This window comes from Topomyia yanbarensis, chromosome 1 (assembly GCF_030247195.1).
Source record: "Topomyia yanbarensis strain Yona2022 chromosome 1, ASM3024719v1, whole genome shotgun sequence".
Classification (NCBI taxonomy): domain Eukaryota; kingdom Metazoa; phylum Arthropoda; class Insecta; order Diptera; family Culicidae; genus Topomyia; species Topomyia yanbarensis.
In genome coordinates this window covers 171,438,775-171,560,344 of record NC_080670.1, presented here as the reverse complement: position 1 = coordinate 171,560,344, position 121,570 = coordinate 171,438,775, and the positions used below count along the sequence as shown (strand labels likewise).

General features: G+C 38.9%; 4 protein-coding genes, 1 long non-coding RNA gene and 1 pseudogene across 8 annotated transcripts; 2 read left to right on the top strand and 4 right to left on the bottom strand.

Moving 5' to 3' along the window:
* Window positions 1-1,339: 1,339 nt before the first annotated feature.
* LOC131681194 (uncharacterized) lies at window positions 1,340-3,729 on the bottom strand. The gene is made up of 2 exons (XM_058961904.1): window positions 3,544-3,729; window positions 1,340-2,639 (listed from the first exon to the last, which is right to left on the bottom strand). Exons 1-2 carry the CDS (start codon window positions 3,708-3,710, stop codon window positions 1,775-1,777), a joined length of 1,032 nt encoding a protein of 343 aa, XP_058817887.1. The 5' UTR covers window positions 3,711-3,729; the 3' UTR covers window positions 1,340-1,774.
* Window positions 3,730-14,135: 10,406 nt separating this feature from the next.
* LOC131681185 (uncharacterized) lies at window positions 14,136-15,411 on the top strand. The gene is made up of 2 exons (XM_058961897.1): window positions 14,136-14,325; window positions 14,384-15,411. Exons 1-2 carry the CDS (start codon window positions 14,261-14,263, stop codon window positions 15,369-15,371), a joined length of 1,053 nt encoding a protein of 350 aa, XP_058817880.1. The 5' UTR covers window positions 14,136-14,260; the 3' UTR covers window positions 15,372-15,411.
* A 149-nt stretch (window positions 15,412-15,560) lies between these two features.
* LOC131681202 (probable cytosolic iron-sulfur protein assembly protein Ciao1) lies at window positions 15,561-16,851 on the bottom strand. Its single transcript, XM_058961911.1, has 2 exons — window positions 16,442-16,851; window positions 15,561-16,383 (listed from the first exon to the last, which is right to left on the bottom strand). The coding sequence occupies exons 1-2, from the start codon at window positions 16,719-16,721 to the stop codon at window positions 15,644-15,646; spliced, it is 1,020 nt and encodes a 339-aa protein (XP_058817894.1). The 5' UTR covers window positions 16,722-16,851; the 3' UTR covers window positions 15,561-15,643.
* A 7,519-nt stretch (window positions 16,852-24,370) lies between these two features.
* LOC131681138 (uncharacterized) lies at window positions 24,371-94,461 on the bottom strand. 2 transcript variants are annotated; one of them, XM_058961852.1, is made up of 5 exons: window positions 93,446-94,461; window positions 35,414-36,319; window positions 28,166-28,374; window positions 27,587-28,109; window positions 24,371-25,551 (listed from the first exon to the last, which is right to left on the bottom strand). In XM_058961852.1, the coding sequence occupies exons 2-5, from the start codon at window positions 35,871-35,873 to the stop codon at window positions 24,467-24,469; spliced, it is 2,277 nt and encodes a 758-aa protein (XP_058817835.1). In that variant the 5' UTR covers window positions 35,874-36,319; window positions 93,446-94,461; the 3' UTR covers window positions 24,371-24,466. The 2 variants fall into 2 exon arrangements, with proteins under 2 accessions (XP_058817835.1, XP_058817843.1); XM_058961860.1 differs by lacking the exon at window positions 93,446-94,461 and adding an exon at window positions 93,142-93,273.
* Window positions 94,462-104,669: 10,208 nt separating this feature from the next.
* Window positions 104,670-110,538, top strand: LOC131681295 (uncharacterized). 3 transcript variants are annotated; one of them, XR_009303892.1, is made up of 4 exons: window positions 104,670-105,257; window positions 105,456-105,709; window positions 105,766-106,006; window positions 109,863-110,538. It is a non-coding gene; the product is annotated as an uncharacterized LOC131681295 (long non-coding RNA). The 3 variants fall into 3 exon arrangements; XR_009303891.1 differs by having other exon boundaries at window positions 104,765-105,359; window positions 105,766-106,294; XR_009303890.1 differs by having other exon boundaries at window positions 104,768-105,257; window positions 105,766-106,294.
* Window positions 107,780-109,580, bottom strand: LOC131681218 (asparagine--tRNA ligase, cytoplasmic-like; annotated as a pseudogene).
* Window positions 110,539-121,570: the final 11,032 nt, after the last annotated feature.

Here is a 121,570-nt window from a genome sequence, read left to right as displayed (position 1 = left end):
GAATTGGAATTCTTGTTCCTCGCTTTCGGTCCAGTAGAATTTATTGGCGTTTGCCAGAACCCTTAGGTATTGAGTCAGGTCAGCTCGGTTTGGAATGAAGCGATCCACAAACGTTACCAGACCAAGAAAACTTTTGACCTCAGAGCATGTTTCAGGCCGTCTGCACTTTTCAATCGCGCTCAACTTGCCTTCTTCTATCTCCCAACCATCCGAAGTTAATGTGAATCCTAAAAATACAACCTTTTGACTTCTGAAAACGCATTTCGATTCGTTAAGCCTGACGTTATGGTTTCGAAGTCTGTCTAGAACTGCTGCCAAATTCTCATCGTGTTCTTCCTTAGTGCATCCGAAAACGAGTATATCGTCTTGGTAATTTTTCACGCCTTTGCAACCACCGAGGATTTTTCTTTGCATTGTTTCCTGGAACACGTCTGGTGCGTTGCATAATCCAAAAGGAAGGCGAACGAACCTGAACATGCCGAATTCGGTGCAAAAATTAGTTAAGTGACGAGATTCGCGATCCAATTCGATGTGAAAAAAGGCATTGCTCAAGTCTATAGTTGAGAACCATTTCGCTCCGCGTAAATCGGCCAAAATTCCCTCCAATGTGGGCATGGCAAAAGGAGTTCTGTAGACATAGCGGTTAGGTCCCCTGAGATCTATCACTAACCTAATATCGTCCTTCCCCTTTGGTACCACTAGCATTGACGAACAGAAGGACGTATTCATTTCGTCGGTCACAGGTTCTATTATGTCAGTCATCTCCAAGTTACGCAGTCGTTGTTCTACGAGAGATCTAGCTGCCTGAGGTATGTTCATAAAAATGTTGCGGCAAGGGGGCAACGACTTGTCATACTCAATTCGGACAGGTGGCATGTTGAATTTAGGGAATTTTTCGTTTATATCGATGACAGCTATTTCTCCGGTGATTTGAGGGGGTTCGACGACCGAACCTGTCATAACCGGCACCTTGACACCCAGCATTAAAATGCTGTATCTTGATGCAGTGAATCTTCCTAGTAGGGCTTGAAATTCCTTTACCACGTAGAATTTTTCCAAAAGTACGGGTCTATCGTTGGATATGAAAAGGTACGCTTCGAATGTGGCTGACACCTCGATTGTCCGGTCTGAAGCATATCCCTTGAGAGAGCGATCGGAGTCTTGTTTTATGTTCAATACATCTCTACTATAAGCCTCATTACTCATCAGCATATTGAACATGTCTTCCGTGAAGGTGTTGACTTGCGCTCCCGAATCAATTAGAAAACGGCATGGTAACCCCGCTACTTTTGCCAATATGAACCCATCATCGTTGGCTGATGTAATCGTAGCAACCCAGGTAGCGCTTTGTTTCTGTGGTACGATCTGTCAAAATAATTAGATTGAGTTGTTATTTATCCTTTATTGATGAGCATTATCTTATTTAATTTCAGCTTTTGATTATATATTTCAGTTCCTTGTTTAATTCCAATTTGATTTCTTAACTCTAAAAACCATAGGTAAGGCATAATAGTTTCCTTGCGGGAGCAACATTACTAGACCATATACTAATACGATTCTGCTACTAAATTGCTCCTTGTTTTATTATTATGTAGATAGGAAAACGGAAAGAAAAACGTTTACATTTCTGCATGAAAATCAACAAAAAAATTTAAAATCAAACTGGTGTTAAAAGGGGTACTGAAAAACTTCATTCAATCTTGTTGGTTGGCAATAAAATATTCAGAATTCTCGCTTACTTCCTTAGCCTTTGCTGATTCTTCGCATTTCTCGACTACTGCAATCGTTGGGCATGCTCAGCGATTGTACCTACAATTTCCTCAATCTCTTTCTCTTGTCCATAATCACAAAGTCTGGCAGTAGATCCCACACGCGTTACGAACGCTAAATCGGACTCGTCTGACTTTTGTTCCATCAAGGCGAGCCTACGTCTCTGTAGCATTATATCCGAACTTGATCCAAAATACGCCTTTAGCCTATATAAGGCATGAGTGAAGGGGAACAAATTTGCATCCGGCGCATCTGCGTCTGCTTTTGCGTTCCGATATATATCCAAGAGACGGGGACCAGCTTTAACTTTAAATATTGTGAACTTGGTAATTTCGTCAGTAACTCCCGCTAGTTGCATTGAGTCGACAAGAAGATCACGCCATTGTTCATAGATATGTCGATTGATTTCTTCTTTCTCCGCAATTGGTTTGCATTCGGGAACACAAATCGACGAAACAGATAGTTGGTTGATCGAGGACATGAATTTCGATTCTTCGAAGCCAGATGTATCTTTTGGACGCTGAGTACTTGATGGTCCGATAGCCTCAAATTCGATGGTACTTTGTCCAACCAGTTCACTTGCGTCCGTCGAAGGATTCTCGATATCAATTTCTTCATTGCGTTCTCTTTCCCCTCGTATTTGCTTAATTTCGTCGATTAACAGAGCGTTTTGGTTTTTCACTTCTTCCAAATCCTTTTCCAATTTTGCAATCCGTTCCCGTTCCAATATTCCGGTATGCAACATTTGCTTCTTCATTTTCACGGCGCGCTGAAGACTACGAGGAACTAGCTTCTTTCTTAGCTTTCTAGCTCTTGGATTTCGGTCCGTGCGTGATGCATTTAGCTTTCTCTTCGTAGTAGACAAATCTCTGTAAAATTGAAATACCCTATGGTAATCTTAATCGCTCATAACTAATTTAATCTATTTTTTTTTCAAGGTGATTTAGAAATATATGGCTTGGTAAGTCCTTTTGTTCAACTTTAATCATTTCCCAATCTAATCCCAACAAGCTAACTAATGCAAAATCACGTAAAAATAATTAACATATTGATCACTCTGTTGCTGCTATATGGTAATAAATGTAATTGCTAATTTCTTTTTACCGAAAGCCCACCAACTTTCTCCTAACAGGTCTAACAGTCTTTTCCGGTTTCATTGCGTTCAGCCTACTCATTTTCTTTATTGATTGAGTCTACTGAATCTATTTCATGTCGGACTATTCATATTACGACAATACCTTTTTTTGCGAGCATACAGCCTACTCACTTCCTACCGATAGCGAGCCTACTGCAATAAGGTAGCCATTTTATTCTTTATTCTGAATCAGTCTGGCTATTAAAAGCGTTCTCTTTTTTCATTTCTAGTCTACTCATCAATCATCTATTGAAGAGCCTACAAAATAATTATTCATTTTAATTCCGACCTCTTTGCCGAAATTAATGAGTTTATTAGAGACTCATGATAAAAACGTATGGCCATTAATTTTTTTTTGTCCACGCATACAGCCTACTCACTTCCTGCCGACAGCGAGCCTACTGCAATATGGCCGCCATTTTGTTATTAATTAGATGAGTCTGCCTACTGAAAACGTGTTTTTTTTCAGATTTCATTTTAGTCTACTCATCAATAATCTATTGAAGAGCCTGCTAAATGAACATACATTTTAATTCTCGTTTTTACTTTGGGTCTATTAAAGACTGGAATGGCTGCCACGTTCCGTGAACAATCTCTATCAAGAAACCTATTAAGCTTCTTATACACCAAATACCTACCCTCTCGGAGCGTTATCTACGCCATTGTAGTGTTCGAACTTAGAACCATCGTCCGATTCCGACATCGCGAAATAATATAAAAAAAAAACCTTTCGTCTAGGGCGATTGTAAAAAAACAACTGTTCGCCTTGAGAATAGTCACCAGAATGCCTTTGCTCTCGAATCATCCAAGTGTATGCCTAGATCTTAGCCTTTGCTCTCTTTCATTCATCATATACAAACATGTTTCATCTCACTCTAATCAATCTGTTACTTTTTTGCCGGAAATCAGATATTTTCCTCTCGCTCATTTTTCAAATCGGTTTTGTTGTTTGTCCCTTTTTCTTTTTTTCAACCATAATTGGATAGCGAAGACTTCAACCGAGCAAACCGTTTCATTTACCCTGATCAGAAATATATATATATATATTAATATATATATTTTTTAGTGGGGCAACAAACGTCATTTGCTTTACTTTTCACACCAATATCAACATGCTTATTGAACAGATGTGGGTAAACGTTACGTTCGAATGTATTAGTAATTGCAACATTAAAATCACTGTATTATGAATAATAGCAATTTATTACGTCATAAATTCACAACACCAGCGGTCGGAGAATCGAGTTGTCTCACCTTATTTCTTGGTTACGTGTTGTTTGTTTATATTTTCGGTTCGTACTAGAATAATTTGCAACGTTAGTGGTTTTATCATGTTCTTTATTTCAAGCATGTAAGTTTTTTGTTTTATATATATTTATTAATCCCGTACTCTACAGTGCACACTAATGGCATTTTCGTTTTTAACAGTGCACTACACCGGTGTAGTCGCTGCTACACTCATTCAAACTTAGGTGTAACCAGTCTATTTAGCATAGCATAGCATATACGATTGCACAATTGCTGGCTGTACAATGATCAGCTAATATTGACCACTATATCGTGTCGCAAAAAAACATTTGGGATTAACGCTTTTTTCATAGTGAAACAAGCATCACAGTGTACACCTGGCCACGTCCTTACAATCGTCGAGGAAGGGAAGGAATGTTAGTTCAACATCTACTTGGGAACCCATACTACTTTCATAGATGTTTCTGGAATAGGAGTATGTGTTAGTAGAGCAGGTTATTTATGAGGAGCTTATTCAACAACATTTCAGTGCAAAATGGATGTAACTTACCTCGTTTATCCCGTATTTACAAAAAGACAATTATTTGGATAAAATATATAAACCTGGGTGTAATCAGTCTATTTTTTGCATTATATCGGTGTAGAACTATCTAAAAACGAAAACGCTATGAACACTTGTATATAAGTATAGTATACACTGCTTCAGAAAAATTAAAACGGATGTATTTTCAAAAGGAGACTTCATGAAAATAATGTATTAATTCGAATAATTTCTGGCTTAAATCCTGCACATTCCACCCACAAATACAGAAAGTACTGATGAACTTGCATCAACCAACAGGTTCGAACTCTAAGCAAGCAAATGTTTCGCATTGATGTGCAGAGCTTCGTAGGTTCAATTCGATTCGTTGACAAATCAGGCTCCCTGGGTGAAGACCGGACCGATTCAAACATTCCAGGAAAAGTCACGGAGTGAGAGAATCGTTCAGTGAAGGGCGGTAGAATTTCAATAGGCAAATGAGGATTTATTGAGTTTTGTTAACATTATTATGGACTACGAATGCAGATTGGCATTTTGTTTAACGAAAAACTACTGACTTGGAATTAAAATTAAAAAAAAAAATAGATTCTAATTTGTTTATTGTAAGGCAGCCCGATTATGCCTGGTAAATAAATTCGCAGGCTGGGAGGGTTTGATTTGGGAGTAACAATATCAAGTACAAGGGTGAGAGGGCGGACAACGATGACCGGGGAAAGTAGAAGATAAAACTTGCAGCTTTATGGCATCTGGAAGATAAACATCAATTAAAATCTCGAATTGTCTGACATCACGTACCGGGACGCCAGGTTACCCTTATCAATCTCGCAGGTAATCGTTTAAAAATGGGCTCGACCTCCAGGGAGCTCTGTTTTAAATTTCCTACACTACAGCTTCGGATACCTACGGCCAGTTAATGCAGGCACATAGGTGAGGGTACTACGATCATCACTCTGGTGCGTGTTGGCAGGAATTTTGGAAGCTGTGGAAGTCCAACGCGGTCAAACCATTCGAAATTTGATTCGGACTCCTGAATAGTCAGTATAGATTCCAACTCAAATGCAACGACCGATTCCGAAACCGATTGAGTTGGAGTCCATACTGACTCCATTCAAAATTCCGAACCGGTTCGGAATGGGTTTAACTGGGAAGATATCAGAAAATTTCATCAGCAAAAGCAGGTAGCAATTGTGGTTAGTGGCGAAACCTTTTTAGCATTTCTTTCAAAAGCTTGGAGCGTTATCGAAGAGAACGTTGTTCAGCAAACTGGTCCCGATCTGCGAATTATCCATGAGTCGTATCTTGATCGCTGAAAATAGTAGTAACATTAGCGCAATAATCAGACTATTATAACATTTTAAAAATCAAGATTTGTATTGTTGTCGTGTATTTGTTTTTCCCTGCGTAACCAAGGGATGCAAGAGGTTATTTGGAAAAAATAACAACAGAATTTTCAGTGTTGGTAGTTTCATGCATTTTCTAACCAAAAGTCATGTTTGACATTACCAGTTACCTGAGTCACTGAGGGGTAGTCAGATTTGCGATACAGTTTTGAAATTCCAGTGTCTAGTCGTGTCGTTGGTTGGGGTAAGAATCTAACTCAATTTCGGGGTCAAGTAAAAACGCCATTTAATTCGTCATCCTTTTCACTTCCTCAAAATACAGTCGTGATTCGCTGGTTGGGCCACACCTCTGTCCAACTAACGAATTTGATTCGTTAGTTGAACTGACTGACAGATGCCAAAAACTCTCCAAAGGAGACGTTAGTAGTGTAATTGTATCTATTCACATCTCTAATAATTGTCAGATTGATTGTCAAAGTAAATTTGACGTAAGATTTTGACATTCAGATGCTTTTTAGTTGGACAATGGTCCAACTAGCGGAGGTCCAACTAAAAAGCGGTTCAGCTAAAAAGTGTCCAACCAGCGAACCACGATTTGACTGTGTCAAATTTACTTTGACAATCAATCTGACAGTATTTAGAGATGTGAACAGATACATTCACACTGCCAACATCTTATTTGGAGAGTTTTTGACATTTTTCAGTCGGTCCAACTAGCGAATCAAATTCGTTAGTTGGTCAAGGCTGTGGCCCAACCAGCGAATCACGACTGTACATTCCTAGAGTGATCTGCCCCTAGTATGTAAAGATATGCATTTACACTACTAACGTCTCCTTTCGGCGAGTTTTATACATTTGTCAGTTGGTCCAACTAGCGAATCAAATTCGTTACAGTCGTGATTCGCTGGTTGGGCCACAGCCCTGTCCAACTAACGAATTTGATTCGCTAGTTGGACCAACTGACAAATGTCAAAAACTCTCCAAAGGAGATGTTGGCAGTGTAAATGCATCTATTCACATCTCCAAATATTGTCAAACTGATCGTCAAAGTAAATTTGACACGAGATTTTGGCGTTCAGAATAGTCCAACTAAAAGCGGTCCAGTTAAAGTGTCCAACCAGCGAATCACGACGATCGTTTTTTCGTGATCAAAACAATTTCGATCACGTTTTTGCCTATTTGGAAACACTGTGCGCTGTGTCACATGTCATTGCCACGCTTGAGACACTGTACGGTAGAGCTTTTAATCCACACGTTACTGCTACGCTCCAGGACCGAAGCAAGACCGGCTCAACCCGTTTATCGGATACGAATTGGCAGTTTAAAATCTGCACGATCACCTGGAAGCCGGCGATCATGAGGCGCAAACCGTCAGGATCTGACGCCGTTACCAACCATCACTACGCTGGCAAGGCCACATTCTTTCGAATTATACCTCTAGATCTGCATGGAGACAACCGTTATGTGTCAACTTACGCGTTCTTGGATGACGGGTCGTTGCGGACGCTGGTTAACGAAGATATTGCGATACAATTGGGTGTCACAGGGGATTCGCTCCCACTGTATTTACACATGAAATGAATCAAGATCGAGAGTCAGTGGATTGAGTTGAAGATTCGTGAAGAAGCAGATGCGACAAAGTTCACGCAGAACGATGTGCGGACTGTTGGTAAGCTGAGTTGGCTGAGTCGTTCCCACATTTGAAAGGTCTTCCGATCAAATATTACGAGAACACATTGCCTCGTATTCTTATCGTAACGACAATGCTCACGAGACTGCCATGCACAAGGTACGACTGGGCTAGCCCGGAGAACCGACTGCGGCGAAATTGGAGCTCGGGTGGACTGCGTACGAGAAACAAGACAAATCTGTGGATCGCGCGCACAGCTTCCATATCTGCGAGTGTCAGGATGATCGGTCACCAGAAGAAGCCAAAGTAGATGGCATTTAGTTGAACACGATGCTGTTGAAAGAACCGGATCTTCTTAACTCTCTTCGGATTCCGAGAAATACGGGTGGTTTTCTGCGCGGATTTAAAAAAAGCTGTTTTATCAAGTTAAAATTTGACGGAAGGACCATCATGCATAACGGATGCTTTGGCGGGATGATCCAACTATGAAACCCGCAGCGTATCTGATAGATGTCGCTGCGTTTGGGGCCACGTGTTCGCCGTTCTCGTCACAACATGTGAAAAAGCGGAATACAGAAGAACATGCTCAAGAAATCCCAGCAGCTGCTAATGCCATAATCTGGAAACATTGCAATTGTATCAGCAGCTGCCGGGAACTCTTGAGCATGTTCTTCGGTATTCCGCTTTTGCACATGTTGTGACGAGAACGGTGAACCCCAAACGTAGCGTATACAGACTTTTCTGCGAGGGAGTGCAAAGTTGATGCTAAAACAAAAATGAAATGCATTTTTTCTAATTTGAAGAAAATTTGTTATACATTCCTAGAGTGATCTACCCCTAGATAGGAATCCTATCCTAAAGCCTCAAAACAATATAAAAACTCATTGAATACAATATCTTTGTTGACTGAATCTTCCAGAGCAGTCGAAATTTCACAATAGGGATCTTTAATTTGGAAAAATTGTGCCAGTTTTTCATATGTATTGATAGCGGGTGTCCTTACGAGTACACTCATATCATTCTTAAACCTTAATTATTCTTTTATTATTTTTAAATTAAAAAAAAAACAAATTAAATTCAACCAGCAAACTGACAGTTGTCCTACTAAATGACGTATCTGCAAATATCTCGTTCGCCTCATTGTTAACCGGGACAGCACCCCACACAGCATGATCTGGTACTTTTTTAATCCGCTAGCAGCCTGCCATCCCAAGTTTCATCTGCAAACTATGGTAGATCCACAGAGAACAGACGTCCATCTTCAGCATTCAACTTGTGTAAAATCTCTAACGGTTTCGAAGGTAGTTTGGATATCTAAACCAGGTGCGCTACTGTCGTCATGTTTTTTGTGGCTGAGTGCGACAGAATTGACAGCTGTTATTCCTCTACCCAGTCAAACTAGTCCGGAACCGATTCGGACTTCCAGCATGAATTCCAGCTCAAATGCGTCAACCGATAGAGTCGGAATCGGTTGTTTTCTTTGAGCTAGATTCCATGCTGAATCCATCCAGGATTTCGAACCGGTTCCGGAATCGATTTGACGGATAGTTGGGACAGGTTGGTGTGGCGGCGCAAGTGTTTTTCGTATATTAATTCAAATGTTTACACACGTTTTTTAAATATTTTTGTTCGATCACGGATGTCTGTTTTCTGTGGTAGATCTGATAAGGCAACCTATAGAGTCGTGCAAGTCGCATGGGTTTGGATGTGTTATTGTCCTAAAAGGAATCAAACTAAAAAATGTTTTTTCCAATAGTTTTGGGCCAAAAAATTGAAAAAAGACTGAGATATTAACTCACGGTACTAATGTGCATCAGAATATGTCTTAACCCGCACACTCCTAAAGATCCCTATTATCACATATTTACACATTCCTCAGTAGTCTGAAATTCCAGTTCATGGTGGAACCTATAACTTAATTTGAATTACTGGGTACAGTAAAATTTTGCTGGGGTTTTGAACAGCAAACCGTTCGGTAATCAATTCAGTAAAACAATTCGGATACCGAACTCTCCGCAATCCGTTCTCTCCAAACGTCAAAAAATACTGGTCAGTCAGCAGTTTCCTCTGAAAATGGCGACTTGACAGATGATTTGCTGTATCTGTTTTGTAAGTTTTTGACGAGGTTCGGTAATGTTGATACAATTTTGCCGAGCAATCAGTCAGTATTTTACTGAATAATGTTTATGTGCCGAAAAAAACAGAAGTGCTGATAAATTCAGTGAAAAATATTACGGATTTCAGCAAACTATTCGAAAAATTACTGAAAATCGCTAAAAAATGAAAACTTTACCGCATTTTTTTAAACAATTTGCTGACAGCTCTGTAAAAATATCACTTTACTGTTCAAGTCGTCGAAAGAAATTACTGAACAACTTTTGGCTGGCTTAGTGTGGAGGTTCCGCTACGATTCATAATTTGAAGGCTGGCTTTGAGTAATTCATAATAGATTTTTCATCCATTATTAGTATCAATGTACTTATTGGCATCACATTATCAAATTATTGTGAAATTGGTTAAAAGTACCCATTATTAGAAATAAAATACTATCCACTTTTCTGACAGCTCGAATAATTTCCGAAAATGAACAATTTATATTATATTTATATTATATATTCATGAAATTGGTTAAGTTTTTTGCCGTGCACAGCATTGCAAACAGTCTTCTTCTTTTTCTTCATGTTCTGTAGTTATTTTCCGTCGGCCTATTAACGCTACGAAGCCAAATACCGACGTCAGAGAGGTGACACCTCCTTTAACTGAACTAGATATCGACCCATCAATTCATGGACCGGGGACCAACGGCTTTAAGGCTAGTTCACAGTTCGGGGAATAGGTCACGGAATTTGGGTCGGGATTTGATCAGGGAACATTTTCCACCAAGGAGATCTTGGTGGAAAATGTTCCCTGATCAAATCCCGGCACAAATCCCGTGACTTTTGGCGAGATGCCAAACTGTCAAAACAAAAGTTCTGCTGCTTCCATAAAACACCAACAGTATCAAAATAGCACCGTATTCTATACTTATTCTAGACAATTTTTCCCGTCTGAAACAATTTGTGTTGAATTGTTCCCGACCGGATTTCTGTGTGTAGAGTTTTAAAATTCCGTGATGTTTCCCGCGGTTGGGTTTACACTTAATGAAAACGATAAATCATTTACCGTCACGGGATTTGAAATCCCGAGTTCCACTTAAAATACACAGTGACCCAAATCCTGTGACACGTTTTCCGAACTGTAAACTAGTCTCTACGTATTTTGTTGTAACTGTTTTGCGAAATTTAATGGGTAAATCGTACCCAGGCTGACGCACAAGGTCTGTTCTCATTATTGGGTACAACTTACTCATTAAGTGGGTAATTCCACTTTTATTAAAAAAAGTAGTTTTCTATGCATTACAGTCGTGATTCGCTGGTTGGGCCACACCTCTGTCCAACTAACGAATTTGATTCGTTAGTTGGACCGACTGACAGATGTCAAAAACTCTCCAAAGGAGACGTTAGTAGTGTAATTGCGTCTATTCACATCTCTAATAATTGTCAGATTGATTGTCAAAGTAAATTTGACATAAGATTTTGACATTCAGATGCTTTTTAGTTGAACAATGGTCCAACTAGCGGAGGTCCAACTAAAAAGCGGTCCAGTTAAAAAATGTCCAACCAGCGAATCTCGACTGTAATGGGTACTTTATTTTATCAGTGCAAATGATTTTGAATTTTGGAGATGTGATCAGATTCCTTTACACTTCTAACATCCTTTTTTACTAGCTTTTGACATCAGTCGTTCCAACGTTCCAGCCAGTGACGCCAGATTTGCAGACATTCCTATTATTGTTCAGATTTCTATTAACTATAGTTAATTTTAATTTATTACAGTCGAGATTCGCTGGTTGGACATTTTTTAACTGGACCGCTTTTTAGTTGGACCTCCGCTAGTTGGACCATTGTTCAACTAAAAAGCATCTGAATGTCAAAATCTTATGTCAAATTTACTTTGACAATCAATCTGACAATTATTAGAGATGTGAATAGACGCAATTACACTACTAACGTCTCCTTTGGAGAGTTTTTGACATCTGTCAGTCGGTCCAACTAACGAATCAAATTCGTTAGTTGGACAGAGGTGTGGCCCAACCCAGGGTTACCAAAAATACAGAATAATCTGTATTTATACAGATTTTTCAGCCATTTTCAGACCAAGAATCTGTATGTGCAGATATACAGATTTTTGCGTGTATGTACAGATATACAGATTTTTGAGAAATGATGTTACAAAAACTATTTTTAGAAATATTTTTTACAGTTTCAGTAATACTTCCTCTTTGTCTCTCTCAGCTTAGCCCTCTATATTAATCTGTGCACGCTGACGAAGTCGACTTAAAAATGACTTTTACTGTGAGCCGTGTTTACAAACATTGCTTCACACGGCTCACAGTACGTCATTATTTATGTCTACTTCGTCTGCGTGCACAGCCTAATCAAAATATATCTTCACATTCGAGAGTGGTCGCTCTTTCTGAAAGGTAAAGGTTTGTAGTACATGCTAGCACCCAGCAAACGCCTGGCTGAAGCCTACTTCCAGAAACACTCTGTGACTTTGTTAAGTCTTAATTCTTTGTCCGGAAATATGACAGCTACGTTGGTCGACTTAATGTATATAACATTATATATCAACAAAAGTCATTAAATGAAGAAGAAAATTATTTTTCAATTTTGCACATCGGTAAAGTTCAAGTTTCTGGATGTAAAATATCAGAACGATTTGTAGTGGTTTTTTACGAAAATGTAAACAGGTCCTTGCTTGACTGATTTAAACAACAGGAATTAATATCTTCGATAGATAATCCAGCAAAAGGTTAAACGACTCAACTGATTCGATACAGATATCGACACAGATTTTTCGAAGAGTAAACACAGATGAAAAGATTTTTTAGGATAAAAATACAGATTTAATTTTGGCAACCCTGGCCCAACCAGCGAATCACGACTGTACAGACATTCACTGAAAAAAATCCAAACGTTAATTCTATTTGCTTCAAACCACTTAAAATGCATCTGAAGAAGAAATGCTAATGTTATCACTCGCACACATACCTTCTATGAACTGTGTATGCGACATGTAAGTTATATGTGCGTATTGTTATAGAATCGGTTTTCATGGGCCTTATAGTTATGAAATGTGAATGTAAGATTAATATGTCTTGTAAATATACACATTAGGTTTATGTGCCAGCAAATATTGTCTATCTGCCTCCGCTAATTGCAAAAATCTATGTGTAAAATCAATAGGTATAACGTTTACATTTTTTTTACTGTTTGATATTTTTGAAAATGAAGGCATTTGGATATACTAAAGAGATTAGAATAACAAAGAGGCGCCATGTTCCGTTTGGTATTCCAATTCAGCTGTAGAAGCTTAGCTGAATTTGAATTCCAAACGGAACATGTCGTTTCTTTGTTATTCAAGTCTCTTTAGGTTATAGTGGATTTAAAACATTTTTTATCACGATTTTCCATCCTAAACACTGTATCTGTATTTTATACGAGGAATCTTAAGTAAAAAGACATGTCCTTTTAATATTGGACATCATGAATGAGTCTTATTTTGAACAATAGATATTTTTATCGCGGACATTTGAAAAATATATCTGGCATCCCAGTTCCAGAGGTTCAGCATGTAAACAAAGATCATATCTGCTGTAGAAGTACACTGACGCAAATCTACTTAAGAATTTCATAAGTCGCAACTTATGAAGCTACACAATTTTGATTTCATTGGACGCTTATGCATTTCATAAGTTTGCCCTATGTAATGATGTTCATAATCGTATTATTGTGAAAATGCCATAATTTTATCATAGGAAATCAGTGAAAATAAGAAACTAGGCATTTTTGGAAGTGGATTGAATTTAATGTTCTTTTTTCAAATTTGGGGACATGAAATGTAAGTAAATATACTTCGTAACTCATTGCTTCATATTTTACATTACTTTCATAAGAAATGTATTGAATTTTCTTAAACTTTCAATACTTCTTTTTCATTCATTTACAGCTTATTGGAAATATTGTGAGACTTCACAAACTCATCAAAACATCAAACTAGAGATAAGTGCTCTTTATTCATGTTAATTAATTCGTTTAAATAAAAAATATATATTATAAAATGAAAAATATGATGCTGAGTTTATATTTCCTCGAACTAGCGCCATATGATATATCTATGGATTTCATAACATCTCATTTATTAAATTTATATTCAAGCATAATGATTTACATAAGCACAGTCGCATGAAAGGTATAAAGATGGCTTAAAAATTTCATTAGAATGACTTATGAAAATTCTAAATGACTCGATGGCCATTTTTTCCTCCGAGTCATAAGTGAAACTTATGATTTTCATATGGGATACTAGTGGCGCCGAATGATAAGTGATTCTTATGGAATTCATTAGTTATTTTATCTCGGTGTATTAAGTTGTTGTATCAGCATTTTTACAGTTTGATTGCAGCATGTTATAACATATTCATTCATAATAAAGAAGTGACTCACTGCTCATCTGGATAATCAAAACAGTCATTCAACAAACAAACATTTGGGATGTTTGTTCTAAAATTATTGATGGCCTTTGCTGGGTTTTCCGGCATTTTCATCTGTGCGAATGGGTATGTATATAAACATAGGTTTAGTTTTTGAAATAATGATGCAGTATCTTTTCTTCAGCCAGGAACTCATCGAATGCAACAATATAACTAAATTCATGAAGGAGTACACAAAGATGCTTGATATGATACCGCGAGAGATTATTCCGGTGTCGAAGTTCTGTTCAAATTCGACTTTCGTTCAACATTACAGTGATGCTACCAAAACATTCCAAATGGCTACCCACGACAAAAGTTGTCATTTGCATCGCAACAGATTGGACATTCTTCAGATGATCTTTGATCAAATGAATTCAATTTGGGGGGTCGCTCGTTGTCAGGATTGCCTCGATAATCAGAACGACACGGAAAATTTCTTTCGCTTGTCGGATCAGTTATACGATTGCATTAGTAATAGTCCACTAAACCCGTGCGAAGCTTGCGCCAGCAATTATAGTCTAGTGCAAGGCCACTATGAAGGTATAAGCAAATCGCGTAAACAGCAGATCTGCTTCGACATTGAAGATCAGATGAATCAAACCCGCCATGCCTGGAGTGCCAAATACAACTGCTGTAAGGACAAACAATACTCACAGAAGGTCTTTATTATGTTTGCTTCGGCCATTTCTTGCCTGCCTGTCATGTTCTACGCGGCATTGTATATGTTCACTCTACGCAAGGAGGCGCGTGAAGAGATCGCCAGAGTTCCGTTGCTTGATGAACCGGAACCGGAAGCAAATACAACCGGTGATGCTGCACTGCAGAGTTCTAGCCACGATGATTTGATTATCGGTGAAGCGGATGATGAACCACTAGCCAGTGCGAGTTCAGCTTTCGTACCTAAATATGCAGCAATCCAGGACAATGATGAGACAAAGTTGAACAATTTAGATTTGAAACAGGTGCGAGAAAGCAGATTGATTGACCTTGCCAGTGAAGTGGATGATGCCGATTCGAGCTACGAGTACAACCTAGATGCTAAGCCACCGACGACACTTCTGGACGATGATGTTAGTATTTTGGGGGTTCCTAGTGAAAGTAAGGTGAACAATTTCTTGGATTCGTTCTAGAGTTGTTCGCGGTGGTAAATAAAAAATCGTTTCAAGTCAAGTTTAAGTTTGAATTTTATGCTTGAACTAGTGTTTGTAAAACCGAACTGAATACAAGCAACAAAACAAATAAACTTGTTACAATAATAGAAATGGAAGCATTTGTTGCGAAAGCATTCCTTTTAGACCGAAAGGCTAGGAAAATTCAAGATGGGAAATGAACAGAAGCACATAATTTTTGGTGGCACCAATTTAACCAACAGTATATTATGAAAGGTTTAAAATTACAGTATCTATTCTTCCGATTCAAACTTCCACAGCTTCACATCACCGTCATCGCTTGTAGTAACTAGCAAACCGGCAACCAACGGGTTCCACTCAACCGTGTTGACATCCTGCGAGTGTGCATGCTTCGAAGCCACTAGTTCAAAAGTGGGTTCATTTGAGTTGGAACCATCGGCTTCTCTGAAAACACGAATCATGTCATCTCCACAGGCTGTAGCCAGTAAGCCACTCTGCTTGCACCAGCTGATGTCGTAAACACTTCGGCTGTGAAACCCGGAAAGTGTACAAACACACTTCCAGACGGGCGTGTTGTCGGGACAGCTAACGCCGAACTCGTTTCCTGGCTTATACTCGTGCCAAATTTTTACGCTTTGGTCGTCACTGCATGATGCCAATCGTTTTCCAGTTGCGTCAAACGAAATACTCCAGACTGTTGAATCATGAGAGATGAGTGTATCAAAGCAACTCCAATCACTGTCCGCCAAATCTTCTTTGTACAGTTTGATCGTGTTGTCATAGCTAGCGGAAGCCAGAATGTCTTCGTGAGGGTGCCATTCTACTTTCTTCACATCCTGCGTGTGCGAATTAAGCACAGCAGCACATTCGTATTCATCTTCTTGGCCCACTTCCCAAACCCAAACGGATTTGTCCCTGCTGCAGGTTGCCAGCAGTGCACCCGATTTCGACCAGCTTACGCTCTTAACTTCATTCTCGTGTCCTTCCAAGGTAGCGTTACATTCAAATTCGCCTGGAACGAGTGTTCATTGAATAATGTATAAAATAATAATTTATTTCAACAATCTTACCAGATTTTCTATCCCATATAGCAACTGTAGCGTCGAAGCTGGCCGATGCGAGATACTGTCCGCACGGAGACCAGGCAACATCACGGATCGTCCTGGTGTGACCATCAGCCAGAACGGCCTTGGCGGACCAGCGTTGACTAGTGCCATCATCATCAGCCCATATTCGGATCGTTTTGTCTTCACCGCAGGTGGCTAAAATGTTACCTTTCGGATGCCAACCCGCACCCCACACGCGTCCTTTGTGCCCGGTAAGACATTGAAGTAGGTGTAGTTTGCCCATTTTGGAATGAATTTAGGAATTAATAAGAAAAGTTATAAAAATTGTATATACACCGCACATAGAACGGAAAAAATCGGAAAAAATAATAAACTCGCAATAATCGGGCACGAGAGCGCACTGTTTTGTTTTTGTTTCCGATGACATTTCATAAAATGTCAATTGACAGGATGACGGGGGGTTCACAATCAGAGATATCAATGCATCGTCAAATCATCCCAGCTCTATATATCCCAGTTACCAAATTTTCTGAGAGACCGCTCTGCTAGATTTCTGTAAGTCTTGGTTTGGCAGCCCTGTCAGATTTCTGCGCGCATCCTGTCGGGTTAGATGAACTAGGGCGAACTCGGTTTCGCTCGCGTTTTCTGGCAAATTTTGACATGCAAAAGCCCTGGCATAGCTCGGAAATAAACCGTGCAAAGATCCTGGCAACTCCTACCTGGTAGAATTTAGCACGAATCGAGCAAAACATTTGGCAAAGATGTGGTAGGAACTAGGGGCACTCTAGAAATGTATAACAAATTTGCATCAAATTAGAAAAAATCTACTTAATTTCCATTTTTGCATCAACTTTGCACTTCGTCGCAGAAAATTTTGTTTGACAAATGTCCTACGCTGATTCACTTTGTTCGACGTTTTGTTGAATGTAGGGCTGATTTTTTGTAGGGTTTTGACGTCTTACACGCAACGCAAAATACATTACGAATTTCTATTTTGATGGAAAGAAATGCATTTAATTTAGCTGATTTTTAAAAATGCATCTCAAGTGATCTGGCCCTAGGGTAGGAAGCGTACAGAAATCTTGGTCGTACATGCCTGGCTGAATTCTGGCTAAAAGTGAGCAGCATCGGTTAGTTTAACCGCTTCTGTCAGAAACGGTTGTTGCATTTAAGCGAATTTTTTTCCAGTATTCTCGCACAAATCGCGCAAATACTGGCAGAAACGCTGCCAGAATCAATTTCGCTTTGTTCAACTTTCTGCTTACCACGGTGATTGGGATCTAGAGTACCCACTGAGAAGCCCAACAAATATTTCAAAATCGTCCAACACCGATTCAATAATGAACGCCTGTTGAGCAATCTATTGGACATCGTTCAACGTTGGTTCAACGAATTTCTTAAGGACCTGCATTAAACGATTTTGAAACATCAATTTCTTAGGGAGTAAGTACAGCCGGAATTTGCTCTTGTGATGGGCTTTTCGATCCATTTACACTGGAGTACAGTCGTGATTCGCTGGTTGGTCATTTTTTTAACTGGACTGCTTTTAAGTTGGACCTTCGTTTGTTGACCCATTGTCCAACTAAAAAGCATCTGAATGTCAAAATCTCGTGTCAAATTCACTTTGACAATCAAACTGACATTAAGTAGAGATGTGAGCAGATGCATTTTTGGTCCAACTAGCGAATCAAATTCGTTAGTTGGGCAGAGGGTGTGGCCCAACCAGCCAATCACGACTGTAATTCCATGCATTGATTTTGCACATTCGAGCAGAAGTGCAAAAAATTCCTACTCGGAAGTAGAAAGGGACGATGTCGATGCGAGTTTTCCAAATTTGATTTTTTCGCCTTGAAAAATCGGTTTTTTGCGTACGATCTTTTCGGTTCGATGTTTGACGACATCGATTTTATTAAGTCAAAAAAATCGATTTGATACAACCGATTTTTCTTCCAAAATTCTTACGGCCAATTTCTTCGCTCTCGCTTTCGCTGAAAACCAGTTTTCGGGTTGCTGGTGACTAATTAGCCGAAAACTGGTTTTCAGCGAATCCAAGTGAAGAAATTTTGACTTGGCCGTTATTGAAAACAATTTTTTTTTCAAAATCGATCTTTTTACCTCGAAACATCCATCCGCCCAGTGAGAAAATTTTCTGGCAGAGACCGCTCTGCTAGATTTCTGTAAGTCTTGGTTTGGCAGCCCTGTCAGGTTTCTGCGCGTATCCTTTCGGGTTAGTTGAGCTAGGGCGAACTCGGTTTCGCTCGCGTTTTCTGGCAAATTTTGACAGGAACCGAGCAAAACCCTGCCATAACTCGGACATAAACTGTGCAAGGATCCTGGCAATTCCTACCTGGTAGAATTTAGCACGAATCGAGCAAAACATCTGACAAAGATGTGGCAGGAAGCGTGTAGAGATCTTGGCCGTACATTTCTGGATCGATTCTGGATAAAAGTGAGCAGCATCGGTTGGTTTAACCGCTTCTGTCAGAAACGGTTGTTGCATTTGAGCGAATTCTTTGCCAGAATTCTCGCACAAATCGCGCAAAATGCTCGCAGAAACTCTGCCAGCATCAATTTTGCTTTGCTCAACTTTTGCTAACTTTCTGCTTGCCACGCTGACCGGGCTATCTTTCCCGGTTCGATGTTCGATAATATCAATTTTTTCGAATTCAAATGATGATCGATTCAAAGGCTTTCGTATAAAGGTACACATTTAAATTAGATTTCGCTGTTCGGTAATTCTTTTGACAGAAATTTCGGTAAAGATCAAAAGATAACTGGTTGGATTTATTTGTAAAAAAAAATACGTTATATTTTACCGAACAGTTTATTGTATACGAACGGTTTTCCCTAAATCTGTAATTAAAACTACAATTCATACGCTAATATCGCAATATTCCCGTATCCGGTAAAGAATTACCGAACAAATGGTCAAATTATCTCTTCATTACTGAATTTTGGTAAATTCAGTTATTCATGAAAATTAACTGTCAAATCGCGGCCATTGGTAACTTTGTGAAGTGTTTCGTCTATTCTTTCGTGGTCGTGTCCATGAATAAAAGATGACCTCTCATTGAAATTTCCGGTAAGCATTTCTTTGGTGCAAATGCAGTTATAGCGACCGTTAAAATCCATTACAGTATACATCCGCTACCGCTGCCATTCCAATGCTTCGCGGCGCATAGTTCTTTATTGATCGCTGCTAAAAATCTTTCAGGTCCTTTCACATGATATGTGTTTATTGCCGAATAGCTGGTTTACATTTTTATTAATAATGGTTTATAAAAAATCCGAACCATTTTTTATTTGTTTGTGCTCAGTGAATGAACCGAATACGTCCGGTAACATTTGTAATAAAATTACCAAACTATTCAGTAATTTTTGACAGATCAGAAAAAATCTTAATTACCGAACGCTCTGTAAACAGCTCATTTACCGAACTGGTTACCGAACGTTTAGCTGTTCAAAATTCGGTAAAAAATTACCGAATACTGCGAATATTTTTAAGTGTGTACGCAAAGAGTGTGCAAAGAGTGAAGTCAAAAAAAGTCTACCTATCGAGCAAAAATAAAATTCAGCTTTGCTGCAGATATCAGAGATGGATTCCAATTGTGCTCGATAGGTAGACTTTTTTGACTTCACTCTTTGCGCAACTGTTCTCTATAAACTGTGGATCGATGCAGCTAAATCCGATTTTAATTTTTCAGAATGCCCATCAATACTCGAAAGTGCAAAACCAGTGCACTCCACTACACCTGTGCACTGCTATTGAAAACGGCATTAGTTCAACCGATTCTAGTAAGTACAGTCATGGTTCGCTGGTCGGTCACTTTTTAAGTGGATCGCTTTTTAGTTGGACCTCCACAAGTTGGACTACGGTCGTGATTCGCTGGTTGGGCCACAGCCTCTGTCCAACCAACGAATTCGATTCGCTAGTTGGACCGACTGACAAATGTCAAAAATTCTCCAAAGAAGAGATTAGTAGTGTACAAGATTGTTAGATAGATTGTCAAAATAAATTTGACATGAGATTTTTACGTTCAGATGCTTTTTAGTTGGACAAGTGTCCAACTAGCGGACGTCCAACTAAAAAGCGGTCCAGTTCAAGTGTCCAACCAGCGAAATACGACTGTATCGTCTAACTAAAATGTATCCGAATGTCAAAATTTCTTGTCAAATTCACTTTGACCATCAAACTAACAATAATTAGAGAAGTGAACGATGTATTTACATTACTTTTGTCTCCTTTGGAGTTTTTGACGTTTGTCAGTCGGTCCAACTAACGGATCAAATTCGTTAATTGGACAGGGGGTGTGGCCCAACCAGCGAATCACGACTGTACTTAGAATCGGTTGTGTCGCTGGAGCCGGAATACATTTTAATTGTAAATGGTATAGTCGAGCTGTTCTAAATCTGTTCCTAAAAAGTGGTCGAATTTAGAACAGATAGTTGTTTAAACTATCTAAAATCGCAATGGGAACATCGTGTTCTTGATTTGATCGTTGATTCTGTTACGGGATTCTAAACCGGATTTTCATGACGTAAAACTTTCCGTCGAAACCTTTCCAAGCTGTCAACACAAAACAAAAAAATATTTTCTGTGACGGAGAGAAGGTCTGCACAAAATAATTAACTTTCTTCCGGCGTGTAAATCCAATCTTGGAAAATGTCAAGGATGTCAATAACACCAAAGACGACTAATTATCGTCAGATTGATTGTCAAAGTAACAAGACTGAATTTCAGATACTTTTTACAGTTGTGATTTGCTAGTTGGACACTTTTTAACTGGACCGCTTTTTAGTTGGACCTCCGCTAGTTGGATCATGGTCCAACTAAAAAACATCTTAACGCCGAAATTTAATTTCAAATTTACTTTGACATTCAATTTGACAATATTTCGAGATGTGAACAGATGCATTTACACTGCCACCATCTCCCTTGGAGAGTTTTTGACATTTGTCAGTTGGACAATTATGTGGTCCAACTAATGAATCACGATTGTAGTTGGATTATGGTCTAACTAGCGGAGGTCCAAATAAAAAGCGTGTCCAACCTGCAAATCACGACTGTATCCATCTTTTTACCTGCCATAAAGGCTAGTTTACAGTTTAGGAAATGGGTCACGGGATTTGCGTCGGGATTTGATCAGGGACTCCGCTGCATCTTAAAAATACAAACAGTATCAAACTTGAAGTGAATTGCAAACATTATAAAAATACTATCTCGACAAACATATGATTACGGCCTAAAAGCCAACTGTCAAAATCCACTTTGAATGGAAATTCCAGACAAACCGTTACTAGTCTAACACAGTTCACAACAGTTTATGGAAGAGCAAACTTTTCTCTTTCGTTTACTACCAACATCTGTGATTGGCGTGTAACGGTTTGTCCGAAATTTCCATTCAAAGTGGATTTTGACAGTTGGCTTTTAGGCCGAAACAATTTGTGTTGCTTTGTTCCTGGCCGGATTTCTGTGTGGAGAGTTTTAAAATCCCATGATGTTTCCCGCGGTTGGGTTTACAAGTCAGGAAAACTGTCATTTTTGTGTACTCATTTCCCGTCGCGGGATTTGTTATCCCGAGCTTCGTTTTAAATACACAGGGACTCAAATCCCGTGACACGTTTTCCGAACTATAAGCTAGCCTTGTGATGCATTTTTAAAAATCAGCGAAATTAAATGCATTTATTTCCATCAAAATAGAAATTCATAATGTATTTTGCGTTGCGTGCAATGTTTTTGCGTAGCGTGCAATATTGTTTGCGTTGCGTGTAAGACGTCAAAACCCTACAGAGAAACTAGCCCTACATTTAACAAAACGTCGAAGAAAGTGGATCCAGCGTAGGACGTTTGTTAAACAAACTTTTCTGCGGGGCAGTGCAAAGCCGATGCAAAAATGGAAATTCAATACATTTTTTTTTCAATTTGATGCAAATTTGTTATACATTCTTAGAGTGATCTGCCCCTAGTTATGGCCTCATTATCGCGATGTGATAGAAGTGAAGTTAATTATGGCAAAGAAGTAGAAAAGTGAATGTTTCCAATGACCGCTTTTCGACGGGTCGAATTTACCGCGTGGATAGGCCCAAAAGTTTCTGGAGTGTGTGGAGATGGAGGAGGGAGGAGTGCCGGCTTTGTTGGATGCAGCAAGCGACAATGAGGAAGTGCAACGTGAAAAGCAAGTGAGTCATAAGAAGGCTACAAAATTGCACAGTGCCCGAGTACAGAAGAAAGTGAGTACGAAGAAGAACGGTCGGTCAAAGGTATAAATTCTGTTCTCTGAATTGTTTCTACCATTTATAACTTTCAAGATATTCAATCTCAAACTTTGAAAATCGTTTTTCTCGAAATGTACTAGATGGTGCTTGTCATAAGATAGCACAACAGCGGTGATGTCGAGACAAATGAATGGAATAAATGTCGTATTTGGTGATGGTGAGATGGAAAATTATGAAGGATCCAGCGTTTTAGCGATCAATGTCCGCAAAGAAAAGCTATTTCATTTATCGACGGTTCAACCCACTTCGTTATGATTTTTCCAATGAAAGCAGAATCAGGTGCTCTGCTGGTTTCACGAGGCAGTAATAACAGCAAAAAGGTTCAGATTTCTCGTCTTAAATTTGACAGTAGAAGGGAGTATCGGAAAAAGAGCATTCGAAGTTTTCTGATGGAAGAAAGGAATAATTAGTGTACTGGACGGTTCTTTATACATACACCAAAACAGAACGGTACCAGTGGGAAGATGAACCGAACGATTGTTGCACGAGCTCGAGCAATGCTTGCAGACTCGAAGATTGACAAGTGGTTTTGGGAGCAAGCGGTGTAGACAGCTGCAATTCTTGATAACAGGAGTTCAACGAGTGCAATAGACAAGTATAGAGAACCCCTTTTGTGTGATGAGAGAGTAAGAAGCCGAATATTTCCAGACTTCGTGCGATTGGGTCCATTGTGTACGTTCATTTGTCATCGAAAGGACGAATAAAATTGGACGCGATTCGCTGGTGACGAACAATACGTGGACTTTGGTGAAACTTCCGTACGGCCGGAGTTCGATCACTTGTAAGTGGATCCTCTATATCAAAAGGTCTGAAGACGACCAGCCATCGCAGTACTAGGACTGACTCAGCGCGTGGTTTCAATCAAAGACGCAGATTCGACCACGAGGAAACATACTCGTCTGTAGCCCGATTGGATGCTGTTTTGGCGATGGAAAATAAGGAGGAAATGGTCGTACATCCGATGGAAGTTTGTCAGAGAAAATTTAAATGCAACAATCAGAGGCTTGCGGTCTTAAAAATGATCTGGTATGTGGCCTAAGCAGGTCGATATATGAACTCAAACAGTCGAGTCAAACAGGAAAGAAGTGATAGTATGTGGACGATGTTCTAGTGGTGGGTCCTTCGGAGAACATTGTTCTGGAGATTGAAATGACCTTATCCGGAGAGTTCGAAATGTCGAACATGGGTCCGATTCAAGTCATCGTCGTCGAAATGTCAATTGACGATAGGTTCATCCGAAGTGTTCATTTGGGTTTACATTTTACTAGCGTTGCTAATTTTATTTTGATTCCACCACCCAATTGATCTACGCTACATCACATTTACCGCGTACTGTCCTACTGCGCTACCGCTCAGTCGGACTTGAGCTAGCGACAGCCTCTATGTTTAAGTAAGCCGGGCAAACGAGTGGATCACAAGTTTGCTTGCTTCCGTCGGCGGATTAGCAGTTTTTCCACTTCAACGTTCCTTACCACTTCTACCGTCATAACACAAATCAGTTTATTTGGAAATACGGGAAATTTTCCGGGACGTCTAGCCTTTTAAATCTGGGACTGCCTCGTCTAATCCGAGAAATCTGACCATTTTAACCTAAGCTTTCACTTTGCTAATGGATCTAGACTTTTATGCATGTGATACCGAATTAAAATTCTAAACTGGATGACTTATGTTCTATTTACTACATCAGAAATATACTTATGGAATCTCTACTTAGTCGCATTAGTTTACAAGCAACAGGCTCACATTTTCCATTCACTTATCATTCGACAATGACCGTTTGTTATACTTAAAGCTACGTATCCGCTGTTTCGTACCGCTACTGGAACTGAACAGATTGAAAAGGCTGGAATGTGACGTTTCGACACTCTCCATCGCCGTCGAGGGACAGCTGGGCGACAGTGGTGCCAGGACAGGGCTTTGATTCGAGTGTGTGCTGTTGAACAACGAAAACGATTTACTAATGGGCCGAACCTTACCGGTAATTGTAGTTGTCCCGCAGGACGAGGAGAAATTTGGACTAGATGCATTCTTGCTAGAATGATGACTGTCATCGTCGTTGTTGTTGTTGTTATTGTTATAATTATCGACTAGGTTGAGACTACTACAGTTGTTGGCATAATCATCGTCGTAGACGCCACCACCGTTGTTGTTGGTGCCGGACGGCGACAGGTGATTGGCGAGTATTCGATGGGGTGAATTGTTCTCTACGAGAAACACTGAATCGGTTGGCGGAGAATTGGTCTTCCGTTCCTGCAAAATACAGCACGTACTATGACTTCTTCGTTGCGACAGGACAATACTATAGAGTGAACTATGGTTAAGGTCTTCTTCAGTTAGTCTTAAATCAAATTCTGGCATCTCGTTGAGATTGTCTTCAAATATTCCTGACTTCGAGTTCTTCTCGATCTCTTCAAGATCCATCTCCACAGAGGGTCTCTCCACACTTTCGTCATTTTGCCTTGTATTCCCTTCCGAGTCCGTGTAGACCAAAATGTATCCATTCCGATCGTCATCATCTATAGACTTCCGATTATCACTGTCTTCGTTGACACTGGGCACTTCCGCTATACCCCACATTTCATAGGTGGCCCGTTCGAATAGTTCCGGCGGTGCATAGCGCTGCGGAGAAGAACAGTTCGAGTCGGCAGGACTGGCGCTGAGGGCTGATGTGCTGATCATTACGTTGGGAGAACCGGGATCCGAGCGGGTAGTGGTGATCAATCGTTTCTTGTTAATACTGTAGTAGGATCCACCGATACCCGAGCGATCGAGAGAACGCTGTTGCAGTAGGATCGATTGCTGGCGTTGCTGCTGGGATCGTAGGTAGACCGGTGAATCTAGAGGATATAGAAAGCGGATATTTAAGGTTATGCTGGAGAATTGAAGAAAGTTTATATTAAGGTGCTGTTAAATGACAAGAAAAAAAAGAACTTGAAGTGCGCCTGAGTTTAGTTAGGGCTCAAGGGAATACGTGCAGTTGAACCTTTATTGTGGTATTAATCGGTGGAAAACTTGTTGGACTTTACTCTGATTATTTTCGTATATGATTGGCTTGATCAGAAAATTCCAAAGAATGAACTTGAGCTGACAGATTTCATTCAACCACCTAGATCTCTATCCTTTTGGTGGGTTAACAGTCATAGATGCTGACCCCTGTGGTGGATAGCATAGTCAAGTAAAATCGATAGTGTCAAACAAGAACCCGTTTCCATTACCTTAGTAAAACAATCTTAAATCGTTTTGACGTTCAAAGGATTGATAATATGTGTTACCAGTGAATGTAATAAAAAAGTATTTGATTCCTTATTGACCCTTTCTATTGACTTTTTCCATCACCTCACTTGTTAGTAGCCGTGCTGTTGTTTCTGTAAGGTACAAGTAACAAAGTTACCATTACCTTTCATGGGTACCACATCTTTTGAGTTCAAATTTTGTTTCATTTATTCCACATCAAATTATATCTGTTTCAGTTTTCGTATCCTCTGGTTGAAATTTCCAAACAAAGAAATGAGTAAATTAAATTGAATGTTATTAGAAAAGTACGCTGTGTACTATTATATATCTCCGAGTACTAGTTAGTACAGATACAGTTGTGATTCGTTGTTTTGGTCACCCTCTGGGTGACCGACTGGCAAATGTCAAAAGCTCTCCGAAGGAGACGGTACTAGCACAAATGCATCGGTTAACATCTCTAAATATCTTCCGATTGATTGTCAAAGTTAACTTGACTTAAAATTTCAGTATTCAGATGTTTTTTAGTTGGACAATAGTCCAACTAAGAAGCGGTTCAGTTAAAAAGTGACCAACCGGCGAATCACGACTGTATATAGTCGTGAATCACTGGATGAACACTTTTTAACAGGAGCCCTTTTAAGATGGACATCCGCATAAAGGAAATATATACTAGAGACACCATTGTTTTGATTTTCAACCAAAATTTCAGTGACACTTAAAGCGCTATCTGGGGACGAATGGGTGTGCAAATGTGCCCACAACAAAGCAGACAACAGCCCTTGCTCATTTCATCCAACCATAGTAGGTATTGAAAAATGCGCACGGTATGTTGTTTCTAGTCCACCCAAGTGCCACCGCATCTGAAGAACCACGCGGATTCAATGTAACTGGTGATTCGTTACAATCACTGAAAAAAATCCAAACGTTAATTCTATTTGCTTCAAACCGCTTAAAATTCATATGAAGAAGAAATGCTATTGTTATCACGCGCACACATACCTTCTATGTGTCAACTGTATAAACTATGTATGCACACACATAAGTTATATGTGCATATTGTTATAGAATGGGGTTTTATGTGGCTAATAGTTATGAAATGTGAATGTAAGATTAATATTTCTTGTAAATACACACATTAGGTTTATGTACCAGCAAATAGTGCCTATATGCCTCCGTTAATTGCAAAAATCTATGTGTAAAATCAATAGGCATAACGTTTACTTTTTTTTGAGTGATGGAGTCTCTAGCTATAATTTTCTTTATGACATCCGCGAGTTGGAACATTGTCAAAGGTAAAACAAATGCACGTCAAATTTTCTTTGACAACAGTTAGAGATGTGACCAGATGCATTTGCACTACTATCCTCTTTGGTTTATTCCCAACAAACAACAAAAGCTGGACAAACAAATAAAGCAAGATAATAAGCTGGACAAGAACTGTCGAAGCCGTTATCCAGCGAAATTGTATGTTGAGTTTTTGCCATCGGTCAGTCGTTCCAACTAGCTTTACTTTGAGGTGGTCCAATCATCAAATCACAGCTGTAATACTATTTTAAAAATACCGTTTCAATCGAAAGTAATTAAACGCAATTGTGTATTACGTCTGTGCATCTGTGCCTCCGGCATTCAACATCTTACCGATATAGATTTTCGGCTGCGGTGACAGTCTCCGATCCATGATGGAATGTCGTTGCGCAAACTGCTGCTGACTGGCGAGAGACGCCCGGTAGTTGAGTTCCTGGGTGGGCACGTCGTGCCCGAGCACACTGAGGATGAGATTACGCATTGCCGCCCGGAAGTCCTTGAGATGGTAGGCGTACAGCAGCGGATTGACGGCGGAGTTCAAATGGGACAGGATGATGCAGAACAGCATCAGTGTCGGGGGGATTTTACAGTCGCGACAGAAGGCCACGATGCAGTTGATTGTGTACAGCGGAATCCAGCAGATCATGAAAAACAGCACTATGATGGATAGGTTCTGGGTGGCTTTGACTTCGCGTTTCTGAGCCGCGCCCAGTACGCGGAGCATTGTACCACCGCTGTGGCCAGATTTGCATCGGTGAGATTTCAGCGTTGATATCCGGATGCGACTGTTGTCCGACGCTCGTCGACTTTCGGTCGAGATAATCCCCGTTGGATTCATCGTGACGATTTGGCGCAGCTGAAAGCATTGAATTGATTTATATCAGTAGCTAGGAACGTATTTGTGATACTAACCTGTTTTACAATAACTCGGTAGATGTGGGCATAGAAAGCCAACATGATGAGTGCCGGGGTGATGATTGTCGCAAAGTACAAAAACACTAGATAGTCGAAGTCCATGACCTTGAGGAAGAGGCATGTGTCCACCTGGGGTGTTTCATGCCACCCAAACAGCGGAAGAAATCCTATGATGGATCCTGCTAGCCAGCAGAGACTTATGATGACTGCGGAAAAAGGCAGAAAATGGGTTTTAAAACTTATGCTAGTTATGAGAAATATACAAAAATCTTAGTTTTTTCAGAATCTGTAATACAGTTCGCTAGTTGGATCATTGCTCAACTAAAAATCAATTGAATTATAAAATATCACATCAAGTTGACTTTGGTAAACCAATTGAAATTGTGAACAGATACATTAACACTTCTAACATCCCCTTTGGCCAGTTTCTAGCAGTCGTTCATTGAGTGCTAAGCTGCATTGTACTAGTACTCCTTAAACAGAGGTTCCTCAAGGGTATCGGTTACCGGAAGTTTTCTAAAACATAATTTTGGAAATAAAACTTTTCTGGAAAAGCTCCAGTTCCTCGTAAACCTCTAACGATTTCACCTGGGCGCATGTTGACGCTACAGAATGAACTTGATTCGAGCCAACAATATCCCAGCAAAATGTATTGACTACTTTATGGTTACCGGAACCCAGTAAAGTGAAACCGTAAAGGAGCTGGAATTCTAGCTGATTCCAGCTAGAATTCTAGCTGGTTCCAAGCCGGAATTCGAGCAGGTTCCAGCCAGCATCCCGGATGAGCTTAACTGGGAAGTTTCCTAAAATTTAATCTGGGAAAATTAAGGCAGGCTGGATGTTGTGGACTCGAATCAAAACTCGTCGAAATTAAACAAATTTCATTCCGTAGCGCCAAACTGGTGCCCAGGTGGCGAAATCGTTAGAGTGCAATGGGGTGCTGGAGCGTTGCCAGAAAATTTCTATTTCCCAGATTAAATTTTAGGAAACTTCTTAAGCTCAGCCGGAATGCTGGTTGGTTCTAATACGCATTCCAGCTCCAGTGACACAACTGATTCTAGTTAGAATGGTCTGGTTAAATGGTGAATTGTCACCGTTTCCGGTTCATTCTTTCTGCCTACTTCCCATTGGACACGTTCCGAAAAACCTCGTAAAAAGGTAAAAACAAGACTCGCGTCCAAACTAGGATTATATGTAAATTAGAACCAGCCAGACTTCCGGCTCATTTCCGGTTGAACTTTACTGGGTTTCGGTAACTATCCGATACTCTCTAGGAATCTCTGTTTCAGGTGTAACCGAAGCGGGCAAAACCGTGTACGATCCGCCGATCTAGTGGCCGCCGACTCGCCGTTGGAAGCAAGCGAACCTGTGATCCACTCGTTTGCCCGGCTTACTGAAACATAGGGGCTATCCCTAGTTTAAGTCTAACTGAATAGTAGCGAAGTCGGACAGAACGCTCAAAAGCGATGTGGCGTAACCATATTGGGTGGTGGAATCAAAATAAAATTGGCAACGCTAACAAAATGTAAACACAAATGAACACTCCAGATAAACCTATCGTCAATTGACATTTCGACGAATTTTGATTCGAGACAATAATATGGGCTCTGATTCCAAAGGTATGAACGAACCCTTGGTTCAGGAAGATGGATGTGGGTTTTAGTGGACCTTCTAGAGTTCGATTCAGAGTACCGTCGTGATTCGCTGGTTGGACATTTTTTAACTGGACCGCTTTTTAGTTGGACCTCCGTTAGTTGAACCCCAGTTAGTTGAATCTGACAATATGTAGAGATGTGACCAGGGCATTTAGACTACTAACGTCTCTGTTGGAGAGTTTTTGACATCTGTCAGTCGGTCCAACTAGCAAATAAAATCTGTTATTGGACAGAGGCTGTTGCCCAACCAGCGAATCACAACTGCATTACTATAATTCTGAAGGGACGTTCCCCTCGGTCACGTCTATAATTACAAAAGCCTCGTTTTATTGTAAATATATTTGAAATTGAAAAAAATGAGGAAAATGCAAGAATAAACTGAAGCGCTACAAAACCTGTTGTGCCGGTGCGTTTCTAGCAGAAATCGGGAGTCGCTTGTTTAGACACAGCAATTTCTAGATACTGTTGTTCCACATATAAATTTAGTTTAAATCTTATGCCCCGAAAAGAAAGAGGTATTTTTGTTCATTATTTTTATTCCTCATTCCTCTATCGCAACACTTATTCACTGTACTGAAGTGGAAGGCAGTTATTTTCAAATCTATCCACAATACGACCACGATACGAAAATAACGCTGCAATGGGATTGTAGCGTACCGTGGCTTATCGCTTCCCCGATTGACCGATAAAGTAAACCATAAATGTTACGACCAACTTAATACTGCAGAAAACCCAAATAACCGACTGATTCATTCATAAAACCAAATCATTACAGGCGAACACGTTCCGTGCGCGTCGCCCATTTTTATGGCATCAAAGCACAATCATCACATCATATGGCTCACTGAATAAAGCGCACGCAAACCCCGCTTCCAGGTGGACACGCGGGTACCACCGGAGTATAATTAATCGATTCGCCAAACTACGGATTTGTTTATCTGGTCGAGTCATTCGTATACGTGGGCAAATAAACAATTTTTATGCCAAGTGCATTCGGCTCAATTATCAAACTGTGGTCGATGTGGGGTAGGTATTTACTCAGCACATTCGATCGTGCACAGGAAGTATTGATTGGGTGATTATAAATTACGTCTGAAAGAGCAATGCGTGAACAATGTAATGCAAATAAATCGTTGAGTAATTACAATAAGGTAAGTAAAACGACCCAATATAATCCGTAGTCAGTTAATTGATAAAATAGGCAGGCCGAGTACCTCTTGAGCCATGGGAAACCCATGAGTCCGTCGTCTCAATTAGTCTGTGTAACGATGGCTTTTGATGTTGTTGATTTGGATAGAGCACTCTAGTTAGAGTGTGGCCAAGAGGCCAGATCCAATTGAAAATGGAATTTGACGTATACACAATAGAAATACGTCAAATTTCATATTCGTTTGGATACGTCATGGCGTCTTGGCCAAACTCTAACTAGAGTGCTCTAGATTTGGAATGTGGATCATGAAGATTACCTTATTTGTATTAGAAAAACTCTAGAAAGAGAACTGCGGAGACTCCGATTTTGGATCATTGGATTCGCGTTTAGCTGTCAAAAAACGAATCCAATCGAACATCGTTTATTCTGCTGTGGGTTTTATGTATTGGACGTTTTCAGTCTTGAATGCATAAAAATCACAGCAGAATGAACGAGACTGAAATGAATAATAGGTAAACCCTGCATTTTATTAATTTGAAGTTCAACTAAACGGTTTGTGGTTACATGCAGGCCATATTTTTCTGCGTGTACCAAAAGTGCGGACCAAAGACTTTTACTAGAGAGACATTCGGTACCTTGACTGGTATATACCGAAAGCAAAACAAACATGTTCCGAGGCGAAAACAATGGGAACACCAGCGACAATCCTAATCTAGTGTTCTGTATCTACTTTCCAATTTGGGCCCATATTATTGGCTCGAATCAAAACTCGTCGAAATGTCAATTGACGATAGGTTCATCCAGAGTGTACATTTTGCTAGCGTTGCCAATTTTATTTTGTGTCCACCACCAAATGTGACTATGCCACATCGCTTTTGCGCGTGCTGTCCGACTTCACTACCGCTCAGTCGGACTTAAACTAGAGATAGCGCCTATGTTTGAGTAAGCTGGGCAAACGAGTGGATCACAGGTTCACTATTAATTGAATTAGAACCAGCCAGCATTCCGGCTGAGCTTAACTGGGAAGTTTAGTAAAATTTAATCTGGAAATTAAAATTTTCTTGTAACGCTCCAGCACCCCGAACGATTTCACCACCTTGGCGCCAGGTTGACGATATGAAATGAACTTTGTTTACTTTCGGCAAGTTTTGATTCGCGCCAGCAACATCCAGCCCAATGTTTGTGACAGATCTTTTACAATCACGGTGTCGGACTATCAGGCTGAAAGCCGTTAGGCCGAATGCTGTAAGGCCCAACGCCATTAACCCGAATGGGCCGTTCGGCCGAACGGGTCATAAGGCCTAACGGATCATTAGACCGTATGCACCATTAGGCTGAATGTCATTTTAATAAATTGTTTGTATTTCGAGTCAGAGAAATAAAAGAATACATGTAATCGGTACAGAATACTTTTATTATTATGAAATGCGCGAATTCAAAGATAATACAAGTTAGAAAAACTCTAGTAAGAGAACTGCGGAGAGAAAAACAGCATTTTTGGCAACGTATGCCCCGGCATTGTATGGCAACACGTCCAATGTTATAAGGATAGGCAATGTTCGATTGGATTCGTTTTTTGACAGCTAAACGCGAATCCAATCGATCCAAAATGGAGTCTCCGCAGTTCTCTTTCTAGAGTTTTTCTACGTCCAACTAACGAATTTGATTCGCTAGTTGGACCGAGTGACAAATAAGTAGTTTATGTCGTTTCTGCACACGGCTTACATATACAAGGCTAGCTCGTTAGAGTTTTGACGAGCGGGCGTCATAGAAATCGTCGGCGATAAGAATTAGATGAAATTCATATATTCTTTGCTGCTAACGGATGATCGGCACCTGGCAGATCACAAGAAAGCTATCCAAATGTCCAAAACCTTTGCTGGGAACAGAAAATTACGGTTAGATATGTTTTCTATGGCTGCAGCCAAATTCCCACTTTTCACTAATAATCACATAGATTCACTGAATATCTACTGTGTCTAGTGTAATTATGGCGTAATTTTCACCAAGAATCCATTACACATTACTTTTTTTCACCGTTAGAGCTTAAATACTGTTAGGGACGATCCATAAATAACGTAGCATTTTTTGAGTGATTTTCAACACCCCCCTCCCCTATCGTAGCATCTCGTCACAAACCTCTAAATACCCCCTGAAAATTACGTAGCTTGACGGTAATTCTCCTCCCCGCCCCCCTTGACCCCATAAAATTGAAAAAAAAAAAAAAATAAAAAGCGATGTTAGTTGTTCCCCTTTTAAAAAGCTACGTAGCATGACATGACCCCCTACCCCCCTGTCGTCACACATCAACACAAAATACAATACTCCCCCCTCCCCCATATAATGCTACGTCATTTATGGATGATCCCTTAATTATCAACTTTCGAGAAATCCGTTTGTTTTACTCAACGATTTCTCTGACGTCACCAAAAACTGTCAATTCGCGGAATAGCAAGCCTCGTTTCTGTGAGCCGTGGTTTCTGCATACGTTAAATATATGAATGGTACTTAATGGTACTTAAAGTAACTAATTATGTAAGCCTTTTGCCACTGCGTCGTATTGAAGATTTAGTGCTTGCCCCTCGGGACCAAATTAAGAAGAAATTATGCGTCAAGGTAGATCGAGTATTTACAATTCATTTGCTGTAAATGTTATTGGTGTATTTAATCCTAGGGGCAGATCACTCTAAGAATGTATAACAAATTTGCATAAAATTGAAAAAAATGCATTTAATTTCCATTTTTGCATCAGCTTTGCACTGCCTCGCAGAAAAGTTTGTTTAACAAACGTCCTATGCTGATCCACTTTGTTCGACGTTTTGTCAAATGTAGGGCTAGTTTTTCTGTAGGGTTTTGACGTCTTACACGCAACGCAAACAACATTGCACGCAACGCAAAAACATGGCACGCAACGCAAAATACATTATGAATTTCTATTTTGATGGAAATAAATGCATTTAATTTCGCTGATTTTTAAAAATGCATCACAAGTGATCTGCCCCTAGATTTAATCAATAATAAGAAATGATTGCTTGCAAAATCTAACAATTTCTAGAAAATTTATTTAACAAACAAAGAGTACTCTTAACTTAACCCTTAAAACCCTCAAAAAAGTTGAAATTGTGACTTCAAGAAGCATCGCTCCTAAGACCCAATGAAATCAAAAGCCTCTTTTTTCTCGTTTTACCAGTGAGAGAATCGAAAGCCGGAACCCAGTCACCAAATTTTCTGGCAGAGACCGCTCTGCTAGATTTCTGTCAGTCTTGGTTTGGCAGCCCTGTCAGATTTCTGCGCGCATCCTGTCGAGTTCGTTGAGCTAGGGTGAACTCGGTTTCGCTCGCGTTTTCTGGCAAATTTTGACAGGAACCGAGCAAAACCCTGGCATAACTCGGACATAAACCGTGCAAAGATCCTGGTAATTCCTAGCTGGTAGAATTTAGCACGAATCGAGCAAAACATCTCACAAAGATGTGGCAGGAAGCGCACAGAGATCTGACCGTACATTCCTGGCTGGATTCTGGATAAAAGTGAGCAGCATCGGTGGTTTAACCGCTTCTGTCAGAAACGGTTGTTGCATTTGAGCGAATTCTTTGCCAGAATTCTCGCACAAATCGCGCAAAATGCTCGCAGAAACTCTGCCAGCATCAATTTCGCTTTGCTCAACTTTTGCTAACTTTCTGCTTGCCACGGTTACTGGGAAAACGCTCGATCATCTCTATTACAAATTACAAGTTCATTGAAACAAGGGAACTGTAACTAGCCGGGCCTCTTAGAACCCTTGCCTTTTTGAGAGTTAAAAGAACGCTGTGCATCATTAATGTAGTGGAAACAAGGTACACAGTACTGCTCATCTGAATGAAATTTGCAAGACACAGGTTTCATTTATAAACAACACTGGTCGCAAACCTGGCACAGAAAGTGATCTTGATCCGAAAAGAAGAATACCGAATAAAAAAGATGAGCCGGTATTTTAGGTTTCGATAACAGAGGTCTTAACATTGGGGTTTTTCAGATTACAAAGACAATAGAAAATAGAGAAGAAAAATAAAGGAAGAAAGTGGAAAGAAGAACAAAGAAAGAAAAACGAGGCTCTTGCTAAGGTATTGTACACAGCTGAATTCATGGGATTTTTTGTTCGTAATTAGCTAATATCATCAGAACACTGGTTTTTGAACGATCCACCTGTTTACATTCATCTGAGTTCATTCTAGGAGTAAACTTGAATATTAGACACAACAACACGGTTTATTTTCGCGTTTCAAGTCAAAATATAAACGAAGATAAGCGAACGCCGCAGTCTTTCAACGCAATTTATAGCTTCCTGACATCCCTACGGTATTAGGTCGCAACATTACTGCAGCTATAACTTATTCACCGTAGCAGCTTTCGTTCACAACTAAGAACTGTTATGACAGTTACGTACCATTGTTTTACACTTACCTATCGCAGTTTTGGTTCGCACGTTCCGCGAGTACGCCATCGGGTGCAGGATGGCCCAGTACCGATCGACCGAGACTGCCACCAGGCAGAAGATCGAAATCGTGCACAGCACGATCAGCAGGGAGATGGTGAACAGACATGCATACAGATTCCTCGGTAATCCAACCGAGGAAAGGACGGCGAATGGCACTCCGAGCAGTCCCACCAGAAAATCGGCCGTGGCCAGCGACACTATGTAAAAGTTAGTCCGTCTGCGAAGCCGCCGTTCACGCTTGAACACCACAATCACCATTGCATTGCCAACCACGGCCATCAGAGCCACGAGGCCCTCGAACACAGCGTAGGTCACGTCCAGTTCGGCATCTTCTGGAATGAAGCGAGCGGTTTCGTTCCAACCGGCCACATCCGTGCCATTATATTGATAATATCCAACGATTCCGGGGGGATCGATTTCGGTCATTGAACTATCAACTCCTCAACTGGCGTGAATTGCCTTCCTCGATCGCACACACTTTCTCCCCGTCCACACGCACTCGAATGTGTCCAATCCAATCAAACAAAAACCCTGCAGCAAAATTAATTATCCTGCATCGATAATGTATTATTTATACGCTTGTCCTTTTCTCGTTCCCCGCGCCCTGTTATCTTCAGTTAGTCTGTTGCATGCAGCCAATAATATTGGTTTGTTTTTATTTTTTCGAGTTTTTCCGCCTCTCTCGTGCCACGTGAATCACTGTTGCTGCCGCGGGGAAATATCTCGAGTGCAGCAAACTGGAAAATTTCATTGGTTCGGATCTCAGCCGGAGCGTCCGGCAGTGACCCATCGGGGGTGCAAATGGAGAAATCCTCGTGAAGCGGATGATGCTCCTGGATCAACGACTAGTTTGTGTCGAGTATCGCGCAAATCTGTGAAGGGGAAAGAGGAAAAATAAAAAAAAATATATTTCTGTTACTCCAGCATAATATCAGATCCGGTTGGGCGTGAATATCCTGCTGCGGAACGATTCATCTTTATTTACTTGGTATTACGTTCCAATCATAACATGGCTGGTTTGTAAACGTAATTTTTGCTTCGTTCCCATATCTCAACTCGAAATAATCTTTAATTTCATTGGGACGATCCCGCTTCCTGTACTGTTGTACCAGCGAGCAGACATATTGATCCCGGTCAGTCCATATATTGATGGGGCATATGAGCGGCACAGGATTGGCGAGCAAGATTAATGAAATGCTCGGCCGATAAAACCTGCCGTATGGGTTGAAGGAATGTGGCAGCCATCCCGTCATAAAGCTGTCATGTATGGAAGTTGAAGTTGATTAATGCTGCGCCCAGGAATGGTGTCAAATTTCATATATCGGTTTTTTTTTTGGAAAGTCGTACCATGTTTATTGCATTACATTTATGGCGACGGATGTTTCATCGCAATGGAGCTGTTAAATTTTAATTAAGTTCATAAATTATTAACCACTGCAGTAAATTTCAATTAGCTGAAAAAATTCAGTCGATTCTCTGACCCGTTTACCGGAGATCCATTGCATTCCTTTTCCCTTTAAATCAAATCCAAGGACATGGCAAAGGGTGGAGTTCGTTTTGTCCCTCCTGATTGGTTGACCGGTCGGACCGACATTGATACCGGGTAGCCCGTGAGTAGGCTGGATCAACCACCGAGGACTGTATCGTGTAGTTCGCATCGAAATGTTAGTGTCGGGACGTCTGACCGCAACCGGAAGCTACGCTCCATCAGAAATCACTACAAACACTGCTCACTTTTCTTCTTGCCTTTTCCCCGATGGGACTGCATGAAAGCAACACAGTCGTGATTCGTTGGTTGGGCCACAGCCTCTGTCCAACTAGCGAATTTGATTCGCTAGTTGGACCGACTGACAGATGTTAAAAACTCTTCAAAGGAGACGTTTGTAGTTTCAATGCATCTGTTCACATCTCTAATTACTGTCAGATTGATTGTCAAAATAAATTTGACATGAAATTTTGGCAGTCAAATGCTTTTTAGTTGGACAATAGTTCAACTAGCGGAGGTCCAACTAAAAAGCGGTCTAGTTAAAAAGTATCCAACCAGCGCTTCATGACTGTACTTCATGGGAATTTTGAGTATCGCTTGATCCACAACATTTCTCGACATTTGAGTTATTTAGCTTCCAACTTTCCTCTTCTACTATCTGCATATGTTAGAGCCATTTAACTCCGAACATACGGGTTGTTCCTAGGGGCAGATCACTCTAAGAATGCATAACAAATTTGCATCAAATTGAAAGAATGTATTTAATTTCCATTTTTGCATCAGCTTTGCAAAAAGTTTGTTTAACAAACGTCCTACGCTGATCCACTTTGTTCGACGTTTTGTTAAATGTAGGGCTATTTTTTCTGTAGGGTTTTGACGTCTTACACGCAACACAAACAACATTGCACGCAACGCAAAATACATTATGGATTTCTATTTTGATGGAAATAAATGCATTTAATTTCGCTGATTTTTAAAAATGCATCACAAGTGATCTGCCCCTAGGGTTGTTCCGACGGTGAACTTATGTGAACCACTCCCAGCTTTGGCGCCATCAGCTCGGATAGTCTTTGGCGGTGAATCTACTGTACTCCGATCGAGAGTTTTTCGATGGCGGAGTTTCTCCGGACACCAGCACCAGTTGCACGAAACATTTATCTCCCAGTTTTACCGTGACCTACTCATATAGTTCCCGACGAAGGACATATTCTATTCATGGACCAACCAGTAGGTGTCGAGCTCGGCCCGGCGATTCTGGAAGGAACATAGCTTGCAGTTCGCTGACGCCCGGACGACACACCGTCGACGCTTCACACCACCTACTCGATCTGTTCTCTGACGGCTTTGGGATAGAGCGTGGCATATAGTACACTGGCGCCTCGCCGCTTCTAATGCATCGATGCAAACTACCCGAACTAGTCGCCGGCGAAGGACCTGGCCTATTCGATCTAGTTGCTGGCCGTGATACTAGCAATGTCATATGATTTCCGGTAGAGTGCCGAGTTTGGCCTGGGGATTCCGGCTAAACGTTGGTGTCCGGTACACACTGGGGCATCGGCGACCCGCTTCCGGTAATTTGACGCGAACTACTAGAGCTAGTCTCCGGCAGTGGATCTGGCTGTCTACATGGGTGATGCTCCATTCAAACATTCCCTTGATCATCCCGCAGTTTTCGCTGCAGAGCCGACATAATTTGCACACAGGCCCCGTTAATGGCGTTTCACGTATTTCTATGGCGTTACATTCCGTGGAAGATCTTATCTGAACTGGTATCGGCCCCGCTGATAGCAAAAACGCTTCGCATTGAACCGAACCATGGGCAGTCACATTCGACGTGCTCTGGTGTCTTTTCAGTCCGAATCTTTGCAGGTACTTTCTGTAGCAACCATGTTCTAAGAGAAATTGCCTCAGATGGAAGTTAACTTCTCCCTGCTTCCTGTTGATCTACAAGGACACGTTCGGGATTAATCGGTGTGTCCATCTTCTATTTGCCGTGTTGTCTCATTCATCTTGTCACTTCCTCATGGTGTCAACCCGCGTTCTTCGTCGGACTTCTCTGGTGTCTCTGTTCCTATAGCCCCCTTCAGTAGCAATACAACGGATATCATTCTGGCAATGACACAGACTGCTTCCAACCTCTATGCTCAAAAACCTAAACGATTTATTTTTTCTTGATTGTTTGAAACTAGGGTAGACTACCGTACCAGAGAAGTGCCGTTGATGCGATCGTCCTGCGGTAAGTGCTGATGGAACCATCGTTACCAAGTGAATGAAATGTTTAGTTCGTTTCCATCGTCATTCGTTCTTCCGATACAGCGCGATCATGTTTTCATATGTTCGGTTTCAGAAACAAATTTAAAGATGATATGGGGATCATTTGAATCAGTGGTGTAGTAGCTGTAGGGAAGGGTTTGGGGACAACCCGCCTACCAGAAATATGAAAAATTTAAAACGTTCGTTGAAAATGTGCTTAATATTTAAATGGAATTCTCTAAGTTTCTTTTGCAGTTATCTTCTGAGAATAGTCTTGTAGTAAAAATTGGCGACAGACCTCGGCACCTACTGTTTGGCTCGTTGGGGAGGCTAGGTCTACCGCCGAGGACTACATCGAGTAGATCGCGACGAAGTGGAGAGTTAAATGGCTCCCTTGCATTGTGACAAAACTAGAAGCTAATTGGTTCACGAAACGGACATCGGTACCAAGAGATTCCGCCGCCAGGGAACTCTTAGTCGGAGTAGGGTCATTTCACCGCCTGGCAGATAAATGGCTCAAAGAAACGGGTATCAGTTTCGGGAGAAATTCCACTAACGGGGAACTCCCAGTCGGATTAAGCTGAGTTAACCGCCGGTGACTATCCGACTAGACAAAGTTAGGAACTAAAGGGCTCACGGAAACCTACTAAATGGTATCAGGAGCTAAATGGATCACTGAAATGAAAGCTAAAAAGCTCACGAAAACGGGAGCTAAACGGCTCACAGAAATGCTTGCGGTAACTTACCGCTGGGTAATATCCAAGTGGAGTTCGTGCGAAGACTACATATTAAGAAGACTGATATCTCTTTTCTTCTCCCATACAAACGAGAAGCGACAGAGGTCACATCGCCTCTTTTGGAGGAAGGTAGGAAGCTTAATGTAAAAGGGTATATGTATGTGTGTATCACTATGGGAAGTACCACCTTTACCCGCAAGAGTTGCCAGTCTTCTTGATATGCAGTCTTCGGTTCGTGGCTAAATGTCTTAAGCAAGTAGAGGATCTATGTATATATGACGTAATAGATGGAGAGAATGACGGAAACGAGGGGGACGACACTCCGTAATTTTTTGGTGAAATGAACTTAAAATTTAAAATTCTGATTCTTTTGATAAAGATTGGCATTGGTTAGTTCGGAATGGATTCTAATTTTCAACATTAGTTGATAATAGTTTGGAATGGCGGAGGATGGTTTGAAATGTGTCATGAAAAATAAAATGAATTGCTCGAAATTCACGTTTTGACAGTTTCAGTGCTCGATGAAATCAAAACAAAACATTGCCAGCAGCATAACTGCAGGAACAAATCAAAACAAAAACATAAAATTTGTTGCCAGAATTATAGAAAGATTCGAAAATCGAGCATGCAAAGTTGCCAGTTACATTAAATCGGTCGAAATTCGAGCAAAATTAGATTGAAATTGGAAAGGTTGGCTTTAATTTTTTTAATTTTTTAGCGATACTCGATTTGATGAAAAATTGTTAAAATTTTCTAAAATTACCGAAAGAATACGACTTCAAGCAAAATGAAACGGAATATAACAATTATTCTGAAGTGACGTTGCCCTCGGACGGAAAGCATGAGGAATGCCGGGAATTAAATGGATGAAAGGTCGAGCTATGTCACGGATCCATCGAGGGTCCGAGTTAACTTCAGAAAACTCGTGAGCAAAAGGTTTCGTGATCACCAAAATCAACGGCAGTGTTGCAGTTTAACCTAATTTTGGAACAGTTACCCGAGCAGTTAATCGGTCAAAAGCCGGTAGCCATTGGTGGTGACTTCAATGCCTGGGTTGTGAAGTGGACATCTGAAGTTAGATGTACGATTGTGCAATGAAGGTTCCGTTAGCACATTTCGGATAGACGGGAGAGAGTCTATCATCGACGTCACATTCTGCAGTACTTTACTGACGGCGAACATGAACTGTAGGGTGTGAGAGAAGAATACCCATAGCAACCTCCAGGCGATTCGCTAACACATAGACCAAGGAACCCTGCGGCAGCGCGGAGAAGGACGATCGGCGAGCGAAAGAGGAAGACGCTGATGCGGCTGAGCTAGCAAGAAGGATTGTGATAGCTTGTGATGCCACAATGCCGCGAAAACTGGAACCATTCGGTAGACGGTGTCTAGTCCCGGGCCGGATGGAATACCACACGCGGCGCTGAAAGCGGTGATCCTGGTATATCCGGACATGTACAGGATGCAGAAGCGTTCAGATGATGGCAACTTCTTCGAAATGTGAAAGCTACAGAAACTGGTGATGCTGCCAAAGCCAGGGAAGTTACCGGTCGATCTCGCCTCGTACAGGCCTATATGCCTGGTGAAAAACTAATCGACGACCGGTTGGGCTTCAACAGCCATGTCGACTACGTCTGCAAAAGGTCGGCGAAGTCAACAAACGGAATAGTGAAGATGATGCGAAACGTCGGCGGTCCGAGAAGCGTCACGAGGCGTCTTCTAGCTAGTGTTTAGTCATCGACACTGTGATATGCGGATCCAGCCTGGGGTGCAGTGCTGAAAACCATGCGAAGCCGCGACGTTCCGTGTGATGGCCGTACGAGTCGCAAATGCGTACAGAACAATACCGTCGGAAGCAGTATGCGATATCGCCGGGATGATCCCCATCTGCATCACTCTGGCAGAGAATATCGAATTCTACAATCGGAGAAACACCAGAAACGCGTGGAAGACGGTGAGAATCGATTTGATGACGAGGAAACTGCAGGAATGGGACAATACAGAACAAAGGTAGATATATAGGCTTATCCTAAACCTGTTGACGTGGTTCAATAGAAAGCACATAGAGGTAAACTTCCACTTGACACAGTTCCTGTCGGGCAACGGCTGCATGAAAAAACATGTTCAGATGATCAGGCACGTAATGTCATCACGATACATGTTACCGAGCAACCAGTTTTCGGAACAATATTTGTCCATCCACGTTAGTATATTAGTATGTAAGTGTTTTAGTGCGTAAGGTAATTTTGTTTTGTTCTTATTAGACTCTCATTGCATTGTCGTTAGTTTATAAATTTTTGGAAACTGTATATGTATTTTTTGTTTAACATAGAATAAGTGAACACTATAACTAACCTAAAAATATATACACCAAAAGCATAAAAATATGTCCAACTTGTCACTGTTCATGAAAATGCGGGGAAGCAGAATGATGAGCGAGAAAAAAGAGGTCTTTTGCGCCCACCCCGGAACGTGCAGACCAGACGTTGGGGCTTAGTACATGCTCCCTTCAGGAGCAGTAAAATTAACCCGCCAAGCAACCGTATTCCATGAACAGTGGCAATCGGTACATAAATATAGAAAATTAAAGCAAAGGCCATAGGGAGCCACCCTAATATACGCAACCGATAAAAGAACAACTAATCTTAATTCTAGTACCACATTTTGTTAATTTCTCGTTTCTATTTGAGCTGGGTAAGGAGGATAAAATAATTACCAGCAGAACCACTGTATCCGGAAGAGAGAGAGAGAGAGAGAGAGAGAGAGAGAAAGATCAGCAGAGAGAGAGAGGGATAGAGAGCGAAAGGAGTCCTTGGGAAAGCACTGATAACGATCGGGATCAGTCTGGTTTAGGCAATCAAGCTATCAGCAAGAAAAATAGTATTACCCTCAGCGTGTGCCAAGAGTCAAAAGAACCGTCGAGTAGTGCTTCGTGATAAATGTCGGTGATCTCGCACCGCACTCGTTAACGGTCCTAAATAATCACTGCTGCCTGCACCGGGACGGATGCCAAGAAATAGACGGCCCCAGAATCGCCGAGAAAAACCGTCCAAAGTTGCGACCAACAACGGTAATACCCACGTGGTGTCTACCGACACCGCTTTGAAGGCGGTCCACATCTTTTCGACCACGAACTCGCCGGCGTCACCGTATTAACCGCCGCCAGCCGCCCGGAATATAGCAGAGCTAAAAGGCTGTCGCCGCTGTCGTCCATGAAGAGTGCCAAGGTACGTCAACTCCTACCTCTTTCTCTCTCTCTCTCCATCCATCGTCGAAGATCGTCCAGGGCCCCAACGAACGCCGATCGGCGCCGAAACGAACCGCATGTATGGCCATTCAATAAATGTAAAATTCGTATGTAGTCATTTTTTCATAGAGAGTCTATTTCCCTTGGATGGTCTTTTATTGTTTCGCTCCACTTTGTAATAAATTAACGTCGATTGATTTTGGGTACTGTTAGTCTTCCCGAGAGCGGTTGCCGACCCTGAGAGATACTGCAGGTGAGCTAGCCGTGCGGTGTTTCATCGATACTATCATACATAGGGAGCCTGGATAATCTTGTCCACTTGTCTTGTTCTTAGTCGACCGTTACCGGTAGTAGACGTAGTTGAACGGCGCTACGCTACAAGTATTTATTTGATTAATTTAATTCAAGCCGCGCGCGATTTTCGAAAAAAAAAAAAATAGTCAGCATTATGTCGTGCAGTGTTCGATCGTGTTCAATTAGTGATGATCGTTTTTTATGGAAGTGCGAGTTTTGCAACAAATCGTATCACGCGGCCTGTGTAGGAGTGCAACGGCACCAAGAGCATCACATCACGTCTTTTATGATTCCTCTATGCTCGGATTGTCAGCATAATCTTAAAACGGGGATTGACACACGTAAAGTGCTTTTCCAACAGGAGCAGCTCTTTAATTTAATCAAGACGCAAACGGATTCCAATCTTCGAATGGCTGCTGACATCAAAAAGTTGAACGCATTTGGTGAACTGTTCGATAACATTGATCACCAGCTAAAAGAAGCGGTGACTAATGTAAATAATATCACCTGCGCGAAAGTTGATTATGCGGTGTCAACATTATCGCGCACTATGGAAAACAACGCGGTCAATAAGGCCGATGAGCTCGTTGTTTTAAAAAATCATATAACGTCATTATTCAACATATCTATGGAATCCACAAGGAAGCGCATTGAGGAGTACGTGGTGGAGCTCACAACTGACCTGACTCGTGAGCTAAAAAAAATATGCTGCGAAGTTCAAAATTTAAGCGTAATAACCATTGACATGGCGTCTCAATGCAACGAACATACCGGTAACCAGTCGTTTTCTGCTCGTGATGCTCTTGACGAAATAAAATCACAAGCCAGCACTGTTGGCGACGATATTTTAGACGAAGTAAGGGCAATTGCCGCGACAATTAGTACCCTGGAAACCAGTGTTAATAATGCTCGTTTGACACCTGCGGTGTCTCCCCCCAGTCTGATGGACGAATTGACCGTCGTTTCAAATAAAACTGCTATCTCAGGTTCGCAGCATAATCAAGTGGCAAAAGATGGGTGGCGCACACTTGGTTCGAAAAGAGTGTGGCGCTCCGACTGGTCAGAATATGACTTACGTAAACAGCGTCGCATTAAACAACAAAAAGAGAAAGATAAAGCAGCAAAGAGTAAAAAATCGAGAAGAAAACAGGGTACAAGATACAGCAATATCAACAGTAATAACAATAACAACTACAACAACAAAGATAGCAAGTGCAATAAGAACAGGAACCGCAATAAGTACAACAATAACAATAATCACAACTACAACCAAAATAGAAACAACAACAATAGCAACAAAAACAACAGCTACAAGTCCAATAATACCACCAACAATTTCAATAGAAACAGGCACAACATAAACAATAACGACCACAACGGAAACAGAAACAACAACATTAACAGCAGTAACAACAACAACAACAACAATAATCACAGAATAAGCAACTACAACAAAAACAGCAACAACAACTACAACAGAAATAACAACAACCACAACGAAAACAGAAACAGCAGTTACAGCAACAACAACAACAACAGAAACAGCATTTGCAATAGAAACAACAATGGTCTTAACAACAATCACCATAACAATAAACATCATTGTTCATCTTGCTCCTGTGAACGTTCGTGTTTTCGCCAATTTTAACGCACTTCTCAGAGGCAGACCAGGACAAGCATGACGCAACTGGTAACAGTACAATAGTTTTAAACAATATTTTTACGAATAACGAATCACAACCAACTTCTTCGAAAGCCACTGAAATTTTGGTTTACTGTCAAAATTTTAATAGAATGAGGAGCGCCGTAAAGATGAACGAAATCCATAAGAATATATTAGGCTCCTCATTTTCGATAATTCTAGGTACCGAAACAAGTTGGAATGAGGATATAAAAAGTGAAGAGGTTTTCGGTAGTGACTATAATGTTTTTAGAGATGATCGTGATTTACGACTAACCCAAAGAATGTCAGGCGGAGGAGTTCTCATCGCAGTTTCATCTATATTTAATTCCGATCTTATTGTCTCACCAAAATTCAAAGAATTTGAACATGTATGAGTTAAAGCACATATCGCTGATGAAATCCACATTTTTGTCTCAGTGTACTTTCCACCGGACCTAGCTTACAAATCAACATATGAGATTTTCTTTCAAGCAGCTGAAGAAATAATCTCTAATTTTCCTCCAGAATTCAAAGTTCATATTTATGGTGATTTTAATCAGCGCAACTTAGATTTTATTCCTGACTCTGAAAATGAGAGCATTCTACTTCCTGTCGTTGGTGATAACGAAACATTACAATATATGTTTGAGAAAATTGCATTGCTAGGACTCAATCAAATAAACCATATAAAAAATCAACACAATCGTTATTTAGATCTGCTATTAACAAACATTAATGAAGATTTCTGTGTTGATGAATCTCATTCTCCCTTATGGAAAAATGAAACGTTTCACACAGCAATAGAATTCTCTATTTTTGTGCACAAGAATCATAATTTCATTGATTGTGACTTCGAGGACGTTTTCGATTATAGAAAAGCAAATTATGAAAATATTAAATATAAATTAAGCAGTGCTAATTGGCAGTCCCTTTTAAAGAATCAAGTGAACGTTGAATGTGGAGTGGAGATCTTTTATAATATTTTATGGCAAATAATACAGGAGGAAGTTCCACTCACGAAAAAACGACGAAATCATGCATCCAAAAATCCAGTTTGGTTCAACAAGGAAATTATTAATTTGAAAAATCGGAAGCAAAAAGCTCACAAAATTTACAGAAAACACAATAATCAGGATAATTTGGAAAAATACCTTAACATTCGTGACCAACTAACTTTGGCTATTTCTTCGGCACTAACTGTATATAATGCAAAAACTGAAAATGAGATCAAGTCATGCCCAAAAAACTTTTTTAATTACATCAAAACTAAGTTGAATTCATGCAACTTCCCATCAAAAATGTCTTTAGATGGAAAAGAGGGTGAAACTTCAAAAGATATTTGTAATCTCTTCGCAACATTTTTTCAAGAAACTTATTCTAACTATTCAGACAATGATCGTGACTTTGAATATTTTTCTTATTTTCCTGATTATTCAAGGGATGTTGGTGTCAGTCACATTAATGTTCAAGATATCTTGTCTGGTCTCAATGATCTAGATGCCACTAAAGGCTCAGGACCTGATGGAATTCCACCTGCTTTCATAAAGAATTTAGCAACTGAGCTTACGTCACCTTTATTCTGGCTGTTCAATAAGTCACTAGAATCTGGTATTTTCCCAAAAGATTGGAAAAAATCTTTTTTAATACCTATTTATAAATCGGGTAAAAAATCTGATATTCGCAATTATCGTGGAATTGCCATTCTGTCTTGCTTTCCCAAACTTTTCGAATCCATCATAAATCAAACCATTTTCAACCAAGTCAAACATAAAATAACAAATTCACAACATGGGTTTTTTAAAGGCCGTTCAACTAGTACAAACCTTTTAGAATTTGTTGATTACTCGTTAAATGCCATGGATAAAGGAAATCATATAGAAGCTCTTTACACTGACTTCAGCAAAGCTTTCGATAAGCTGGACATTCCCATTTTAATATTCAAACTTGAAAAATTGGGAATCGAGATGAGACTCCTCAATTGGATTAAGTCGTATTTAACAGATCGTCAGCAAATAGTAAAATTCTATGAGATGAAATCTGATATAATTAAAGTTACTTCGGGGGTTCCGCAAGGTTCACACTTAGGACCTCTTCTTTTTATTTTATATGTCAACGACATCTCTCTTAAAGTGAATCCCTTGTTTTAAATTTTTTCATAAAAAAATCTTTTGGCCCTCTCTTGTATATTGAATCTTATTTCTAGTCTTAAGATAGCTGTAAACTTTTTTTTTCCTTTGTAAAAAAAATATTTCAACATTGTAACCTCCTAGTTTTAAGATATCCAAAATGTAAAAACATAAGTATTTGGCACCGCCAAGCTAACGCATTTGTGCCTATCAAATAAACGAAATGAATTAAAAAAAAAAAACGACATCTCTCTTATTTTAAAAAACATTAATATTCTCATATATGCGGATGATATGAAGCTATTTTTAGAAATCAGAAATAATAATGACTATAATGTTTTTCACGATGAAACACAAATCTTTTATACATGGTGTTGTAAATGTTTACTGGAGTTAAATGTTAAAAAATGTAATCTCATGACTTTTAGCAGAAAACAAATCACGGCTTCCGTGTCAATTACATTAGGTAATCAAACCGTTCAGAAATGCGATAAAATAAGAGATTTAGGAGTTATCTTAGATAAAAAATTAAACTTTGTGGAACATTACAACACAATTGTTCATAGAGCTAGTAATATGCTTAATTTTATAAAACGCTTCGGATATCACTTTCAAGATCCTTACACAATTAAAACTCTTTACGTAGCATATGTTCGGTCTATTTTAGAATATTGTAGTATTGTTTGGTCACCATTCATAAAAAAACACGAAGTGAGAATTGAATCAATCCAAAAACAGTTTCTATTATATGCATTACGCAAGTTAAGATGGACAGTATTCCCTCTTCCATCTTATGAAGCACGTTGTATGTTGATAGATATTCAAACATTAAAAGAACGTCGGGACTATGCTATGATCTCGTTTCTAAACGATATCGTCATGCAGCGTATTGACTCATCTTACATTTTGTCAAAATTAAATTTATATGCTCCTACTCGTCAATTACGCAATAGAAATTTGTTCGCGATAGGTCATCACCGTACAGACTATGCTAAATTCGGACCACTAAACCAGATGATGGCTGTGTATAACGAGCATTGTGAAAGTATTGACCTTACCATGCCCCGAACAAGTTTAAAACAGTTTTTCAACTCTTTACGGCATCATAGTACATAGAAATAGTTTATAGGATAGTATATAAGCAATTAATATTTATATAATGTAGTCTACATTTGATTGACGAAATAAATAAATAAGAATGATAAGCGACGTAATCACGTGGAATGCAGTCAACAAAGTGGTGACTAGGATCATGAATGCCTTACAGCGGAAATAGCATGATGGACAGCGAGCAACGGTTTCGGGAGAGCAATCATCGCTGGGAAACTGTGTTGAAGATCTACCGCTGGGGATTAGTCGAGTAGACCGTGAAGGAGCATCGGGTATAGGTCGTTGGGGTGCCAGCGGACCAGACGCCACACTCCACACCCACAATCGTCGGGCTGATCACGACACTCTACCGGTAGGCCCGTGAGAAATATAGCGAAAACAGACGAAGAATCGGTGTCGGGAGCACTTCTTCGGGCTGTGTAGATCGCGACGAGACACTACCAGTTTTGGGTCATCGGGGCACCATCAGTGGTGGGTCGTCGGAGTATCAGCGAATTAAACGCCTTGCTTGACTGGAATCACCGTACCGATTTTGGGATCTTGCTGGTTGGCTCGGTCTTCCAAATTCTCCGTCGTAGTAAGCTAAATGGCTCAAGAAGTTACGGTACTGAATGGCACAAGGAAGCCGAACGGCTCAGTAAATTTGACAATCTGGAGTTTACCGCCCAGATTGCCTTCGTACACTCTTAATCTTGTTCTACCGAATCCCAGCTTTTTTCGCTACTTTTACCGAGTTTTGCACAGCCGAGCACTCAGCTAACAAAGCTTTTACCGAGATCTCAGTAGAAGGGACATTTGTTTTGAATAAACTCGGTAAATATATCGCTGAAAATCAGTAAATTTACGCCACTTTGCTGAGCTATCAATTTAATAAATTTTACTGACTTTTCAGCTGTGCGGAAATTATCGAACGGAATTGAGTGTGTAAGGCAAGAGCACTACTTCAGCTAGCTTTCCTACTGCCATCAAAAATCGCCACGTTGTGTGGATGGTCGACAACTGGTAGTTTGTTGAGAAGGGGTGCAGTAACACTACTGAAGGGATAAACTACTAAGTACAGTCGTGATTCGCTGGTTGGGTCACAGCCTTGTCCGACTAACGAATTTGATTCGCTAGTTGGACTGACTGACAAATGTCAAAAACTCTCCAAAGGAGATGTTGGCAGTGCAAATGCATCTGTTCACATCTCTAAATATTGTCAGAATAAATGTCAAAGTAAATTTGACATGAGATTTTGGCAGTCAAATGCTTTTTAGTTGAACAATGGTCCAACTAGCGGAGGTCCAACTAAAAAGCGGTCCAGCTAAAAAGTGTCCAACCAGCGAATCACGACTGTAGTTGGATTTGAGTGTATTCTATGCACATAGAAAAAACACTCCCCGAAGTATTGCCGTAAATAGTGCCGAGGAGATGATTTACGCTGCTCTAATGCAGTGTTCGGCATTGCAGAATCAGTGTATAGAACAGACATTCATGTTTGATCAAATTTACAACACAAGCAAAGTGAAAATATAATAATATTTAAACGAATATCTGTGAAAACACAAGCGCCGCCATACCCAAGGTGCTTAGAGTTCTAAGGTGATTCGACTTTGTCAGTAACTAGGTGAGGAGTGAGGTAAGCGTGCAGCAGACTGCGGGGAAGAAAAATGACAGCGAACAACTTTGTTTACCCACTGAAATCCAAGCAAACATATGGAGAGAACTAGTTAACAATGTTGTTAGCTGTCGTTTCTAAAAACTCCTTGGCCATACCAGTATATCCCAACTAGAGTTTATAACTATGTCGATCATGTTGAAATCTCCATGCCAACTGTCAATTTAGTCAAGCGCAGTAGCGCACCTGGTGGTGATCTTTCAATTATTTTTCACAATGAAACGCTCCAGATGAACGTCTGTTCTCTGTGGAATCAGATTTAGTCCAATAAGGTATATATAGGTGTGGCAGAACACACGGTTTGCTAGTACAGTCGTGATTCGCTGGTTGGACTCTTTAACTGGACCGCTTTTTAGTTGGACCTCCGCTAGTTGGACCATTATCCAACTAAAGGCAATCAATCTGACAAAATTTAGAAATGTGAACAGGTGCATATACACTGCCAACATCTCTCGGGTCGACGTCATAGCGTTCACACGATTCAATGGGAGCGGAACGAACGGTATGACGAAAGCAAGTCGATTTATTCTATGATCACGCACACCACTCATGTAATATTCATCTTACAAATACCAAAGTACCCTTTTCGCCATAGCTGTATATACCACATTGGATTTAGCATCGTCAAAAATCCTACCAGGTCTCTAACCTTAACTTCTGTTCAAAAGCAAATGCAATATTGTGCATACAAAGCTACTAGAAATATCTTCCCCTACCTAGCGAGAAACCACTCAAATGACAATTTGATTTACTATTCAAATTCGTCAAAGGCACAAATCTGCGAAAGATGAGCTAAACAGAAAAAGAACACATGAGCAGCGGGGGAAAATAAATAGCCATTCCAAGTTAATTAACGACTTTTTTATACGCCGCGACGCCTAGTCGCCTCTGCCAAACCCCCTGCCAACAAAGCTATAACGCAAGTTTCAGCGCAACAATTAAAGTGAAAATTGAAATACCTAACCTTACTCAATTTCCAGCGAAGTGAAAAGAGAATGTTTGCTGTGTGTGGGAGTTTGGGAATTATTCTGTAATTGGTTTTTACGTCTCTGTTTGTGTGTGAGTTATTATTGTACTTACAAAACGTGTCTATTCAAACAATAGAGCTTAGCTGACGTGTTTCGTTCCACCATAGCTTCTGAAAGCAAATGAGAGCGTCTTTTTGTTTACTTTCTCTTCCGTTAATTACAAAGAGAAACCGGTATTTACAGTTAAGCTCTTAGTTTGTCTATCGGTAGCTGTGCTATTTCCCTCCCCACTAAAAATTACTTGTCAATATGTACTGCAACTCCACTTAATAAGGTGCCATGGACAATAAAACGTATGGGATTTTCCATTGATGTGCACCGGTGTAGTGGAGTGCACTGGTTTTGCACATTCTAGCAGAAGTGTCAATGGAACATACCTAGTTTTCTGCACTTCTGCTAGAAAGTGCAAAAATGATGCAGTTCCAGTGCACTCCACTACACCGGTGTCAATCAATCGAAAATCCCAATAGAGTGAAGCCTAAATAAGTCAACCTATCGATCATAATCAGATTTCAGTTTTGGTACAGAGCTACCGAAGATGGATTCTGATTGAGCTCGATTGGTTGATTTATTTTGGACCTAGGGGCAGATCACTCTAGAAATGTATAACAAATTTGCATCAAATTAGAAAAAATGCATTTAATTTCCATTTTTGCATCAACTTTGCACTCCTTCGCAGAAAAGTTTGTTTAACAAACGTTCGAAGCTGATTCACTTTGTTCGATGTTTTGTTGAATTTTTTTGTAGGGTTTTGACGTCTTACACGCAACGCAAAATACATTGCACGCAACGCAAAATACATTATGAATTTCTATTTTGATGGAAAGAAATGTATTTAATTTAGCTGATTTTTAAAAATGTATCACAAGTGATCTGAGACGCCGGCGCTCAAAACAGACACAACCAACCATGCATCTCCATCGGTTTTTTAGCAGCAGATTTGCTTCCTTCATCTCGGTTTAATTGCCGCGGGACCAAAATCGGCCAGTCGAAGCTCGTTAGGAAATTGAAATCAGATAAATCTCCAACGGGAAATATGAACGCCTCTAAGTGGGGCTCGGCCATAAACTTGAGAGCATGCGAAAGAATGCGCGTTATACAATTCTCGGGTAACATATGATGAGGTCATAAAGACAACTATCAAAATACACTTTGAGGATGAAACGTTAGTCGATATCACAGTAGTAGACGAAAGATAACCTTTTTACTATTATCTGACAAAAGATGTGCTCGACGAGGACCGATTTGTCCAGTAATTGCCCTTGAGGTGTATTTTGGCAGCCGTCTTTTAGGCTTTAATGATGTGTTACTCGAGAATTGTAATAACGCAGGAGAGGAAAAGAGGACCAAACGACAAATTTATTAGTTCATGGGCCCATCCGGGTTGAACCCATATCATCTACCCATGGCTATAATAATGGTAATTGTGTGTAGGATGCGTTTGTTATGAGCGGAAAATATAAACCTTGAGCAGAAAGATCAACGACCGAGTAGGGTTATTATCCTATGGCATCGGTTTTTGTTATATTGAATCTTGACTTGATCCGTCTAAGGAGGTTATTATATCATTAAAGTTGTACTGAAAACGACCGTACAGATTCTCATTAAGATGAGCGTGACTGGATAGTAGATGATTAATATACGTTTTTTATCGCCTGACTAATATTGTACTATTGTATTTTGGGAACCAACATATCATTCAATGAACCCTCATCAAAATGTTTCTTTTTAGAGTCTTCCCGGCTACAGTATTGATCCGACGACATACCCTAGGAAGATCTTCCACACTTATTTCATTTATATTCAAGTGCATATTAAATCGCGCAATGGAAACGTGGAATAAGAAGAACTCAAACAGCGGCTTGTTTTCTGTCGGGGGGTAAATGCAAAACATCAACAATAACAGTACATTAGTTGAATTAAATTATGCCTGGTTTTCGCTAGTAGGTAGGCAAGTATGCTAGTAGATACTGCAAGTACACGTTGATTGATGAGATGCTCCACTAGAGTATCAAATTCATTGCCAACGGTGTCTCGTGATGTTTTCAGTTTGCGTCGTAACAAGTGTGATACACGTTCAGTACGTAACGCCGGTTGTATACTCTGTTAAACGATGTTTTCAAAGCTTAGGTATCTTATATCAACTGAAAGAAGGTCCCAACTTCAGGATTCTACTAATGACAGATTTTTTTTAAAATAAAATACCAATAATGTTTTGAATATAGGAATCCCGTTTCAGAATTTTCCGCTGGAATGGTTGGCCAGTTTATGAATGCGAATAACAGACTTTGTAGTGAGCGAAATAAATAAGCTTTTGTGCTATTCGATCGGAAATATGTGCAGCAATTTTGTGTTAAATGCGGCTACTATACTGCTGCTATATGCTAATCTGACGCATGTTTAATTGGATTCCCTACACCCAAATGCAAAAAAGTATGATTCTAAGCGGAATATGCATTATAAGAGGTATAATGCATCAAACACGTTATTGGTCTGGGACAAAAATTCATTATGCTGGTATTACACCGTACAAACTTACACAATCCCACAATTGGAAATATATTGATGAATTCGACTTTATCAGAGTATTGGTATTAATAGAAGCTTACACTAATGCACATGCAAAGGAAACTTTCACTCGTATACATGTGGATTCATATGTAGTTCGGACGCTGAAGAATATGCACACATGCTCACATAACTTATTCCAATTTTGCCGATAGCATAGCCTGCTGCATATTACAGAGAGCAGCTTATGCCAATCATCGAATCGTTGGGATGATGTTTATATAATAAATCCGGCGTCCCCTCAGACCTAAATGTAACAGTGATTCTTGATGGTTAATAGGTTTACAAGTTAGAACGGATCAGATTTAGATCATTAGGTCATTTTTGGGTTTTGCTGCAAGTGTAACTCTGTGCAAAAGAGCAATATTTAATATGCTTGTGCAGGTGGTAAAGTGCATTGGCTCTGCTCTTTCGAGCAGAAGTGTAATTTGATCATTCAATTTGCACCTTCCCCTATAATCATACTTACACAATAAGTATCGGGTTCTTGTTTGCTCGTCGCACCCTTCTTTTCAGGGCGGCCTAGGTGCTTCTACAGAATTTCGGATTTTCGTTTCACAACAAAAAAAAGATAAACAAAATAAATTAATAAGTTTACTGACTTTATTTCTCCTCTGCTACACTGTGTACTGCTGGATCACGTCGATCTGCTGCTACCGTTGGCGGGAAGAGGGGTGATTTCTTCCAACCGGGCGAGTTCTCCCGGAATGGCGTTGGCTGCTCCTGCAGCGGTCCTTTGCGTTTAGCTAGGAAGGTGAGCTTGGCTCCTTTGTTGGAACCTCCCTAGCGACGTTGGCGAATTATCGCCGGATCGACTTGCTCGCCGCAAGCGATCTCGGAAGTCACCCCAGTGCACTTTCCAGGGGGAACCTTTGTCCGCTTCGTTCTCCTTGGCGATTAACTGTGGAGGAGAGCTAGGCTCGTTCGACTGATCCTCCACAGTGAGAACGGTCGGTGTTTTGACTCCTTCTCGTTTAGCCGGGGAAGCGAGAGCACTCCTTAGCGATTAGTTATCCCTTTATGGCGAATCAACCACGGGCCGGTACTTTCGTTGGTATATCTTGCGTCGCACGCGCGCACTCTACCTCACTGGCACTAGTAGTGGGAAACTGTCCCGAAAAAGGATCGATTATTCTGGGCGTCTGTTCACTGCCGTGCTTCGTCACTCTCTACTCGAGCTCGATGGCCGTCTCCAGCACTCGACCAAAACAACCACCAACAAACGCACCGCCGCATAGCTGTCATTGCTATGGTACAACATAGTCAGCAATCACGTTTGCAGCGAGAGCGGAGAGCGGTGACCTATCTAAACCCTATGTTTCTTATATACAAATGTTCAACAAAATTTAATACATCTATCTGATGTACAAACAAAACCGCGAAAATGAACGAAAATTTACAACTAAATGTCAACGGTATCGAACAGCGGTGAGCATAATAATATGTAAACAAATACACTCTACGGAGTGTATACCCAATAAACAGTATATTTCCTCCCAGTGCTAAATTGTTATCCTGACAGGTTACAACACAATATAAAAGAAAATTTTTCATATATTGGGTCGCTTATGATGTTTAAAAAAATCCCATGTATTACATTTGATTTGAAAAAGTTGCATAATATTTTAGAAAATATTTGTTTAAAACCATCTCGAAGATCTATTTACAAATTTTATATGTTATATGCTTATGGTTATATGAAATCGTTGAACTAATTATATATGAATATTTTCAAGTACGATTACTTTCTAAGGGCTTGTGTCTAGAAAAACACGTTTTCGAATAAAAAGTTTCATAACACATACAACAAATTGAAATTTTTCTCACCTCTTTTTTCTTTGATCCCTGTAGTAATGGGTATCTTTTATCTCTATCATTAGCTCTTTCAAACACTTTCGAAATGTATAGAAAAACTTATTTTTCATAAAGTATCTGGCATCAAAAAATCAGAAATAATTTAAGATTTGAATTTTTACAACTAAGTCACAGAGAACAGACATCCAGTTTCGAACAAACAAGTTTAAGATACAGCGCAAATTCGTTAGTTGGGTGTTCCCTAGTTGGGCTGTTCGTTAGTTGGGTGTTCGCTAGTTGGGGCATGCCCCACTAAAAGACACTCTTATGTAAAAACTAAAGTCAAAAACTGATTGACGTTTGAATGTCATTGATTTCAAGGGGTTCATTGGTTGATTTCTGTGGCGATCCAGAAAAAATCATATTTTGAAATTCAATGGAATTTTATTTTTTGAATTCATATTTCGGAATGATTTTAGTGAAATAAATGTGTTAAATATTTCGCTTCTACCATTCAGCATCAATTAGTTTGTGTCGCAAAGACGTTAGTTTAGTAACTTTTGAAGGTCATCTCTGATGTATTCAATCACATTATCCAATATTTTTTAGCTAGTGGCAACGTAGTATGTTTGTGCTTTATCGGCTTTTTCCCGACGGTGTATCCATTTCCTGTTTTATGTGAAGGAATTTATAAAAAATTATTGATGGCAAAAAAAACACTAATGACATACTTTGTCCCAAAAAACAACTTTAAACTGGAAGGAAACAGTCAACTTTTGTGAATTATAAAATATTTCTGTTTGTTTTTTATGAAAGAAAACAAAAAATCAGCGTTTCCCTTGGGTAATTTTTGTCAGTTGTCAGTTGCCCCAATTAACGGATACGATTCGCTAGTTGGGGCGCAGTCGTGACCCAACTAACGAATTTGCGCTGTATGTACTTGTTTCACAGAGAACAGACATCCATGATCGAACAAAAATATTTCAAAAACCTGTGTAAACATTTGAATTAATATACGATAAACACTAGCGCCGCCACATCAACTTATCCCAACTATCCGTCAAATCCATTCCGAAACCGATTCCAAATCCTGAATGGATTCAGTATGGAATCTTGCTCAAAGAAAACAACCGATTCCGACTCTATCGGTTGATGCATTTGAGCTGGAATTCATACTGGAAGTCCGAACCGGTTCCGGACTAGTTTGACTGGATAGAGGAATAACCGCTGTCAATTCAGTCGAACTCAGTCACAAAAAACACGACGACAGCAGCGCACCTGGTTTAGATATCCCAACTACCTTCGAAACCGTTTGGGATTTTTACACAAATTGAAAACTGAAGATGGATGTCTGTTTTCTGTGCTTGTTTTGTCATTTGAACAAATGTTTGCTAGACCATTACGACCAACATACTGGCATATCCCATAATTGTAACGATCATTTGGATATCAACTCAGTAAAATTCACGCACTAAACGAAATGACGACAGAACCACCTCTGGTGGTAATATCTCAATTACCCTTGGATGTCCCTTTTACTCAACTTTTACGCTTGAGATAAAAGTGTGTTCTCTGTGCCGAAATTGATTTTGACGATTTTCACGACCCAGGGGGAACTTGACCTTAATCCCACTGCTCTGTCATCGATGTTACGTGATATTCGTTATGGAATATTCTTTGTTTGGGGTCCATTCATAAACAATGTCTCGCAGAAAAAAGTCTAAAAATTGTTGTTGGTTTTATCAACTCCACTTCACTAGTACGTCTCGGCCCTTGGTAATATCTTTAGAGCAGACAATCCAATGAAAATAGGATTGACAGGATTTTTGTGCGTTTTTAGCACCTTGTGTCACATCGCTATGTTAGTTATACATACATGTTTGTTATAGCATACCAAATCAATCATGAACACGAGAATGTTTGCGTTGTTTATATTCATTAAAAGCTTTCAAATGCATATATTACATTTTATTTTTATACATGACATGACAAATATACAGGAAAAGAAATCATTATTCGAGTTCTAACATTTTGTGAAAGAAAAAAAAGCCACGGTAATATTGAACTGAAAAAATGTGCGAAATCGGCAAAGTCCCAAAAAGTCGATTTTTATAAAACAAAATTTTCGTAATAACATAAAATCTCGACGTTTCATGCATTTTAAAGATGTTTGGCATCCAGAATACGAATTCGATTTCTGAAATTTCTGGTCCCCCCTTTGAATAAAAAATTGAGTCCGGCTTATATGGAAATTTCATATGTGACCGGACGGTTCAGTGTATATTTCCGGAACCGTATAAGCAATCCGTGCGAAATTTTATAGACATCTGTGGGGATAATATAGCTATCATTTGGGTTCTAAGTTTGTGAAAATCTGCCCAACCATTTCCGGGAAACTGATGTGAGGTCGGTAATTTTGAAAGATGGCCGCTTTTCCCGAGCACTTCCGGAACCGTCTATGGTGGTCAATGTAGTCAACGACGTGTTTGGCCGTCGGTGACCTAGAACTGCATATTTAAGTTGTTTGAGAGATATTTCAGCGAAATTTTTACCTTTTTTGCTTTCATCGGAGTATCGGCTTGAATCACAATTTGCTACACTGATAATATAAATTCGTAAATATAATGAAATCGATCATAAAATGCACGAATTCATTCGTCGTTTTCTGCAACGAAATATTTTCGTGCATTCTAAATAGTAGGTTTCGTTCATTTCATGAACAAGAATGGCCGCTTGATGAACGAAATCTTTCGTAAATTTTACACGTTGATAACGACATTATTTTTCGTGAGCAAAACGAAATGTTTCGTGTATTTTAATAATCGTTTATGTATATTACAAACGATTTCGTTTGTTGCATTCGACCTTTTAGGATCAATGTTTGACAGCACCGATTTTTATTAATTTAAAAGATCGATCTGGCAAATTCGATTCTATTTTAACCTGCTCATCATTATTAAGGACTAGAAAGATTGTGGTGTGAAGAAATGGACGCTTGATGAACAAAAGTTTTAGTAACTTTTACTTATCTAGTGTACATAGCACGAATGTTATCGTTGATAACGACATTATTTTTCGTGAATGAAATGAAATCATTCGTTTATTTCAATAAATGTTTGTGTATCTTACGAACGACTTTGTTGGTCGCACGAATCCATTTCGTTCATCTTAGAAAAATTTTCGTATTTCTTATCTTCTTATTTTTTCATTCGATCTTTTGGGATCGATATTTGACAACACCGATTTTTTTAGTTAAAAAAACATCTGGCAAAACCGATTTTATTGTGATATGAAGAAATGGTCGCTTGATGAACGAAACTTTTCGTGAATTTTACTTATTTAGTGTACATTGCACGAATGTTGTCGTTGAAAACGACATTAATTTTCGTGAATGAAACGAAATGTTTTGTTTATTTTAACAAACGTCTATGTATATTACGAACAATCTCGTTGGTCGCACGAATTTATTTCGTTTATCTAAGAGAAGTTTTCGTATATTAGCATATTTATTTACATTGGTCCGGCAGAGAAAAACTCAAAATTATTCATGCAAAACCATCGAGTGATGGCTCAACTGAATCCGTACTGCTCCGGATTCTGGATCATCTAGAAGCGGAAGAGGTTTAGAAAATCTTCCTGAAACCAGCAGACACGGATACGGCTACTAAATAGTCAGACCGAGACCATCGTGAACATCAACAATTATCTGACGTATAGCAACAATGACTCCGTATTGAAGCTCTGTTGACGTTGACGGTTCGACGAATGGTGCTCGTAAATATTATAAAGATATTCGTATATAGCAGCGAACAATTCGTTTGCCGAACGAAGCTGTTTCGTAATAAGCCAACGAAAGTCGTTTCGTGGTTTTCACGAAAAACTCGTAATAAAAAATAAATGTGTTTCAATAGAACTACGAACGATTCATAATATGTACGAAAAATTCGTATGTTTTATGAAACTTATCTGTACGAAACTAATGCATAGCGATTTACGAATATTCTTTTTTTTTATTTTGTTTATAGAGGTTTTAACCTTAGGGTCATTCGCCTCTTTGTCGGGTTAGAGAAAGCTCTTTAGAAAAATCTCTAACCCTATGTGCGGGGTTGAGAATTGAACCTAGGTGAGCTGCGTACAAGGCAATCGATTTACCAACTACGCTATCTCCACCCCCGAATATATTCTATCAGTGTATGTGATCGCACGCCACAACCCGTAACTCCGGAACCGAAGGTCGGATCGGGATAAAATTTAATAGCCATTTACGGGGACGCAACATCTTTCATTTGAGACTAAGTTTGGTTGATTCGGTCTAGCCATCTCCGAGAAACCGATGTGACTGTTATTCTGAATTTGGATACTTCCGCCGGGGCTTCCGGAACCGATGATGGTGGCCAATGTGACCAAAAAGACTTTGAATGGCTGTTAGTGACCTAGTACTACAAATCGAAGCAGTTGTGGTCACATTTTGGAAAATTTTTCACCATTATACATTCATTGCAGAAGTTATTAAAATCGACATTTTCTGCGTGATCGTACTCATCACCCTGTAATTGCCGAACTCGTCGAGCTGAATCGAATGGTATATGTCACTCGGGCCTCCGTTAAAAAGTCGGTTTTGAGAGCAATTTCAATACCTTTCTATTGCGAAAGGCAAAAACAGTGAACTAAGTAAAAATGGGCAGATAACAAAAAGAGCAAAATCGGTAGAAAAGCAAAAATGATAGAATTGTAGAAAAAGTAATACGAAAAGCACGAAATAAGAAATAAGAGGACGGGAAGGGTGTATTTGGTAAATCGATTGCCTGGTACGTAACTCGCCAGGGTTCGATTCCCAATACCCAGAAAAAAAATAGAGTTAGAGATTTTCAAACCCGAAAAATAGGCGAATGGCCCCAAAGGCGAAAATTTCTCTATCGAGAAAAGAAAATAAACAAAAGGAATGATTTATAAAACAATGACAAAACATAAAAGTAGCAAAAGATAACCATAGTTATTAAGCTTGTGCTTGAGCTTGTGCTACCACCCTTGGCTGCTACTCCGTTATCGATCTGGATTAGCTGAAGTTGCACAGGGAATAAGTAGATCATTATGCTTGGGAGTAGCGAAACATCTTGCAATATGGAACTCCTGGTAATCCTAAAGTGTTTATTGATCAATATCGACGCCGGCCAGGCCCGAACTTTAGGAATCCTAAGAAAAGTCGTATCTTATAAGAAAAGTTTTATCAACGAATCGCATAAGGGTGTGACTTACACGACAATTAATTTTGTCGACATACCTTAAAGTGCTCTAAAACGTCACACGGTTCGCGTTTGATGCTTGTATCCAATTTTTAAGTTCTGATATATTTTAAACGGGTTTTACAGCGCGTTCTACCATTGCGACTCGGTCGCCTTAAGAACATTGCATAAAGAGTATTACTTTCAGGGCCGGCGGAAAGCGTGGGTAGTATGAGTAGTACTACCCACTCGAAAATAACCGAGTGGGTAATTACCCACTCGAAATTTTGAACCATTTCAAAAAATTTAGATGTGCAACGTATGTATCTCGCACTACACACATTTGAAAACATCGATGTACCACAATTCCATTTGCTCAAACGAATGCGTAAAGTGTTTCGCCGCGCCTGATTACTTTACTAGCGTTTGAACCAATTATTAATATTGAGGTACGAAAACACATACGCAATTCAAGAAATTCGGTTGCGTAAACATTTTGTGAATTTTCTCAATCATTCCCCAAAATTAATGTATAAGACGCTTTGAAATCAAAACGGCAAGTTTTTCTAAAGTTGAGGTGTTTGCCTCTTGGATTAAGCGCTGCGTTCAACCGTGAGATAGATGTTTGATGATATAGGAATACTAGACGGTCTAGAAAATAAAGCCCCCCTTTTTCGTGTTTTTTCAATTGCATTCTATCATATTAGTTTAACATACAGCTACCCAAAGTGGAATGGTCGACGGGGTGGAAAACGAATCGGGTTTCGGTTGAAATGATGTTGTAGACACTTTGTAAGTTGCTAGTAAACTGAGACCAGCTCTATATTTTCTAGATGCTTTTAAGCTAAGTCTGAGTTGGTATTGGTGTCAGTGAACACCGTAAATTCATTTAGACATGTTTTATAGTAAAAACATTAACTTTTTGTCGGCTCCGATAGCATAAGTCATTAAATTGACTTTACGCTTGTCCGGACATGCCGCAGACTCAGGTGATTCGCATTTAATGCCAAAAGATCCTGACTCCTGCGCTGCAGAAGACAAAAAGCTAAGTAACCGGGAAACTAAGCTTGTTCATTGACCCTACTCCACGCTTTTCTAAACATTCTTACTTCAAATCCTTGCTCTCCCTTGAGTACTATGGCTCTTAATATTTGAAAAATACTTCACCTTCCAGTCCCTTGCTAATTATATGTCGTTACAATATAAAAAAGTAAAAACATTGTATAACAGTTTTTGTTACACTGTACGAAAAAGCAACTTAATGTTGCTGATGTAACAATTAGAATTTGATTATCCTCTTTTAATCGCTTCCCCGAATAAAAGAAATCCTAACATTTGATCATATATAATTAATTTCAATCGAATATTGACTAAAAAAAAATTGCAAGCAAACTTTAACAATCGAAAGTCACTACACACGCAGCCCCTCGAGTGGACCGATAGATGTTCTCTTTCTCATATACTATTCGTTGCGCGTTTCAACCAGGATCATTATGATAATGATGGAGACACTGATGATAAAGATGCTAAATTCTGCAGCGTAAACCTTTTTGTCTGTTCTTTTCTATATGGTAAATGATTCTTATTTTCATCGCGTACGCCACATTTATTTCGTACTTTGCTGAGGTAAGAGCGATTTACCTTTTCCGCTTCAGGTCCTCTCAGGGTCTGCTGAATATTTCACGGGGAAAATTGCTCATTATTTGTAACAAACACTTACTAAAGGTGTACTGTTCCAAACTCATTTTTTTGGTGTTGAAAAATAGCAAAACCATGTTGGCCCAATTTTTGTTTCGTTCATTCCCAGGTTCATCGTGTTGCACATTGATCACGGGCACGGTTCGCGTGACCTTCCCCTTTATCAGATTTCGTATCCAGCGGGACACCACAGGAAAGCATTCGCGGCATGTATGTATAAGCTGCAAGATTTTCCCGCATTGAGCTGAAAGGTGTGGACGGACAGGAATTGGCAGGAATGAGGTCAAACTTGCTGGAAACTTATTCAAGGTCAATTGTTATCACCGGGCTGTGATGTTAGCGAAAGTGACACAATTTGACATAATCATCCAGCAATTACTCAATTAGCCATGCCATGCCCGTGGTCAGATGGTGAAAGCGCTCTGTTTCTTGTCGTTCTCGGTACCTACCGATCGTCAAGAACGTAGACGTTAATTGAGTATAATCAACCGAGAGCTCGTTTTGTACAGTGTGCGTTGGGTTAAATTAAAAGTTGGACCGATTTCGCATGAAAGTAGGTTTGTACCGATCTATATTGTTTAATATACTATTTTTGTTGTCGAAAATACTGACTAATAAACAAAAGTATTAACAATTTGTATATTTACTGAAACAATTCAAGAATTCGAACAGATTTTATTAAAAATAGTGTCAGTTCGAATTACAAAAAATCTAATTCTTTGACGGCATACTGTAGATTCGTGTCGCTGACACAAAAGCGTGCAGATGGAAAATTTCATAATTGTAGTTTAATAAGCATGAAGTATCGTTTACCCACAAAAAGATACAACATATGGAATAACGAAAGGCTTTGTTCGCTTCCCTGCTTTCCTTCCAAGAACAATTTTATCGCAGGATCTCGGTACTAATTAGTTTTTTCATCTACATCTTCGTCTGTGGCTTTAGCGGAAAATGTCAGAAGTCAGTAACCGGATGAAATGGTACAACCATTTTTTGATTCCAACCGTACCCGATCGGAGTAGTATCGTTCTTTTCTCTCCAGATGGTTGTTTTATAATTTAATTTTTGAGCTGAATCGCCCTTTTAGGCGACTGAATGAATAGTTTAGATGCCGGTTGAATGTTCGTTTCTATACTAGCTGTAAGAATTTTATTTGCCATTTTCGGACAACCGTTCAGGGGTAATTAAAAGAGTTTTACCACTTTAACCCATTAATTGTCTTTTTACAGTGCATGGGATTCTTCATAAATAAGATCGTTTCAAATATTTATAGAACTTGGGCTCAGAAAAAATAGACTAATAACTGGGGATAGTACCTACAGTGGCGAGCAAAACTGGATACAAAATTTAAAAATTTATATGAGCTTATACTAGCTTTTTTATTTCACCACACTTTCAAGACATGTTTATTTTCTTTTATCATCTATATAATGACAGATATGAAGATTGAAAGAAATCGCCTTTTATTCCATTCTGCTAGTAAAGAAACATAATAATCCGTTTAAGGTCCATTTATCCACTTTTGCTCGATTATTATCAATAGAACTTTACTAGTATCCTAGCATTTGATCCAAAGTCCTTTATTTTTTATTAGATTTTTAGACACTGTGGGAGGCTCTCGACCAATGTTTCGATTATATGGATTGGAATTCTGCACCATTCCCCTTCAACTCTGAACCGCAGCTCGTTTATATTCTTGGGGGGGAGGAGTGAGTCATATTGTGAAAGTTTCCTTTTCACAATTACCTACAAATTTTCTATTGGGTTCAAATCAGAGCACAAAGTTATTATAATACATTGAGTTTTTGTTCTTGTACTCAAGCTTTGACTATTTTGACTATGTGTTTTGGATCACCATTTTTCTGGAAAATGATCTCGTATTCGGGATATGCACATTCGTGGACAAAATCAGGTAAACTATTTTGAAATATCTTTAGGTAATCTTCTCTTTTCATAATCCCCTCTATTCGCACTAGAGGTCCAACATGCCACCATGTAAAGCAACCCCACACCATCAAACTCCCTTCTCCATGTTTTACGGTTTGCTTCACTTGGTGTTTTTGAAGACTTTCATTCGGCAGATGCCAAAAATATTCCTTACCGTCCGATAATTCGCTTCCAGTCGACCTCGATCTAGCTTTTATTATCCTTGCAGAATTTCAATCGTACTTTTACATTTTTATTCGGTTCTCGTGGTAAAGAGGGACAAGTCTGTCTTTGCCGTGAGACATGTTGGTAGACTCGAACGATTCGTAATAACTCTGCCTAAGCTCGACCCTACCAGCAGAAGACAAAAGATTAGTTCGTAAGTTTTTAAGCCTGTGTCTAATGACTTGGAGTTTTCCAATCTGTATATTTCACATCCTTGCTATTAATATCCATAACTTTCCGTACTTAGTAATCTGTGGCTAACTGAGTGTCATTGAAAATTTAAAAAATGGTACTGCATACTAGTCGAAATAAAAAAAATAAAAAAAGATTCATTGTAATATTCCATCCATTTTCGACCTACAAATTTGTTCTGTGACAAACGTTCACCAAGCTAGCAAACGTTCGTGCAGGTAAACCCTTTTCATAAAGGACCACAATTATATTTTCTAGATCTTTTGATATTTTTCTCATATTTCCCAACGTGTAATGTTATTGATTCGAATACACAAAGATTTCTGAGAGATTTTTCCAAACACTTATTAAAATGATCGTTTCTTGAGAAAAGATCGTAAACAACAACAAAAAGTTCGGATAATAATGGCAATAGTTGAAATTAATGGTAACCGAAAATGACTTTTGAAAAGGAGCAAAAGTGGATACATGGCAACATAGGGATGCAAAGATTTTCAGTAACAGTATAGGGCGACCAAAGCTACACGTTACCTTTCAAAAGTCGGAACACACACTCAGTTTAATAATTAGTGTAATAGTTTCTTAATACGGAATAGTAGTTTACATATATTATCAAAAATACAAAATATTTAAAACATATATCCAGTTTTGCTCGCCACTGTATGAACAGTTATTGATAGCATCCATAGATCTAAAGTTATTGCATTTACTCTGACTGGTTTCCGAAGGAACAGTTTTAACTAACGCCGAGAAATAACTTGACCATAACTTTGGACAAATGCTGATAAAGGTGATTAAAACATAAATATCCATTTTGGAATCCTGTATTCCATTAAAAATTGTGGCTTTAAAAAGTTAGGATTGCCGACTTCTCGGTTTAAACCAAACAGATTAAACAGTATTAAGAACCACTTCCAACATGGTTCAGATATTTGAAATACATCCATTTACTTGACGCGTAAAAAGCGAAGCCTCTGTTGAACTGATTATTTGATTATTGATTTCAATTATAAGTTTCCATTTCCGTTCATTAAGGCACCGCGGGTGGCGTAAAGCCGTTCTATCTACCATAGTTCCTGTTTTCTTCGATCGCACGTGCTTGTCAGTAGGCCATGGAAATCGACACGAATGCTCTGGCAGTTGCTGAACTGAAAACGAATTAGCCACTGACTGGTATAGCTAAAATATTTATTACCCGTTAATTTTCGAACGTTAATTTGATGTAATTGCAGCAGATATGACAGAGTACTCTATTAACGCCAAAAACTACCAATTGAGAAAGTGTCTCTGGGTGTCAGATCGGCAATGCTTCATCGTGAGACGTCACTGAGTGGTGAAAATGAAACAAAATTTAATGAAGTATTTCATTTTCTTTGCTCATCCGTTAAACGGTGATGGGAACAAAGGAGCAAAAATACAGTGTGTCCCATATAAATACAGAACTGCCTGTTTTTTATGCATTAGAACATTACTCGACAAACATATGATTACGGCCTAAAAGCCAACTGTCAAAATCCACTTTTAATGGAAATTTCGGACAAACCGTTACTAGCTGAACACAATTCACAACAGTTTGTGAAATAGAAAACTTTTCTCTTTCATTTACTACCAACAGCTGTCATTGGCATGTAACGGTTTGTCCGGAATTTCATTTCAAAGTGGATTTTGACGGTTGGCTTTTAGGCCGTAATCATATGTTTGTCGAGATTATAAGTAGAGCCTGTGCGACAATTTTTTAAGATATAAGTATATAGATAAATAATTTTTTTGTTCTTCTTAAATATATTCCAGTACTGTACTATAATTAAGTTGAAATCAAAAGTTACCCAGTTAAGCTCAGCCGGAAATGAACCAGAATTCTGGCTGGTTCCAGCCCGTGTACGAACTGGAACCAGCCAGAATTCCAGTTCATTTCCGGCTGAACTTTACTGGGTATGGGTGTTCAGTGTCGCGGTCAAACAAATAGGAAACCGGTTCGGAATTCTGAACGGATTTTGTTTGGATTCCAGCTCAAATGAAACATACAATTCTAAAACCAACTCAGTCGAATAAAAAATTACGCGCAGTACTGTAAAACGGGTAACATGGATCAAATTTTCTATTTTTTCGAATATCTTGCTTGAAATCAAGTAGATATATTTGTTTGCAGTTTTAAAACGAGTACTTGTGCCCATCGATTAAAAATGTTCAATAGAATAGTTTTATTGTAAATTTTCATTGGATGTTTTCTCCTCCCCCAGGGGTGGGAGGTTTGACGGTATTGCAAACATCATCAAGTATATTGCGTGCATCAATGCTAAAGAACCCCTGACAGACAATTGTTTTGAGATGGTTATTGCATGATGCCCCGATAGTGGTGCATCGAGGAAACCGAGAGGGCTTATGAATCAGTCCCGTCCGGCAGTCTAGACTCATGGCTGCTAGGGCCGAGGGTAGAGCCCTAGCAGCCATGAGTTTAGACTTCAGTTGGACCAATAAAAGAAATGACGCTCTTATTCACTAGACAATTGTACCATACACTAAAAATAAAGCATAAGATTTACGGTCCGCGAGCGATCATTCAAGAATACACGCGAATATGCGAATGGCTATATGATTGTAAAATCGAATTTATCCACGCCAAATTATATACACCCTAGCGCATGCGATAAACATATAAACGCTTGAGTCCTTCGCGATCATCCACGCACACCTACGCCGCGATTTCACAAACATGAAAACACTTCGGTGATTAAATGAACGGGTTAGCACATCAAAATTTACAAACGCGGTCCCAAGAGTAAATCTACAAACGCCCGTGTTCGCACGATAATTAATCGGTTACGTCCGTGCCTACAATTGGATCAATTAAAAAAAAGAAAGCTCTCATATCCACAAGAACAGTGTTTTTCAACCGGGGGTGAGTTCACTCCCAGAGGTATAGTGAACTATACCGGGCAAATTTCGACTTGTTATCCAAATATTTCCATCGAATTATTGTCTCTATATTACAGTCAATAATTTGATGGAAATATTGGGATAACAAGTTGAAATTTACCCGGCATAATTTACTATGTGCCGTACCCCACCTTATTGTTAGAATTTGAACCATACACCGAAAATTAAAAATCAGAATTATGCTCAGCGTGACTATCCAAGAACCCACGCGAATATGTGAATGGCCACACGGTAATTCAATCGAAACTATACATACGAGCACCTGCGACAAACACATTAATATAATGCTTAAGCTTTTCGCGATCAATCACGTACACCTACGCCTGTGATAGCGTAAACTTGATAACACCCCGGTAATAAGGTGAACGTTTTAGTACTTACGAAGTTACAAACGTGGACTCAAACGCGAACCCACAAACGCCCATGTTCGCGCGATTATGAATAGGTCACGTCCGCAAATCTTTACCCTCTGTCCTAGCAATTTAGGTACATATATTCAGTTGGATCAATAAAAAAATAACGATCATATCACTAGACATGACTGGAATCTCTAGTGATACGGAAAAAAATTACTTTCTCCTAGCATCTGAACCGTACAACGAAAATTAAGTAGCGGATTTCAAGAAACACGAATATGTGAAAGAACACACGATCATAAAATAACATTTATACACGCGAAGTAACATACACGTTAGCGCATGCGACATGCAAACGCACACGCGATCGAACACGTTAACGTACAAACGCTCGATCCTTTCGCGATGATACACGCGATCGCGAAGTTCCTAGGCCCGCACGTATCTGATCCGGACAATGAATATAACATTCAGAATCACGGCCCGCTCCAATTGGCCTTAAGCAGTGTTTTAGTGGGACGACATTTCCCGTCTCGCCCGCAATGGTAGTGAGTGATTCTGACGGGGAGCCCTTCCGAGACCCTCGCTCTACAGCTCCAATAGGACAACACACGAAAAAAAAGAATATTCATTGGTCGTTTTCTGAGTAAGTTTGATCAGCAAAATTCTTGTATAGGAAAAAGGAAGAGCGTTCGAAATGTTGGGTACATTGCATATTCAAGGGCAATTTCGTAGCCTTGTTATAAAACGTAATTGCCTGGAAGGATGCAGCTGACTTTTATCGTTCTTTTTCAGGAAAAAAATAAAATAAATAGTTAACTACAAAATTCTTTGACTTTTTATGACAACACGGTTTTCTAATAACGAATTAGATTAGTTATAGTAGATTGATTTAATAAATATACAGGAGATTGTTTGAAAGATCGAAAAGATGTAGGAGAGCTGCGTCATCTTCAAATCAGTATTATGTTAATAAAAGCTACATTAGGGGGGCGTGTGGTGTAGTGGGTAGAAAACATCTACTTTTTTATTCGCCTAATTGTTAGTATTAAACCTCTGGAATAGTCTTTTGTAATCTTGGTGGACACGTTGAAATTCTTCTGTTTTAAACAGCGTATTTGTTGTAACACACGCTAATTTTAATCTATCGGCAATTTTAATAGTGTTTTTCTCGAAACCACATGACAACTCTTAACCTATGCGATGAACCACGGAAAACTGAATAAAAAGAATTTTCTTCCCATTATTTTGAAGAAAAGTGAGCGAATTTTACATTATTATATGAGAATTTTTGGTTTTTATGATGCCATTTTCCGACACTCAAACCTTTTTCTATTTTTTTCGGTTCATCGAGCTACTACAAGACTAAACTTTATTATTCTTACTTAATTTCCTGTTTCAGACAATTTTATCAAGAGTTATCATATCCACTGTGGGGGTCCTCGACGTGGAAATGGTTGGACATCGTATGTGTGGCTCTACGTGACTGAAAAATACTTTTTTTGTACATAATGAATGTAAAAATGATTCTTTACATTACACAAAAGGTCCATTGGTTCCTTGCCTTCAAAATCATAAATAGAAATTACTTTCGGTTTGAGCATTTTACAGCAGGCGCTGGGACACTTAGCCATGTGGGAATATTTTGAGTTTGAGCTTGAGCTTGTGCGACCACCCCTGGTTGCGACTTCGTTATTGAACTGTCCTACATGAAATTGCACAGAGAATCAACAGATAATAATTCCGGGGAGTGAGGGATTCGATGAAAAACCGACCTGCCGCAAAATATGACCATCGTCGATTTAAACGAAACTTTGCAATTGTGTTCAGTTTTGAATCTCCATGATTTTCTCTGGTAATTGCAATATTTTGATACAAGAGCAATTTTTCAAAAGGGCACAGACGTTTCTACGTGCATTAATTTCCAAAAATGTTTGGTTGATTACTGTATTTAATACAGCAAAACTATCTGAGAACGAGTTACAGGGGAAAACACTTCTATACACTGAAAAAAACTAGACACGTTATGTGATTAGCATTATGTGAAAAGCATATTAACATCATAAGAAATACCATTGACTAAGATTTTCAAATGAATTACACGTGAATATCAATTAGTTTTACCTATAGATTTTATGGGTAGAAGAATCGGCGAAATCAATTGTTTTACACGTGACTCAACAGCATGACAACCAAAGTTCAATGGTAAAACATATCCCATTCATCTGAAAGTTGTATGAATATAATTTGAAACAACACATGAACAGCGTTTTAATAGATTTTCATGTGAAATTCGAAGGGAAATCATTTGATTTGCTTTTCAACATTCAAGTGCGCTTGAAAATCATGTTAAATTTCCTTTGGTTTTATAATGTGATTTTTTATCAGTATGCGAAAAAAATATACATTGAAAAAAAAATTTCACCAAAGCAAAAATTTATAATTAAAATTTATATTACAAAAAACCCATTCTTTTAATTTTTTATATTTTGTCAACAAAAACCTAAAGAAAAAAGAAACATTTTGAATGTGATTGCATGCTGGAGAACTTATCGATAAAAAGTTTTTCGAACAATTACTTTACACATGTTTTAAATTTCATACTATTTGACAAACTAAACTGTAATTTTTATATAGAGTATAATGCTAAGTATCATTTTAAATCAAAATGCATTTAACAAATATCATCCAAAATGTTTAGAATTTTGCTCTAACAAAAACAATTAATTCGTGTAATTAGGCCCTTTTAAAAAGTTATTCGTGTTACCCTCTCATAAAATGTCAACAATCTAATGTTTATCCTTTTAAAGACGTAAAAGAAACTTTTCCAGTGTATTTAGATCATGGAGAAGCTCTTAATAAAAAAAGTATTCCTAACCATAACTTTTGACATATTTTTATAATTCCTACTATTTGCAGTCAAAAATATAATTAACATTTTTGAATATGATTCTAAACGCCTTTCTAAATCAAAACAAATAAAAATTCTCAGAAATGTAGTTCTCGAGATATTATAAATTTTGTTTTACCAACACAATTATTTTGTTATATTACGACCTTTTCATAAATTATTCGCGTTTCTCCATAAACAACAATTGGTTTTTCAAAAGGCCAATAACATTTCCTGCAACTTTCCCTTTGACATCAAGACATACTTTTTTTCAACTTTTAGCCAAAATATCTTATTTTTACACGATGTTATGCGAAACGGTGTTGAGCAGAAAGAAAAATTAACTGCGTAAAGGGCGAACACGAAATTATTGCGACACTGAAAATGTCATGCCAATTTTCTTATAATGTTTAAAATCAAACCAAAATTTTAGGGTAGTTTTATGCATATATTTACTTCAAAAATCAAAAGAAAAGTTAATCGATGGAGCCTTGAGAGTAAAATTGAACGCATTTACGCTTGATGCCCTCCATCAAAGTCTTTACAGTGTCATCCGGTACCAGTTTCTCAGTTTTTTTCCATTTTCTTAACATGTCCTTCTCGTCTTTGACTGTCTTCGTGCTCTTCCGAAGTTCCCGCTTCATCATTGCCCAGTACTGCTCCACCGGGCGCAGCTTCGGACAGTTTGGCGGATTCATGTCCTTTGAAATAAAATGGACAGAATTGGCCTCATACCACTCTAGGACACTTTTAGAATAGTGGCATGATGCCAAATCTGGCCAAAATAGCGGAGCTTCATCGTGCTGCTGCAAGAACGGCAAAAAGGCGCTTCTCGAGGCACTCAGATTTGTAGATCTCGCCATTTACTGTGCCCTTTGTCACGAAAGGCTCCCTCCTTAGTCATCAAGAGCAGATGGCCAGCCAAATGAGATATTTGGAGGCGAACTTCGACATTTTCTTCTTCTTAAACTTGTCGTCCACATAGAACTTGCTCTTGCCGGTGAAAAACTCCAACCCCGGAATTTGCTTAAAATCGGCTTTTATATACATTTCGTCGTCCATCACACAGCAGCCATATTTTGTCAGCATCTTCTCGTAGAGCTTCCGTGCCCGAGTTTTAGCCATCGTTGCCGCTCATCGCGGTTTGGGAGGTTCTGTACCTTGTATATATGTAGTCCAGCTCTCTTCTTTGTATTCTGGACGTAGCTCAGCGACATGCCGATCTTTTTAGCCAAACCACGGCTTGAGACGTTGGGATTTGCTTTAATCATCCGCTTCACCTTTCCCTCCGTCTTTTTGTTCTCGGGTCCCGGTTTTCTTCCAGCTCCTTTGCCGTGGTCCAACATCAACCGCTCCTGGAACCGCTTCAACACTCTGGAGACGGTTGAATGGTGGATGTACAACATTTTTCCTAACTGCCGGTGCGTCAGGAAATTCCAGGTGTTTGGAAAGAATTTGTTCTCTCGACTCGCGTTGGTTCACCTCCATTTTCGGTGAATCGAAAAACACGACTTCGAGTTTGACCGCATGTAAACAATACACATCAATGAGAAAGTGTGCAAAATTTGGTTGATTTTTACCCAATGGTAAAAAGGTTATGCCCTGTTGAAAGTGTCGTAATAATTTCGTGTTCGCCCTTTAATACACCTACATGCACAAGTCGTAGCTCAATTGACTTATTTGACGTCAAGGACACCAACGCAGTTGCAATGTGTAGAGACAACATACATATAACACGATGTATACAATTCGACATCTGATTTAACCTAATTTCAATATTAATTCTTCAAAAGGACTAAAGAGATTTTTGTAAACAAACTTATTTCGCTGCCGAAGTGTATTTCATGAAAAATACACATAAATCTACATCTTTACCCTCGCATGAATCAATTTCAAATGTTTTCTGTGTTGAAATTATAACAAATTAAGAGAAATCTACAAAAGATTGTTTGCAAATCTTATTAGCCCTATTTAAAAATTGATATGGATTTGGCAGAAATTCCACCCGAATTAATCTCAATCTCGCACTAACACAACTGCACATAGAATAGTCAATACGCTTGGATAATTCATGCTCAGGCGAAACTTATGTACGCCATTTTGCAGTCACGTTGTTATGTGTCGCTTTAGCTCAGTCAGTAAGGGGCGTCTTTGGTGAGTCAATGATTGTCGGTTCAAGTCTTTGGTATATTATGTAACGGGAATTTTTCTTTATGTCGGTATGGTCACCATTATTGTGTAATTTGTGGCCAATGTAAAATTAATCACATGCATAATTTTACACTATTGGTCAACAGTTAGTATAATTTCACATGATGATAACAAACACATAACTTAATACAATGAGACAAAACATATAGTGAATATGATTTAAGGACTTTAAAACAAACCACTGAACATGACTGAAAGAAGTTGGTAACGGGTTTTCAATCCTTCTTGCGAATTGCCAATTCTTAATCTCAATTAATGTATGAATGATTGAAATTATCATTCCACTCAAACAAGACCATTCGTTTTCTCCATGCACTTTTAATGCTCTGTGAATTAGTTCCCTAGTTGGTCAAACAAACACTAAATAAACAAAAAAATTAGTTTGCTCAGTCCAAAGAAATGTCAGCTCTATTGGCATCACCCGGTGGATACGTATTCTCTTACAGTGTCATCAAATAGACGAACATTTTAAATTACATGTGTCAAAATATTTGCATTTTGAAAATAATAATATGAAAACTACTTATTTGCAATAAAGTAAGAATGGAAATAATTAGCAGCATAGCCAAGGTGGTTCATTTTCAAGCACTGTTGATAAATTATCGAATAAAAATGGGTGATAATGGAAGCGGATGAAAATAGCTGAACACCGTCTAGGAGAATATTTTGAAAAGCAGTAAAAACATATTTAGTAATATATAATTGTGTATACACATATATTACAGAAATATACGGAGCAACCCTAGGGGCAGATCACTTGTGATGCATTTTTCAAAATCAGCGAAATTAAATGCATTTATTTCCATCAAAATAGAAATTCGTAATGTATTTTGCGTTGCGTGCAATGTTTTTGCGTTGCGTGTAATGTTGTTTGCGTTGCGTGTAAGACGTCAAAACCCTACAGAAAAACTAGCCCTACATTTAACAAAACGTCGAACAAAGTGGATCAGCGTAGGACGTTTGTTAAACAAACTTTTCTGCGAGGGAGTGCAAAGCTGATGCAAAAATGAAAATTAAATGCATTTTTTTTAATTTGATGCGAATTTGTTATACATTCTTAAAGTGATCTGCCCCTAGGAGCAACCCAATTATAGTTTTGTAACTAACCAGTGTTTTTCAAGTCTACAACTGGGTGCGTTAATCACTCCATCATCGAGATACTGTGATGACGTAATCACTTGCCTAATGTACCTGCAAGATCCTATTAGAGATACTAATCGGTGTTAATTATATGAATGTTTATTCTTTTATTGTTGTTTTTAGCTTTCAACCTCAGATGACGAGCGTGTTGGCATGCTGCCTTGACTATTGTTATCGAGTTCTTTACCGGCACAGGTATCACTCCATTTTTTCTTATAGTGCACTAGTCCTGTTTAGTTGGATTTTGTCAGCTATTCGGTTGGCTAGAAGCACATCGCAACGATCTTTTCTAGGCCCATGTAACCAGTACTAGCGAACTGTTGAAGAGTTCACTTTTGAGGTAAAGGTAAAATTTCAAATTGTTTTTGAAATCTTCTAAAACATCGTCGAATGAATTATCGTTTCATTTTATCAGGGAAGAGAGTTATTTGTTTTAGTTTTATCACAGTAAGCGCTGCTAAGTGTTATTTTTTTAAATTTTGATGAGAAGTGCTTCTGAATTTACTCGATAAATTGGTCGCTAATAGATCAAGGTTACGAGTTTGTCGTTTCCGATCACTGTGCAACCAGTTCATGAACACTTCCGTCTGCTCCAATAAATACAGCCGCCGGCTATATTATACAATTCAGTTAAGAAATAGAATTTTCACTTCATTTTCGTCGTTTTATTGATCTGTTTTTAATGGAGCTCCCATTTTTCTTTCGATGGTATGTAGTTTTTAAATGAATAAACTATGTACAAACATAGATGGCAGCATTGTGAAACACGAAATCATAAGTGTAATCGTCAAATCGGTTTTAATACATATTACATGGTAATTAATCAATAGGTAAGCTTCGAAATTGTTCAAAGTACGTTATTGTCGCTGTCATACAGTTTGAAAGGAGTGTCTGTTGTTTAACGAATCTGAACAAAGTGTCACACCACCGATTTCGCCACCATTTGGCGAATGTCATTGAACATGAAGGTAGACATATCAAATAGTTAAATGTAAACAAAGGCGTATTAGGCAATCCATTAGACGTTTGTTTGACAATTCAGCGGTGGGTTCTGTAAACAAGTCTACTCCTGCGAACAGAAATACTCGTCCGACAAACAACTTTGTTAGTCCGATTCGTTTGATGTTGGATCGAATCAACGATATTGTCGGACGTCGCACCCCTCGGAGTAACGTCAGAATAAGTAAACAAGAAATAATCAGCTGATCAGAAACGTCTCATGGATTGCCTAATACAGACTCCAGCAAATATCTTAAATGAAGTATTATTGATTTATAAATATCAAGCGATTTGACAAAAAAAAAAACAATATTTTTGAGACACACTGTAGATGCGTAGGTGCTTAAACAATTTTCCATTGTGTCTGTCCAGCCGGAGCAATAAATCTTCGCCAGCTTAGAAAAAATATATCATTTCTGGACAGGGTCGGCATGTTCGTGCTGATGAAGAGCCGCAGGCGAAACAATATGGAACGATTACTCAAAGTGATGGTCTGGAATCGGTTTAATTAATTTTATATGATTGTCGGTCAGCAATTGCAATAAAGTGTTATTTTGTCAAAATAAATAATTACGTTGCACTCCAGTAGTTTCGGCAATTGCGGAAACAGTATGGCACCGACCGGCACCAGTACTTGCATTGTTTGGCGTTCGATGGTAATCGATCGGTAATCGTCATTTCGAGTTTAAATTATAACGTATATAAGGCAACGAGAAACAACCAAATTAATTAACTACAATCAATTCATTATCCCGATGGCGTGGTTCTGTCAGCGAATCACACCTTCATTAATACGATTTTAATTATTTTGCCACGTATGGTTCCATACATCCGGGAAAAGTTCCGAAGAACGTAAACTGAACAATGCACATTTGCAACCAAATTGGTTTATGAGGCGGGAGGTGGGGATTCATTTATCATTTCCGCTAACCGCACTGAAGTTTTAATGTGGTTTTAATTGTTGGTGAGCGAGAGGTACGCTCAACCAAGCAAATATGGAGATAGCATTACTTTAAAGTGCAGAGTATCTAGTGCATTTCCGACTACTTTGGCCATTTTAATACAGTATCCGGAGGGTGCGTTCTCTTTTGATCTAGCAACATGTATTTTTTAATTTATTTTTCAGACAAGGTTGTAACATTATTCGTAATAATTTCGAATGTTTCCGTGCTTATGAGTCTATAATTTATTAGTAAGCGCGGCATTTGCTGTAAGCTTTTTGCTGTATAATTTAGGACTGGTTCAAAGAAATAAAATTGATTATTGGCTTTTTTTTATTTGGCCAATTTGACAGGTATATACCAGAATCAAAACAATGATGTTTCTACAACTGATGCCAGCGACAATCCTAATCTAGGGTTCTGTATCTACTGTTCAAATAAATTGATTTCAGTAAAAATGATGCACCGAATGTTGATTTCGGCTGCCAAAATACAACGTTTCGGTAGGGGACCTGCAGAGATTACAATCATTCATCACCATCCGTCCTTCCCCTTTTCTATTACCAGAGAAAGAGAGCGATATAAATATTGACATCCGCTAATGTCAACATTGCTATCTTCAGTTCTGTGTTATCATAACCGTTGCAATTTTATTGAGCAACCAAATAATGTGCGAATTCAACATCGGTATCGGCGAGTGTTGAAATCTCGCGAAAGAACTGCTGATGGTCGAATACTGCTTTGCGTTTGAACCAGCATACATCTGCATTTTCGTGATTTAATCTAAAAAAAATCCACAATAAAAAAGAAAAAAAAGTTCCCATCAACAGCTTCTAATACAATGTCGCTGAAGTGGAATTGTGTTCAAGTGCTTGCAGGTTCTCCTTGTAATGCAAATTAATAAACAATGAAAAATAGGATAGTTGATCTCTGATTCGTCTTAGTCCCACTATTTTTTTCATTCAGCATTGTAAAAAACACCCCTCTTGCTTCATATTTCAGCGCTTATCGATTTTTTCCAGGTAACTGGCATCTCTATTTCTACATACAGAGTTTGACAATAGGCAACATCGTTTTTCCATCGATCGATGGGGGTCAGTTTGACAACGTCAAAATCGCTTAAAGCGTCATCAACAAACAATAGTAGCAGTAAACAAAAGAAAACAATGAACACTTTAACTGATATGATGTAAATTAAAGTGCTCCTCGTTCGTATTAAAAATTAATTTCGTTAATTTTGTTACAAGCAAAGTTCTTATGTTGGCTACGAAAATATGATCGCTGCATACATAAATGGAATGGATTAATAGGGTGACCATATCAAGCGAGTAAAAACCCAGGACAGTCTAAAAGGTACTGCCTGCCTCCGTTACTGCTCAACTGGCTGTGCCTTCTCGGCAGTTAGAAAGTTCTAGGGTATAGCAGGCAGTAAACAAATTCTGAATTTCGTGGGAATCCGATAACCGACCACTTTTTCGGATTTATACAAACGCAGTTCTTGCTACACCACCATCAGCGAAAGTTTCACGCAGTTGTTGGTAAAAATCGTCAATCTCGAACTGAGTGGATGAGCTGAAATATTTTGAGATCGGCTATGTAGGACGTCATTGGAATAAAGCAGAAACATCAACGGTCCCAAGTAGCTACCCTGCGCTATACCTGACGATCTCCGAAGACAACCATTGCCTCTCGACCTGCGAGCTAGGATCGAAACAGTTGCAAAACCTACCGTTGATTCCAAATATTTCCAACTTATCGATTGGTATATGAATACCGGGGGATAAGATGGTGTATATATCAGTTTGAGTGCGACATTCCATTTTTCATTTGTTGGACATGGCTCAATGCGTTAGCTTACTGGAGCCGTGGAACTTTTAACATTTATAATGTGTAAATAAAAATAAATAAATCTTGGGTAGACGATTTGTTACTTTGCGTAAAGATCTTTTTTCTTTTTGGAGATCCATTAACTGCATCGCCTGCTGTTGCTTGGGGATCACCTAGTCCGCTTTCTCTCGGTTTATCGTTTTCATCCATGCCGTCCTCGCTATTGATGTTGTATAGGTTTTCACTATTACCTGGTTTGAGTTGTGTGTAGGATTTACGGGTCACGATCATTTATTCGTGCGTTATTGTGGGTGGTTCAGGTAGTTGATTGAGAAGTAGTAGGCGCACGACAATGATCGGACATGCTGTGTGCAGGTTCTGTTGTTCTAGCATTTGTTGGTGCTTGAGTTGTTTGATATTTAGTTGATGTTGATGAGAGCTGTGTGTTGGGTTTGCTTGCAGTTGATGGTGTTGTTCGTTAGAGATTTTTGTACAAGGTTTCCCGTAGTGTGTCTTCTTGTTACAGAACTGGCACGTAGGGGTCTGTTCTTCATATGTGCACAGCGTAATTTAAGATTTGGTTGAGTACTCTATTTTGTATTGGTATGAAAAATAGGTTTCGTCACTTGTATTCTCTTGACACGAACACTGTTGGAAATACCTGGAAAAAATTATCCAGGTTTCAAACTTAACGGATTCCACTGTTACGTATTCCGACATGATGGCTGTAATAAATTTATTGGTAGATCGTGCAGACGCACATAGATCCTATCATCGTCAATATAAACGGGTATCTAGATTCTAAAAGTATCATGCTCACTGACGTGTTGCATGTTGTTTTCCATAGCAAAACATTCCACCATGACCAAAATTTTAAATGCTATCAATACATCATAACGAGTGTAGTGGAATTGGATGACGACGACTTTCGTAAGTCTAAACTGCATTTGCACCATTAACAACTGTTCTACTTGGCGAACACTAGGGCGGATTGGGCAGTGTTTAAAACAGACGGCCAATGTATTGTACCGAAAATTGTTCAAATTTTGCTGCTGAGATTCAAACATCTTGAAATAAACCATCGATACCGCATCGATGGCAGCACTTCTTTGTTCGCACTGGCTTGGGACGATTGCTTTGCTTGATTATAGCACTGGTACATGAACATGTAGACAGCATACTGCAGTTAGAAACGTTCGTATGATTCACTGCACTGTGCACAAGCAGAGCGTTTTTGGCTACCGATTCGATCAAGATGAGCCATTTTTATGGAATGGATTTCCAGTAAGACGTAAAAATGCTACTAGCAAGAGAACTCAAGCAGAAGCAGTCACCAAAACATAGAAGTGTCTTCTCAGAGGTTTTAAGGAACGTGTCCAATGAAAAATAGACAGAGAAAGGATGACCGGAACGGTGACAATTCACCTTCTATTGGACACACGGAGAAAAGATATGTCCTCGAGCAGGAATCGAACCTGCGATCTCCCAGTCTCTAGTTGGGTGCGTTAAGCACTCCACCATCGAGGAACTGTGATGATGTCATCACAGATTCCCCAACAGTATCGTGATCACCACCACAGCCCCAATACCTCCCAATGGACCCATCTACTCCCAATGCCTCTTATAAGCGCATCGTCACAGGCCCATGGAATATTTATAGCAACACAATGAGTTTCACAAACTTCAATTCGTTGCCAAAATTCGAAGAATGTTTAATTAGTAAAAAATATATTTTGAGTACATTTGAGAGATTTGAGTCTGAATTCCTGTCGCGCTAGCTCTTTGACAATCTACAGTGGGTCGTTGGAAAAACTGTGGAGCCAACACCTACTACGATTCGAGACAGACATTAGGCTGGAAACTTAATCCTTTCATGCCCAACTTTTTCCTAGAACATATAGTGTGAAATTAGTTATAGAATTTGCGTTTCAAGTTCGTCTCATCAGAACTCAACACGAGCTTAGTGACAGAAAGGTGAATTTGAAAATGGTTCGAGCCCAGTTTCTTGTACTGTGGGGAAATCCAAAATTGGCGTTGTTTATGTTTAAAGGTGATAGTGAAGCCAGATCTACCCATCGAACATGTCAGTGGCTATCTATCGTGCAAAGTAAACAAACAATCTTCTTACGGAGAACATGCTAGGAAAGTATTAGTGTTGACAGAAATATTATGGCAAAACATTTCAATCGACTAAACAAGACACTTCATTTTATTATTCTTTTAATATACTCTTTTGTTACAATGTACAATAAAGTACATGGAAGAGTACTATAAATAAAGTGCTGTAAGCCACGAAACAGTAAGTAAATAGTAAATCGATGGCGGTCTAAATTGTTCAGTTTGTAATACGTTTAATGGCCCTTTTTTGACAATAATCGTTTACGTCAACCGCCCAGTAAGATTAAGTCATCCTACGTTAGTCCAATGCGTTGGATGTTTATTCAATGAACGCCCGACATTTTCAACTGGGCGTTGCTGTCAAGCTGGCGTGAATGATTATTGTCAAAAAAGGGGAATTAAACGTATTACGAACTGAACAATTTAGACCACCATTATGGCACGTAAAAAACTGGATAAAACTGCCATAAAACCTTTATTGATACTAGGGTAATTTAGAGGAGTTGAACACAAGACGGACTCACTTTTTCTATGTAAAGGGTATTCCACATCGAATTGTATTACGGAAAAAACGCTGTAGAAAATTACCTAGTGGACCTAGTTCAAACTTTCAGGCAACAAAAAATAACCCATCAGTAAGATTTTTGCATATTTATTTCATTCAACTTCCATACCATAACCGTAGGTTTGCAACTTACGCTTAGCTCCACTAATTATGTTCTGTACAACATGCTTCCGTGGTGCATGCTTCAAAATTGCTCAGTATTTTTATGGACCTTAAAGGGCGAACACGATATTATTGCGACACATTCAACAGGGCATAACTTTTTTACCATTGGGTAAAAATCAACCAAATTTTGCACACTTTCTCATTGATGTATATTGTTTACATGCTTTCAAACTCGAAGTCGTGTTTTTCGATTCAACGAAAATGGAGGTGAACCAACGCGAGTCGAGAGAACAAATTCTTTCCAAACACCTGGATTTTCCTGTCGCACCGGCAGTTAGGGAAAATGTGGAACATTCACCATTCAACCGTCCCCAGAGTGTTGAAGCGGTTCCAGGAGCGGTTGACGTTGGACCACGGCAAAGGAGCTGGAAGAAAACCGGAACCGGAGAACAAAAAGACGGAGGGAAAGGTGAAGCGGATGATTAAAGCAAATTCCAACGTCTCAAGCCGTGATTTGGCCAAAAAGATCGGCATGTCGCAGAGCTACGTCCAGAATGCAAAGAAGAGAGCTGGACTACATACATACAAGGTACAAAACTTCCCAAACCGCGATGAGCGGCAACAATCGACGGCTAAAACTCGGACACGGAAGCTCTACGAGAAGATGCTGACAAAATATGGCTGCTGTGTGATGGACGACGAAACGTATATAAAAGCCGATTTTAAGAAAATTCCGGGGTTGAAGTTTTTCACCGGCAAGGGCAAGTTCTATGTGGACGACAAATTTAAGAAGAAGAAAATGTCGAAGTTCGCCTCCAAATATCTCATTTGGCAGGCCATCTGCTCTTGCGGATTGAGCCTTTCGTGACAAAGGGCCAGTGGTGCAAATTTTCATTTTCAAATGCCAACTTTCAGTTCAATCAAACCCAACCATGATTCAAATTCAAAGCCTCCCTCAATCATTCACTTTCAATTTGGCGGGATTTTCATAACTGAATCGTACGTCTTCATTTCAAATTGATGCTTTTTCATTCACCAACCAAAGCTGTCATCTGCTCTGTAGAGGCCAGTTTAGGTTAAATGTCGTCATGTTTTGCGTTTTCAAGCTTACATGGACAGTAAGAACTATGTTCAGAGTAGTTTTGCTTGAAAAACCTAGTCAATACCCAGTAAAGAGATATTCACAGGGTCAATGAAATTGAAAATGAATGGAAAATGATTGAGCAGGTCGGCTGTTTGAATGAATAATGGAAACGAACAATTGCGAATTGAACATAGTAGGGCATGATTTGAGAATTTTTTCTGCTTCAAGTTCAAAACAAACTGTTGAAAATTTGCAGCTCTGCAAAGGGCACAGTAAAGCGAGATCTACAAATCTGAGTGCCTCGAGAAGCGCCTTTTGCCGTTCTTGCAGCATCACGACAAAGCTCCGCTATTTTGGCCAGATTTGGCATATTGCCCTTATTTTAAAAGTTTCCTGGAGTGGTATGAGGCCAATTCTGTCCATTTTGTTCCAAAGGACATGAATCCGCCAAACTGTCCCGAGCTGCGCCCGGTGGAGCAGTACTGGGCAATGATGAAGCGGGAACTTCGGAAGAGCAAGAAGACAGTCAAAGACGAGAAGCACATGTTAAGAAAATGAAAAAAAAAAAACTGAGAAACTGGTACCGGATGACACTGTAAAGACTTTGATGGAGGGCATCAAGCGAAAATGCGTTCAATTTTACACTCGAGGCTCCATCGATTAACTTTTCTTTTGATTTTTGAAGTAAATATATGTATAAAACTACCCTAAAATTTTAGTTTGATTTTAAACATTACAAGAAAATTTGCATGACATTTTCGGTGTCGCATTAATTTTGTGTTCGCCCTTTAGTTCCGGTGCGTTGAGTGGGAGGTTCAAGTCCTTGGGTACGAAAGTGACCCCGTTGGCTTCGTACAACCCCGGGACAACATTTGTATAGTGGCACGAAGCTAGATCTGGCCAGAAGATCATGGGGTCCTACTGTTGCTTCAACAGAGCCCAATAAACAAGGAAAGCTGAACAAGCCTTTCATCAGAAAGAATAAGCTGTACAAGAACTGTTTAAGTTATTATCCAGCTAAATTGTTTGTTGGGAGGAAGCAGGCGCTTCTGTAGACACTCCTTGAGAAATATCTCCCCGTTTACAGTTCCGGAAGTCACGAAGTTCCGGAAGTTCCGTTTGCCACATGAACAGATCACCTGCTAAATCATGTATTTATTAGCAAATTTTGATAGTTCCTGCATTCTTACTTCCTCCGGAACATCAAATTTGTGCTGGGTGGTGAAGAACAGTAGCCACGGAAGCCGCCGGAACTCCGCTTTGACGTAAGTTTCATCATCCACGATAAGACAATGAGGCTTCATTAGCATCTGGGAGTACAGTTTCCGGGCCTGTGACTTTCTCACCGTATTTTGACGTTCATCTCGATTCACAGCCTTTTGGCCGCTTCCACTACACTGCACGATTCCGAGTTGTTTTTCGATGACCCGATGAGAGAGTTGACGAATTTTCAGGTGCTTGCGTAAAATCACGTGACGTTGATTTCCGGGTGACGTCATTTTTTCAGTTTTCGAAAAACTAACAGCGATAAAAATACAGTGTAAACAATACACTCTAAACTTCTTCTACCAAAATTTACAAATGATATTACCCAAATGGATTATTTTCTACAGCGTTTTTTCGTTGGTCACACCCTTTGTGAGTGCAGTTGTCATTTTTGTTCGATGCAGCCGATAAAACATGAGGATATGTAGATGAATAGCATCAATAAAAGACGTACTGGGCCTTATCTGTTGCCGCAAGTTTTTTCTTGGTTCGATCATAATTATTTTTATCGGTAGCTTCAAGATAAAAAGTATCGTTAAGAATTCGAATCTGCAGATTCGAAGTGAAGCTTGTCCTTTTTTCTATTCCCATCGTGCGCCAAAGAATCAGAATGCTCGTCCAGATGTTTATGTTTGCTCCCTGAGGCCCGGACGCCATGTTAAATTTTACGAGTATAAAACTACAGACACTTTATATAACAGACTTGCGGAGAGTAAAACAGTAAAACTAGCAACCATGAATGTAAACTGGCATCACGGAAGCTCCCATAAGCTTTGCATGGGCTTCCTCTTGTACTTCCCCTTTCAAAACCCTCATGGTCGTTTGGCTGCACATTTTGACAGTCCGTTTGGCTGCAATTTTTGACATTTCGCTGGTCTGTGTATAAAGTGTCTGTATATAAAACTAATACACTCAAACGTGACAAATGTTTCCACCTTTCTTTCTCTTAATCTTGGGTTGAACAAAAATATTGTTCCGTTATGAAAGTTGAACTATTTGTAGGAAATAAAAGAAGAATTTTATTTTTCAATGAATGACCGATAAAGGATTCCATCGTATTTGGCAGGTCGATGGAGCTACAGCACCGCTCTTTCTCGACTTTTGAAAGTTGGTCTGGGGCTCCAGACCATTTAGCTCTCAAATATATTTGAGGCTGAAACGGTGAGGATAGCTACTTCAACCTACACTACCGTGAGTTTCAAGATTGAATATTGAAAAACATCAAAAAGGACGGAATAACCAAACCCATCAAATTCAAGATTGAGCTAATTGACACCTACTTCCTTGTGAAGAGAACGGGCGTACGAGACATACCTTAGCTATTGGCTCTAGGCACCCACCAGTCATATGATACAGTGATAATATCTGTTGAGTCACTCTGATGGAAATAGCCTGATTAGAATAACATTGTTTACGACCTCATCGGTATACGATCCTGGGTATGTATATAAACTGTTATCACAAAGGGGCTGTTTTTTGTGTTGTGTCGATAGTGTTGTATCGTAAGCGTAATTATTGCAGAAGGTTTTCCTGCTCATAATCGTGCATATTTTTTGGGAATTTTTATGCTGGATCGACATTCGATTGAAAAATAGCTGAGCCATAGAATAGATTGGTACATATCTAGCGATAAGGGATGAGCATTTTCCAAACCGTATTATTACTAGCCCAGTCCAAAGTTGGCCATTAATAATTTCCGTGTCAACAACCATCTATCTTCGGCAGTTTGTCTAGCCGTCAAAAGTGACGATGAGAAATTCGGCATGCTGTACCTGTGTGTGTGTTTGTAACCCGGAAGGCTCTAATAAGTTGGAGTACCGATGGTTCGGCAACTGATAAGCGGAGCTGCGTTGATCGTTTGGTTCTTAATTGATTTAGTACGCGTAGTAGTTTGTTTTTTCCGGGTCGGGAAATATTTTGTTTTTAATATTTTTGTGGCATTTATTGCAATTATATTAAGCTTTTCCGAGCAAATTTGAACATTTTCTTTCTGTCTCTCTTCCGTTTCTTTTCTCTTACGGGTTCCTTTCTCTTGCATTAATAACTCTTCGCTCTTGATTTTGATTCTTTACTAGTTGCATAATATCGAAGATTTGAAACCAAGAAAATTATCTCCGCACAAAATTGAGCACAGCACCTCTATCTGTAGGAAGCTCAATGTAAAAGCTCATATGTATCTGGTCTCAAGTTCATACAGTTTCGATACCAAACTGATGTATGGTAGCCCACGTTGGAAACAAAAATCAAGGGAACTGTCTTCTTCAGATAAATATAACATGATGGAGTGTGCTGAGATGGGACCGTCATGTCAGTCAATCAGTCAGTTGTGAAAATTGTCGTGCGCTAATAGATTTGAGTATAGATGATTTGATGATTATAATACGGTTTGACACCACGTCAGATGCATTGAAAATTGATTGGTTGGAAGCTGTTCTTGATAAATCCGCGAGGGTTTGCGTCAGTTTCGGTTCTTACTGATCATGTAAGGAAATTGTGCCATATGTGTTGGTATGATTTAACCTAAATCATTCGATGTCGATATTATTAGAAGAAATAAATTTCAAAATTCGCAAGGCTTAGTCTGGAAATGAGAAATTGCGATATCAAATTATTTTCCGCAACATAATTCCTTCTCATTTTCCAACCAATCACACATTTTGTCAATGATTTAATTCAAAAATGAAAAAAAAATCATGAAAATGTTAGGATGGTTATAAACACCAACACTGCAAATGTATGTTCCGTTAACGTGTTGTTACTCCAATTTTCCGGTTTTTCATCGCAGTTTCGGCTGGATGTTGAACAAGCTATCAGGTCGCCAAGGGACCGACCGGCAGAAAAAAAAAGACATGCTGTAAAGTAAGTTCCCATTTAACGAGGCTGCTTTATGTTTTCATTTTCCCGCCATGTTTGGTAGGCAATTTGGGAAATGAAATTTTACAGCAACAAAGTGAACATAAAATTAAGCCGGAAAAAAATCATGTAGCTTGTAATGCGACAGGGTAGTGTACTGGGGCAATTAAACTGGATTTTAGTCGATTTCGATTGGACTGCTTGTATGCGTGTGTGTCTGTATTTGTGGTCAATGGTCTCGGTGGAACTGGCCTCGGAGAGATATTCCTCAAACGAAAACGTAATTGTTTCCGAGTTCAATAAATTATGGGTTTCTGCTTTTGCCAAGGGCTTTGGAAGAGCCTTGTTTGGTTTTCGTGATAAATTAATTATTCCCAGGCAGAAATTGGAAACGGGAAATAATAATGACCAAATGCGAATGTCTTTGATGTTGAGAATGGACGACGCGACGCTCTCGTTGTGAGTAGCAATTAAATGCTCAAATGGATTTGAAATTGAATTTGAGTCGAACTACCACTTGTGAAAGTATATTAATTCATTGTTTGCCGTCAAATTACCTAACCTAATTGGGGAATCAAGTGAACTTCTGCTTTTGAAAATTGAGACCAAGTAATTTAATCAGTGGAACAACTTTGTTCAGAGGCGATATCGCGAGTTAACTGTCATTCACCATAAAAGATTCCCCTAAGCGTACACACTTAATTTTCTCTGCCGAATTTAAGTTTTTTGCCTCTTGCCGAAATCTCAACAGCTGAGATCTCAGTAAACAATTTTTTGGCTGTGATCTCAGTAAAAGTGACGTTTCATAACTGATACTCGCAAAATATTTCACCGAAACTCAGCTAACAAATCTCAATTCACTGAGATATCAGTTTCAAAATTTGCTGACTACACGGCTGTTGGAAAATTACCGAGCCGAATTGAGTGTGTAACGCCATTAAATCATCTCAATATTAATTAGTCAAAAGGGCGAAACAGTTTTTTTTGTAAACAAACTTGTTTCGCTCATTAGTCCGCTGCAGAGTGGAAGTTCATGAAAAAATATGCGTTAATGTAAATTTTTACCCTTCGTAGAAGTAATTTCAGCGAGACCCCATGTTTCAGTCCGTGAATACATGGAGACAGTAGCGCTTTGCTCCCTCTAGTAGTTATAATCTCTTTTGTTCAACCACTTCAAACTTATTTTCTTTTGTACATTAAATATTATGTCACTATAAAAAGCTGTATATAATCGGCCAACTATAAACTATCCACCAAGTTAAAGTTCTAAGTTTAGGAACATATTAGTTACATGGTGACAAAATTGTTCTCACACGCTATGGAACGAGACATATGACGAAGAAAAGCTATTTTACTGCAAGAAAATATCGGAATGAAAAACAATTCTCCGTGTTGTCTAATTTACTCATATTTTTAACACGAATTTGTTTTTTAGCATTGTCGTGTATCAGAACGCAGCCATATAAATGACTGCATCGTTGGGTTAAAGCTTACAAAATAGTTTAGGCCGGTTTAAAAGTTAGTCCGGTTTAAATATAGTTAGTACGCGTTTGAGCTTACAGCTATAGTGTTTTAGAAAGACGGAGAAATGAACTTTTCAACGGTATGCTATGTTTTCTACTTTTGTTAAAAGTACTATGCGGTTTTGGGACAACAATATGAAAGCACCCATTATTTTGCAAATTTTTTCATTAAAAATATGAAATTTGTTCTACATTGTTATTAGGATGCGTTATCGTTTAAATAGAAATTTAGGGAGAACATTTAATTCCGCATCGAAGGACCAATTTATGATCAAAATTGGTTGAAAAATGGCAGAGTTATTATTTTTTTTCCAAATTAGAAACTTGCTTGCATGAACTTTTCAGGGGACTCAGGTCTCATAAAATTTTCAAAAGATCAATTTTTTTTGCTCAATTACATATACATTCAAAAGTATGTGTGTGAACTTTGAGCTTGAAATAGGATAAAATAACGGAAGATATAATTATAGCATCGTATAGTGCGAGACAATAGCTCACTAACCCCTTAAGAGTTCATGCGAGCAAGTTTCTAATTTGGAAAAAAAAATTTCTCTGCCATTTTTCAACCAATTTTGATGATAAATAGGTCGTAGGATGCGAAATTGAATACTCTCTCTAAAATTTTATTAAAGCAAAGATGCTTCTTTAGAAGAATGTTGAGTAATTTTCATAATTTTCATGGAAAAATCGCAAAATAATGCTAGCCAAACATGTCAAATGGTCCTAAGTGCAAATGACAGTTTCTCTTTGTTTACTTTCTCTTTCGCTAATAACTCGGCAGTTTATACGTTTGTTATTCAACTCTTGGCAGAATAAGCTAGTCGAAATCAGAGTTTTTCGATATAACCTGAAACAATATTGAAAAGTTTTAAGATGACGCCGCAATAATCGAAAGAGAACGTAAACAGCCCCTCGCATTTGCACTTAGGACCATTTGACATGTTTGTCGAGAATGGTTGATTTAATATTATTTATCCGAAACCGCTAAGTATCTTTGACAAAAGAACATAACATAGCATACCGTTGGAAAGGTAATTTCTTCTTTCCAGAATACTCAAATTTAAAATCAGTTGAAAAATGACGTAGGATTTTTTTCAATGCAGAAAGTCCCGAAAAATAGTTTTTTTGCCATAAATCAAGATTTTGAGGGTATATACAACATTTTTCAAACATTTCGTTGATGCAATTTTATGTGGGACACCCTTAAAAACTCCAAAATCCGATCTTACAAAAATACTGACTCTGGATTCTTCCCTAAATTCTACTCTTTCGTATCGATTATAATTGAGATACACATCGAAACTATGTGAATTATCTACAATTTTTTACAAAATTCCAAACTTTTTGAGCGACTTGGTGGAATGTCACGTAACAGGATCTATGTGAACGTCACTTAGCAGGATTAATGTGAATTATGTTATGTTAGTTCGATGCCATAAGCTGTTGAGCGCACTTTTCCTTCCATGCCTTCCATTAGGCTTTGCACAGTGTTCTTTCTAACTTTCTTCGAAGCAGCCATTTGATTGAAACGGACTTCTGGAAACGATGACATTTCCCCACCAAGCTTCTTAAGGTTTCCCTTCGCGATCGACTAGTATGTCTCGATCGGGAGTAGCTTTGTTTGTCTTGTGATTGAGATGATTCATCAACAAAGTAGCTCTTGTCAAATGAGGACGTTTAAAACACGGCAAGCCTCTTTTATCAACTTTGCGATGCAGATGGAAGAACCGCCTTTTTGCATGACAAAATTATTTCCTCATCCTTTTTGATGCGACTTTCTCTTGATTACAGGGTTGCCATATTCACCAATTTTCTGTAACATCGCGGATTTTTTAAACTAGATGACAGATTTTCGTAAATTTTAGATTGGACCTTGTCATTACTGTTAATTCGCACGGTATAAACTAGCAACTCGACATCTAGCTTCCTGTTGCACAATCCGAGCTGGGCATACAAACTGCGAAATCCTACAAGCAGCAGTAGCAATAATCTTAGTCATGATTCCAACGAATTAGAAACGATATCGAATGAATGCGGCCAGAGATATTAAATTTATATCAAGCGGTGAGATAAATGTGATGCTTGGAGTATTATAACGAGGTCTGTGTTAGGGAAAGTCTTGTCTAAATTCTCACAAAATGGCATCTGTTTTGCACATTTTTTTTACAGATTTGCGGATTTTTCAATAGACTACTATTAAAATACGTAATAAGTTTGACAACAATGTTTTATTGTAAAAAAATGGGCATCAATTTTGTATGAAATTTTGAAGCATGCGTAATTTCTATAATAAAGCATAAACTGTTTTTCAGAAAAAATTTCGAAAGCGACGAGGTTTTTTCAAAATTTGGTTGCGTTGTTCAGGCAGAGCCGTCAATAGAAGAGCTTAAGAGACCTAATCGAATACTGGTAGGGTATATATCTAGAAGTCCCGAGTGTTGGTTTTGTACCATGCGTTGCTTGGATGTCGAACGAGCATCATGTAGATTGAAGTATGCGGTAGGTATAGAAAGAGATTTTCGGCAAATGTTGGCATCCGTATGCATCTAAACGGAGTTCATATTTTTTGGGGTGCCAGTGTCACATGCTCCCGCTTTCTAGCTGTATGCAAAGTTTATCGGGCGCTCTTCGCGCTGCTGTGCGAGGTTAAGCGAATGTGTGCAAATTCGATGGATTCAAGTGGTGCTTGTTGAAGGAGACCCTGAGAGAATTTGACAATTGCCGTTTAGGGATTTTTTATTGGGTCCGTTTTAGTATGAACCGTCTCGCTATTAGAGTGAGCCTAGTTTGAAGTGTAGTGTAAAAAATGGTAGACTTCAAATTGCAGGAACATATTGCTTGCCATACCAGCTGTTTTCAACCAAATTTTTTCACTTAAATCGACCTCTGCATCGCTTGCATACTTCCCTACGCCACACGGTGATCCGAAACCCAAAAGACGACCAAAAGTGTTTACTGACTTTCGATTGTGATTTCGTGCTTAGTTGTCTTCAGCAAAGTTTCGTAAAACCTGATAATGCATCGAAATCGGTTAGCATCATAATTTTTCTTAAGAGGGTACTCCCCTTTTGGAAATATTTTTTTCATCAAGCATTTAAATAATGTTTTTTCCTGCAATCTACTAGAACAGTTGATTCGGAGTAACTTTGCTGAAGATACTATTTACCTATTATGAGCGATATATATCCATATATTGGTAGAGTATCTTGTCTTGAAATCATTTTTTTTTTTGACATTTCCTCTATACAATCAATCTTTATCACTCAGATTTGTTCTGGGAAGTTTCAGACAACAACGAATCACATAACTTTCCTGAACACACTAACTAGTTTTGATGACAATTTTAAGAAGGCAGTTCCCGACCCTAAAAAGACAGTTGAAAGTTTTTTTTCTGTTGCCGGCTGCATAGTATTAAGGACCTGAAGGGGTTTTGAGTCCTCTTTCAGATAGGGCTTGTCGTCCATCAATATGTATGCATCCGGTCGCTGCAAAACTCGAGCATACAATTGCCTTGTTGCAGCATGTTGCTCTTGTTCTGCACTTTCTTTGGCGAACCGTTTCTTAATACGTTGTATCATTCCGACGCTCGTACCCGCTTCATTGGCCAAAATCATGTGTCGGCATTATTTTATTCTTCCTAATTAGTAAACCATTTTCTGGTTCTGTTTCGGACTGGCATATCCGGGTATTCTGTCTCTTCCTGTTAGTTCATCCAAAGATTTTCGCCAATTTTCTCATAGTTCTCCTCGCGCTGCTTGGACGCTTGACACGTTGGGAGGTCATGTGGATGTGGAGAGTGAAGAACCTTTTTGACATCCCTTCCGAAGGAATCATCCAAATGATTCACACCGTATTTCCCCAAAACAAGCCTTATTACTACAATGGGAGGTTGTGTGTCCCAATTGTGTAAGTGCAGTTAATGACCTGCGACACAAAAGGCGAAAAGGTAGACGAATCTTTTCAAAGTGCAGATAGTTAGGTAAAGCAGACCCGGCGAAGGTCACCCAATAAGAGTCTGAGTTGACGTATGTCCTCTTCCCATCCGCTGCGACTGATGCTGAAAGCAATCGTTTGCACTCTAGTATCCTCACTGGTTGTGGCATAGGGTCTTCAAAACAGTCAACCCCGTGTATCAACAGATCCGGGCAATTCAAACCCGGATCGGTGACGACCCCACTTATTTCAACCTGGTTTTCTGGTACATACACTCTGTAGCTTATCAGGGCGAATTTTTTGATATTTCTGTCACGGCAGATTATCGCTCCGTCAGAACTCAAGAAATCTTCAGTAGATTCAACCATTTTTTGTCCCTGGTCTGGAAAAAGATCACGAAAGGTTCGGTGGAAGAGAGTGGATAAAATTTCGGTTGTTGGGTCGATTTTACACTCAGAAAAATGACGCGAGACAGCACACAACACTTATTGTTCTTACTAACGGTGAAAAGGATTTAAAAACTAAACCCTTTCCTTTTATCCATGTGTCCAAAATGCTAATCTCCATTTCATTTTCAAAGCACGATATTTTAGAAAAGAAGAATTTAAACCGTACAATAAAGTGAACAAACGAACGGCGATAGTTGAACATTCACCATGTTGTGGTAAGCACATTAAAACAATTACAAATACTTGCGTACATCGCAAATGAATGTGGTTTTTATCCGATACAGTCCGTAATGTTCCGCACCTTTGTATTTCTACCATTTTACCTAACCTTTTTCAACGAATTTTGTTTTTATCTTTATGGAGTTTATTTTTATTATTTGTACTATATGTCACACTGCTGAGCACATCAAACAAGCTATGACATAATAACTATGAGTAGCCATAAGTAAAAATCGGACGGAAAGATCCTGTTTTATTAAGCCTTGACGTTGAAGGAAAGTAGCATAGTCAGTAGTCCGGATTGTGTGATATATCTTGAGGACATCAGCGAATAGCAACCGTGGATCTTCTAAGCACAGGTTGGTGTCGTTGAAATACAGGAGAAAAATCAAAGGACCGAAATAGTTGCTTTGCGGAATACCAAGCGAAGAACTTCTCCGATACACAATCACCTATCTTGACAGTTAAACGACGATTATTAAAATATGATTGCATCCAATGTTCTCCGCATTGGTAGCAAAGTCAAGTCTATCCAACTTCACCACTGCCATTGTGTGACTAATCTTGTCGAACGCAGCAGAAAATTTTAAATTATTTTGAATTTACTTTGGTAAAAGCGATTCAAACTAGTTCTGAAGTTGGGAGTTTGAAACTATTCAAAGATACTGAAAGAGTAAAAAGGGATAGTATCGGCAAAGAAGGTGATGAAACGAGTATTTGGCACAAGTTAGCCAGAGGCATGATTTGAACTAGTTTGATGTGATTTACTTGTTTCACAGGTATTTTTGATTGAAAAATAAATGGTTGAATTTGGTTGATTTTGTTTGAACGACACCTATTCTGAGATACACTGCAAAGATGTATTGTATACTGTAAGGCTAAAAATCATTCAATCTGGTGATGCATTTCTCCGACCTCAAACGAGAAAATTTCAACTTGATTCATTGAGCTATTCACATAGGAAAATAAATTTTCCTAAGAGAACGCATGGTACTTCATAGATAACAATCTACCACACTTCTCCATGTAATTGAAGATTTGCAATAACCTACTCGGTTCGTCTGTAAAGCATTTGCTTTATTTCACTACATTTCCAACAGATTTCACGAGCACATCTGAGCTGAAACCGTACCAGCTCATGTGACCGGGAAACCGGAACTCATTATGATGATTTGCCCTTGATTTTGCTGGGCGATGTCACAGCGCTAGGTAAATTGAAAAAAAAAAACCATATGGTTAGAGTCTCCCTTGGCACCAGTTGTCGGTTTCCGCATATCGGCAAACTAAAAATATTCACGCCATCATTCCGGTCGAATAAATCTACTCGTCAATCCGAGAGCATTCCACATTACTCACCTTTCCAGACATCGAGAAAGCACAGAAATCTTTCGCGTTTTTCTGATCCAATCAGCGGTTCGGTTGAAAAAAAAAAGCACTTGGCCGTGGCAAATGTTTTCTCGCACTTCCTGTCGACACTCAGATGAGAGCGTAATTAATGCTGCCGTAAATACTAGTATCGTTTTCACTCCAATTCAGGAAACACATTTTTATTAACATCATTTCATTTGATTCACTTTTACTGATTGAATTCTCTCATATTCACTGGTACACCAGGATTTAATAGTTTGGTTTTATTACAACTCTCGCATCATCAGCATCCACCGCCGTTTGCTCTCTAATTGACTTTAGTCGTAATAATCAATTTGCAAGTTTTCAGGGCATCGACCCCGTCATTAACGTACTCACTTTAATTAACTGGCACTTTGGCACTTCCAAGCGATGCGTAGATCCGAAAATTAAATCACGACGGATATTGATTTCCGTTTAGCAAAAAAAATTTAGTAGGCTGTCAACGGGCGGCAAAGTTGTCTTATCTCCGGCTTTGAAGTACACAACACCTATCCCCGCAAAACCCACTCCGCTATTGTATGTGTTCAGAGTAATTTGCTTCCTCCGCTATTTCGAATCAATTCACTCGAAACAACGTTTGCTCGTCACTAATCACTTGCCACTGCCGTTTTTTTATTTGTTTTGATTATTATTTTAAAGTGGCACTTGTCGGATACATTGTACCACCACTAATTAATTTACACCTTATTTATGGCTTGCCATAACATAATTCACTCTTGCCGTAGACTGGACTAATCGGAGTTGACTTCCCTCTAAACAAGTGCGAACGACGCGGGATTCACGCTAGGACTGAAAGCATCTTGCCACTCAAGTTTGAATTTTACCGGCGGCGGCGGCGACGGCGACGACAGCGACGGCGTCAGGCGTAGACAGACAAGTTTGCGCCGCTACCTAGGTATCTAGCTACTCTTCGGCAGGATCGAGAAAGACGCGCTTCTAAATGTACGACTTTCCACCTTTTCCTCCCGCAACCGACTGAATGTTGGCGTGCGTAGTGAGTGTTTACTAAACGCCTGACTGACTGCCTGCCTGCCTGCCACTCATGTTGGGAAGCAACAAGAAGAGAGAAAAAAATTGTTCGTAGTAATCTAGTCATCAAAATGCGACTGGATGGCCGCTGTTTGTAGTGTGTGCTGTGGGGATCGTTTCGAGCATGCTACACCACTTGATGTTTGTGGGTTAGAGAGGAGGAGAGAGCGTTAGGTTGGATTGCGCCGCTCGGGGATTACACCGTTTTTTGTCCGGACAGCATGTTAGCATAGCAGCACCGTTCACGTGTTTGGTTAATCACAGTAGCCTCTAAATGTGGTATTTTGTTTTCGAAGGAGACGCTTGGTGATTAGTCTTTAAAATCAATTCAGTAAGGTGATTTCTATTTTTCAAATGGAGTAGATCTACAATAAACGAAAAATGTATCGAAATTTATAGCAATTTCGTAAAATGTATAATGGCTAGTTATGTACGAATCACATCAGGTATTCGTTTTCATCTATGAAAAAACCTCTCTTAATACACGTGAAGCACTATGTTCACACTAAAGAGTTAAACATGTTTAATAATTGGCAACAAGAAAAACGTCATCAAGATAGTGTCAAAACACGTTTTGATTCGTAGTGTGAACGTGGTATAATACTTGACCAGAACTTTTAAAATCGTGTCATTTAAACGTGTCCAAGAAGATGCCGGCTCATTAGATCCGATGCTGTTGGCCAAAAGACATATAGAAGAAATGTTATTAAGTTGAATGATCATTAGTTGAAATTATTAGCATCAATATGTTTAGCCAGTCGACAAAGGCTGGTGTGGTGGAAGGGGGTGGTGGTTAGGGATAACTTTGTGACAAACTATACTATATTCTTGATTTCGAATACTGAAGTTCAAAATTTAAAAACTCCTTTCTTAGCACGATTCATTTATAGGAAACTACAAATCAAGTAGAAGCTTGAAGTAAAACTGTTACGTGCTAGTCGTTCGTTTATCTGTGTATGTGTTCGTTTCAGTATTTGTGACAGCTGCGTCATGGAATGGATGCAGAACTGGCGTATATGATAGAATAATGGATAATCCTTCTTAGAATTCCTTGGTCACTTTTTTCCGGTGTTCAATTTGAGCATTTGATTCGATTCATTCGGGAATATCGGATTGGATAAATTAAGGTACGATTAGTTCATCGACACACGTCACGTTCATTTCAGGTCACCATAGCATGATAAAATTCTAACCGAATGAATTGTCGTTAGAAGTATATCAATATCATTTGCTAGCGTTTAGACGAGTTCAAGTAGTTTGATTGCATTCTCTCATCTACACTCACAATTTCTCTCATTTAAAACGTACAATCGCTCGTGGCCTTCGCGATTACACAAACATTGTCCAAAAACGAGAACAAGGAATTGCAATCATCCACATACTAACGTTTGCGATCTCGCCAAAATTAAAACACCCCGGTAATCGAGTAAACGTTTTTAGCACCTATAAATTTACCAACGTGGTTTTAATCATTAACCCACCGCTCGCGCGATCAGGAATCGGTCACTTCCGAAAGTCTCTATCCTCGGTCCTAGCAGCCTAGTCTCATGCCTTCAGTTGGATCAATCAAATGAATGACACTCATATTAACTAGACACTACGTTCTATGACGACATGACCGGGAACTCTAGTGCTATGGGGGAACTCTCTTCTAGTACCTGAACCTACGCTTAAACTTAAGCATCAGAGTCTCCGTTATATAATCGAATTTATCCACGCAAAGTTACATACACGCTAGTAGATGCTTGTCGCGTCAGCATACAAACGCTTAAGTTTCGTCCGCGCCTACCAAAACCCGCGGTCTTGCAAATATGATAACATGATGACTAAGTGAATATTTTAGCACAAACAAACTTATAAACGCGGTCTCATGTGGATACATACAAACGCCCATGCTCGCGCGATAAAGCATCGGTCATGTCCGGAAATCGCTACCATCCGTTTTAGCGGTCTATGTCCAGTTGTACCAAAAAATGGAGCTCATATTCAGATTTACGGTCAACGCAATAATTCAGGAATACATGCGAATATGCGAATGACCACACCGAAAAATAAATAAGATCGGATTTATGAACACAAAGTTGCAGGCACGCTAGCACACGCGAGAAACGTTAACACACAAACGCTCGAGCCATTCGCGATTATACACGCGCACCTGCGTCTGTTTTTAGCACATAACAATTTACAAACGTGGTCTCAAGAGCGAACCTACAAACGCCCATTTTCGCGCGATCATGATTCGGTTACGTCCGGAAGTCCGTATTTTCGGTCCTAGCAACCTAGATGCATGCCTTCAGTTGAACCAATAAAACATAAGCTCATATCTATTAGGCAACACGTTGCATGGTGACGCGACCGGGAACTCTAATGACATGAATGATCTCGCTGTCTCCTAGCATCTGAAGCGTACATCGAAAATTAAGTATCATATTTACGCGCGATCATTCAAGAACACACGCGAATATGTGAATGGACACTCGGTTTTTAAATCGAACATACGCTAGAAGACACGCCATACAAACGCCCACGCGATCGAACACGTTAACGTACAAACGCTCGGGCGCCTCGCGCTGACACACGCGATTGTGAAGTCCTTATGCTCGCACATATCTGAACCGTTCGATGAAAATTATATTCAGATTCATGGCCCCGCTGCAATTGGCTTTAAGTAGTGTTTTAGTAGGTGACATTTCCCGTCTTATCTGTAATTGTAGTGAGTGATTCTGGCGGGGAACTATTTCAACAGCTCCAGTAGGGAAACTCTCGAAAAAAAACCCTATTCATTTATGTACGTATGTTCCGGAAAAATTCATTCCACAAATGATTGATTAAAATAAAGTTTTCTAACAGTTAACCAAATTGTTGAGGACCTTGCGAGAAATCGCCAACTCATCCAAATTTAATTTTGCATAATAGAATTACTAAACAACATCCAATCTGACTTGATGATATTTTTCAAACACTTTGACGAATACTGAACGGTCTTTTATTAGTCTTATTCATGTTAAAGCACGATTCAGCGTACCAGAACAACTAAAAACATAAAGTGTGGACCATTAAAACAAAATCATTTTCGAACCAGCCCAATGAGTAGTCGAGTGTTCTTCTTTTGTCAAACATGAATTGCGTGTTTTGAAATTACTTATCCATTTTGTTAAAAAAGAACGCGTACATGTCGTCATCAGTACTAGCTTTTTGTTGTTCACGGTCGAATTTTATTGTATGTTTCTTGTGTTTTTTCGGTTCGCTATTGTGAAACCGTTTTTTCATCGGCATTGGTTAGGTCAGTCTTATTTATTGGTGGTGCTGGTTGTTGGATTGGAGGCACTAGGTACTATCGCTGTTACCTCACTGTTGATACTGGCAGTTGGTTTAGATATTCAAAAGCATCAGTTATTGGCTGGTCATTTCTTTGTATTTTTGTAGATGATGTTTATGGCTGTTTGTTGGTGTTGGATGTAGCACAGACAAACAGATATAGCACTATGAGGAAATTTCTTCATAAACACATATTGTCCAAATACTAGCTCCAGTTACATTGTTCCAAACACTCATTTGAAGTTATCCCCCGTGCTCAGGGACCATTTTTCACTAGTGATATATCTCCCATATACTTGCACATGTTTCTGTGGCGCTATCATCATCGCATTTAGGACAACAGTCACAACTAAAAATAGATGAAAATGATGCTGTGGAGGAATAGCCACTATGGATCTGACCAAAGTAGGTGCTGAGCGTTATTAGGTAATGTCTTTCCATCCTTTGGTTACAAAAAGCAAATAAGTAGGATCCACCATCCGAACGCCGTTGAAAAAACTAGGAAACAAGTTTCTTCAAGTCTTGTTCGTAACGGATAACACTTCTACGTTCTTCATCGCTTTTCTTCTAGTGTCTTTCAACATTTTCTATTCCTCACAACTTGTTGGGAGTTGGCCACCATAAAAAACGTGTAAAAGAACTCCATACTTTTTTCTATGACAAATACTTCTCAGCCATCATCTTAACTCGGATACCTTGAAAACAGTATATAAAGACAAAAATCCGACAAGAATGTAAGGATAACAAGTTGAAATCATCCGCTCAATTCTCCCCCTACTGGTGTAGAGTTGTTCTTCACAACTAAGTTTACTGGCTCGATTAAACTTCTAAACATTAAATTAGTTGTGGAATTTGCTAGCCCAATTCGACGCTAGCATAGTGCTGGCACTAAGTAAGTATCGGATTCTGATGAGTTGTGGGTTTTGTGCCCTTTACGCACAAAAGTGGTTTTAACCAATTTTCTCCTTCGTGGAGAAACTTTGGGATACATTTAATTTTTTCTCCTTAGGAAGTTATATAGCATATTGTTCTAAACATTATTAGTATACATTTACTGGCACGATGTAGTTGTATGTAGGTCACTTACTTGAGATTAAGCTGCATCCTCACTTTTAGTAACTGCACTGCCTAGAGCACTGTTGGTCTAGTACGGATTTGCTGGAAGTCAATCGAATACAAATTTTTCTGTAGCTCCGACACTTTTGTTTCCTTTAGTTCCTCATTTCACTGCGCAACCGGAGGCAACGGTATTGTACTGTTTGTACAGTGAATAAGCAACAAAACGATATTAAAATTGGCGATTGCTCTACAGATAGCTATAGCGGAGCGATTTTCAGCTTCTGGGATGTGCTAGGTATGAAAGTTGACTAAGTAAATTGGAAAGAAAAAACTATGTTTTTATTCATAACCCCCGAAGTTGTTTTCTGTACGTATTTCTTAAGTAACCCAATTACCTAACTTCTACTATTCTGAACAAGAGAATTCCGATCTCATCCGATACTTTTTTTCAATAAGAATTGGTTCGGTTTATGGAATGACTTTTGGAGCTTTGAATTTTGAAATGGGTTTTTATCTTTTTGTAGAATACAGACGACCTATTTGGCGCTTAGTATCTCTAAGTCAACAGCCAGCGTCGCGAGCGGAATGGTATACACCACAGTCGCACAGTCGTAATCCATAAGCACTAGAAGTAAAAAAGATCACCCGACCATCATACAGTGATGGCGACATGAGGTTTTACGATGAAGAGGGAAAATGTAGACTGGATAAGATAATTCCCCGTCCATAAAACTGAACACCACGTGAATCACCGTAGTGGGAAACAACGTCCACTGGATAATGAACACAAACTAATTTTTGATTCTTTTTATCTTTCTACAAATTGCAAATACATACCTACTCACGCCTACAGCCGAAATCCATGAAAGTAAATAAATTTACAGGTTAAAGAGCGCTTTGCAATTTAGGCGTTATTATGTTCAGTGTGCATAGTGGAATTGAAGGAAATCTTGTCTATTTAGAGAAGTTACAGATCTGTGTTAGTTCGCCGATAGTCATTAGGCCGAATGCCGTTTCGCCAAAGGTCGTTTCCCCGAATGAGTCGATTCGCAGAATGGATCGTTTCGCCGATCGTTGTATTAATTGAATGAGTGTTTACCAATTGGGATTTCATGGGTAAGTCAACAATATTTAGAGCACTACCCTAGTAACAATTGAGGTTTTATGGAAGCTTTATAGCCACTTCTAAAACTTAGATTGCACTTGTAGCATGCTATAAAACTTCAATTGTTACCTGGGTATGCTATATTTCACCCTAAGGATAAAAATTGGGTAAACACTAAAATTTCTCACCAAGGCGAAAATTTTTGGTAAAACCAGTCTTTGTGCATGAAGGACACAAATTCTAACTTATTAGTCATGGGTACGCACCCATCGACTTCGTTCGATTGAAACACAAACTGTGTTTTAGTTTTAGGAATTTAGCGTCACGCCGGCGCTGATCTACTCGGACAAAAAGTTAGTGTCGGTTTCTGATGAGATGAAGTCGAAACGCACCCATGACTAAAATTAAGGATATTTCTAGATTAAAAATTTGATTTCTTTAAAATCACGTTATTGATTTGGCTGCTTATAAAAAGAAACTGAGCTTATTAAGCAATATTATATCTTTATTATTAAACTTGACGCAAACCAGTTAGTTCATTATTTTGGAGTATAAGTTCTCTGATAAATAATATGTGGCTACCCCACATCGCTTTTATTCACGTGTTTGTCCGACATCGCTTGGTTTCGTCAGACCAAAACTAATTGTCCATAGGCCCTAAGTTTGAGTAAGTCGGGCCAACGAGTGGATCACAGGTTTGCTAGTGAAGGATCGCCTCTTCCGACGGTGGGTCGGTGGCCACCTTATCCTGCGAATTCTCAGTGGCTTTACGCCTTTTTTGTTCCTTGGCTTCAGTTATGTAGTTAAATCGCACCCCATTGGCTTTGCCGTATACTGGTGTGTCCAAACCATTCTTTTGAAATGTGTGTCCTAACCAGAAAGGATTCTTGGTATAAGTACGTAATGAAGCCCTTTGAAACGATATTTTATTATAGGCATGGGATTATAAAATAATTCTTTGCTTATAGAACGAAATTGGAAAATATTTTGCTTATAATTTTTTTTCAATTTAAGAAAATTCTTTTGGTTTAGTTTATTAAGGTTCCTCGATGAGTCACATTCACCTTACGCCAAGTCTTGTTGGCGACTTATAAAAGGTTAGCGTGGTGTCACGAAAGCAATATACAAACACATTTCTACAGAAACTCCTTCTGACTGAATGTAAAATTGAGTAGCAAACGAATTTTCTCTTATAGGGGGACGGGCATAGCGTAGTTGGTAAATTGATTGCCTTGCACGCAGCTCACCTGAATTTGATTCCCAACCCCGCATACAAGGTTAGCGATTTTTCCAAAAGAGATTTCGCCAACCCGAAAAGTGGTGAATGGTGGTTAAAACCTCTATACTAAAAATAAAAAAAATCTCTTATAACTTGCAACGTAACTTGCCATCGGACTCTCCAAAAGAAATTCTATGTATTACCTTTGCAATTGAATCCACGACATACAGTTTCTTTTATTTGTTATTTGTTGTTGATGAAAATCATTTGATTTTTCGAAAATGCTTTAATTTCATAGAAGTTTGATAAATTATTTATTATTAAGAGAAACAAAATTGGTCTAACAGATGCCTTTTCTACTTCTTTTATAATATAATCAATTATGTCAAAGCATGAAAATATAAAGTCCAATTTTAAAGTGGGATAAATGTTCGAAAACTTTTCTAACGGTCAAGATCATATAATTTCTAAAGCATCAATTTTGGAGTTTTAACATCCTCGAGGAATCTATCCAACATAAAAAGGCACATCTTTTGAGGTAATAATTTTGGTGAGTAATTATGGAAAATGAACTCTTCAAAAATAGTATCAGACTTGGTGTCTTCAGCAAAGTTGTTGATAGTGTCATTTTTAACGATTTTATTGAAAATATGATTGGCTTCATGAATGCACTATATCGAGATATAAAACTATATTTTTTAAAAAATCTTAAAGTCAGTTCTTTCCAATTTTTTATTATTGTAAGATTCAGAGACTACCTTTAGTAGAATATGATTTATATTGTTAAAACAGCAGATGAGATTTATCAATTACAGTAATATCAGAATAACTTGTTTTAAAGGTTTTCATTGACATATAGTCTAATATATTTCGTTATTCTAAATTCACGGAGTATCCATGTCTTCAACAAAATTAGTTTGGAATGTTTTCAACAAAAGTTTTTTTTTCCATTTTGATTATAGAGGCTTTAACCTTAGGGTCTTTCTTTTTTCAGGTTAGAAAAATTTCTAACCTGACGCACGGGGGTTGGGAATCGAACCTAAGTGAGCTGCGCACAAGGCAATCGACTGAAAAACTACGCTATGCCCGCTTCTTTCAAAACTTGTTTGAAATGGCATTTTCGAAAACTTTGATGAAGACATTAAATTAGTTTAAAGAGCAATTCTTTTATGATTACTTCTAGGAGGATTGACCGTCAATATTATTTTATTAGATGAGCTTCTGATTTACGTTGTAATATTGTTTAAAGATTCTGAACATCCAAAGTTTCGTTTCGAAATAATGTGACCGTGAAATAATGTGACCGTGACCGAAAAAAATATTTTCGAGCATTAATTTTATTTTTGTTATTTCTAATCCTGTTTGAGGCTATTTAGATAATTGATAATACCAAAAATAGCTATAACAACCGATCTTGACCTGTTAAAGACAAACGGAAAAAGTCATTTTACATCATTTTCCTTCTACTTTTCAAAATAATCTTGTTGTTGTTAGCACTAAGTTTTTGTCTCAACCCTACACATTCTCAAATAACCCTCTCCTAGGTTGACGGGTTTGACGGTATTGTGAACATCATCAAGCAGCACCTGACAGACAACTGTGTTAAGATGGTTATTGCATTACACCTCGATAGTGGTGCGTCGAGGAAACCGAGACGGCTTATGGGTCTTTTTTATGTGTGGTGTTTTTTCATACTTCGCACTAGCCCAAACTAACAGTCAGCCAACAGCCTGTGTACATTGGCGAGGCAGGCTGGTGGATCGCCATGGATTGGCCTTTTCTGTGGGCTGTGTTTGCAAACATTGTTCAACAGCTTAATGGTGGTTTTTGTAGGCACAGCCTGCAGTGGGGGTCATTGCGTGGCGATTTATTGATCAGCTTCGTCATCGTGCACAGGTCAATAAAATAAATAAATATAGAAGTAGAAACCTATTAGTTAGTTTTTAGTACTAGTGTACAATGGTTTTGTGCTAGTCGTTTGTCTACTAGGGGAAGATCACTTGCGATGCATTTTTAAAAATCAGCGAAATTAAATGCATTTATTTCCATCAAAATAAAAATTCATAATGTATAATGTATAACGTATATATGTATAACGTTGCGTGCAATGTTGTTTGCGTTGCGTGTAAGACGTCAAAACCCTACAGAAAAACTAGCCCTACATTTAACAAAACGTCGAACAAAGTGGATCAGCGTAGGACGTTTGTTAAACAAACTTTTTTGCGAGGCAGTGTAAAGCAGATGCAAAAATGGAAATTAAATGCATTTTTTTCAATTTGATGCAAATTTGTTATACATTCTTAGAGTGATCTGCCCCTAGTTTGTCTATCTGTGTGTGGGTTTCTTCTGAGAATTGGAGACAGCTGGATCAGGGAATATATGTAGAACTAGCGCATATGATAGAATAGTTGGTAAATCCAGTGTTCTATATGTAAATTCGATTCTATTCATTCGAGATGATTGGATTGGTAAATTATGGTACAATTTGTTTACCGACGCACGTGAATTATCCATCCACGATCAGTATAGCATGATGAAATCCTGTTTTTGTTGTAGTTCTATTAGTTTGCTTTTCCAAAAATAACATCGGTCAATTTATACACTTCTTGTTAATCTCTTTGTATCTTATTTTTTTGTTCGGCATGTTATGAATCTGCATCCTACATTAGATTCATACTAACACTTACTAACACAATTGCTTGCATATTCTCTCATGTACACTCACAATCCCTTCCATTACAAACGTACAAACGCTCGGTTCCTTCGCGGTAACAAAAACCTGGCCACAAACGGGAACATGCAATTACAATCATCTACACATATTCAAGCAAACCCACCGCTCGCGCGATCATGAATCGGTCACGTCCGGAAGTCTGCCCTCGGTTATAGAAGAATAGACTCATACCTTTAGTTAGACCAATTAAACAAAACGTTTCACGGTGACATGACTGGGAACTTTAGTGATATGGGGAAACTGACTCTTTTAGCATCTAGCACTAAAAATCAAGCATCAGACTCACGTTCCGCGCGCAACCATTCAAAAATACATGCGAATCAAGGAGTTTTGATTCTTAGGTGATACGATCCTCAAACACACCGATCAGCCATGTTGGTTTTAGAAATGACAGCTAACAACATTGTTTACTAGTTCTCTCCATATGTTTGCTTGGATTTCAGTGGGTAAACAAAGTTGTTCGTCCTTTTTCTTTCCCGCAGTCTGCTGCATGCTTACCTCACTCTTCACCAAGTTACTGCCAAAGACGAATCACGAAACTCTTGATGCTAATGGCCGCACGATTATAACATCGAATTTATGTAATCTAAGGGTGCAGATAAGCTCAGAAACGGAATTCCGTTTTCTTGCATCCCTTTTCCGGCTGCCCTTTTTTCTATTTTTATCCCTCTCTAAAACGGAATGAAAACTATTCCGTTTCGTGATCAGGGTTGTGTTAAACTCGAAGAAAATCTTCCGTTCCACAAATATTTGACATTTCGTTCCACAGCTTCCACATAGAGCTGTCAACATTGTTTTGACTGTTGTTACTCTGAATATAAACATTTGATATTATATTATTGCTATTAGATAAATTTCAAATAGTTACAAACAAAAAGTTAATGTTAAATCTTTTTTGTACCACTGTTGTTCCAAATCTTAGAAAAAAAAAGTTTATTCAGTTGGTATAAGGACAGACATGCAATTTGAAGACAACATATATGTGTAATTAAAATGACGACGAAAATAAGTTGTTTTGAAAACGAGTGCGTAGTGTTCCAGTTATGACCTAGTTCTTGTGGTGGTCAAGTTTCATTGCATTATAGACTGCTTTTATGTGTATCAAAATTTATTCATTGGCTACCATTGTGAATAACTTGCAACGGACAAGTTCATCTGAAACCTTTTTATTAGATATTAAAACTAATCATTGGCTTATTGTGTCGCAGTTTTCCCAATTGTAGATAGTAAAATTAAAGTCGTTCCTAGCAAACAATCGTGCATTCTGTTGGTTAATTTGATCTGCATAGTATCAGTGAGTAGTTGAGGGATATAACAATATAAACATTCGCGATATTCTAATCTGCATCTGTTTCTCATGCTGAAATATCGATATATCGTTTTGCATCACCTGCTAGTAAATATATCATTTTGCCTCATGTGCTTTAGTAAAATCATTGTTTTTCCTCACCTACTAAAGAAGAAAATTGATGTTGTTTATTTCTGTTTACAGTTTGTGACCAACGTGTATTTGTTCCTGCTGTCCAACAATTCGCTCGTTCAAAGGCAACAAACGGAGGATAGCGAATCGCTACCGGAACCAACGCAAATTCTGCTGATCGATCGTGTCAATTGTGCTTTACAACGAATCGCTATACTCCGGGCTGATCGTGATCCGGCACAAGATGCTATACCGGATCTACGCTTGCACGGGAAATTGTAACATACCGAAACCGAATGAGGGGGAAGATGCATCAAACGGTGCGGGTAAGTTCGATGGCGAATAAATATGAAAAATCATTACTGACTTCCGTTCATTGCAGTATCGTCCCCACTGGGCTACCGACCAACGTGTAATTGTTCCTGCTGTCTGAAAAGTCGACCGGACTCGCTCGATCAAGTACCAAAGGGGATACTGAGTCGCTACCGGAAGCGACACCAATTCCGCTGAAATCTATCGTTTTTGTGTTACCACGAACCGCTATACTCCGCGCTGATCGTGCTCCGGAACGAAATGCTACACCGGTTCTACGCTTGCATGGGAATTTTAATCGTACCGAAACGGTAAGAGTCAATGTCCATCTGCTTCCAGTGTGCGGCAATGAGATTTCAGCTCGCCGGATACACCACGGCCGCAGCTGCTTGTAGCAGGTGAATTTGCTCAACACCATATTACGTTTAAAAGCGACCCAGACCGCCCGAAATGTCACCTGATTTGCTCTCTGAACGCGTTGCTCATCCAGAGTTGCTTATTTTGGCTATTCGCAACTAACCTACACTGGATGCAGGTCGTTCCTGCATCCGCCACCCGTGGACGCCACCCGTGGCTCTCAGCTGAGTTTGTGTATGTATGTGAGTATCAAATAATGGCACTTTTCTCAGAGATGGTTGGACCGATTTAAACAATGTTATACTCAAATGAAAGGTGCAACATAGCCATAGGCTGCTATTGAATTTTATTTGGATCTGGTTCTGGAGTTATGAGTTGGAAAGTGCGATCGCACATGAAATTATCTAAACCTTTGTGCTTTTTGCATATAAAGAAATACTATGCAATCACTCCACAAATCAACTTTTCAACTGAGACTCGGGGGCCGAATGTCATGATCCATTCGATTCAGTTCGTCGAGATCGGTCAATGTCTGTGTATGCATGTGTGCACATCTAGGGGGAAGTGGCCCAATTCGGACCGCTGGCCAATTCGGACCACCAGCTGTTTCTCAGCTATGGTAATATTATGAAAAGCGTATATATCATTGTCATGGCTGTCATGTAGCTCTGTTTTATATCACAAAATTTTGCGGTTCTCAGTTTTCGTATGCGTGCGCTGGGGGCGAATGTTGTTTTGGAGCGCTTTTTTGAAAAATGTGTAAGCCAAAAAAAAAAAATTTTCGTTGGCAACAATATATCAAGTCAAATGCATTATCGTGATTTTGGATCTACTGGATAATATCTTTTATTTAATATCTTGTTTTGGGCGAGACTATCAACTGTTTTCGTTTAATTGGTGTGTGAATAATAGAATATGGGATGAGCTTGTCAAATTCCAGCAAAAATCCGCATTGCCGTCGACGGGGGTACGAATCGATGGGTTGACTTTCTTAAGGAAAATATTGGCACAGAAGAACAGTTCGGTGACGGGAGATTTCGATTCCTGCACCGATTAATCCATGACTTAAGGAAAGCGGTTGAATTGCAAGGTAAGAACATTACAAATTAAAAAAAAAATTTCACTCGTTACTGATGTCTATTTAACAGATAATCAAAACACCCAAATGCTACAGATTTTACAAAATCCCTCAAAGCGATTTAGAGCACCAGTTACGATAGCGAAATAAATCGAATTCTGGTGTTGTGTGAAAGTTCTGGCCGGTTGTACCAAATCATGGCCAACATTAATACTTTGTTCCTGGCCCGTGACATTCTACCGAATGCATTTGTATTCTTGCGATCCAGTAACTCTCAGTTGGCTGCTACCGGCGGGAACCCACTTAATTCAAATTTCCCCTCGGTTGGTACACGAACGTATCTGGTGTTCGCTTGTTCCTATTGGACAACGGGCCGTATGTAGCACTAGTGGATTGCACTGGAACCTCGACAACCGGGCTGTTTGGTAAGCACTTCGAACAGTTACTCTAGCCAGGAAGTTCAAATTCAATCAGAGAGTGCCGTACTTTGGTTAATGGGAACGACCCCGAAGGATATGTGATAAGAGTATTGCCTGCAACTGAAAATACGCGTTCATGTCAACGGGCTTTTAGGTGCCTAATAAAATTCCCTCATCTCTCTGTATGTTGCTTTATTAGATATAATACAAATATATTGATATAGAAAGACAATATTTTATTTTCTTAATGTAAAAGTGTCAATTTCTAGCTTTTTAGTAATACTGTTCAGAGAAATCGACCTCCGACAATTAATCGGCGATCGTCTTCACATCTAGACATGTAAAATGATTTAATTTTCGCGGGAAACCGGCACAGCATTATTGGTTCGTTTATTTGCTCCGTCATTTTTCGTTCCGGACCCTCCGGAATATCATCGCCAAACTCATAAAAAGTTCCATCATTCTTGGTGATGTTGTTCTCCTTTAGTCAGTCAATAGCATCGACATAGTTCGGTGGCATAAAATTCGGGTTAAGATGACCCCACGGAGATTTCAATACTCGATCGACAACATCTACTATCAAATCTTCCAGCCGATCAAGTAGCTCTTTGAAAGTAATAAAGGGACATTCACCCTCAATATAACTGTATTCTGCTAAATCACGGCGAGCAAGACTCTGCTCTGCACGGTAACTTTGAGAAATGCAATAGTCGCCCAATGCCGGCAAACAGGTTTCCATATATTTTTGTGAGCTTTGCGTCAGGAATGCTTCCGCCCTAAAATGTATTTATTGTTTCAGCAAATACTTCTAATGCGAACATTTTTTATTTACCTAAAATAGTCCAGTTTGAACAGAGTCGACCCTCCTTCAACTTGTGTTTGCACCAGCGTCGGCGGCGTTACGCCGTTCATGATAATGCTCCCTAAATGCCATCATAATGACATCTCTCATCTTGAGAATCTTAGAAGTATTTTCGCCTCTAATCATAATGTGTCTGTTATCGAGCTAGACATCAGGATGAGCATCCTCGTTCAAAATAGAATCTGCCCCACCGGCCGGAGCTAATCCAATTAGCTACCAATAATCAACGTGCAGCTCATGTCCACCGGGAGCGGACTTACCTTCTGGAACCTCTGACACAAGGTATCGCTGAGAACGCTTTTCAAGAATTTTCTTGAGCTGAGATTTGGCTACTAGTTCGTAGGGTGATTCCGATTTTGCATCCTTAGCGTTTACATAAATTCTTGGGAAAGGTTCCTTGCCGGCGTGCTTCATGGCTTGTAGGATTGTTTTGAAGGGTTTTTCCGTTGTTCCATCACCGAACTCGTCATCGCCACGCTTTTCCAAGGTGTAGAGATCGTCTGGAGGTGGTGAGAAAAATTGGATCAATATTCAATTATTATTATCCATCACCGTTGGTTGAATTTCAGCGGCCGTTCACTTTCCGGCAAGTGTAATGGATAAGAGTACTTACTGGCAACGTTTGTTGAGTGCCGAACAGGGGATTGATTTCCGTTTCATCCTTGTTACTACGAGTAGGTTATGCTTCTTTTACCATCTCAGCATAGATATCAGTTTCGGCTGCCAACGTCGGATGGTAATCTAACGAGAAGAGATTATATTAAATTCAAAAAAATTTTATCTTAAAGAAAGAAACCACCCAACTTACCACTAAGAATTGAAACTTTTCATAGTTAGCGTCATACTGTTGAACTTCGCTGTCCAAGCATTCCTGACATTCTTCCGGGTGTTGCATGTGCATCTACGCCCCCCGGAACGAACTGTCGGGGTGAAACGGATAGTAGATTCTTCGTATACCACTAACCGTATCGTGGGGGATAAAACATTCCTTCTTCATAGCTTCCAACAGTTCTTAGTGCATCTGGTGTAGGATAAATCGATTCCAATTTTGAATTAGACTGATCAGATTGATGTTAGCAATGTTGCTTCGGTCCGAAGAAAATATTAACCCCAGGGCAGCTGCTTCCGGAAAGAGAATTCCTTACAACAGCAGTGCGTAATGGGTCGAAGTGACAGCTGCTATCTAAACCAAGACTACTGAAAACTATAGGTAGGATTATTCAAGATTAGCTAAAACTAGTCGAGATTATTTTGGGAATAAAAAAGTTCACTAATTTATTTTAGTCCAACGTTTAGAGTGATTTCCCCCTAGGGGTGTGGATGTTTTTTTATAACCGTTGGGTGAATTTTCGTGAAAAAGTATGTGTCGCCACGCGATGGGAGTACAATGTACGATTATTTCAAGTCAATTTGAATAGCTTTCAATAATTATTTTCTTTGATATTTCACAGGTGCCATTAGGAGCCTTGAGGACAACCATAACAACTGGGTGACTAAACAGAACAGCGGGACATTATGATTTAGAGCAACACACCACCGTTCTATGAATCGTTGGGGTTTGCACTATGCGATGTAGAATAATATAGTCAATGAGACAAAATAACTAATCGAATGATTCACTGCGTATAGTTTTTCTCATGTTCCCAATCTTCTATTGGCAGACAGCCGCTTTAAATAATCGGTGCAAGGTCGTAACATTATTTAGTGGATTCTTGGTGGAAATGTGGTGCTTCCTGCCGATGTTGGTGACTCGAAGGCAAACCGAATAAAAGGGCTCCAGATTGAAACAGTTAAACATATAGGGTAGATGATTTAATTTTTCTCAAACTATTAGGGTGCTACACTATATTCCGATGAATATACTGGAAGAGGTAGAGATTTTGTGCGAAGTAGGGATACCAATTTTTTATCCCATAATTTGAACAGCAGACGATGTGTTCGGTTAGGTACAATAAATAGATAGGCTACGATGAAATAAAGAGATGTAACCCTCTCAGTGGGAGGCACGATTCTCGAGAGTCTAAGATAGAATATTTATGCAATTTCACCCGATCGAAGTGAATTATAACTCTTACAGAAACATGGACAAATGTATTGCGAATGAATAAATTATGTTTCTAAAGTAAATTGCTTTATGTATCGAAAGAAAATATCCAGTTAAGTTATAAAAGTTTGCCCTCTTGCTTTGGAACAATTCAGCAGTTTAAAACTCTCTTAAAATTAGACGTGCACACTCTGGGAGCCAAAAGCGATATACGAAGAATAAACTGAATCGTAATGACATTCTATAGAGAAAAGAAAGGAATTTGGCTTTCTTTCATTCATAATCTTTAGTAAAAACAGCGTGTGGTGATATTTCATTCGTTTGTCTATTCCTTATATAGTTTTAGTCGAATAGTTATCAGCTCCAAATCGCATTATGGCACGTTGAAATCTCGTATCGAGGGTATCCATTTCCACGTGTAGCCTTCAAAACTGCATGATCGCTGGTCCAAATAGCAGCTGTGTATCAAAGATGCTAACACGTTTCACTCGTTGTAATTTCGTAATTTGTATTGCCATACAAAAGAGCCTTCAACTGAAAGAGTACAGAAAAGAAACAAATATCAAACTGAATTTATTGAAAAACCCCGGGGCGGTGGATTGCTCTCAAGTTGCACTTTCTAGCAGAAGAGCAGGCCACTGGACGTGTTTCATTCCCACTGCTAGAAAGTGAAACACCAAGGCAATCCACCGCCTCGGTGTTTTTCAATGAAAAACGACATGAATGAGTTTACAAATGAAAAAGTATTATATCTTCAGTACAATGGAATCACTATCAGTGGGAACCTTGTTTAAGCTTCCGGGGTGAAGTCTTCTCACTACATGATCTTCTTATTGGCTCCTTAAAACACTACACAAGATCTTCCTACACTAGTTTCTAATCTGATTTGGATTAATCGAATTACACATCATAATTACACATCATAATACCAATACACAAAGGTGATTTATTGTTCGCAATAGAATAGAATTTATCATCAGGCATTATTTCAACCGTACATCGCTCATAAACAATTTGTCATTTTTGTTGACATGGTGTTAAAAAATATCCACTCTCGCTAGCTTACTATTCGGAAAAACAACAACAAAACTCCACAAGCACTTCCGGAACTTTTTTATGCTCCGATTGTAGTGAAAAACTTTTGCTAATATATATTTTTAATTGCAGAAAGATTTAAAATGTGATTGAAATTTTCGTTTGCTGCTTTTAATACTATATGTAAACAAAGTTTATCTCTTTCTGACTGGTAACGCAACGTATGATGACACACGAAAGAAAAATTGATAGGAGAAAAAGAGATGATCGATTTGTTTTGCTCTGGTTTAGACATATGCACAGGGTTGAACATAAGTTCCACTGCGATCCACAACGTCAAAACGGAACGGAATCGGAACGAAATTTCAGCTTATCTGGGCCCTAAGTTACACACACGCTAGCGCAAGCGACAAACACGTTAACATACAAACGTTCGAGCCCTTCGCGATCACACTACCCACGCCAATAGACAGATATGCACCCCTGGACTCAAACGCTAAAATTCATACCTTCCACGCACACACCATCACAGGACTCATAATTAGACTTTACATACAATGTCACACACAATAATTACAGGTTGTTGTCTGGCAACCGGGGGAAGTAGGCTTTTCTATCTCTCTTTTTGTACATACTCTTTGCTCAGCTTCCGGTCGTTGTACAAAACATCGCATTTTATTTACACTGTTAATTGAATGCATAAAAAAAGGCTTTTTATCTTTTTTTTTAAATCTAATGTGTAGAAATCTTTCAGGACAAAACTTATATCTTACAGTTCCCGGTCATTGCGCAAGCTTCACGTTTCTACACTGTTATTTGCATTCAAAGTAAAGGAGTTTCATTCTTTTCATTACTTTTTTTGTACTTTAGAGTGAGGAACGATTAGTATCGAACTTATACCCTACACAAGGCACCATAGCTTCGTCCGTCAGGTCAAGGATGTATGAAACCCGCTAGCCACCACCCTCGGCCCTAGTTGCCCATAAAGGGATGAAAAACTACGCATTGCGTTGCGTAAGCACGGTATAATTCGTAGATTGCAGACTGATGACTCTCATTTCCAGCCAGACTACTTGAGGAGCATTGTTTGGGAATAACAATTGATCCAGCCCAAGCGAGAATTTCGCCTGAGAGCCACCATTACGGGCCACGACCATCTTTACCGTAACTTGGGATGAGAAAGGAAGTGTTGATTTGGTACTTACTTAACGGAATGTCCCGACTCAGTGACACTCCCATAAGTACCACGGATTGAATAGTGGGTGGATTGTTAGTCAGGATTCGCTTCAAGCAAGCGATGCGACTGAGAATATACTTTCGCGCATAAGATGTTTGAATAGTTTATTGACTGTAGGAAATGTACGTAAATGTTCTAGGCGTTTAAATTCTGGGTAATCGTTTATCGAGATTGTTTCATCGAAAACAACTTGAACTCCGGACAGCTGGCTGTCGGGAGTGTTGTCGACAATGTAAAATGGACCGCAAACAATGAGTTTAAAAGTGGTATTGTGGAACATTCATAAATTATGTCACGCAAAGATTACCCAACGCTAACTAACCCTGTGTCATATTACCACGTTATTTTTCCCCTTGGTCTAATACGAATCAAATGATTTTAGTTTTTCCTTCATTTTGTAGTTGCACATTAATGCCGCTACTCGCAAAAGTGTTCATGTTCTATGGAATTTCCTATATACATGGCGCAATCGTGCGTAAAACGGTCAATTGCGTCAGAGCACATGATGTGCTCCCCTCCCATTTATGTCACAATTAGTCATCTCTCTTCCTCCTAATAGTGTGGTAGAATTTAGAAATGGTCCTTATTGCCCAAGTAACCAATAAGCATTATAACGTAGCCTAATATCTGCTTTAGATCCACATATAAAGCTGTCTTAAAGAGCCGTGAAGCCCTAAATACTGATATAATGCTGATATTATGCCAGAAAAGGCGAAATATAGTGCTATTACTGTGCAGAGATTGACAGCTCGTTTCTGCAGTACTAATGCTATTATATAGCACCAGCGCACAAATGTCAATTTTGAAAGCCTTATATTGGCAACACTAATGCTATTAAAAAGTTTTAGTTGGCTGTCATTGTTCGCAATGGTTTTGAAACCATTTCATATGTTTTCTTTCGGTATGATGAGCAAAAAGGAATTTTTTTAAATAAAATGTTCTGTTTAAAACCGTAATTATTTCTCTTCTAATGCATTTTAATGAATATACTTAATGGGTATTCATTCTCACATAAAATGAATGTTTTACGAAAATTACCTTCAGTCAGTCTCAAACTGAGGTACCTTGCCTCGTTCTTCACGGTAAGTGCGCTGCGTTTGCTCCCTAGACTGTATTGCACATGTTCGATTGAAATGATATATGCCGGATATAATCTTCAAGAAGAGTTGTATAACAAATAAACCCACAGCATTACAATAGCATTATATCGGCTTTTTATGTGCTCTATAATGGCACTTAATGCACTTGTAAAGCTTACATGCTTTAAAGATCCTTGAAGCATGTACGCGTTATATCAGCTTTATATACGCATATAGAGCAAGCGATAAAGCTATATGTCGGCTGTGCAGTTATGCATTATTGATGCTAATATAGACCTTCATTGCATTGGTAATGCTGTAATGGAGTTTCATGGCAACATTAGTTAAAATATATAGCCAATATAGTGCAATGGCTTAATGTCTATGGTTACTTGGGTGGTATAATCACAAGCATATTGAGATTCCGTAACTTGAAATTTTCCACCTCGTTCGAGTAAACGTTGCGATATTACAATGAAGACGCGAAACAGAAAAAATATAAATGCTGCGTTCCTAAACGATATTAACATTATGCACGAATCAAATACCCCCCGTTTCCAAATAGTACGTACTTATCCTTAGCTCAGTATAATTGACTGATGAGTAAATGGACTAAAAGTAAACCATTAAATACGACCATAAAACATTTGTATTTTGTGTTGAAATGATTGCCGCAAATTGGTAATTGGATTTGAATTGATCTTGCGAATTGTCAATTCTCTACCCATACATAATTCAAACGTCACTCACTCAGGCAAGACCATGCGTATTTCCCACACGCATTAAAGACTAAGTGGATTCGTTTCCTAGTTGGTCAAATAAACACTAAACAAACAAATAAGTTAGTTTGCTCAGTCTAAAGAAATATCAGCTCGATTGGCATCAACCGGCGGATATGTGTTCCCTTACAAAGCCATCAAATGAAAGTACATTTCAAATTACATACGACAAAATATGTGCAATTCATAATATAACGAAATGAAGATTGCTTAATTATTTGCATTTAAAAAAAGATCGGAAAATATAATTGCATAACCAAGGTGGTTTATTTTCAAAGATAGCACTGCTGATGAATCACTTTTTAAAAATTGGTGATAAGGGACGCGGACGAAAATAGCTGACCACCGCCTAAAGGGATAAAAGAAAGGGATAAAAAAAACTACGCATTCTCAAAAAAATACATTTTTAGCAAATATTGAATTAAACGCAATTTTTCGGTGAGCAAGTTTATGTTTATAATGTTTATAAACATCAAACTATGCTTTCCATTCAAAACGTTGTCCCTATTTCATATTTCGGAGCATCTCTTCAAAAAAGAACTCATGATAATTGGAAAACTGTTGAATCTCGGCTAAGAGATCAGTTACAAGATCCAATGTCCACAATTTGCCAAAAGTCCTCATGATGCTTAAAACACAATGTAGTGATCAGACAATATAGTTCCAAAATTATTATTTAACTAAATTAGTCAGACAACTTTTTGGTTCGTTTGAACTTGAGTCATCCTCAATTACCTGGCTACTTTTGTGATTATACGCTTTCTCAGGAACGAGTCGATGAAATTGATACCAATTTATACGCATTCTACTAATGCAATGGTAGGTCAAGTAATGGACGAAATAGTGGGTGCCGTCTTTAAAAGCGTTTAAATAGGATCTTTACCGTAAATCTTGGATCCATTGAGTACTAATGTAGCACCAATGATAACGCGGAAAGAGACCGATTTCTGCATGTTTTGATTATTTTCGTGCATTATGTGACGAACAGTAACAGACAACCAACGAAAAATTTGCATTTAAATGTATTAGGTATCGCCGTTCGGATCTACATACAGATTATCAGCAAGTTATTATACATTGATTTATGCAGACGCTGAAAGCCTGTGTAATTCATCCAATCATAATTTAATTTGCTTCCTGCAGTATTTTTACCCTTGTGATTTTTTTACGTCGCTGTATTTCCTGATAGATATCTGATCTGGCAATTTTCGCGTAGCGCCTAACTCGGAACCTTATTAAAATTATATCACTCACAAGTCTCATAAAAAAGGCGCGATTGTGCAGTATACTACTTGCAAGCCCAACGCAAGGAAAAGTTATGTTTCCCAAAAGTCCTTCCCCTTCCAGCATACTTTGTAATCTTCCTTTTGTGGCCGTGAATTATGTTTGACAATATTACTTCCAACCAAAATGACGAACAGAAAAAAAACTACAGTTTCTTCTCTACGCAATCGACACGTGCAACAATTCCAGCCCGGGAAAAATTAGTACAGCACCCTCATCGAAATCCGGTTCTCTTCTGTTTTCCTTCGCTATATAGGGAAAACTGTCCTGCACGTTTCGAATCAAACGCCCGCTTTCCGAAGCAGCATTGTATGCGCAACAGTCGGTCCGCTGCCAGCTTCACAAACTTTTAAGCAGCTCTGCGAGCTCTGGGACAGTCACCTTCACGTGACTTTCACACCGCACCATACGGACACGGGTCGGTCCGCCGCCGGGGGGCGGGAATGAACTCGAGAAACTGCTGTCAGCTAGCTTCCATCTGTTCGGTGTTTTGCAGAGAAACGATGGCGATTTTTTTTGGAACCATAGTTAAATCCGCTATAAAATGGGACCATCGAGACAGATCCTCCAGCGGGGAAATTTTACTAGATTGATGTAACGTTTAAGGAATGCTCTAACTATCATGTTGAGGTCGTCGTTTAGTTTTGAGTTTCTTTTTTTTCGAAGACATGTGCATAGGCGTCTGCCTGAGGAGAATCAAAGGTCGTGAACCTGGAAGCGGTTCCAAGGCGGCAGACTGCGAGAGAGAGACAGAACAAACCAGAGCGATCTGTAAATCTGTAATATAATAGTTTATTGTTCAGAGCAATACCCGAATTATTTGATCATTACAAAACCCTTTTTATGTTTTGAAACAAGTACCAATAAAACTCAACGCTTTTTCATAACAGTTAATATCCTTACCCGCAGTTAATGCTCTGGCTTATCAACTTACCACGAAAAAGGATCTCACTTACCACTATATCGACCATTTACCCACACGTTTCAAAGTACGCACAAACAGTACGGGTCAAAAGTTTGACTACACTGTCAAAAGAACAATTTATATATATATATATATATATATATATATATATATATATATATATATATATATATATATATATATATATATATATATATATATATATATATATATATATATATATATATATATTGCTTGTATTATTCACACGTTGAATTGGATCCTGTTGGAATCATGTCATATATTAACAATGGTGAAAAATTAGTAAGTTTTTGTTTTGGTTGATGCATATACCGCCCCGATGAAAAGTTTATTGGGACAATAAAATATGATAAAATTGAAAGTTATTCTGCTAAAGCTAGACAGTTTATAGGTTTCAGAACAAGGCCAGAATATCGAAGGTCCTTTTTGGTATGGCCGAGAAAGTGTCGTTATTTTATGAATATATTCAAACTTTTAACATGCGCTGTATGTATGAACGTGTCTAGAAATTGGATCCTAATTCAAACTTGACAAATTCCCTTAGAACGATAAAGGAACAATACGTGGCAATACTGGTGCTTCGAGACACAATTTTGTACCTCTAAGCCTAGCTACATATGTAACGGAACAAATACATTAAAATTATGCTGTGAATGTGACGCAATAAAATACCCATCGTAAAGTAAGCTTGGACATTTCACTATGATATATGTTTAGAATGCGTATAAATTACAATCCCAAGCACATAACAACCGAAAGCCCTACCCCGTGTGGAACACTGTTGCGGCTTACACACAAGCCCAATAAGAAAGTAAACTTTACTCCCAACGAAAAAATAAAAAGAATCCACAACCTTCAACCTTCCCGCTTGCGTCCCGGGGCTTTTTGGCTTCCTGACCCAAATAAACGAATCAAGCAGGGTTCCGGCATTCCAGACAGCTGCTTCAACGCGGGCAAGGTCGCCCGGCCTCTCGAATAAATAGACAAGACAACCCGGCCGTTTCCGGAAATCGTGAATTAACTGAAAATGAAGAGGTATTGCCATTCCATTCCTTCTTGCAGCTACTGAGACTAGGGGATAGCATTTTGGTTGGCCCTGAAAACTTAATTTGATTCGGCTATTTCGTTGGGTTTTAGGGTCATCATTCTTTCAGTCTTATTGCTGTAATGCCATCAGATGTGTCGGAGTGTTAGTTTGTTTCGAGGCTTAGCATCTTTTTTCTAAGCTAGTGTACAATGCAAACAACTTACCAATTACGCTACACTTGGCATCGTGATAATGCTTTCCAATTATGTGAAATTTAAATTTAATTTTAACTTATTGGCATTTTCATTTTTGACTTTGCACTGCACCGGTATAGTCGGAGCTAACTCATTCAAACTAATCGTATTAGAAAAAAAAAACTCATCGAAAAATAAAAACGTGTTTCCTTGTATTATATTAGACGAGAATTGTCCAGATTCTGTATTTTCCCGACAAATTAAAAAAAAATCAGCAGTTGCATGAACATTTTTAATCAAATATATTAATCGCCTATTAAAATATCTCAGATCCACCTGCCAACAACTCCTCTCAAATCCAACTGGCGTTTCGTAAAGATCAAAGAAAATGCTAAAACATTCTCCCCATCCTCAGGTTGGAACTTCAATCCCCTAATCCATACCATGCTCTCGCCTCATCGGAACTGTTCGAATAGAGAGATTAAAAAAAATCGTCTCTCTACGCAAACGTCAGGAGAACCACCTGTCGCCTTGGTTCGGCATTCAGATGACGGGGGGAAAACGAGTGTACCAAGAAAAATGCTCTATAAAAAGGCCAAAAGGAGTGCGAGAGTTAGAGGTCACATTCCACCATGCGAGACGATCAGCTGTTTCGAGTGGGAAGCAAGTCTCGTGAGAAGATTTTAAAACAGCTCTCTTTTGATCCTATTAGTAATGTGGCGGGAAAATTTGCATCGAATTATGGTTTCACTCAATCATAGTTAGTCAGTTAAAATGAAAATGGCTCCCGTTTGCTTATGTTATGCGGCATGATACGGTAGATTGAAGTCGTCATTTTTTTGTGATTTACAGTTTAAGTTTCTTAAAACTAAATTTTACCTGAGAGTTTACAATTTACTAAAGACAAAGGGGAACATTTCGTCGCTGTTGTGCTATCTTATGACAACCGACATTTTGGGTAAAATTGAGTTTGATATGCCACGACTGATGTGAAAATCAAAACATCAATGACATGAGAATTTTGATCGAATCATTAAATACTGAATTTGATAACGATGTGTTAATTTTCTTAATAGTATCTTGTCATTCTGCAAGATGCAAAATGTCGTTTGGAATGCGAGAATTTCCGACTAAAATTTCAATTCCTTTCCTCAGATTTCCAACCAAAATTTTAATTCCTTCCAAAATTATTTCGTCCATTCTTTAGCTAAAAATAATTGACACGCTTTTTATTTTTTCAAGCTACTAGTTTTTTAACTTTTGAAGCTTATAGAATGGAACATTTTTCAATCACTGATAACTTGGAAACGTTTCGATATATGGAAAAAAAATTAAATAAAAAAGTTAAAAAAAAGGTTAAAGTTAAAGCTTTTTAAAAATAAGCTTACGGAAAAGAAACAAAAAAAAAATTTGGTGCATAACTTATGTAATCTGCAATTATTAGATAAAATTGATTTTTTTTAAAGTTGGACTACTTTTTTAATAATTATTTTCTTTAAATTAAGAATCATGTTAAAAAGATTATGTAAAAATTTGGGAGTGGATATCAAAATACTTTCCCATTATAATTGTAATATATCGTAAAGTATTTAGAGAACCGCTCTGAAATTTTTACCCAATCTCAATATAATTAAAAATAATTTTAAAAGATTAAAAAAAATTGGGCCAGCCTTTTAAAAAAATATTTACATCTAATATTTGCAGAATATATAAGTTACATAACAAAAACAAATATTAAAAAAAAATCCGGTGAACTCATGTGAATACACCCAGGTTTTTTTACGCGGTTTTTTGCGGGTTTTTTTGCGAGGTTTTTTTACGCGGATTTTCCAATTAACGCGTTTTTTACACGGATTTTCCAATTAACGCGGTTTTTTTACGCGGATTTTTCAATTACCGCGGTTTTTGCAAAAATATTCGAAGTTCTTTTGAATGCAAAAGACTTAGAAGATTTTCGGAAAGATGGAAGAGACGGGTCTAGAAGATTCCTTATGGCCCGCACCCCAACAATATGAGTATTTTCGGAATGGTCTTGAAGAGTAGGTACTAGAAATTGATTTTTGACGCCATTTTGAAATAAAAAATGGCGACTTCCGGTTTAGCGAAATTCGCTATAACCCAATTGATATGGGTATTATCGGAATGGTATTGACAAGTAGGTGCTAGAAATTTATGTTTGACGCCATTTTGAAATCCAAGATGGCGACATCCGGTTTAGCGGAAATTTCCTACAACCCATGCAATATGGGTATTGTCGGAATGGTCTTGAAGAGTAGGTACCAGAAATTTATGTTTGGCGCCATTTTGAAATCCGAAGTGGCGACTTCCGGTTTAGTGAAATTCGCTATAACCCAATCAATATGGGTATTTTCGGAATGGTCTTGACGAGTAGTAGACAAAGATCGATGTTTGACGCCATTTTGAATTCCAAGATGGCGACTTCCGGGTTAGCCACATTCACTATAAACCAGTCAATATGAGTGTTTTTGGTTCCAACAATTGATTTTTGACGCCATTTTTAAATCCAAGATGGCGATTTCCGATTTCGCGAAATTCGCTATAACCCAATTAATATTGGTATTTTTGGAAGTTGAAGTTGTAGTACAAATAGTTTTAATTAAACAGTTGAATTTACTTAAATTTAAGCAATATGTTTAATTTGAATAAATTCAAACCCCCAACTCACACCACATACGTCTCTTTCTTCTCTCTCTTCCATTCTCACCGCACTTTCCTGGATGAACACATAAAAATATTGTGCATTTTGCTGGTTTACGATTAGATCTTATATTTGAGGGTGATTTAGATGATCGCCCAAATTTTTCATGCGAGAATTTCGGTAAACCGGAAGTCGCCAACTAGAATTTTAAAATGGCGGCAAGCATCGACGTTTGTCTGGTACTCGTCAAAACCATTCTGAAAATACTCATGTTGATTGAGTTGTAGAGAATATCGCGAAACCGGAAGCCGCCATTTGGGATTTGAAAATGGCGCCAAAAATCAATTTTCATGGAAAAGCTTGCGGGGAAGGTGCAGATTTATTTATTTCTGACACCTACTCTTCAAGTCCATTCCGAAAATATCCATATTGATTGAGTTATAGTGAATTTCGCTAAACCGGAAGTCGCCATCTTGGATTGCAAAATGGCGTCAAACATCAATTTCTGGCACCTACTCTTCCAGACCATTCCAAAAATACCCATATTGATTGGGTTATAGCGAATTTCGCTAAAACCGGAAGTCGCCATCTTTGATTTCAAAATCAATTTCTGGAACCTACTCTTCAATACCATTCCGAAAATACCCATATTGTTGGGGTGCGAGTCTTCCAGACCCGTCTCTTCCATCTTTCCGAAAATCTTCTAAGTCTTTTGCATTCAAAAGGACTTAGAACATATTTTGCGAAAACCGTGTTAAATGCGAAATCCGCGCAACAAAAACTGCTAAAAATATTCTAAGTCTTTTGCTGAGAGTTTTTTTTTGCGCGGATTTTCGAATTAATGCGGTTTTTTTACACGGATTTTCCAATCAACG

Bases quoted from the DNA above. Each gene is read 5' to 3' on its own strand.
- LOC131681194 (XM_058961904.1), bottom strand. From the start codon at position 3,710: ATGATTCGAGAGCAAAGGCATTCTGGTGACTATTCTCAAGGCGAACAG. The intron at 2,640-3,543 runs GTAGGTATTTGG...TCAATTTTACAG, and splicing joins GTAGATAACGCTCCGAGAGG to AGATTTGTCTACTACGAAGA.
- LOC131681185 (XM_058961897.1), top strand. From the start codon at position 14,261: ATGTTTGTTCTAAAATTATTGATGGCCTTTGCTGGGTTTTCCGGCATT. The intron at 14,326-14,383 runs GTATGTATATAA...TCTTTTCTTCAG, and splicing joins ATTTTCATCTGTGCGAATGG to CCAGGAACTCATCGAATGCA.
- LOC131681202 (XM_058961911.1), bottom strand. From the start codon at position 16,721: ATGGGCAAACTACACCTACTTCAATGTCTTACCGGGCACAAAGGACGC. The intron at 16,384-16,441 runs GTAAGATTGTTG...CACTCGTTCCAG, and splicing joins TATATGGGATAGAAAATCTG to GCGAATTTGAATGTAACGCT.
- LOC131681138 (XM_058961852.1), bottom strand. From the start codon at position 35,873: ATGACCGAAATCGATCCCCCCGGAATCGTTGGATATTATCAATATAAT. The intron at 28,375-35,413 runs GTAAGTGTAAAA...CTTTTTCCGCAG, and splicing joins GCGAACCAAAACTGCGATAG to TCATCATAAGTCTCTGCTGG. The intron at 25,552-27,586 runs GTAAGATGTTGA...TATATCCTCTAG, and splicing joins GCAGCCGAAAATCTATATCG to ATTCACCGGTCTACCTACGA.